General features: G+C 32.6%; 2 protein-coding genes across 3 annotated transcripts; one reads left to right on the top strand and one right to left on the bottom strand.

The window, feature by feature from the left end:
- Nucleotides 1-350: 350 nt before the first annotated feature.
- Nucleotides 351-13,251, top strand: LOC137923735 (transmembrane 7 superfamily member 3-like). The gene is made up of 9 exons (XM_068766991.1): nt 351-701; nt 841-1,170; nt 2,160-2,419; nt 6,220-6,391; nt 7,141-7,308; nt 8,455-8,607; nt 9,647-9,907; nt 11,373-11,526; nt 12,611-13,251. Exons 1-9 carry the CDS (start codon nt 629-631, stop codon nt 12,672-12,674), a joined length of 1,635 nt encoding a protein of 544 aa, XP_068623092.1. The 5' UTR covers nt 351-628; the 3' UTR covers nt 12,675-13,251.
- Nucleotides 13,252-15,339: 2,088 nt separating this feature from the next.
- On the bottom strand, nt 15,340-103,768 carry toy (twin of eyeless). Of its 2 annotated transcripts, none has more exons than XM_068766843.1 (10): nt 103,534-103,768; nt 87,714-87,917; nt 73,823-74,060; nt 67,171-67,351; nt 48,393-48,609; nt 34,952-35,104; nt 33,054-33,136; nt 24,254-24,435; nt 22,683-22,840; nt 15,340-16,700 (listed from the first exon to the last, which is right to left on the bottom strand). In XM_068766843.1, exons 2-10 carry the CDS (start codon nt 87,724-87,726, stop codon nt 16,612-16,614), a joined length of 1,314 nt encoding a protein of 437 aa, XP_068622944.1. In that variant the 5' UTR covers nt 87,727-87,917; nt 103,534-103,768; the 3' UTR covers nt 15,340-16,611. The 2 variants fall into 2 exon arrangements, with proteins under 2 accessions (XP_068622944.1, XP_068622945.1); XM_068766844.1 differs by having other exon boundaries at nt 73,823-74,048.
- Nucleotides 103,769-121,896: the final 18,128 nt, after the last annotated feature.

Raw genomic sequence — 121,896 nt, 5'->3', positions numbered from 1 at the left:
GTGGAATCGATATCGAGATGCTTAAAAAGTCGGTCACGTCACAATTTACCATATACCTACTTGGTTATGCACTTTTAGATTTATAATGAGAATGTATGTCCAAAGTAATGAGGCGCAAAAGTAATAAGATAAAACTGTGAATACAGTCGACTGAATAAAAAACAACATCATTTATTTTGTTTTAAGAACAGTAAACCACCAAATGCAAAATCTATCATCTCGCTTACTCAACTATCTTACCCTCTCTCTGTTTCACTCTATGCCTTTTCATTCGTTCGTAAGTACACTTTCATTCAGTCTATCGTTCTTTAAAATAACTGATTTACAATATTGTTTATAATATTTTGTCTAGTGTATTTGTGCGTTATAATAATGAGCTACCTAAGCTTATTATATCTATAGTAAAATCGCTTTGGTTCAAAAAAATATTAGTAAATTGGAATTTGTGATAAACCGTACAAGTACCTATCAGGTAGTTAATATCGCGTTATTCATGGATTTTGAATCTGTCAAAATTAACAGCTGATTTATTTGATAACTTACATGGTATAGTTATTTTGGATGTTCAATGATGTTACGAGATAGAAAATAAATCGTATTAATTTGTAAACAGCTCGTCAATTTCAATATGTTAACTGATTATTTTTATTGTAAAACACTTTTAATAATCCTTGTTTCTGTTTTATCAGTGAAAACTCAAAGTAAGTATGCTTTCAATCAATTATTTTAAAGTTATTAACTTTCGTGTTAGATAGTTGAATTTTAGTTAATTAACCTACTTTGAAAAATAGAAATTTTCTTTACAGTTATGTTTTCTTATATTATTCTTACTTGTTTCAGATGCAACTGTTACAATACCCTTAAACAATACCATTACTTTAGAAAACAAGGAATTGTTTGGAGATTTTGTGAGTCTTAATGCTTCATCTACTCTACAAATAGGATTTATAAACATTACAAAATCTGTTTCCTTCATTATTTTACAAGTTCATAGTCATTTTTATAATGTTACGGTCTATAATAATACATTCACCCGGAGCTCTTCAGTATATGGCACTAATGTGGGAATGTACAGTTCTGTAAAACCTTCACTGGATAAATTTTTTATTATTAATGAAAATGCTGTCAATATTAAACTGTATTTATCAGTACATGGCTATGGAGCTAAGGGTAAGTTATATAAATTTTATTTATTCTATTCAACCAGTTAATTAATGAAAATTTCTATTGTGAATACCAATATTCATGTACTAAAATATAATATATGTAAGACAACATTTTATGATTAGGTTATCTGGCAAAGTTAAAAAGGATTACTACCTTGGATTTGATTGATTCTCAGGTGATGTTAAGGCTATTAGCCCAGAGGCTTTTACAGCTTTGACGGAACTGACTTTACAGAATCAGAGGGTCTATGAACTTACATGTTTCCTTTGGTGATATAATGTTGTAACATACAATATTGTATTTTTAACTGCTGATTCTCAGATAAGGTTTTGTGGTTAGAACACATACAAGTTTTACTATGAAAATTTTTTCAAGTTTATTATTCAGCATTGTATCTATTGATTCAACAAAAACTTACAGAAAGTTTAAAATAATCAAAGTTAATGTACTAGATTTCTACTTGATAATAATTCTATTCAAAATAATCCCTCAAGCACTCATGCTGCATATGAACTTAGTCGAAGTTGTCTCAAATTTAACAATTTTAAAAATTTAGTTTCGCATTAGTTATGAAAATGAAGGAGTGTAATAAATTTAACAATTAGTTTATTGGTTTTTAAAACTTTTACTCTTTTTGATATATTTGCATATACTAAATACATTAACAGCTAGAATCAATTTTTTTTTTAAAGTAATCACTTAAAATATTTGTCTATATTGGTAATTCATATAGCCTTAAAAAAACTCTTTCTCCTCTTGAATTGACTATGATTAGATTTTGTGCGGGATAATCCCAGAAATTATTTATTTCTTTTTAAAGCTGCTGTCATGAAGGGAACATTACCTTTTTAAAAAAGTTAATTTAACATGTCTAGTACCTATTAAGCATCAATAATCATTAAAATATTTATTATTTAAAAATGTTGTATTGTTTAAGTTTAAAATTTGAATATTTCTATTACGAAGTTATATATAAGTAATCTTTGTTTAAGATCCAATACCCGGTGGGTGTAATATGGAATTTCAACCACCTGTCTCTCCATATCTCCATGTGTCGTACACAAAGGATTATGTTCTGGTTGAATCAGCTTCAGCTAGAGACACCACAGATCCATTGTGTACATCATTGAATAATGCTAATGTTATCTTCTACCTGATGTACCTACCCGAAAGAAAGTTTGACTCAGATACTTTCTTTGAAGGAATTCGTAATATGATGACATTGGACAATATTATAGAGAATGGTGTAGTTGTGAGTATAAAACATAATTTACAATACTTATTTAAACGAGGATTGTATGTTAATGTCTTTGACAAAATTGGTTTTTGTCATCTTGTAGCATGATTTTTAATTTTTTTCATATGAAAAGTTGTATAAAGTATATGTTTTTAAGTATTATAACAAATATACTTATATATAACTTTATCTTTTAATGTGGATATATGTTAAATATGGTTTTTTAACTCCTATTGCTTGCAGTCTTTCTCCCTATTTTTTACTTTGTACATAAGTCTAGTGAATTGTTTGCTTTTAATAAACATTCAACAGTTTCATATAGTGCTATATTATAAGTTTGGGTTTGGTCAAGATTATTTAAAAATAAACAAGCATAACTGCTTAAGCAGTCAACTTCATTACATTGCTTATTGAAATTCTGAATATGAGACACAGTTATAGCAATTAAATTAACAAAACAATAATAATCATCCAACCAGTAATGATTGATAAAACATTATAGATAGGACTGTTAGTTGTAATGAGTCACCACAGAATAAATAAACTGAAAACATTTAAACAAAATGTTCATCCCGTCATTTTCTTATTTCAAGTACATTTGAGTTATTGCTATCACTATCATTTAACTAAAATGTTTTCTAATCATCCCATTAAAGACTTCAAATAATATAATAAACTCATTTATTTGAATTATGTTTTGTAATGCCGATTTTTATTCAAGCTTCCTACAAAATCGTAATGATCATACACATGGAATTTTTAGTCACAAAAACACTCATATTGTCATTGTCAGTCACGCTCATATGGTCATTGTCATAATAAAAAACGAAGACACCCTGTAACATAGTCATAGTCACTCATGCAAGTATAGTCGCTGTCACATATGCAGCATAGTCGCAGATACATACAACTAAAACATTTCGCATTTAGAATCTTCTATATCAGGGGCAGCCATGCTCCTTGATAATTTGAGCCATTGTTCGAAATTTGAAATTTTTGAGCCGCATTTTAATACGTATTTAAAACACACAAACCTATATTTTTTTACACAATTTATATATTGAAATTTTACGACAAAAGTATAAAATCTTTGTGTGGAAGTCAGATATAATGGCACACGTTTATGACAGCACTCCTAATGATAAGATGCCGGTTTGTTAATTATGATCGGTATTTGAATTTCGTTAAATTTATGTAGGAATAATAATAATTATTATTTACACCAGTACTTTGTTTCGATTTCCAAGGAAGTGACATAGGTAATATAAATTTAAATATTGAAATAATTCGACAATCAATCGGGGCCAAAAGTAATCGAAAGACAGCGAAGTTTGGCCACCCCTGGTCTACATTTTTATTATATTGATTATGGCTGAGCATTACTTTAAGTTTTGAGACGTCTAACGTTAATAGTACTATCTTTCGAAGTTATTAAGTAATATCTATGATGTGAACTTTGTTCAAGGTTATTTTACCTTAATTGAGATCAAGGTATATTTTTTCCTAATGAAAATACTTAAACAGGTTTTTTATTCGAAGATTAGTTTAAAAATGGAAATTTAAAAAACCGGTATGGGGAATGTCGTAATAACCATCTTATTACTTATTGGTTATGATTCTTGGATACCTAACGCTTTATTATTTGCTCAACCATTGTTTTATGCCTACCTGACTGTGCACTCCACTTCTAAATCTTAAATCTTCACCGGCCATCTGTTTTACGTGCAAATTGGCCTGCCCATCGTCATTAATCCGCTGCGCTATATCGACTAGTAAATTTCTTGGCGTTTTACTAATTTTCTTGTAATATTTACTTGTTTTTCTGCCATTGTCAAATGCTTTAACCGATGGCATTACAACGTTACCGGCTCTCAAGTAGCAGAACCTAATCCTCTTAACAGTTAGTTTAAGGGCTGTCTTTGGATCCTTAGCTCACACAAGAGAGAAGGGCTAGCTTTTTGATCACTTACGCCGATGCTGCATGGTGTGGACGCAATGGCTCGAGTTAGACGATCGGCTTAGGTTAACATTCGTTACGTATTTATAATCCCGATTCGGAGATGCACGATAGTATCAAACCGCAATCAGTTACTTGGATTATGATAATGTACGTAATGTTAAAATTAATAATGAACAATTAAAAATCATTACCATCTTCTTCTTTTCAAATATTAACTGATGAAACTACATGATAATTAGCAATTAACGAATACATGACTAGTTACATGTTTCAATTAGTCATTTAATATGATAAAAATCTGGTATATAATTCTCACTGAAATTTACAGCGAAAGTCAGTTTGTTAAAAATATCGATTAGCATTAGACACACTTCGTTCGTACGTTCGACGAAAGGTTTTCAAGAGTCGGTCAACGAGGTGTGAGTAGGCCACCCACTAGGTCTGAAGGCATGGTCAAGTTCGCGGAAGTCGCTGGATGCAGGCAACACAAGACCGATCACCATAGCACCATTTGGGGAAGGCGAATATTATGATGATGATGGTTACACTTCGGAATTTCAAAGATTAATGTAATTAACTTAGAGACCAATTAAAGATTTTTCTTTGAATAATTTCAAACGGTTGACAGGTAGGGATAGGTATTTTATTAACCCCGTGATTTTTAAAGAAAAAGAAGTGTCATTTTTTTTTTTCATAAGAACCTTCCTCTTGTTTTAACGAAAATATAAAAAAATATTTGGTCGAATTACTCCGTGACTCTATCAAGTTTTGCGTTGTTTGTCGATTTATTTTTATTTGAATAAATTAGTGAAAGTCTGAACTCGATTTAAAATTAAGTAAATTTCCTTTACAATCGCCGGAGTTGGTGATAAAAATTGACAATAAGCTAAACAATACGTCGCTATGTAACAATAAGGTTCATTAGCCTACCATTGCCATTCCTTGGCCTGCAATAATTTAAAACGGGCCAAGTTTAGAATGGTTACCGACATCCGTCGACGGCGCGACCACTGTGCATAAAGATGTGGAGGATGTAATTTGGAGCGCCTCGTTGCTACCCACGCCGGTTCACAGCTTATTGCAACGAACAATCTCTATTATGTTGTATTCAGGTTCTTACTGATTGCAATATGTCTTAATATGATTATTGGGGGTAATTGTGAGTTTACGTATCGCCTGAATGTCTCCCTAAATAGAAAAGAATCGTAGGAATTATTCACCAAGATAATGATGATATTACTTATAACAATGCGATGGTAAATAGATTCTAAAAAAACCTAATTGCTAATTTATGTTACAAAAGTCAAATAGTATCGAGTTTTAAGATGGTTACGAGATGGTCAAAAACAAAGACAAAAATGTGACCATAAAACAAGACATCGTACATGTAATCTTAAGACAAGATGGCATGTTTTATTTTCAAATGTCCACCGGATCGATTATCGTGCACTAATGCTTGGTGTCGGAAATGTGTGTTATGATGGTATATTTTCGAATTGTTTACCGCCATTTTCACATCGGCTTTTTTCTAGTACAGTACTTCCCACTTTTACGTTCGTTACCAATTGCAATAAGACTAAACCATGTAAATAATTTTCTGCAAATTAGCTAATTTATTTCCACGTCCTTTAGATGTATAATATAGTAAATAAATTTATAACTTTTCAGTATATTTATATGACAGGCGTCATTACTAGAATTATAAAAGGTTGGTATTATAAAGAACCCAGTCGTAAACTAATGCTTGGCTTAGTCGAAGTGTCTTGAATACTTACTAAGAAACCGATATTTCTACCATTTTAGTTTAATTTACATTAGATATTCATGCGACTGTACAGATTTCCTTTTCAATAAGGTCCCAGAGACGACGTGGAGGATGCGGCGTATGCTCAGCGCGTACCCCGGCACGGGTTCCATATACGTCGCCGTAGCGTACAGCTCAACGAACAGCAGTGCCTATTCGGTTTACGTTCCCACTTACACTTATGCCTGTTCGCCAACAGATGAAAGTGGTTGTGAACTGCTTGGTAAGGTTTTCTTCAAAATGAAATATAATAATGAAATGCTTATGATAACCTGTGTAATATGTACAATTATATAGCCATTTACAAAGACGTATGCATTGTCTTATGAATCGCAATTAGTAAATCTATCGTTGCAAGCATACAAAAATCAAATTAAGACCTCCTATAAAAAAATTGTCATTATATCTACTTTATAATGGTACAATTTTCTGTATATAATCCATATTGTTTCAATCTACTTGTTGCTAGGTTTAAAACCAATTAAACAAGAATTTATGATAGAACGTTAAATCATAGGTTAAACAGAAACAAGTCTAAAAACTGATTTGGTTGTGGGAGTTTTTTAGATCAAGGCGTACCTGAAACCATCGTAGCTTTAAGATGAAGAATGCCATTATAGGAGATTTCAATTTGATTTTGGTTTATATCAAATTGGACTCTCTGGCATTCTCCTCTTGATTTACTATGCAGATAATAATATTAATAAATAAATGAACACGCCAAGTCGTAGGATACATGGGAATAATCAACATCAATACGTCCGCGCTGCTCAAACAACAAATGTAGATTAATATTTTGATTCCATGTAAACGCATCCTTCCATCGCTATGATCAGTCAATGATGATATACATATAATAACAAACAGAGAAATAGGTGGGGAGCTACTTCGTGGTTGGCCTTAAATTTACTTATCCCACTCACAATTTAACAATCGTGTAAGTATACAAAATTAATACAGTTTATTTTTTAGATGATATGCTGTCTCAATTGCTGTGTACATCTTTACTCTTCTTTGGTTTGTTCATGTGCTTCTTTGGACACCGATTCTTCAAGACTGAAATGTTTCTAGTCGGCTTGCTTAGTGGCGTTATTATCACGTATATACTCATATCACTTATTGCTGACTTAGAAAGACCTGGTAAGTTATGCTCAAGTGTATTAAAGAAATAAAAGACTGCAATTTTTTTAGTTCAATTTTTGAATCATGATTATTCGCGGTGTATTCCTCATTTTCTTATGATCTAACTATTACAATTCTCCTGTTCATTTATAAATACTAAAATCAAAAACAAACTTTTTGTATCTAAGACTCGACGAGTCAACAAATCTATAATAATGATCTCTGCACTATGGCTATATTCGATTGGTGCTGGATGCAGTTAGCCGTTCTGGCTTTTACAGCATCTTCCGATTCAGGCCTCGAGCTAAATTAAACTGAAGTAAAAAAAAATCTACGTCAGATGCGTCGCCCGACGTATTGTATTAACTAATTGTAATCTACTTGGTTTTTGGGAGAAAGGTGTGATGCTTTTCTCAGAAAACATTTTAGCTGAATCGATATCGAATCTCTGCAATGGGCAATGTATTCGCTTATACGATGGAATTACAAATAATGTTCGCAAAGTTTCGTTTGTTTGTTAAAAAAAATGTCCATATCATGTCTACACTATGAATAATTTTTAAAAGATAGACACCTTGAAAGCGATGTTTTTGCCACAAGGCCATTTTAATGTTTAAAAAATATATTTTCAATTTTTAAAATATTTTAAATTATACTATTTCGCATGTTCTTAACAAATCTGAGGCATTCGGTGGTACATATTTAACATGTGGTAGATTCAACTGGACGTCAATAAGAGGTGTGTAACATCGTTTGTTGAATCAAGAATTTTTAAAATGTGAATGAAAAGGGAGTGAAAAGAAAAGGTTTTTAATGAATTCTCAAAAGTAGCATTTGATCCATTTAAGGAGAGCTAAGTAATTTAAAACATTGACACTTAAGTCCGTCAAACACACGCAGTGATAAGAAGTCTAAAAGTCATAGGTGCGTAGGTTAATGTCATTTATTGTAAATTACAGAGTTCAATTACATTGATGCATTGATTAAGTTGCCTCACCTCTGCTTTTAGCAGAGCATTTTCCATTTCGTCATTTAAAATATGATGTTATCACATCATCCTAGGTGTCAATTGTTTGTCACTACATCTACAGTTAGCGAATTGTTTTATTGCAAGAGTATATGTATCTTCATGAAACCTTTTCAAACACTAGACTCTCATTTCAGCTCTCTTAGGCGCATCGACATTGTCTGGAATGTTCTTTGGAGCAATTTGGTTGTTATTTTGGTGGTTTTACGGTATACCTGTATTAGCTGTAATGCTATCAACTTTGAATCTTGGATTCCTGTTTGCTGCTTTGGTAAATTTTGGACTTCCGGGTAAGATAACTATTTCTTTACTGTTTACACAAAAATTGACATCAATTTAAAATCACTTATATATTTATATTAAATGTATGAATACTAATTCAAAAAGAGTGAAATTAACTGACCAAAAAGTGTTTATCATTAAACATTTATACTAGCTTATTGCTTGACTTCTTTGTTGTTCAATTTTGCTACAATTAAAATTAATTAATGCTTTGATAATGCGTATCTAATTTTATGTAATTACAAAATATTTAATGATTAAATTATAAATATTAATCGAATATATGTGAGGCTGCGAAATTTTTTTTTTTTAGTTTGTGAAAATAAAATTCAAATTAAATGTACTTTACATTACAATGTTTATTCAATAAATAGAAATCCAGAAATATGGAAACCAATAATTGAATTATGATTAAATAAAAATAACGAGATATTCTAAATATAAACATACATATTTTGGTAACAGAGTTATATATAATTGTATTTATTTTTGACATCTACTAAAATTCGACTCCATTACATTGAAAGAATGATGTTACTAGTCTATTTAATTTTCCTATTGAAATAGGCGTTAATGGAACTTAATTATAAAGAGAACAAAAATTGGAAATATTTTGATCTGCTAGACGTTTTTTTCCTTTTCAGTATTATTACGTCACTAGTTATGATTATGTGAGGATCGATGAGAGGATAATATGGGTATTAACATGTTCCGTGCCACGGCAAATTTTGAAGATATTCCATTCCATTCAGGCCACGTGGGGCATATACGTCCCACACTTTAAAAATTAAAAAAGTCGTTTAAGACGTATGCTTTACACTTTTTAATACTGCAAAGCTATAATTATCGGGAAAAAGTCATAAATTTTAATGTGCATAACATACGCACGTGATGTGAAGTTATCTATATTCGACCCTACAAACAAGGCCCTTTTTAAGAATCCTTTGCTTTTGAATGAGAACTGCAAATGGCCTGAACAGAAAGTGTAACGGAGGTCGTACACGCCCCACATGCCATGGAATGTGTTAACATGTTCAATGATTTCAGGTGGTCTCGCGCTGTTACAAGTTGACTTTAACTTTTGGACAGTTTACGTTTTCATCATGACGTTTTCATCACTGATGCTGCTATCCATGACCTTTATATCGAACATTCTTTGCTGTGCAATATTGGGCGCGTACGCGACTATATACCCTATAGACTATTTCGTAGGGTCCAATTTGAAATATATTATTAACAACACTATTCGAAGGGCCGTGGTGCCGAAGTTCAACAGCGCTGTGCTTTCGCCGCCGTTCCAGTTGACAGGTACTTATTATAATAATATTCCAATTTAATTATTTTTATTATTTAACTTTTTATTCTTTAGAATTCATTGGTTACTTAAAAATAAATCATTCATACATAATCTTATGTCTATAGTTATTAACCCTTTCGTTACTGGTTCCGGAGTTAGCCGGCTTCCACTGGACGCTTCTCGTGTACCAGGGCCGGAGTTGCACGGCATCCACTAGACACGCCGTATGTACCAGTGTCGCATTTAGGTGGCATCCATTTGCCATTTCTTACATTGCATTGTTATTGAATGGATCCCTCTAAGGGTACAATCATGTTATTGTATGCGCCTTTATTCAAAAACAATTCTTCAAAAGTGTAGTATGTATTTGTAAACTAAAATTTAGAATGTAAAAAATTATCACCGCAATAATAATCTACTAAGGTTGACCGAAAGACAATTTATTTTCAATTTATAAATCAGTAAGAACAAATCGAAGTAGTAGGTGCGTTGTTTGCATTGCAAATGGCAAACGACGGAAATCTAAATGTAAACGTAAAAATTGTAATGTGGACTTACGTGTAGATCCCTGTTTTAAGATACCTATACTCTTGTTGTACTTTATTAAAAATAATTGGATATCGTCTCAGATGTTTCCTTGGCGAACAATTGCGCTATTAACGCTTTGAATTTTGATATTTCTTAGAAACGAAGCCTGTGATAATTTAACAACTCTATGTAATGAAGCTAATTATTTATCAATATTATTTTATTTACTCAATACTTTTCATTGTTACCGACAGTAGTGACGTCGCAATAATTTTTAGAAAATACCTTATAAAATGAATTATTTTACTAATTAAACATGATCAATTAAAATAAATTGTTGAAGTGTTATACTTATATATTTCTTTAATGTATTTACATTTAGCAGAGTTTTCAAAACCTTATTAATCCATATTTGGATCTTGTATTTGTTTGTAAGTGGCAATCGTTTATAATCATTGAATAAAATGCGAATTATAACCCGTTACCTGCAATCGCAAAGCTAAATTCACTACCGCCATGCTACCACTGCGCTTAAAATCCTGGAAATGGTTTAGTAGTACAACAGTAATGATAAGGTACATTTTTACGTTGCTGCCAAATATTTTAAACTGTTTATTTAATGGAATCAGGCGTTACCTTGCGGAAGTCCATCCTTAGTAAGAAAAGGACCAATATTTAGCCACTTCCGCACATGCAGTAGTAGTCGTGCAACAAAGTGCACCGCCCGCCAGCCCGCTGATAAATGCGTATGCGGCAAACAATGCGAATCACACAACCGCCACCGCCAAATTACTCAACATATGTTTCACCCCTCCACGGGGCATCTTCAGAAGTTATGTTACACCGATTAGTGCCAAACACAGAGTCTCTGTGTTTGGCACTTATCGGTGTTGCATTTTGCATCGGTGGTCCATTTCTTACTTATTTAAACTGTTTCCCTATTTTTAGACGTGTTGGTAATGTTGCTGTGGCTTACACTGGCTATCACGGGGTTCTTCTTCCAACACTACCAAAATCGATTAAAACCTCCTTTTCCACCTCCACCGAGGAGCGTAAGGCCCGCCATGCCTGGTGTTTTATACGGATCGACTGGACAAATCAGGTATGAATACGGTTTTATTTTAACATAAAGTTATATCTATTTAGTGATTTAATATTAACATAGGTACATTTGACCATTTTTGTATGACTAGAGCAAATTTTGACAATATTCTTTTGGTCGGTGATGGAACTGTCTAATGTAGCATCATCATCATCATATTAATCAACATACGCCTACTGCAATATAGTCTTTCCCCATCGCCACGATGACCGTCCTTGCGCTACACGCAGTCATTCCATAGCAGTCTCACACATTTCAACACAAATAATATGGGTATCATACGCATGCCATATGAAAACAGAACAGAAGAACACAGATAAAGTAAAGCAAGGTTTCTATTACGTCATCGTATAGTACGATACATGAACGCCTCGAGAAGTCACTGTTATATTATCATCTTAAAATATTGTTTTTACGTATTTTATTTAAGAAATATACCTCAAAGCTGAACCTAGGCTCTAACTGGGTATGTTTATTTACCATATTTAATTATTTATTTGTATAGACAGTATATCCAGTTGCACATATGCACAAAGAGAAATAGTGTAGGCCAATCACAATTTTACACTAGTAGGTATTCGTAACAAGTATTGGTTACAAATTTATTAACCAGCGATTATGAAAATGTTTTTTTTATAATTTTTGACAAAATAAAAGCAGAAAATTGTTATCGTCAATATATGGATCTCATTTAAAAAATAGAGACTCAAAGACGCCGCTAAAGTAAAGGTGGGCGAAAAAGGTTCAATGTCATAATGCTTACAGATACATACATATTACTCCTTCGCACAATTTATTACACCACTGCCACCTACCTGCCACTACCACTGCATGGCAGAGGTCTCTTCTTAACATCGCCAGGATGAACGGTCTCGAGCTGACCGCAGCCCGCGACTTCCCTCGGCCTTGATTATGCCGTCAGTGGAACTACTCCTAGTGGAAGGCTTACCCACGCCTCGTCTACCTGCTCGTGGTGCCACTTGCCAATTCCTACAAATGCTATACCAGAATAAAATGGTAATTTACGTCCGTACATGAAACAGCTAATAAAGTTTGACTAATAAATGCTACTGTTGCTTTTCAGAGGCAGGAATATCTACGAAACAACGAATACGACCCACAATGAAAATTCTCCTTTGTTATCTTAAACATTATATCATATTAGCACAAAGCTTCTCTCGTTATAATAAAAAAAGCCAAACACGCATCTCTATGTAAAGTTTATACTCGATATTATTCAATCGTTCAGTCCGCTATTTTCTGCTAATGTGTATGTCGCTGTTAAAAAGCACTAAATACGGAAATATGCAGCTCTCTTAATATATGTAAGGAAAAATTAAAAATATGCGTAATATGATATTAAAATAGCAATAAATTTAATGCCAAAATCTGAAATAATTTTCATGTCTTATATTAATTGTTTATAAACTCTTACTTTAAAATAAGTTTGTATACCTCGGGATGATGTGAACTATATTGGTCCAATATTGTATATGGTAATTCGAATCATAGGCCGGGTTAGGTAGTTTTTTTTTACAATACTCCTTTAATTAGCACATAAACTTTCGTAACTAATTTATAATATATACGCTTACAATTTTCTCGTTACAAAATTCGTGAAGAAACTAAATGTTTTCTTCGTAATAATTATGACAATGTATTTTTTTGTGATACGTTATAAAAATTACCTATTTTTATTTTATAAGTTCCAATTTCAAATGACAATGTTTATAACTGATTGTCTTAGTGAAAAAAATAATAAACTGTGAAAAAAAGACGATTTTTGTTATAGAATTAATTTTGTTATGAATAATAATGTACCTCACGGAAATATAATTAAATAAAGTTAATATTTGAATATTTTCTGTTTTGATTTGATAAAAAAAGGTTAGAATGGGTGTTTACCTAGTTTTTTATAGGTAAGGAATTATAGAGTCGGCTTCAATGTGTTGCCATAGTACTACTGAAACCAAATTACAGTAGCGCACCTTAGGAAAGCACGGCAAGGTGGGGCAAAGAAACAAAAGAGCATCCGACAGCGGACTGACGGATCAGAGCGGCTGGTACTACCCCGATACCCCTTCCGTCTCCGCGTGCATACCTAAGGCGCGGTACAGCAGTTTCGGTAGCACTATTACAAATAAAATCATTAGTGAAATCTTAAACCATACAAGCAACTATAACTCTCTCAGTTGTCTGCCATCAGTATTAACCCTTTCGCTTAAACTTATGATAAATATATGTCTGAGTACTGGGTCTTGAGTAGTAATTATTAATTTATATTTAAAATTATATTTTTCATACTAATATTCGAACCCGACTAGAAACTGTAAAATTAAATAATTAAAATTTTACTTATTATTTATAGATTGATTTATAAAGACTTTCACCAACAAATATTATTTATGTTTACTCACTTTCATGTTTCGCTTTTACCCGTTCAGTAAAATTGATCATAGATTTATACTAAAAAATATTTTGTAACATATCTTTTTACTCCTTCCACCTAATTATACGACAGTTTTGATATCTATCAATAATCTTTATTAAAAGCTGCTTGATTAAATTTTGAGACGAGATATAACTAAATATTTATTTGTATTCAATCTTAATTTGTAATGATGATTAACGAATTGAAATCAAACGCAGCCCGCCCGCTCGATCGTCGAGGGGACATACGGGATAAATCTAAACCAATTATAAGCGTCAGTAATCTGGACAATTGGTGTATACCGAAGACGGGGAAATATATTTTAGGGAATATTTCCCTCTAGAACACAACATCTGTATAATGTTCTAACTTAAAATTTTAATTGTTGTTTGTTGTATATTCATGTGTATTAAGGTTTTAGAGTCTACGGACCAGCATATGCAGCGAAGAATCTCCCGCATGCATGGATGACCTTTTCCAATCATCGGAAAGGTTTAGATGCAAGCCGTTTCTAACATCCTATTGGAAATCTTCGAGAGAAGCCTATGTCCATTTGTAAGCGTCCTACGGCGAAAATGGTGATACGTTTGAGTATAGTTTTATAATATGTACAATATTCTTAAGTAGGAAGAGTCGCATGGAGGTTCTGGAACCAGCTACGCGAGCCGTCAACCCCAAGCACCGTACCTCTCTATCTCTCTATAACTTGATAAACCTGAACATTGAATCATGTGGATTGATAAGATGTACGTTTCTCTTAAAACCATAGCAAGATAATATATTTTTTATTAAGTAGAAAGTACTGAAATAGAAAGACGTACTTTGAATTCTTTTTTTAAAATCTTATTTAATCTATTTGTATAAACATGTTTATGTAAAGTGACTGAACTAATCACCCCGTACAGTTCTATCCGCAGTCCCGACAAAACTTTAGATCAGTATAATGCCTACAACACATTTAATCCCATCCCATTGTACTCCACCCTTACCAATTCATCTGGGGGAAAATGCATTTGTGTGCAACATCCTCGTATAAAACAGAGTTTGGATTATAAAGAGCTAACACGCAAAATTAATATGTACCGCCCAAATATAGTTAACGGTATAATTTTCCAGGGAAATAGCGATGGGGTTCCTAACAGTCGCGCAATAGGGTCGGATATTCCTTGTTACCGCGCCATCTGTCGACGGCAAATAATAATATTTTGTCCCATTCTTCATTGCCCTATTGTTACAACATTAGATACACTCGAGTGTTCATTTATGTCAAATTGAATTATGAATTGGAAGTCGTCGTTCGTCGTTTTTCTTTTGCGTAAAGGAAATTAAGAAAAAGATGATGGAATGGTTAATACAATATTTATTAATAAATTTCACTGTAATCTCCTCAATCTATATGCACTTAAATCGATTAATAATTTATTTTACACTTATGTTCAAATTAAATTACATACGGTATTATCTACGCCTTTTGTATTGCATATTCTTGCTGTTGTGTGCTGGGTGACCAGCATTCCCGTAAATTAGCAATTAACAAATAATTTTTTTTTACTTCATCAAAATTTATAACAATTTTTCATTTCACAGGGACAGAAAAAATTCCAGTGGCAAGGTTGTGGAATATATACACTGGTGACAAATTTTAGGTTTCGTTTACACTTTACGTACAAATACCGACAATAAAAATAAACCTAAATAACTATTTTAATTTAATCACAGCAATATTGATCTCCTTAGTTTTTATAAAAATAAATAACATAAATTAAATGGTATTGAAAATAATGTGCCACAATGAAATTGCAGTTACAAAGTACAACATCCATTATTACAAGATTATTATACAAGAATACAAACATGCTCGATCCGTATGACAATTTGTTGAGATGCGCGGGGTCGCCCAACAAATCGTCGTAACGAAGCTTATTGCCACGCTTTCCTCTGTGGCATTAATATTTCTCACCCCTATTGCATAGATCAAAGAAATAAAAGGGTTGTGCTCGCTAAGGGCGTATAACACTCAATTATTACAAACGTTGGCACAAACGATTTACATTTATTTTCTCCCTGGAGACATTTTCATCTCTAAGGAAATTTCTCTACTCAACAATAGATGGCGCTTACCTATATTTACAATATTTTGCTATAATATTTGTAACCTATTTAACCATATTCAAGGAAATACGTACCGTTTTGATATATACATTATTGTGAGAAGATGTATAACAAAAATGTTTAATGCAGGTTGCAGGCAAAATGTTTCCTTGTATATGGCTACGGACACTTAGTACTAGGTTTGAACATCATCAGTTGCTTCTTACACATAACTGGTGTTTTTTTTTAGATTGGGAAAACTATAATATAAATTATATTAACTTGCACCATTTAAACATTGAGAAAAGAAATCACTCGGTTAATATTGCGATAAATTCAAATATTACAGTCTCATACACTTACGACACGGAGTTTTGTTCTTGCTGCATGTCTCCCGCCAGAACCGCGGCGTCATGGCCGGCGGTCATGTTCAGAGCGGCGTTCATAGACAAATGGGAGTCTGCGTAGTTGTGCGCGATTTCTCCGCTAGATGGAGACTCCGGTACGTTGGTCGGGTTCTCAGGCATCGAAAGAAGTCGATGCGGGAACCCGAATAGCTGAGATCACTGAAGCCGTCCCCAATAGTTCGACGCGAGGTCTGGTCCCTGCGATGGAATTTGTACAGGCACACTGACGCCCGCCGATATCACACCTAAGAATATAAAGTAATATGTTGTTAATAATGTTATAAAACAAAATTATTGTAACGAGTGTTATGTTAATAAAATGTTGCAGTATTTAGTTATGGTAAACATGAGATATAATTTCTGCACGCGTTAATCAATTTGAGGGGCAGGCATGTGCTGGCAAAATCTAATGTGAAACCTCGTAACGCCATGTATCAATATCGGCTCAGCCATACGTCTAATAGGATTGCAATTGCATTCCGTTTATTACACACAATCGCGTTATCTGGACACGGTATGTTCGCTCGCTTCGATTATATCCCACCGCCAGTCATAAAGCTATCAACACGTCTGCGGATGACGTGTGCTGTTCCTCTACATTTATACAATACGAAACGTTCAGATTATTATAATCAATATATCACTAAAATAAATTTTCATAATCATATTTAATTATTTATGTTTTATTTTAAACACACGAGGCAATATATATACGTTTACATTCGATGAAGTAAAAATTTTAATATATTTGCGTATTGTAGGCGTACACAACCCCAAACATAATTATGTTAGCTCCTAAGTTTAATAGAAAAAAACTAATAAACGTCTCACTCAACAGTAATAAAACTAGACACGAACAATCTATATATATGTTTACTTTATTGACAGTGAAATTAAAGGAACAAAAGTAAAGTAAATGTTTTGCAAAAAGTGTTTAAGTATTCTATCCATAAAAGCACCTCAATAAACTAAAAAAGGATTATTAACTGATAAAAATGTAAAATTACATAATTTAATATGAACTAAAATTATGTAAACGTACATAATGTACAAGTGCGTAATAACTGCCGTGTGCTAACCTAACAGCTTCACAATCCGCGCGTGCGGGCCCGCGATAACGGCTTCTCGTTCCGCGTCGAGGGGTTAGAGTTTACATTCATTACGAGTTATTATCGACTCTAAGCAGCGTTCCTGCGGGCCTCGTTTACTCAATGGTCTGTGTCTGACCGTCCGATGTCCCCTACCATTTGAAACGCAAAATGTAGCCTTTACATTAAGATTGTATCGATTCTTTACAAACTAAAAGGCAAATCAGACGATAAAACGCCTACTAAAGATATGATTTTGGGTTACTTTTTATAGATCAATTGTCAATACATATCTCGACATCAATATTTGCTGCTACAAACTAATACTTACTTAATTAAAAATAAAATCGATTTTTATGTTACATTGCTATGATATAAAAAATCGAGTAGTATTTTAAATACAAGGTATTTCATTTTTAAAGGACAAAATTAAAATGAACGTTGCCGAAGAACAAGCAACTAATATTAATGAAAAAATCTTTCGAAAAATCGATTTTATCTTTATAATCGGATCATAGATTATATATAGTTGGCAGTAACACCATTCATTTTAATTCTCTGTGCTACCATTCGTCCTGATAACGACAACATTATCAGGATTCATATTACATTCATATTACTTTTCTATCTTTTCTTTTTGTCTGTGCAATTGTTCATATTAAAATTTAAAAAAAAAAATATTGTTACCTTGGTACACAAAAATTTTGTCTGTTTATTCTATTTAAAACAGTGGTGAACGTACTATTTTAAGTTAGTACAGAAAAATACAATATAAACTAGTAATTCAGTTTTCTTTTAAATCGAAAAAGACGAATCTAAGATTCATGAGATCATATATTCAGTTATTCAGTTATTCATTAAAAGAGATTACCAGAAAAGCCCAAATTGTTAGAAACTAGAATCAGTTTGAGGACTGATATATCTGCATTATTTTTCAACTCAAATCTTTGATGGATTTCCACTAAAACAAAGTAATATCCAGAGACATTACATAGATAGTTAATGCCGTACAAAGTTTCTCACAAAAAAGTTATTCATTTTAGAAGACATTATTCTTATTACAATAATTGTTACTGCACGCCTTGAAAATATGTAATTTTCTGCCTATGGGTCGTACCATGGAATGCGTCCAATATTTGAATCTAAAAGTTAAGTTTTTATATAAAAAGATGGTCTTAGTAAACATAAACGCCTAAAGCATTTACGTTTACTGAGCGGGATGTCACGCATTCAAGTGACACGTTCTGCATATCATGCGAAAGTAGCAAAAGGTAAAAGTGGAACAAACCTGTATTATTTAATACCGCGCCAAGCTGAAAATGCAGCCGTCAGCAAAAGAGTAAATGAAACGCGAGCGTGCGTTTTGAGTTGCGAAAAAGTCTTTTGTTCGCTCGCGGCGGCGGGGGTCGGTGGGGACCGGCGAACAATGCGCGGAACGCCTCAAACAACAATAATTCATACCGCTTTCCGCCACCTACGGCTAAAAATGTCCGCCGACTGATATATAATATCAAACGCGAGAGATACGGCGCGGGAAACAATAGAACGCCTACGCATGGGATGCTCTTTCTATGAATACTAATAAATCTCAAACTTCTACGTTTTCATTCAGTTACAATTGAAAGATTATCATCATTATTTCAGCCGTATGACATTACGTTGTTAGATATAGGGCTCCCCATAGGTTTCCAATAAGACTGATAAGAAGCCACAACAAAGTTCTATCGACCTTTTGGATGGACGACCTTCGTTATGCTTACCGGTACGTGGTGTCTACTTCAGAACTTTAAAGCTCCAGCCGTCATCTGTTTTACGCGCTATGAATGCCTGCCATTTGAACTTTCCAATCAGCTGGACTATAACGGTTACTTTCGTTCGGCTACGGACCTCATTCCTGATTCAATCTCGCATGAAAAATCCTGTGCGTAATTTAGCCTTCTCCGTGGCTCTTTAGGCGACAGTGAGCTTGCCATTAATTTTGCAAAATAACAATATCAGTTATGTACACTTTTTGAAGAATTACTCACTTTGGCAGATACATATATTTTACTATATTTTTTAAGGATCACATTATTATTGAAGTCTTATCTTTGAAAGTATAAAGTCAGTTAGTAGTAAAAAAAGGTAAACATTTAAAAGTAATAAATATAGGTAAACTGGAAAGTAATTTGTCCTATTGTGCATTTCATAAAGTAAGCACTAGAATTAATAAACTAAGCTTGTACCTTTCTCTACGCTTTATAAAATTAGTAACTCTAACAACTTTATACTCTTTTACAATGCACGCCCATATATATCCTCTGATATCTCTGAAATCTTCTGAACCAATAAATTGATAAAAACAGTAAAAAGATTCTACTTAAGCGTAAAAGATTTTTAAGTGATAATATAGCCGAGGATGAATTTTTATATTACGGACGTAAGTGAAATTGATCCAAAATTAAGTAATTTTTTATTTGTAATCATATTTATTAGTTTATTGTGGACACTTCTCAAAGAAGAGCGAGTTAAGTATACTCGTAGTTTTATTTTAAATTCAAGTATACTATTAAAGGTAGATCAATTTGATTCCAATTGCTATCAAATCCAGCTAATGTCATGACAAAATGTCACATAAATTTTGTCATGACATGCAAAAAGTGAAAGTGATTTTAATAAAGATTTACTAAATTTTATTATGAAATTGCTATTAGACTCTAAGCATTACACGGCAAACTGTAAAACATATGCAGTGAAATTTTAGAAACAACAAAATTTTGTTAAATATGATAACAGTTTATAATAAATGCACGTAGCAACTATTGATTTGTACAATGTACGGATATCCGGTAATATTCCGCGAATTTCCTAGAATTTGGACGCGTGCCAATGTAAATTAAATATCTGGGCTTCGACTATTTTTTAACGAAAGCATTCGATATTCAAAATCAATTTAAAAGCCATTTGTAAGGAACAGACAACGGCAAATCCAATCGGGACGCGGGCTTCTATTTTTCCCTCTCTTTCCTTTTTATTTTTTTTATTTCTTGTTTCCCCGCGGTGTCGCGGTCTTGTGTGCCAGACGCCCCTTGCTCTTGACTCGGCGTTTTTTTACATTTTATTACGAAGTTGGTAAATATTTTGCCCGAGTTTGATTCCTTCAATTTTTATTATATTTACTTATACATTTCGTTAGACATGTTATAAAATAATAATTATACCAACTACGTTTTGTTAAATTTTTATTAAACTTAATAAAATCATTATTAAGTTTAATATTATTGAAGGAAACGTTTTCACTGGTACTACGTTTATCTTTGTTGAAATTATTAACAGTTACTTCAATTATGTTACAGTTACAGTAACTCTAAACCAGATTGTTTCTAACGTTCCTCGAATCGTAGACAAAATGATTATAAAGATTTATGCAACGAAATGCAGCTAAATACGTTGAAGATTTAATCATTACTTTAATTTGTACTACGGTCATATGTTAATATCGCTGAAAGACGCTAGATGCAGGCCGCTTCCAACTTGTACGATTGTAAATCTATCGAAGAGGCTTATATCCAGCTGTGAATATCCTATAACTGAAATGATGACGATGATGTTAATATCCGAATATACGTGTCAGAATAAATTTGATCAGATATTAAAGTAATTTTTTAAATCTTATAACAACAGTTGTAATAGCGATTAAAATGTAATCCTTATAATCAGCTGTTGGCAAAAGCTTAGATAGCTCATAATATCGTGATTGTGTTTTTACATTGTTAAATAAGTTGTAATAGCCCCGTCATTATATTAGAATTACCTTCAGGACACTAAAGTTTGGTGGCGTATGCGTCGCGGTTTGTATTGCGTAGACAGAGAGTGTCAAAGTAATAGTAACGTAGTTAGTAGTAGTTAACGAGTCTAGTTCGAAGTACCCAAAGAGTTAAGCGATCTACATCTTGTGTGTTATACAAATATTGCAGCCGCTCACTTAAATATGTGAAAAATATCCACCAAACCACTATAGCAACAACAAATACGTACGTACGATAAAAGGTAGATATAGGAAAAAGATATGGCTCCTGACAAGGCGTAAACGCAGTCAATTTTATAATACACGCTGCTAACAAATCATCAGTAGAGAAGTAAGTACGAATAGCTAAATTAGTGTCAAAATTATAAGGATATAATTTTAATCCTACAGAAGAGAACTATTTTTGTAATGTTGTGTGCTTAAGATTCTTTTAGAGAAAAGATGAAAGAAATTATGACAATACAAACAACATTATTCCCAATATATTATTAAGTATAAAGAAATAGTGATATTCAATAAACAAAAACTTCGAATTGAAGTGTGAAGGATTTTTAAAATGATAACAAAGCTCAGGAAAAAATTGCTCTACTGCTATATTAGTAATATTGTAAAAGTGACCCTAAATTCCCTGCATGAGTTCGTTGTAGTCTCTTCTCAGACAGAGCAAGTTAAGGACCCTCGTAGCTTTAAGTTGAAGGTTGCTATTATAGGGAAGCTTAATCTGATTCTAGTTTCTATCAAATTGGGCTCTTCTGGAATTCCTCTCGGCGTACACAAGTGGTCACTGCAAATGATCCTATGTGGATATGACTGAATGTAATCTTCTAAATTGCCTTTCTTTATTTTAATAAAGATTTAATATAGAATAGTTATTTTACTTAATAGTAAGATTATTTTAATAAGTTTATGGTAACTGTAAAGATATTTTATGTTCGAAAATACCCTCCTTCCCTTTACGTTTTCATCGGTTTAGTATAAAAAATAAATTGTGTTAAAAAATCTGTAAATATAATAATGTAATTATTAATCTGTAGAACTGAAGGTAAGATTTTTAAGTAAAGAGTAGTAGGTAGTAGATATAGCAGTAGGTCGAAAAGTACAGAAGCAGTAGTAAGTCGAAAAATAAAAAAGTAGTAGATCGGCAAGGATAAAAGTAGTAGGAGGTCAAACAGTATAAACGTAGTAGTAAAGCAAAAAGAATACAGGTAGTACTAGGTCAAAACATACAAAAGTAGAGCAGGTCGAATGTATAGAAATAGTAGTAAGAGGAAAATTATAAAAGTAGTAGTAAGTCGAAAAGTATAAAAGTAGTAGTAGATCGAAGAATACAAAAATAATGTAAGGTCGCTCACCGGTGCCGGCGGCGGGCTGTGGCTGCGAGTAGGCGGCGTGCTGCTGGTGGGCGGCGGGCGCGCGCGAATACCCGCCGCCCAACACGTCGCCGAACATGTAAGGGTAGCCACCGTCGCGCTGCTGCAGGCACGAAGACGGCAGCCCGCCCGACATCGAACTGTCGGACACAAGCGCACTATCAATATCATGTCGAAGATTTAATTAGTCTGACATACATTATGCATAAAATTTATTATATTCATATACACTTGCTTTAGTACTAAATATTATATAATACTATATTGTAGTATACAAGGTGATTGGTTATAATATAATAGAAAATAAAATATTATGCAACACTATACTGTATAATTACAATATGATGTTTAAATAATTGAGTAAATACAATTCCATTACGATTTAATTGTACATATAAATTTACATCACCTATAATAATAACAGGAGATGAGGAAAAAAGAACATACAATTTAAACTTTTATAATTAGCTTCGTCGTATACATAAAAGTTATAAAAATGATAAGTTATTGACATAAAGACAGTTGTAATATCAATTAAATGTACAAGGAAAGAAAAAACGTTATAAAAAGTTGACATAAATTTGTACCGTTGATCGAACTAAAGGGAAACTTCTCGTCTCGGTAAGTTAATTTGCACGACAAAAGCTAAAGCCCGTAGTTCACTATTAAAAATCAATCCAAGTGGAAAGGCGTCCGACCTTCGGCTTCGTAGTTTGGAGCGTCTCGGTGCAATGGCGGGAAACCCAAGGAGGCGCGATCTTTGCCGCTCGATTTCGCGCGCCGTTTAATTAATGTCGCCCCTCGATGATAGATGGCGCAACTCAAAGTTATTAGCAGAGATACAAATTTATATGTTAATAACTATCTGTACCGAAAGATACTTGTAATGGATTGTTTATTGTTTTTTTTATTTTATTTATTATTGTTTTTTTATTTAAAATACTGGCGCTGGTATTCAGTAAGGGTTCAAGTTATTTGATTTTTGTATTCGCATAGCAGGACGTTACTTTTCGAAACAATAATTAAAGGTGCGATTTGGGAATAAAATACATAAAAATAAAAAAAAGAATAGTACAAGGTATTTAACTATAATAGCAACTATTATTCGCCTATTCACTACGGTAATTAGTTAAAATTTGCAACATTGAAGTATTCGATACAAATAATACATAGTGAGTTTAAATTAAAAATTTATAAAATAACCATGAAAGTAAATATTACTATATATTCTGAAATTAATAAAAAATCAAAATTCTTAATTCAAAATTTTCCAGTAGGCATTTACGCGCACTTGAATCATCAATTATTTTAACAATATAAATAGTAAGCAACCACCAGTTCGGAATGTATGCATTATAAAATCAACCATGTAAATGAGTCGACAAACAAAGTTTATTTTAATTAAGTTAAGACATTTATTAAGTAATACACCTTTAATTTTATATTTAGAACTAAGAAAAGGAAGGTGAAGGATATGTGGTGAAGCTTTATTATAAATGCACACTCAAACCTATGCAGGATTTGTAAACTTAATTATTAGTTAATAATCTAACCTGTAGGTGTCGCTCATGGTGGCGATTGGTTGCGGTATGGGACTGTACATGGAGTTGAATCCGCCGTTGAGTGGCAGCCGTGGCGCAGGAGGCGCAGGGGGCGAAGCGGCCGGAGCTTCCCGTCGTTGACTACGCAGTTTCTCTTCTCGTCGCCACTTGGCGCGCCGGTTGGAAAACCACACCTGATGGAGCAGATCGATTAGCTTGTGCTTGTATAAAACAAATATTTATAGGACTTGCTGAGCACCTTCAAACAGTTAAGACATTGATATAGTGTACATTTAAATATATATTTATACATAGTGTTATTGGTCTTAATTTCTTTCTCATACTACTTCATTTTGGGAGGGAATATTATTTCTATCGAAAAGATCCTGGCAAGAAATTCTATAGTGACTCTTAACACCATTGTGGGCACAGCAAGACAGATTATCGTGGCCATCTTGATTTGATAATAATCATTGTGGCAATCTTTGAAAGACCTATTCCTTGCAGTGGCCGTGTTATCGGCAATAATGATAATGATTATTGCAGCAATAGAGAAGAACCTAGTAAGAAACTCGATGGTTATTCTTTTAACGAGAATTTTTCAATTTAATGCTATCAATCAATCACATTGCATGATAGTAGTCTCAGGCAACATGCCTGTGGTCTCTTATACAATCTTTAATGTAATAATATGTTTTGTTGATCAATCTTTCCTCAACATAAGCTTTGATTTTTTCCTGGATAAATGTAAAATTTCTCACTTTCTAGATATAGGCTGTTTGCCGTTTAATGACACTACAGATAACGAACGCAAAGTCAATTTTTTTAAAATAAATGGAAAGTGTGATCTTTAATCGACACTTTTTTTTGTTTTCAACGTTGACAGCCAGGGATAGCCTACTACAGCTAGGGATACCTAACCTTATACTTGAAAAGTAAATCGTTGTGATTTTCCTCACAGTGTTACAATTTTTCTTACCATAAGAGACTTTCCTAAGTTAACTTTAGTTATATCGTCAACTTTACCTTAGTTGAGAGTTTTTTAGTTAAGTATATTTGTTTCCCAAGGAACAGATCTTACTGTACAATGTTCTTTAAAATAGTATTATTACTATTTTCTTAGTGCGGTCTAGTAGACACCATCGGCATAGCGTCAATACAAAATAAAGTAACCAAATATGAACTATATCACGTACATAAATTAGTTGTGTGACAAGCTTATAAAATTCACGATAGGCGATAAAATATCACCTTTAATTATGATTTTAATAAACTACGACGCCCTAACGCCAGCCCGTGGAGTTAATCAAAGCTATTAACAAAGTTAAATTCGGTAACACCTATTCACCGCGTGGTAATTAAAAACATTGCACTACTTTCACTCACGAACAACCAAACACGACGTGATATTTACAGTTTGTAATTACAGATGGATTATAATTATAATTTGTATTTGTAATACACGTAATCTAATATTTTAAAAAAAGAAAAAAAAATTCAAATTTAGAACTGAATTTTAAAAGTTTTTATTTTTTTAACCTAAATGTATACCTGTCAAATGGATAAATATATTACACAAAATACCTAAGTAAACTATATTTAATAATTAACTACTATATAAACTAATGATATATTTTTAAAAGATAATTTTCGTCATGACAACAAAGTTTCTAAGTTTCAATTATGCCAACTGTGGATATTATATTGTGACATTGAAGCGTGCGAAACGGAACGCTGCACCGGAAGTAGCCCTCACGTGCGCGTCACTTCCGCCGCTGGCAGTCATGGAGACATGATAGCAATATGGCGCCTGTGCTTTGCTGCTTTTTGCTGCCAGATTCCTATTTCTCAAATGGATAATATGAATATTTCTAAGAATATTATTTAAAACTTTTTGTTTATTTATAATAGTAAAAAATCTGAAAGTTATTTGTTAATTTAATGTAAACTAGTTACAAGTATTTTATTTGGTATTATTCGATATTTAAAAAGGTAATATCTAAACGTACTCGAGATTTATATCAAAGCGTATTTTATATTTCTGCTCAACATTAGCCTAAAATTGCCTACTGAGAAGAAAATAGGGAAAACCCGAATACTAGGCGTGTTCAAAGAGGTCGTATAGGAGGCAATATGTCATAATATTATTGCCTCGGCCTCCAACAGAATCGACGGAATTCTACCGATAATATTTTATTTGAACCCTCACAAAAATCCGACCGTATATACTGTACCGAACATATATAAGTACATATTGAAAAATTGCTCCATTCTAATACATGCAAAAGTGTTACATGTTGTACAGAAATCGTTATATTTTCTGTAATATTTAGTACTTTAATAACTAAAAATAACTCTAAATGAAATTAATACATTTAAAGGTAAAACTAAAGAATCATTTTGAATTTCGAATAAAAGAATCCTTTAACATTACCGTTTTTTAGTTTAGTTTATAAATCTGTTAATGTTTTAGATATACTCAATAAAATGGCACATTTTTATGTATGCAATTATTTTAGTGGTGGCTGTCATTTAACATTTTTTCAATCTTGTCAGGTAAAACCGTTAAAACATTAAATATTAATATTTTAAAAGTGTTACAAGCATTAAATATATTATTTAAAAAGACGTGTAATGGCAACATCGACCTAATCTTATGTATAAGGGTCCCCATGTCAAAGTAAAATATTATGACATTTCCGTTTTTTCTTTTCAGTCCATAGATATTTCTTCGTGACAGCGATGACAGGCCTTTCTCCCGCCTCTACGTCATTTCCCGTCGGCCTTTTATAAATTACGCCCCTGCCCTTATAGTTGACGAAATATTATTACAGTGGCGCTCTTTAGTAAATGAAACTAAACATAATATTGTTATTACGCGACCAAGTCAATAAAAATGCCATAATTGTAAATATTTTTGTATCTAGATTGCTTATTTTTGTTAAGCTTTCTTTACATATAAAAAATTACTTAAATTTAGTTATAGGCATTGCTTTTTGACGGAAAAACGGCACTCGATAAACAAAATCTACTCACACCATCTATCAAATAGAGAACAAAAAGTAATAGTACATAAATCAGAACACAGCCAGAAATCTTTTCATTTATTCAAACGCCAACACAAACAGCATCTCACTTCCTTAATACGAAGGAGATAGAATTGAAATTCGCAAGTTTTTTTTAGTAAAAAGCTTGTTGTGTGTCGGGTGCCAATTTTTCAAAACACACCCCACCCGACAGGAAATTCCTCCCTCCCCTGCGCTTAGTATAGGCTCGAGGATCGATATCCATTCCCTAAGTGTACGGTGACTATGTTTGTATGACAATGTGGGACAATACATAAAACTCAACTTTAAGTAAATAATCCACAGTGAAACCTTTTACATGTTGTTCATGAATTAAATCTCTGGATTTTGTTATTGAACAGCAGACTTGGTTACATTGTAACTGCTTTCAAAATATTAGGTAAAAGTTTTAACGGCATGGGATAGTAAAATAACAAACAAAGTCGCAGAGAAATATAATAAAATTAAATGTGCTAATATAATACAAGCGCTACAATAAAATACTATTTATCTCTGTAAATTAACTTCATAAAGGAGTTGTATAAAATGCTACTCTTCTTAAAGAAAATCTAAAAAAAAATATTTGTTGAAATTACAAAAATCTTAGTGAGCTTTATTTAAAAACGAATTAGTAGAATCATTTCAAATTTTGTTGGAAGGTGAAAATTGCATGGATGAACCCGGGTCCTATCCCTGCCACGTAATCTACTTCTTATTATTTTCAGTTGATAGACACCCATTGCTAGGTATAGGCATCTATCAACTTCTATCTTCTATCAACTATCTTTTTGTGGATAAGCGTTCTTCGTTGTGTGCCTTCATACCCTGTCTTTCTTTTTAATTGATTTCATTTTTTAAGAAGCATCTCTCATGCTTTGTTCATTTTAGACATCTCGAAATTTGCCATCTTTGGCTCAATGCATAACATATTGTGATGATGACTAAAATTGTTAGCTTAGTCATAAAAGGTATAATAGGAAGAAATTAATAAGAAAAGTCCAACATTATGGTGCGCCTACTTCCCATTCCGACACAGCCTTGAACCCCAAGCTCGGGGCAACACGTGGCGGTGGCCGCTCGAATACGTAACGATTTCAAACCCTCCTCGAAAGCCTCACTTTGTACGCAAATAAACAAAACTCAACTTTACATATTAGTGTTAAAGTCTAATGTAGCTTGAGCATCATTCGCATTTCCATTTAGGGCTGGTAAAAGCGTTTTTGAAAATAGCATTTCAACAATTAAAATTTGGCCGAAGTAATTGGACGAAATTTTTATGTTTTTATTTTAAACAGAAGTGAAGTTTTTATTTAGAACTCTTCATAAAACACGTAACACAAAAAGTATAGAAATAAAATTATTAAAAAAAAATACAATAGGCGGTCTAATCAGTCAAGGCAAGAAATAAACGGACTAGTAGCACGCAGTCGACAAATATATTGTACAAGATAGTTTAGAATACCACAAAAATATTATGTACTCAAAAGAAAAATATGTACATGTATTAACTTATATATACATCTTTACATACTATGAATAGAGTATAACTATAGCTTGTTAATAACTTTTTCAGTTATTAATAAGCACCCGATATTATCTACATATACCTGTGTAATACTATCACTATATTAATGGCTTGTAACAACTGACAGAAGTATTTATAATTGATTTGTGTTTGTAAACATAAAATTTAATTCATTAGCTTCCATTATATTTTGTTTGTTATATTTCAGCACTTCAGTATTATTGTTGCCCAACGTTTATTAATAAATAAATTTGTAGGTTATAATCAATGACTATTTTAATTATTAAAATGTACCGAACTGAATTGTTATTAAACTAATAAATAATGAAACGTATAATTTATAATTATGCATTTGGAGTTACAACTGTGTTATAATTGTAATGGAAACCTTTATAGTTTTCATACCATAGAGACAAAACGAGTAAGACAACTTTATCAACATAATCATTTCCGCCGTAAGACGTTTTTTTATTCATTGCTAAACATGGCCTCTCCTGTAACTTCCCAGTAAGACCGGTTGAAAGCATTTAGCGTTTTTCGAGACCATAACAAAATCTTCTCTTCACTTTGCTGACGCACTACGCTTTATTTTGATTGACTGGTCTGAGGTCTGCATTTTAGAATCATCGCCAGGAAGGCAACTTAATTGCAAAAAAATCAATTTGCCCTTGAAAGTAAGCACATTTTTCTATCTCCTCCGTTCTACAACTCACATACCTCAGAAGATGATGGTTAGCGAACATTATGAAAGCGGTTTAAAAATAAAAAAAATCCTGCTTAGCATAACGATTTGACACCTTAACAAATTGTAAGTACTAGAATTTTTCCAGTAGAGCGACTTCATCTTTTACATATAAACTCGTTGTTTAATTTAGATATTGTTATATTTAGTTATCAACTTAAACAACTTAAAATTATCATGTTTCGCAATATATTTTTAATATCTCTATATAGAATTAATTATTTTCACTAATGAAAATTTAAACGACATATAAGAGGTTTTTTTGGTAGTTATTAAAACAATAAGTAATCGAAAGAGAAATTCTCCCAAGAGATCATCTGAGTAGAGCCAACCACAACGTATAAATTTGTAGCAAAATAGTCTTTCTCTGTTTAGGTTTTCAAAACATCAGTTTTTGTAAACTTAATGCACAATGAAATGTATGGGACATTTTATAGTGTATTAATTTTACACTTATTTTTAAGATGGCCGATTTTGTATTAAAAAACACGCACGCGTGACATTTATTTAATGAATTTAAAACGTATTTAATTTTCTTTATCAAAGTTATATGCTTTGAGAAGAAAGCATAACTTTGAACTGATAAATAAATTACAAATATAAATGCAAATTAATGTCACATTGCAATAACACGAAATACGATACAATGGCATACGTAATTATGTTTCAGCTAAATTTTTGAAACCGGTAGCCCTGAGCCATTGGCTGTCCGGAGACGTTAAACAGCGGCCGACGACGAGAGGTTAATGTAGAGCTTAGCCCCGCTTCGCCGCTGAAAACAACGTCGCCATTTTTTTTGTCCACGAACAAGAAAACTCTTGCTCCGCCTCGAAAAATAAAACTTTTGAATTGTTTTCCATTGTTCGAGCATTCGAGCTGAGATATTTATTTGTATGAATGTAATGAAAGTGTACTTCGTGCTTTCTTTTTCACTAATAAATAAGCTTCAGTAACGTTTTTATACTTGTTTATAAATATTTGTTTTATTTGTGTTCTCTCATAGTTATGATGTTCGTTGAAATAGTTATGTATTGTACTTTTAAACTAAAAGGGGACGATTTCCTTTGTGATAGATTAACAAATGAATGTACTGTACAGTGGGTTATTGTTTATGATGACCTTGTTTGTGATACAGATGACTTTTAACAGTACTTTATCTTCATTAAAATTTACTTTAAAAAGTTATGGAACTCAGAATGACGGGGCATATTTCTTTATTTTTAAATAATTTGATTTGTAGTATCCATTTCGTCGGTGAGTGCTTCTTCGTAGTTAAAAGGTTGCAGTTGAAATTACATTAAACCATTATAAGAGTTGCGCCAAGTTGCCGGGACGTGATAAACGACGTTTTAAACTGTTGGCAACGGCGAGTGTGGCGACTGGCTAAGTGGGGCAGGAATTCTTTTATACGCTCCGATGAAATGCGAAATTCATGCATAATTTTGTAAACGTGCGCTGGGAAGATACGGTAAAACCGTCTTGTGTTATTGAAGCGTTTAAAAGGCTTTTTACACGCCTTATTTGCAGTCGCTGTTGGCATTTTACTTAGCTTTTGACATTTACTTCGCAACTCATTTTTTACTGCATTTGTTGAAATTTTTATTTTTCATAATTTTTACGGTGTTTAGCCGTGTAATAGCCAAAGAAAATTAGCCGTGTCGTGCGTAGCAACACATTTGTCGATTTATTTTTTATATAATTAATATATTCGTATCTTTCGAGATCTTGATCAAAATGGCAACCTTTTAACTTTATTAACATGACATGACAACGTTCTTCCGATAATGGAATGAATTCTATTGAAGTATTATACAGAACACCGACTAGATAGTAAGTTAACGCCCTTTATCTGCAGGATCGTCTGCAAAATAAGTATCAGTTTAGACGTTCACTACTGGTCAGCCTGCTAGGTTTGCTTCGTAGGTTTATAATAGCTACGATTGGATGTGCCGTGCAACCAGAAAGTTCCAACGATCTTAACAAGGGTTCATCTCTTGGCAGAACACACCGCAGTAGCCAGTTCTTGGTGTCACTGCTGAACATTCTAAGTTCGCCGTTCGTAGTTCGACGTCCTAAGCGCTATCAACTTGCCAATGTGCTGGACTATGTCGGTCACTTTCGTTCATCTACGTATCTCCTCTACGTATTGTATTCAATTGAGAAATCCCTAACATAGCTATCTCAGTGGTTTGTTGAGCGAGCTAAAGAGGTCCGAAATTAATTTGTAGGCCTCTTCAACTTGATTTATTTACATTACCTATCTTATAATTGTGAGATAGCAAGAGAATAAAGTACTAACGTATCATAGGGTGTGGAATGAATAAAGAAACAAAATTTGGAACGTTACATCAAAGAATTTTTTAAATAATAATATTGTTTTTATACTATTAAATGTGTTAATATTTTAGGAATTTAATAATTACATAGTAATTTCCTATAATATTAAAACAAACATTCACTTACTGTCAAAGTTTGTTTTAGCGTGCGTCAGTACTGGCTACATAAAATCTGGCCACGTAATTGATAGATAGCGTAATTTGTGGTGTAAAAGTAACTATGATTAAAGTCAATAAGTGAAATAAATAATAGTTTTAATATTTCTCCGCGGTCGACGTGACAACATTTCAATTATTTCTGCGCGAAAATTACATGTTGTTTATAAAGCCAGACGTGACCAACAGTTTTCATAAACAAAAATATTGTGTGCAAGCGGAAGATAAACACGGGCCGTTGTTAATTTGGCTCAATAAAAACATTCCTTATAATAACGTACCCTCCCGATATAAACAAACGTATTATATAACATGTTAATATATACGTATATTTACAGTTCGTCGTTCGGGCTATTATTATCCCTTGTTTTTTTAGATTGTTTGCTAAAGACGCATCTACATGCTGCTTGCGCCTATGTAAACACGCAATGTAAACACACCCTTATGAACGCATCGCCCCACTATCAATGAAAAATGTTACTATGTAAAACTTTTTGCATTTTTGCATACATTTAAATTAATTTTATTATTAAATTTGATGAAGTTTATTTATCAATAGAAAAACTATTGGAGAAAGCTTGTATTTGGCTACCTTACTTATGACACCAAATAAATAATTAATAAATAATAATTTGTATAATTTTGTAACGGTATATTTCGCGTAAAATAAAATAACCTTTTTAGCAAGACATTCATTCATACCGTTCAAATTCAAATAAATAACTTATAATTGTAATACTGTTATTCGTAAAAGAAATGTAAATCGTAAAATTATATGATATTAGATTTAAACGGATTAGTTATATAACTATTGATGTGAAAGGATAAAAACATAAACGAAAAAGCAAGTAGAAGAATAATCAGCTACAGGAGTTTTTCCCGCCAAACAACGGCCATTTTGCGCGGGCCGCCATTTTCCGTAGTTAGTGAGGCACAGACAATATCGACACAGCCTTCTTACCGCGTTGTAAACTGGAGTTTATTTTACCTGGATACGTGCCTCAGGCAATCCAATCTTTTCAGCCAGTCGCTCCCGCGCAAAAACATCCGGGTAGTGCGTTCTTTCGAATTCTGTAGACAATATTAATATGTTAATACGCTATTAATTTTTCAACATCATAAGTAAACATGTATTGATTATAATTCCGGCCCTCTGTATATTTGTCAGATGGTTTATTATGTTTAATTAGAGTAAAAACTAAAGCTTAATATTATTTTTAACTTAACAAATATAAGTCATACATTATAAGTCTGAAATGAGAAATAGGTTTTTTATAATTTTTTCATTATAATATGATTGTTATGTCACATATTTGTAAACTAGTTTGATTATTCTGATGATTATATATATTATGATCTTATTTTAGGGTCGCAAAGGAACAAAAGCAGCAAGCATTAATAAATAATGGTAGTTAATATAGAATCACAAGTAAAAAAATAAATACGTATATAATTGTCAATTAGTTTTTTTAATAACGATGTAAATAAAACGCCGGGTTTGGCGACACGTTCAAAGAAAAGCAATAAACCGTCGCATAGAACAGTGCAAACAGGCAAGCAACAAAAACTGAGATTAACGCGAACCAACATCAATAATTGGGCGGACCGCCACCGGCCGAGAGCTCGGCAAACATCGGGGGACAATATTTATTTATTTACTAATAACCGTGTTGTGTCACGACAAACAATAAATAAGATGAAAGGAACATTGGGAAATGGGTTTATGAAGGCTCCAGGGAGTGCTTACGCCGAAGTGTTGGCATGCCCTTAACTTTATTACTACTTTAAACTCGCGAACAATTTATCCGTCGATATATACAGGTCCGTAGAGAGAATTAATGGGGAAATGATCATAGAGATTTTATATATCACGGTTTTCATCTACAACCTTCTAGTCTATATATACAGGTCTATTGGTTATGGTATAAGAGTCAGCTTTAAAGTAGGTAACTAAACTAACTTAAGAGTATCTAAAAGCAAACTTTAAGGTAGGTAAGTAAGGTTTAAAGTAGGTAAAGGCTCATTTGTCAGCAAAAAAGTTTCAAAGCTTTTACTCCTATTTCCAATTACCCTGTTTAACAATTTAAAACATGTTATTTGTTTTTATGTCAAAATGTGACAGACTACTTCTGCTACTATATATATTGTACAGTATATATAGTACGTAACAATTAATTTTAGTTTAGAGTAATCCGACTTCTGTGAACGCTCTTTTTTACTATATTATTGTTACGATATTAATTATTTTTAAAACCAATGATTTTTCTATTAGTGTTTACTACACTTTAATAGACAGCAAGCCAGCCTATTCATCCGTTTTAAGTATTTACATCGATTTCATTCTCGAAATTCGCATAATTTATTTAAATTTTAACACAAATGATGGAAGAAAGACATCTAAAGAACTCTACATGATATCTCTAGAACTGACCTGAAACTTCATGGTAGTTTACAATCAGGAAGTACCAATATATATGTTTCTTAGTTTTTCACAGGAAAAATAAAAAACGAAATTGAAGGATTTATTCTCATATAATTTACGCTAAGTTACTTTAAATGAGACAAACTGTTTTTAAATCGGGTCGATGGATACTCTCTACTTAAACTAAAGCATGCATACATGTTTATTTAAGTTTGTTTTTAAATATTAAAATAAATTTTCATTTCTTTTACCCATTGTGTAGGTTATTGTACAACAGTATCCCTTCAAATAATATAGTTTTCTTTGTGTATTTTGTTCTGACTTTAATTAATTATAGTCTGTGTCTGTTTCTTTAATTATACATGGTCAAAGAAGTTAAATACATACATAAGTCTAATATACTAAGCAGTTATTACGAGTAATGTGATTGATAAAATGTATGATAGTCAATAATAAAAGCGAACCTTTCTCCAAACTGTCTATCTGGTCGTTCGTGAAGGAGGTCCTGTTCCTCTGCAGTTTCCTTTTCAGCCGGAGTCTCATCTGCGAGTCCTCATCGCCAGAGGACGCGTGCTCGCTGTTCCCATCTGACCCCGCTTCCGACTGCAGGGGATCTGCTAAAATATCATTTTAGGTTAGATTTTAAGTTAGTTACTCATTGCATAGATATTGACTGTGTTTCTAATATTATCTTTATAAATTTAGTTGTAGGGCATAGGTCTTCCTCAAAAATTTTCAAGGGGACTGGTTAGAAGCGACCAGCGTCCGGCGTCGTCCAACGAACTTACTGAGAATATTTTCGTCACGTTTTGCAAACAGATAATATAATATTACACTTAAAGTGTCTCAGATATCGTCATCAACTACAAGAGTAAAAACTCTAGCATAAGTTTTTCCGTATACGAATAGATTACTCTGCAATTTTGTCCTTTGTTAATGTTTTCCAAGCCTGCCTTAGTTCTCAGACACTACCAGGCCATTCCCTAAGTCAAAACTGCCCAGTTTTCCAATTTCATTATTACATTTAACTTGTAATACCGTATTTACTTATATTAGCTAACAATATTTTTCATTACACAACACATTAAGATAAAAAGTAATGAAATATTTTTGTACTAACACCTTTGGTTCCAATTTTGTTCTACAATCTGGTCTTTTGGCACATTGGTTATTTTCATTTTGTTTGTATAATTATTATCGTTATATATATTGTAGATAATCTCAATATTACTATTTTTTAAATACTTGTAGTCGTTTCAGACTACAGACGCCCCCTACAAAGTATATGTCTTCTCCAAAGATATCTATGGGGGGACATATCATAATCGCCCCGCTAGGCAAGCGGGCCGGCGATCGCAGTCTAACATTATGGTACGCAGGGGATGCTGCCCATCTTCTGGAAACTTGTTTATAAGCAGTTGCAATCTTATATAATCCATAAAGTGTGAATTATATATGACTGTATACCGGGAATTGAAGTCGCAACGTGCGATCGTAATTCTCAGTACTCTACCGATGGTCTGTCATTGCTCTATGCTTATGGTTTTAATCTTGAATTATAAACTTGAGTGGACAACATCCACTTGTTTAAGTAGCTTATACATTAAAAGATGATCATTCGTTATTTTATTTATTTAGATACATAAATAATACAATAATATAACATAAAATTACATAAAAATAATTATTATAAAAACCATCAATCAGATAAAAAATTTCCTTAGATTAATAATATTTTTAAATTTAAATTGCCATCATCACCATTCCAGCCCATGGACGCCCGTCCAATAGGATCAGTTGTCATAGTCTTCCGATGGCCCTAATAAAGACGTCTATCCACCTTATGGTTAAACATTACACGCAACGTTTTTAGGTCCGTGGTCTGCACTTCAAAACCTTAAGGCCCAGGCGGGCAACCGTTCTACGCGTTATTCCCCACTGCCACTTGAATATGCTGAGCCGCTATGTCGGTTACGGGACTCGTAGAGCAATCCTTCGCAGAGCCCTCTCCATGGCTTGAGCGACAGTGAGTTTGCCAGTGATGCATGATAAAGAAGTGAGATGCGTCTTTTCTATGCCGTGAGTCATAGCACATCTTGTCATAGATCTTTAGTTTAGATACTGACTGGTAGAAAGTTCGTAGGTTTACGCTTAAAATTAATAAATAAGCAAAGTTAGCTAAACTGTGACAACGGCTTAAAAACAATTATTACTATCGTATAGCATTTGTCACTAGTTCTTTAATAGAGACCTCGATCGTAATACCGTGGAGGTTATTGCTACGATACAAGAGGTAAGGTTATTACATCATTCTGAGTATACAAATTACAAGAATAGATTTAAACAGGGGTGCATTAGAGCTCTTCATCATAAACTATCAACACAAGCCGCTCGAACAAAACACACTCAACAACTATCAAGCAAATGCGTCAGCAGAATTGTTCAATTGCACCCCAGAATTACAGACAAAAATGTAACAGAGGACCAATTGCAGCGACCTGTCTCAGAGAACGACGCACTCATTTGTACAGCTCAAGTAACAATGGTTGTTTCCATCCCCCAAATAAGGGCGGTTGCAAAATTAAACGTTACTCGTAATGTTGTCGACATGCCCTCGGCTAATTGATTAATTTGCTTTATGGTCGAACCACTTGAGCCGGGTTCGGTTCCCGGCTCGGCAATGTGTACGGGTTGCTGATTTCTTCGAATAGGAGGACTGTTACGCAATCTGTCACATTTTTGCGACGATTCGCCGCTGTTGTAGCTGTGGGTTAATATTGCTAATGGCATGGGGATCGTATTAAGGAATGAGAACGCGTCTTGAATGTCCTTAGGTTTTTTTTTCAATATTCATCAAAACTACTAATAGCTAATGATTTCTTAACGAGATTAGGAATTCCTAGAACCGTAGATGAAGAAAGGTAACCGACATAGACTAGCGCATTGATAAGTTAAAGTCGCAATGGGCAGGTCACATATCGCAATAAAGGTGGGCCGTGGGGGCCTTAAAGTTCTATAGTTAAAATCACGAGCCGGTATGCTCAGCGTAGGATGTCCACCTACAAGGTGCATGGTCGCTTCTAACCAGTCCTATACGATATCTAGAGAGTAGGCCTATTTGCAATAATGGACTTCCCGCGACTGAAATGATGATGAAATAGCTAGGAATAAACAACTACGTGAAAGAAGATTTATGCAACATAAAAAATAAAATTATCAATGTTTACTGTAGATAACATCACGTACGTTCTTAAACTGCGTTCAGAAAATGCTTAAAGCACTTGTGACAGTATGAAAATTCTCATGCACGGCTTATAACACCCTGTTTGATGGCGCCCGTCTCGCGGCATGATTGATGTACGACAGCCGCTCGGCGAAACACGGCGGACTTTCCAATCGGTTGACAATTTTGATTGATCGGCCGCGTTGACGTGTTGCTGCGTGTGTGTGCGCCTTTACCACATCACCGCGTGTGAGCGCGCCTTTATCACGTCATCTCATGTGACGTCATTAAACGAAAATGCATGCGTCGGGTAGGCGGATAATCATTGAAGTATAAAGATTTCATTCTACTGTTGGTAAAGCGAGGATTTTAATTAAGTTGTAATACAAGACTTACATGAATACGAAGGTTTTAATAATTACATTTAATCGTATTAACTACACATCTATTATTTTTAATTATCTGTGTTTGCATAAATTGATAATATACTCACATTAGCTAAATCAGAATGAAATGTGCATATATTATAATGCGAAAAAACTTAGTTGTTTTTTTAACGTAACATTTTCAACATAAGTGTCTATTGTTTTCCGTAAAATACAGTATTTTGTCTGGGAGATTAGTTTACAGTAGCCAAATATAAACCTTCAAAAATGCACAAGACGGAGTTTTACATCGATATCATTAATTATTATAATTCTTAATTATAATGCCATTAAAAACCTACTTTATGAAAAGATTATAAACGAAAGTTTGAAAACGAAATAAAAAGGAAAAAAAATAGTTAAAGCAGAAAAAGTCGAACGGTATTCAATCCAAATGATTCAAGTTTTTCATTATTTATCGCTACAGAATATAAAGGAGGAATTCATTAAAAAACAAAACAGGCCCTGGAGGCCGCGGCGCACTTAGCCACAATTCCACCAATAACGACTTACAAATGATTGAAGAAAATACCGATGGCAGACGGGGCCCCGGGCGGGGCGTAACACGAAAAATACATAAGAGAAAATAATAGTAAGAAAATAAGAAAAGGAACGAAATAAAAGTGGGGGCGGCGGGAAAAAATTGGAGAAAACAAGTAGAAAGGGGAGCGAAGAAAGTCGGAGCGGAGAGATAAAGCGGAATTGGAGTTATCGGGGCGGACATGACGGTCGTAGGTGGGGGCGATTGCCGGAGCGCGATTATGTGAGATCGATACTGTCACTCACCCGGGACTCGGCCGCGCGAGGTGAGCGGGCACGGACTCGCGAATGACCGAAAACCAAAAATTATATTCCGTATTATTTAAATTTTTAATCAAAAATTATGCAAATTAATTACCTAACTTACATTTTTTCATATCGATAACATTATTATTTTTTACCGTTTAAATAAAATAGACAATAAACGTGTTAAATTACACGAAGCTATTATTTTGAATCGTTTTCATTATAATAATAAATATATAATATTATAATAAATATTAATAACAAACGCTATCGCTTATGACTTGAGCCGCGGACGAGACCGCGACCTCAGACTGCGGCCGGACAAGGCGCGATCCGCCTAATTCGCTACGCTTCCGCAACCGAGTTTTACTCTCGTTTTTTAACTGAACAAAAAACGTTTTTAATTACGCATGAATACTATTATAAATATAGCATCGTATTTAAAAGTTGTAGACATGTATTGATAAATAACAATTAACGCCTTAATAAACCCTAAACGTATAATTTTGGTGCGTAAAACGTACATTAAATGTCGTGTTTGGAAAGTAAATTTTTGAAGCAATGTAACATGATGATAAATGAGAATTAAATGATCCGGAGAATAGTAGACGCACCCTAATAAAGACATTATTATTATCCAAGATTAACCATTCCGTCGAGACCTCACATGCCGACACTCGTTACTAACAGGAGCTTATTATCGCCAGGGGAGGTGCAGAGGTCAATTTAGATTGGTTGTTTGTAATCAACCATTCGCTTTACTGTCCCCGGCAGGGTCATCTAAATTACTTAGCGTTGGGGCTGATAAGGTTTAGTTTTTATTATTGTGACTCCAAGTGAGACAATTGATGAGTGATGCTTGTCTTTTTTGGAGAAGGGGATTTTATATGTACTTCTAATTTTACTTTATTTTATGACAACAAGTAATTAATATTCTTAAAATTTTAGTCGCTTTTACGAGATGTGTAGAAACACGGTATGTCCAAACAATCATATAGTTGTTAATTTATTTACTCTTTATTGTACATCAACAGAACATAGGAAGAAATTGGATGGGATGCGTAAAAAATGAAGTACAAATGGCGGATTTATCGATTCCAGATAACTATTGAATAGACTTGGTTGATAAGGAAAAATAAAGTGGACACACGGGACGACCACGATAAATAGTCTGTATATTTTCGATGTTTACGTCATTCTAGCCCATATTTTTATGGGGATTTACCATAATTGCCACGCTCAACGGGCAGATTGGCAATCTTAGTATAGTATTATGGTCCGCAGAGGATGCTGCTGCCCGAAAAAAACAAAATCAATAACAATAAAGTCATCGTTAATCTACGGATTATTTATAATGCCTATATAATAATTATAACAATATTTAATAACAGATGTTTGCTTTCTAATTTCCTTTCGTTTCTCCTTATTATATTTATTGATATAAACTGTTACCACATACAATATTTGATTACTATATGTCAATAAATATAAATAAGTGTAGAAGTTTCGTAGCTAATTATTCATTTTAATATTATACATTTTTTAATTTTAATACTGTTATTTAAATCCTTTTTGTAGATCTTTTTTTTAAAAATTGGAAACAAAATTTATTTATGTCATTGTTACATATTGTACCCTCGGATAGAAATATACCTAAAGCCAACACAACTAAGAAGAACAAATGCTACGACGTAGCCTGAGAAATAAGTAGAAAAAATGTAATAGTTAATTTGTATGCGCTGGAGGTATAATCGAGAGGTATAACAGCGAAATCTTTCTATAACTTTCTAAAGGAATTAATCCTCTCAGGAGTGAATATCAACTCTCAGATATATTTTGCAACAGTAAACCTAACGAGTCATATCACATATTAGACACCTCGTGTTATTATGTCTTTCATTTTTTCCATTTGATACAATTTTCCAATTATCCTTATGAGCAATTGTGATATTATATCATTTTCAAGTGTAGATATCATGGAACAAAAGCTCGTGTCTTACTATAGTTATTATGCGTCCCTAAATACTACACCGCAACTGCATAATAGTTGACTTTCAATAATTATATTGAGGCGTGTAACTAAAAAATCTCAAAACAAAACCGATTCGCAATCAATGGGCACTTGTAAAACATCCATTAAACTTTTTAAACACGTGTTACTTTAAACGTTGAGCGCTCTTTGATTTTAAAGTCAATTACACTGCGAACGAGACCTCTCGTCGGGTCCAATTAAATCGCTATTGTTGCCACATAACCGTTCGGAAGTTAACTGAGAGCGCTCCATCTAAAGTGATCGACGCGGGAGCCGTAACCGATAGTTGGAGAGCGAAATTTTAATGCATTGTCTGTATTGTTTTTGTTAATTATACCGCCGCGGTGGCTAAAAGTTCCGCAAACAATGCGCGGAAATGACCGAGGCCCTTTCATATTTTATTTCTATAAAAAAATCTAAGACGCGCCGTTTCAAAAATGATTTCAGTGACACTTCTAGTGTTTTGATGCCTACGGCTATGCCAGCATAGCCTGCCCCATATAATTCCAATAAAGCGATTAATGGGTATGTCTTCAGCTTCTTCGACGACTTTAACAAGGTTGTCTACTCATTTTGTGGATGGACGTCTTACGATTACATGGTATTCATCCATTCATCCCCTGTGGTCATCTGTTCTACGTGCTATATGGCGTGCCTACTGCCATTTAACTTTCCAATTCGCTGAATAATGTCGACGAATTTCGTTCGTCGACGGAATTCTTCTTTTCTAATCTGATCTAGTTAAAAAATCCCATGCATAGTCCTCTCCAAAGCAAAATGACGCGACTGCGAGCTTACCTATAAAACTCGAAGTGAGAGACCCAAGAAGAAGACCTCTTTTTAGTGCCGTAAGTCATTAGAAATTTAATAATATATAAACATGTTATGTAAAACATTTCTGCATGAGTTTGCTGTTCAAATAAGGTGAACGTTACGATTAGGAAATGACTTAATTATTCTAACATTTCGGTTTGATTTGCAACAAAACGCTAGTACTAGAATTTTGTTACTTATCTTACAAATTCTTTCATCGTGTACTTTTTTTGGCCCAAGACTAGATTGATTGATTTCGTTTCGCAAAGAAACAGGAGTGATAAACAAAAAAGCTAATATTACTTACAATAGTCGTATTTAAGATAAACGTGTACGGAATTTTATTTATTTTTATAAATTATTTATTTTAAAATTCTATTTTTAAACACAAGTACTACACAAAGTACATAGAGTTAATATTATGTTATTAATAGAATCTATCTGCCAGTTTCGTGTTTATAGGGATGTATGCCGATGTAATAGTTTACATGAGCTTGTATTTAAATAATAAAATTGGAAATGAGTTTAATAATTAAAAAATAGAGATAGTTTGTCGCTAAGTGCAATCTGAGTTCTTTACTGCGTGACATATGTATGTCTCTATCTATCACCAACAGTTTATTATCCATTTCGACACATTCGCGCGATATTTGTACGACCGCTAATCATTTCCGAACGCTGTGTGATTATCGTGTACCCAGGTGGTTTCCTAACCAATGCCATGCATTACGGATGCATCAACGACTTAATGTAATAACTCGATTAGGTTTTGACACGCTTTTTAGCGAATTTTCATGGTAAAAAATCATTACCAAAATATGTTAAAAAGGCTATCTATTTAAAACCATTCCAACATTTTTTTGACGTTTAAAATGTGTATTTTAAATACTGAGGATTAATAATACGACAGTAATATTTATACCAAAAGTCACTAAGCCTTATGATTTCAGAGATATCGTAATGATTCAGTACGTCGGTGAAAATGTGTATATTAAATTCCACTGATACTTATTTTTTTTTTAATTAAATTACCATAAATTTTTATCATATTTCATAACATTTTTTCGACTGTGTTTTACTTTAGAGCACAATAAAAGATTTTTATTGTAACGTTTATAAACGAAACTAGTTTTGACCATTTTGTTTCTATTTTATCTGTGTACTTCCGAAACATTGGCAGAGTTCGTCGAGCCGTGAACAACACAGCAAGTTGAAAATTAAAATTTGTAGGCTGGCGGACGGTGCGATGGACAATATTTTATTCGGCAGATCAATTTAGGCGAATGGCTTTTCAAATGTTAAATTGTTAGGCGTTAGAGATTGCAATATGGTTTTTTACTCCGAACGAACTCGGAATCACATTGGCTTCTGACTTTCGCAATATAACAAAAAAATAACACATTGATTTATCGACAATCGAAATCGTCAAATGCAGGATGTTGTTAGTGTTTTCTTGAGTCTTAAACAAGGTCATCTGTACATTTTGAGGGTCCCAGATCCCGGAGCTGTCGGTTCTGCGCGCTATGTAGCCTGCCCATGGCTACTTTAGCAAGTACTGATCTCGCGGGCTATGTCCGTTATTTTCGTTCATTTACGAATCTTGCGATTCCTGAATCTCTTAGAGAAATCTTTAGCATAGCATTCCTTGTGATTCATTGATCGACTGTGACCTTGAGAATGAGGCGCAGAGTTAGAGACAACTTTTCAGTGCTGTAAGTCAACACTGTCAACAGACAATAATCTTATACTATTTCAAACCTACAAACTCTGTTTTTTTTATAGATTTAAACCTTTTTAACAATTTCCAGTAAAACACAAGTCTAATTTGTGTAAGTATAAATTGTATGCTACACGCATCTATGCTTTTAATTGCTATTAATTTTTGTAATTTTGGAATCATGACGTTTGTGTTATATCTAGAAGTTATGTAACTATGACGGCTTGTAATATACGAACTTATTTACGCATTGATTCATTTGAAAAAAAAAAATCGTATTTTCTGTACAAATAACAATTAACTTTTTTTATGAAAAGTGTAACGATAAGACCATCTTTAAAAAAAGAATACTGCTAGTACTGGCAGTAAACAGTTTTTATAAAGCAAATAGCTGGAACAAGAATGTAACAGATTATATAAAGCAACTGCAGGCCCGGCGCGCTGCGCTCCGAGTGGCCTGCAATCGAATTTGTTAAACAGAATGCTGTAGCCGAAGTTAATTAAGTCGCCGTGCCGTCGGCAAATACACACAGCTTCCATATTAAATGTATAAAAAATATATTAAGCGATGTCCACACCAGGTGCCCGTATACAGCAAAAGTTACACGATATTGCTCCGTATAATGTAATGTCCGTATAACATCCGATTCTTTTAATTTTCTTTATTCATGAGCTCTGATCCATACTCAATTATATAGTTAATAAACGTATAATATAAACAATAAAAATAATAAAGAAAATCGAATTAGAAATGAGGAGATCCGCAGAAGAATCAAGGTGACGGACGGCGCACGAAGAATTGTCTGTCTGAAGTGGCAGTGAGCTAGATATCACTCGTAGTCTGTTGGAACCGAAAGGTTCTTGAGTGGCGACCAAGAGTCGATAGACGCCGCGTGGGTAGCGTCTCTGCTAGGTGGACCAAAGATAGAGTCCAGGTCGCGGGAGATCGCTGGATGCGGGCAACGAAAGACAGGTCAACGTTGGCGGAGGACATAGACATGGTGATGATTATGATGAATTGTAAATTAACCTAGTTATTTATGAAAACATTAATTATTTCTGTAAACTTACTATACCAATAAGAAATCTAATAATTAAAATAGAAACCAACTCATAGACATTTCATTCGTCTGTACCCCTATATCATAGATCATACCTATAAACGTTTAAAATTACGACTCTTATGTTCAATTACTTCACATAGCAGTTAAGTAAATTATTAGATCATGGTTTATTATTATATAGGTATATGCCATATTTGAAGGCAATACTTAAAACAGGTGATTAATAAAAGCGTCAAAGGGATTAATGTTAAATTTATTGGTGAGCAAAAAATTAACAACAATTATTTTTATATGTAGTAATCGGAATTTTGAAAAAGCCTTTTGTAGTTTCATTAATTGATTTATGAGACCATCGATATGATTGGATTAATATACATTGATTGACAACAAATAAGCTAGAAATTTATTAATAATTCTGTAGACAGATTTAAAAATAATCTTTTAATAGTGAAACTGTATTTTTAACTGTAAACAAACCATTGTCCAGCCCGTCGGACTTTGGTTGCAAGTCACGTCACGTGCGGCCACTAGGGTTACGTGGCAAGTGTGGATCTGAAGAACACACTTAACAAGTTTAATCTGAGCGGTTTTCAGCCAAAAGTTAATTCGCAACGTCGACAGCATCTTCACCGTCACTACGTGCGTATGTTTATGTTTAGTTAGACATAAAAAACATTGTTGTTGTTTTTTAAACATATCGACTCAAATAAATATTATTGTAAATAACATTCGAATTCAATTTTTATATCAGATTCTCGGCATGTTCGAGGGCATATATCGATCTTATGTGTTTTATATTAAAATTTTAATTATCGTATTATATATATGTCGCTAAGAGACGGTGGATGTAAACTCTTTATTACCGGTCTCGTTGAAATCTGCCGTGAAGGCCTATGAACAGCAGCGGGCGTCCTTCGGCTAAATTGTTTATAATAGGTGACGATAGGGGTTTATTCCGAAGATTATGTTTTACTCATAAATTTACAAAATAGTTACTACGATTAATAAAAATTATTGCGTCTTTTCGAACAAATAAAAAATTTTGGGGCAACTAATAAATAAAGATTTTCTTTGCGTATTGTTTTTACATAAGTTTTTTTTGTATTAGATTACTTAAAATCAATTTTGATGATAAACAAGTACCTAGCGACCCAAACCTAGACACCAGAGAAAACCATTGAGCTTTCTTATCAAAAAATAGGCCTTCTGCGCTCTATACCCTAAACCTGTGTAATCTGTAAACGTCATGTTATTATTGAAGATACCCCCTGAAATTCCATAACACGATAAAAATACAAATAAATCAAATCACACCGAACGTTATAATAAAGAAAAAATCTCCTTAATTTAAAAGTTTTGAAATATAATATAAAGTTACACCGTAGCAAACGTAATTCCGCAGCTCATATTTTCAGTTGTTCGTGGAAATTGGTTGGGGCATTAAATTTACAGAGTTGCAGTGCTAGTTCAACGAAGGTTGCGCAAAATTTGTGTTTGTTAGTGGCGATGGGAGTGGAAGCTATCGCGAGTCAGCTTTGCAAGATTTAAAGAATGATTCAATTCTCACACATAAGTTATACATTGGAAACTTTTTAGTCTATATGATTACTTAAATTGATAGCTTACATATGTGCAGTTACGTATTCACACAAACATACTCAAACGAACTCACGCACACAGACACACTAAAGTTCTGATTAATAACAATAGTCTGATACCATATGGTAATCTTTCCACATAATACCTTAGGAAGTTGAAAACCAACCACGCTGTTTTTGTTATTATTTAATGTAAGATTTTTATGTATTATAATTTACAATGATAGGGCCCTCTACTCGATGGAGCGAGGACGTCGTCAAAATCTCGGTGAGTCGCTGGACGCGGGCATTGAAAATAAGGTATAAGGCAATAATTTGATTAATACTTTATTGATTCAAGTTAAAGATTTGTACTAATAGTGAAAACGTTAATTATTACTTGCCACGATCCATCAAATGATTAGTATTTATGTGGTCAATTTTTTTTAGAGTGAGAAAGCTTAAAAACCTTAGTTTTTATAAGTGATTTTACACTTTGCCTATTAAATTCAAACTGTTCGAATGATTATACAAAATTTAAAACCTCATTTCATATTCCGAATCTCCTGTGTATTTCGTCTACGTTATTTACCTTTCTAGGCATTAGTATATACCGGACGTTTGGTTATAGGTGCAAAAATTGTAAGTGGTGAATTTATAACTCATTTTACATCATTTAATGTATGGTAAACCAAATGCAAAAATCAATAGTATCAGAAATATTACCGTTATCTTAATCGGAAAAAAACGTTTTCAAAATTCGAATTACTACATCTTGAAATTAATCGTTTTTTACAATCTGTCCATGCAGACTATACTGACAAAAGTTATTGTCCTCTGTCTCATTACAAAAAAATTGTAAATTAACGTAACATATTTTTCAGTGATTAAAAAGTTTAGTTTTAGTGATTAAAAAGTTTGAAAGCTTTCACGCCTATAACCAGGCACCTGTGTACATGTAACTTAACAAGGTATTCTTTTGCATACCTTAGATTTCTTCCCAAAGAAATAACATACATAGTTAAGACGAGAACGTTACGATGTACGTGCAGATGGAAGTAATATGCTTCCATGTATATATAAAGGAAAAATAAGTCTCAGAGGTGTTCCGTTAACGTAACAACGTCTCTCTCCCCGCACGTCCCTCAGTCCCCGCCACTACCGCCATTCAAGAAAATTGAGGAAAGTGCCAATAGGGATGCGCAATGTAAATATTTCATCGTAAAACTAGATTCATTTTCCTTTCAAAATTTTGAAGAAAATCAAGTGAAACAATGCGTTAGAGTCGTAAAATAAAACTGATTGAATTGTACTTAACTTTTTATAATTCGAATGTAGTTATGAACAATTACTGAATAAAAGTTCATAGGGTTGGCAACTGAATTGTTTTATATTAATTTTAAACTTTATAAATATCTTAATAAAAGAATAGGGGTCGAGACAAGACCCCAAGAGGAAGTAAATTAAAATCCTAGTTTATAATTTTATAATTTCCAAAAAAAAATTTTTGTCGTGTAAAACAAAGCCATGGACGCTTTTTTAGTTTTGAAAATAAGTAATTATTTCACTAAACTTCGATGTAAAGGAGATATTAGTAGTCTAAATTGCAAATCAAGTAACATGTCGCTTAGCACAATGCAGTGTCAACCCTAGCGCACTGAGTTCACAAAGGCTCCCGCGAGTCACGTTCAAAGGGAAATAGAAAAAGGACATCGCGTTGTCGTGCCGCGCTGACATCGCCATACCTCCAGCAGTCCTAGCTGAACACTGGCAGCTTTACAATCTACAGATGACAATTGTTTTATTTCGTAACCTACGTTCAATAGGAAAACGATTTAAATTGAACGGACTTATGAATTATTTTGTAGTAGTTTTGTAGTAAACTATAAAAGACTGAGATCTTAATAATTTCACAAATTGCAGAGCAAAATTAATATTGTAAAGTAAAATACGGTACACAGAATACAACAGACAGAAGAACATAGGTATAAGACGGCCATGTTGCTACAGACTTGATGTACGAAAATTTGAATTGAAATAATGAAATTAAATATATTCACGTCATTTCTTTTGCACTTCAATATCAATATGAATTCCATAGAAATATTTCAAATGAAACGAACACGTGTAACATAAAAGATATGAAAAAATATGTAACCTATTTTGAATCATAGTTGAAGGTTTTGATTTTCAACAGACTTAAACTTAAAAAAGTTTAGAATCAAATCTCTCGGTTATATATTTAGCGTAAAGGTTTATTGGACAAACCTCGCTTATGCTCTTCAGCGGTCCTGTTGAGCTGCGGAGGTAAGGGTGCAGGTATCGCCGGTGCAGCTGGCGCTGTAGGTAGCCCAGGATACCACCAGCCGGTCGCCGCCTGCCCGTTGAACATTCTCAACTTCTCGTAAACGCTATCATTCTGCGCCGACGCCGCCTGTTCCTTCTGGGACGCCAAGTTCCTTAACACTCGGTTTATTGATGACACCTGGAGATCAATTCACTGTATGAACGATGGTATATTCTTTAGACTTAGCGTAATACAATAAAAAATAAAATAAAAATCAGAAGTTCGGCATACTATTTTTAACAGACATATTTTACTGGTCTCTTTACTAAAAACATTATAGAAAATTAGAGAGGTTCGTAACGAAATATTTCTACACATAATTTGGACATATGAAGTTAATTTCGACAGAAGACGCTAGAAGCAGACCGCTTCAATCTATCCTATTAAAAATTAATGAGGTAAGCCCTTTGTCCAGCATTAGAGGTAAAATGATGAAGTGATATGGGTTTCGTATATAAACAACCAAACACTTTAATTTATAAACTAGTAAGACGTATCATATTAAGTAAACTAAAATAATACAGAATTTTATGTGTCATATTTCTCTAAAGTGTTGTCACCGATACTTAAAACCGTATCGCAATGGTGGCCAACCTACTGCTCGCAAGCCACATCGAACTTTGAAAGATGTTCTTGGCTCTTGATAAATAAACCTTTTCATTTTTATGCCATAATAATTAAAAAAATATATTACTCTGAAATTCAAACATTGATCAGAATAAACTGACCAGCACATAAAGCAATTACAGATAAATTCTGCTACTTTATTCACCAAATTTTAAAAATGTATTATGTGAAGTAAAATTGTTTTTTTTTTAATTTTTATTAGAATGTATATATTTTATAATTTTACGTTGTCAATGTCAATACTGTTTTTTAATACCTGTTTGCATATCTTATAAATACATATACAATTGAAGCTCGCGCTAGAACTTACTCCTGCCATATCGTATTATAAAAATGCAATAGATGTCACATTTCGTGCCCTCAAAACTACAAAATATGTAAATACAACTTGTACATAATGACCTATTAATAAACAACTATCACAAAAATCCTTTCTTTTATCGTACTAGACTTCCGTAACAATGTAATTTTATTTTAATTGTAACGCTTTATGATTCACGATATTTTTTAAAACAGCCGACTTTTTTGTTGTTGACGTTAAAATTTGACAGCTAGGAAGAAACAGATGTTTTAATCTTTATAATTTAATATGTGGAAAAAGAGAAATGATTTTTTTACTATTCCAGCAAATTATTTGTTCATAACATACTTGATTTTTTAAAATTCTTATTTTATTATAATAATCAACCACTTGTATTTATTTTTTTGTCTATTACATCCGATTTTCTTTTGATTCCTGTTATATAATAGTAAATAAATAAATTAAATAACAAAAATCATGGATTCCTTTAGTATAAATAAACGTTAAGTTCGGGTTCGCCATAGTAGAGTTTAAAATGTCTCCCCGAAACCAATTCTCATTATCAATAATTTGATATAAACAAAATTTCCATCTCCACCAAACTGTAAACAACTATCTAATAGGAAATAAATTGCCAGGTCCCCCACCCTTTAAAGTTCCGTGCACGTGTAATTTAAAATCTAATATGATTACTAAATTCCAATCGGGAGCCTCAAAGGGACACAGATTAGGGAACCGCCACCCTACTCCCCCCACTCGGAGCCTAAAAACCCCAATATCTATCTACTTTCGGCGAAAAAGCACGCATGCGTGAAAAACCTGGCACACACAAATATAACACCCTATGTATGCCCATTTTAACACGTAGGTCCTGTCTGTTGTACTTCTGTCTATGTATTACTCCGGTGGGGCGTCCCTGGATATAATATCTGTTTTCTTGTTGCCATGGGCAACGGGGAAAATGTATTTTTCCCTCTTCGGGGCGGGAAGTCGCGACGTGGAGGGGCTGCGATTCTGTTATACCGAATGTACGCGCTGTAAAATGTGATGTCGCTCTGAAATGTTTTAACAGACGATTCTAGAACATTCTATTCGAAATAATATTCATTTTTCAAATGTTATTTACATACTTTTTAATAATCTTTAATGACATATATAAATATATTAATCTCGGTATTTTCGTGCGTTTGTGTGATAATAGTCATTATCACGATTATATAGAAACTGTAAACGAAAATAACTTTATTATATCGACATATTCTCGAGCGTACGTCTGGAACATGTGTGATACACAGAAATCTCTACTGTATAATATTGGATTACGGCTATTCCGTGTATACGATTGTCACAAGAGGAAATATAAAACAACTATAATAACTATACATATACGTATATAAATATCTGTGAAAATTAATAAGTAAAACATATTTATAAATCATCATCAGCATTATTATGTCAGCTGATAGATATACGCTGCTAAGCATGTCACCTTTAGCATCTTTGACTATGATTTAATTATAATTTTGATAATAAATTAAATTATAATAATACGGATGCTGATAATGTCTATAATATATATAAATATTACTTAAAGTTAAAATGAATGTAGTCATTGTTAACAGAATGTATATCTTGTAAATAAGTAAATAAATACACTGTGTAACAAAATTCGTACATTTTGAAGAGAATCGCTTCACGTTGCGCATAGTTCTCTGCTTAATCCCTTGTACCGCTAATGGAAGGTAATGTACGCACGGGCTAGCCTAGCACAGAACTGTACGAGATAAAAAGGTACATGCATTTTAATCTTCTATGCGGCATATAAGCCATGGTTTTTTACTTGTTACGTCGGGGCGTAATGGACGCCATGTTATGGATTAATTTTGCATATATGGTATTCCATATTTTATATTAGATGTTTATGTTTCTTATTGAAAATTTAAAAGCTATTTCTTATTAGCTAGATATGTTTACAGTTTACGTCTCGAATAACAGTTTCTAATAAGTTTTTTTTTTAACAAAATTCATGTTAATATTTGTAAATATATTACTTCGTATAGGTTATTTAAAATCAAAAAACATTTTTTTTATTCGAAAAGACTGTTACAAGCACTTTCGAATCGCCAGACATCATAAAATGTTGGCATTGACAGCTATACGTGAAGCCACCACTTCCTCGAAAGGCAGATCTGCTGAGAAGAGTCGGAGACAAACTCGGCAATTGCTTTTTACAAATTTTGTTTTACAAAGAGTCCATGACAATTAATAACTTCCCAAGTGTGTATCAAAAATACATTAACAACAATTTATTATATTTGTTTTGTAAATAATACTTTTTGATTTTGTACTTTAACACATTCCACTAAACGCCTCTAAAGTTAAACCAGAAATTCGTAGACTTGTTTACCGATTAAATGATGAAATTTGTTCTTATTGACATTTCGTCGAACAAATATAGGGCAGCGTTTTCCACTTCATACAAGTTTATATTCTAACAGATAAGTTTTGATATAATCTCTAGTTCTCTAGCATCGGCTATCTTTAATATTTGTAAAATTCTATTAAAATTGTCATCAAATTTCTATATCTCAAAATTCAATTATAAAATACAGATCGTGTTTACTAAGTAAGTTTGTCAATTTTAAACGACATGTATATTTTTCTAGTTGTGAACTAAATAAAAAAAAACGGGCACAAGTATAAATATTTGTTTTAACATAAAACGAGGTGGGCAAATATATATACCAGCAAAAAATAACAGAATTTATAATTCCCGTACGCCATTTGCAGCGTTAAAAAACCTAAATTCCAATTACAGCAGTCCTCTTTATAGACACATGTCACAAAAAAAAATGTTTTCTAATTTCGAATACGGGATCGGCCAATAAGAGAAGTGCATTCAAAACACGACTTCTGTTTTTGACAGCTCTTTAACCAATCAGATCGGAACGGAAAAAGATTAAAGTCCGTACGTGTGTCCCTATTAGAATTTAAAAAGGATTTATCTTTCAGCTTTACAATTTAACGTTCGAATAGGAACTCATTCACGGGAAATGTGAATACATTACATAAACATGGTTTCCTAATCTAATCTATAGGGGGTCAAGGCTAGGCAAAAAAAAGTTTAAATAGCTCTTTATGTATACAATAAAAAGTATGGTGTATTAGTTATTAGCGAATGAAGATTTAAAAGGTTATGATTAAATAAACAGTCGGACAATTGATGTATTTTTCTAATATTTGACCAGTGAGATTAACGTAGTAAATTCCGTCCACTGCAGTGTGTTAATACAAAAATTTTTGTATCACAAAATCTTCCAAAGTATTTCGTGTTTGACATCACAAAAATCTTTATCATCGTTATCATTTTAGCAGTAGGACGTCCACAGCTAGACACAGACCTCTTCCATAGGTTTTACTTGTAATTGGTATGACAATTGTATCTATGTTTAATCCGGTATTTTACTAAGTATTGTATCTATAAACCGGTACGTATTAACGCTTACGAATTACTATTTTAAAGGTAATTGTAAAGGACGCTGCGGTAATCTCCCAAATGGTCTCTCAAAGTAGATCAAGCAAAAGGAAATTTTATTTATTCTAATGGTAGTAGATGTTAACATTGCAAATTTTAACACTTATCAAAAAAATGAGAATCGTGTAAATGGTTCCAATTCAAATTAATCTAACTAAAGAATACAGGGTACGTTTAATACGTATGTTAATTAAATATATTCCTTCGTTTTCTTCTATTTCCTACGTCTTCATGTTAAGTGAATTTTTTCGTTTGGTTAGCTGCTAATCGAAATCCTTTTTAAATTGTTCCCTCATTTATGTTTGCTCAGATGTCACCGCGGCGGATATTGTGCCGTGTGTTCTCTCGGATTATTACGCAACAGTGGTCGCAGCTGCTGTTTGGCTATCCGTAACATACTCTTTAAACTTCTTACTTAATTATAATTGGATATTTCGTCACTACTTTGTCGTAAGTAAAACATATCGTTGTCAAACCTAGAGTTTTTACTAGTGTGACCACTTTAACCAAATTAAAAATTACCTTAGCAATTAAAAATACATATTATGGTTTATAAAATAGTACATGAATATACTTCCTACTGGAAATCTAGGTTGAAGGCTTGTGTCCAGCTGTGGATGTACTGCGGGACTACAGTTAAAATGATTATGATGATGACGACATAGATTTAAAATAAAAAGTCAATAAATTAAAATTAGAATAATAATATTTACTTATTTATTTATTGACCCTTTTTACAATTTTTGTAAAATTAAATACAATATTTACAAAATAAGGACTCTGGTTAACTGAATATAACGCAATTACTATTTCAATTATCATGATCAAGCACTTTGTTTTATTTGTAATGTACTATCTTTTCGAAGTTGGTGGCAAATAATTTTAACCAGTGACCTGTAAGAAGCGGTTGAAACTTTCGTCCGATTTATTTATAAATTTGGTCGAATTCGATACGTACAATGTATAAAAATATGAGTTCAAACTTACAACAATGAATAGATCTCCAATGATATCGTTGTGACTATTAAATTAAAAAAAAAATCGGTTCTCTTTTTTAAATTTCAAAATTTACTTTTATTAAAACGATTAGTTATTGATAGAAACGAGTGAGGAACAAATCAAGAGAAAAATAAGTATTAAAAAATATTTTAATAAAGTATGTCGTTCTTAATTATTGTCGACCACAGTTAGAAAATCGATTACTGAACTGTATCTCCTGTTGTAACTTATACGATTTTAAAATATTATTTACATTTTCCATAAGACAGAATGGAACTAATTTATACCAAATCTTCATTCGAAATTGAAAAGGAAAAATGGAAGCAAATAATTCTGTTATTTTTTTTACTGTAGTAAAATTATCTCTTCATTAGGATACGATGTAACAAGATACAGGCGGTTTGATTTTTACTCAGCGACATGCCAACCACGTTCGCATGCAGGAAGAGAAGGCAGTGTAAACTGATATTAGTTTTAAATTAAAGTAATCAAGCCTGCACATTATTCTTAAGTTAAGAAAAATAATATTAAAACATTATATATTGAGATAGAATTTTAATCAATATTAATAAAGCATTGTAATGAATTCCTATTCTCGTTTTGGAGCAATTTAGTAGTTTCGTATAATCAATTAAATAAGGAGATCCACAGAAGAACGAAGAAGAGGATAGCCGTTGGGGCCCAAAATTCTGAACTAGCAACTACGCACCGGTAAACACGATGCAAGTAAGTTCACCACGAAGTGAATTGATGACATAGTTAAGATCACGGGAAGTCCCCGCATGCGGGCAGCGCAAGGCCAACCATCGTAGCGATCTTAGGGGAGATGTGAACTTCTTTAATCTTCTTTACTCTTCTTCGACCTATTCTGCAAGATATCATAAAGGAGGTTTCCTGATTCTTGTTGCGAACTATTGTGCACAGATACTTTTTGTTTTAGTATTAGAGATACATAAATTATAAATTTATAAATTGATAACAATATCTTATGAGGAGCCATACTCAACACCCTACGACACACGTGTTTGACTTCAAAAGTCAAATCAGTAATGTGTTATTTATATCGATATATACATCTTTTAATTCATCATAAGATTAAGATTCAAATCTCATCATTTCATAATCATCTTATTTGTATGAATACATATTATAACAAAACAGTTATTATTAATCAAGAAGTATGGTTTAAATATGCCTAACCTGCAAATATGTAGTTATCCAGCCCCGCATGTCTTTCCATTAACAGTGACAGTAACATATTATGTATCTCAATGGTGAATGAAACCGGTATAGGCGGGCAATTGTGGCGCAAGGGCAGATATCATGTTTCGCGACAAGACCTGTGATAGTACTTGTTAGGGCTGCCATCTAGTATCTTCTAGAACGTATTAATTTAATAATGCAATAGTAAACCCTCTCATTTCAATTGCTTTGCACTCACGCTTCAGTTGCTTTTTTATGGAAAAACCGATGACTTTAGGAAAAGTGTTACTTAATGTTAACTAAAGGCAGTAATACTCAGTTGCTCAGTTCAGGGTAAGCGTTGCTTATTGAGCCATGGGTTATGTTTGGGGTTTATTAAGGAGATTTATACAGAAATCACGAGGTAAACGAACAAAAACACTAACGTGTCGCGAATAGGCTATTGCGGTCATAAAGTTCTAGCGCGGAGAGAATCGATCAGTAAACGCAGCTTATGACGTACACCCAAATGTTAAACAATAAGACCTGGTTAAGGTTGTCAAAAGGCGTTGAATGTTGTCCTCTTCTAAGCAATACTATCGGAAATCTATGCGAAAGGTTTATCTCCAAAAGTCGACGCCTTGAAGCTTAAATAATGATAGTGATGCTAATTCAAGTATTTCTTTAACATTGTTTGTATTAACTTTATAGTGTTCGATTAATCGGATATCAACCTCGTCGATCGACCTTAAAAACAGAGAGTACCTTGAGGGTGGACTTCCTATATTATGCTTACTGGTGTATACATTACACGAATATAAACCATGAAATAATATCCACTTTTTCATAAAGATTCATCTAACATAACCGTGACATAGTGTTTTGTAAAGTCAAGTTAGGTAATATAAAAAATCGGCATAAAATGCGATCAAATTTGGTGTTGTCAACAAATTTTATGATTCTTGGTAGGATATAGATATGGTGGGCTAAAAGCCAGCCCTGTTGACGATGAACCGTACGCGGGCGTTCCCGCGTCACGGCCGCAATGACAGCTGTCACGTGGGACGCACGCACCTCATTACCGCGCGACAACCGATAGATCATCGATCCAGTGTTAGAGATCAATCGGCGCTGGTGGTCCGAACCTTAAAAACCTTCTCAAACAAGATCGGCATTTACGCGGATAATCGATTCTGTTGTTGATCGATTGCCTATTTTATTTGTTTCGAACGTTAACGTTTTTGTTAAATTTCTTCTGCTTATGTCAACGGTTTGCCTTTTATTACTCATTTCCCAATCTTTTTTTAAATTAATTATTTTTATCACTGTATATTATGAAATTAACTTTGCAATGATGTTAACTTTTTTTATTATTATTATAATATGGTTTATATGGTTAAAAATAAATTAGAGGAAATAGCAGAATTATTAAGTAAACCTTATTGCAAGTAGTGATTATTGTTTAGACATGTGATGTAAGCTATTTTTAGAATTCTTAGTTGTTATTTTATAAACACTGCACGCAAAACCACAAACTGAAATTAAAATAATGTTTACTAATATATTTGTTTATTCAATTTCTAAATACGATAGTTCGTTCGTTGCAATCGTTGTCATCAGAAAGTAGTGAAATAAACAAGAGTTTCATCAGTTTTAGAATAACGCTCTACATTTACTATAACAATAATTTACTTTCTCGAAAAGGTAAGTTGGTTAAAGTTTGCTTCACTGGAACCCATGAGTCCATTACTTCATGTTATATCCACTCAAGGAGAGTGCCCGATATTTTGATTCATGAGAAGTAATACGAAGCTTTATTAATGAGGTTTCTCCGTAATATAAGGTAACATTGCATCCACAATGTCACAAAATATACTAAGATCAATAAATGTAAAATTACTGCACTCATTTATCTTAGATATTCAGTGTTAATTTTTAATTTATTAATAATTGCTTTTACGTTCATAAAATATTGACTTAACGTCGTCAATCCGCTTAGCGACGCCCTTTGTTAATTAAATAATAGTCAATTAGAAAACTATTTTCAAATTGACTAGTTAAACAAAGTGTTACGTAAAGCACGGATGCGACTTTCTTTAAATTTAATAATTAATAACTCATCTCTTGCTCAACACGTAAAAGGACAAAACGAGCATGTTATATGTGTATTAAATTATCATCAAAAGTTTTAAACGGCGCTTAAATTGTATCGTTCGTTCTCTTCAGGCCACTATGAGAGGTAAAATGAGAAGTATTGCTATCACGGTAATTTCTACTAGCTAGTATTACTCAAATTACTGAAACAACATATCAAAGCTTTACTACAACTACATTGTTTTGAGAAAATCGATTAATCATATCGATATTTACAGATTAAGTATATTGTAATCAGCAGGATATAGATCTGCTATAAGAGGTGCGACTTGTGTTACATTGATTTTTTCAGGATTTGGTAGATGCAGAGCTCCAAGGTCACTGGGTGAATGCTCTGAGGAGCGATCAGGCGCAGAAGCCTCCGACAGGGGCAAAGCGTAGGCTTAACAGACCATCTGAGTGTCGGTCTTATGGTGTTCCCATTCAGCGATTTTCCACGACCATAACTATATTGTCAGACCACCTAGCGTGAGGCCTGTCCACGTCGCTTCCGCGGGCTCATGGTCGCCACTTAAGACAACCACAGTCGATTTTACTACCAATAGAAAGTACTAAACCTGCACTGCTGATACAATATACTATGCTGATACGATAATGAATTATTGTATGCTTCTAAAGTTTAGTTATAGGAAAAAGCATAAAGGCTGTAACGTCATAGATGGCCTTCTGCAATTTACATTTACCACTATATAATAGTAGCAACTACCGGCTCCCGAACGATTTAGCTTCACGTTGCGCCGTCCATTCAATGAGTAGCAGATAGCTAAGAGGAACCGGGACAAAAGCTATTACGTTGAATACAAATGCCATCAGACGGGGGATGGGACCCCAGTCGGAATTACGAACAATATTACCTACATCGGTATTATCTATAAACATTTTAACGTACGCGCTTAACCCGCGGAGACCCGCGTTTGATTCCCCGGCGAGAAGCGGTTTAAGGGGTGCGGTTTAGTTCGGGGGCGATTTTTTGCAATACCCACGGGATGCTGAGATTGGTTAGTTTCGCGGCGTATTATTTGATCGCGTCAGCGGGTGTGTTATCACGTCTACTCGTTTTAAGGACGTTTATACAATTTGCAAATAACTACGGCATCTCATTATCTTTCTGTAATTTTTGTTCATAATTATACAGAAAAACAGTTTTACCCTAATCTAGATAATACGGCATGATGTTCATTGCTTCCTCTAAAAGCGGTGCATTTTTAGTTCACCTTTTTTTTATTTTAATTGACGTCAAACATTTGACAGCTAGAGATAGGTGTTTAAGTTTACTCTCTGTGTACGGGAAGAGAAACGTGTTTTTAGTATTTTCATCTCAAGTTTTCTATTTTTCTCTCCATAAGTACCTTCACGGTTCCTTTATGAATTTACGAAAAAAATGAGACAAATTAATCAAGCCTTTCTTGAGTTTTGTGCTTAGCAACATATTCGATTTCGATTTTTATTTATATAGAAGTTAAGGTACGAAAAAAAAACTTAAAATTAAATTTAATATTAGTGAAGTATCAAATGAAAAGTTATCGCGACAGCTTCAATTTTTTAGCGCACGTAATCTGGTAATGTTTCATGTTCCTGTTATGAAACATCGCCTCACGCCATGGTGTCAAATTTAGGGATATTTTGGGATATTTGAAACCATTCCGAAATTGTTTACGGAACCGGAGCGCACGTCAATTTTATTCGGATGATTTGAAACCGAAATTAGGATTGTTTGCATTCCTATTTAACATGGGCACGTTGATTAACCGCGCATTCCACATGATATTTTAATGTTATCATTTGGTAATTAGTTATATATTTGCAATCAAGTTTAGATGCATAACCGCTACATGCAGAAATTACAACATTGAAGTATTGATTACAAATAATCAGTTGCGATTTGAAAAACCTATGCGTGTTGTAATTATTCGCTAAATTTCTAGCACAGGGAGTTGTTTGAAATGCTTGTGTAGTTAAAAATAAAGCTGAAAATAGGAGGAAAAGTATATAAAATATTCACAGGTGCTACAAAAGTTAGATACTTTAATTTATAGTGAAATTTAATCTTAGATAAGTAATATGAAATCGATTAAGCTTGGCACATAATCGATTATTTAATTTGGCGAAACGTAACACGAGTTAGGGGTGCAAGTAAAACTGTACACCATATAAATACGCCCATTTTGTCTTGAGTGCGGAGAACATTATCTAACGGAGATAATATGTCACAGTGGGTAGGCAGCAAGCGAGCGCAACCTGCCGTGACGGGAGGGCACCACGCGACACGCCACGTGTTAGACGAATCGATTTTATTATTAACTGTAATCGATGTTACACGTACGCGATTACCGTTGTTACAGATACACTATTATTTAAAAACATCTGTTTAATTCATACACATAAACTTTTTGGCCACCAACTTAGGGTTACGTTTCATATTTTGAAAATTACTGGAGCATTTTTTTATGCGTAGCGACGTTAAACATATTTGAAAATATTCAAGAGCAAGTAGACCAACCTAGTCTAGCAGGTTTAATTAGAATTATAACATACCAGTTTTTTTTTATTTATGTGTCTGGTCGAGCAATAATTATATAAGTCTATTTGTACTTAAGTGATACTCTCAAAAAAGACGTAGTGTTTAACAATTATTATATTCTATTAAAGATAAAGAAATGATATCTTTTACAGATTTACTGCCTGGATTTTTTCAGTTATCGAAATAATTCGGATATCTATGACCTAGGAACTTCTTTATTCATAATACCAAAGATAGTAGGGAAGTAGTATAATTTTATTATTTGTGTACAAACATTAACTCATACGTAGTTTTCCAGAGCTAAGGCGGGCTGGTTTTCAAGTTAGTTTTAAGTTATAGCCTTGACGAGTAGGTTGCGCGTCCAATTCCCGACATGGTTACAGCTTACAGTTAATGATTGAGCTCCGAATGAAATTTATCAATTACTAATCTGCATTAGCACGCGTGGCCGATTTCTAAGACAAGACTTATGTTTCGACAGTGGCATCTCTACATGGTTAGTAACAATAGAGGTGTTGGGCAACTTCCGCCACTAAAGTTTGTCATTTCGATCGACTTAAAATGTGTTCAACAATATAATCTCCAATTACGGGCGTTTGCGTGTAAACGAAAACGAAACCGTCCCACATACGGCTACGCGATGCACGGGGAAGCCCCGAAACTGCTTGTCGGTAGCGTTTCGGCGGTGTCGGGTTGCGGCTCCGTCGTCGCTTCGCTCCATCAGCAATTCCAAATTTAAATTAAGCGTGCCCGAACTTTACTTCGCTAACCGTTTCGTAGTTGCATCGTATCACGTTCGGATGCTCTCTCTGGCATTTGCATCTGATTTTTCTTTTAGTTTCATTTTTCTTCTATTCAATATTAAAAAAAAAGTTTATTATATGAAGTTTCGATAACTGTCGTGTGACGTAAAATAGAAAAAGTTGTTATATATTTACACATGTATTTTTCGAGTGCATTTGGGTCCACATACATGCATTTACACTTTTCAACACGTATTGAAAAATGTAAGTGCATTAAAATAAAATAACGATAACACTAAAGTTTTTTTTTGTCATGATTATACTTGTCAAAGAAATCAATATTTTTTATAAAATATGTAAACTTAGCCATCAATTCCTATTCCTTCGCAAGCTGTTGACGTTAATCCATAGGACGAGGGCGGCAATATAGTCCGGTGCAGATCTTTACTGGAACTTGCGAGTGTGAATGCGACAACAAATGTTCTGTGCATTCACGCGTGAATCGTGGCTTTATAGCATACAAGATGGAGAACGTAACGGCGTAAGCGACTTGTCTCTTATGATTGAACTTCATATTTTGCATCTCATTTATATCTCTTACATTAATTGAATTTTTAAATGAATATTGAAGTAACACTGAAACAATATCAACTGGGATTTCCGTTGCAATAATAAAGAATGTACAAGTACAAAAAAATAAATTAAAATTATCAGGGTACAGTTCCATAATCCTTAATGGGATCTCGGTATACGAACGGGTTATTTTAATAATTAACCTCAGTTGTCGCGGCGAGAGTTACGGCATTATGGCGTCGAACATAAATCGATTGTCCCGCGTATTTTTGTTCCACGTCGGTAAGAAACAGAACGCCCATTCGACCGTTACGACTAGGCTACGCAGCGGTGAGCACCCATCTCCCTCTAACCCGTATGTGAGTGTATTATCCTTTCCTTTCACCTATTTGTTCAGTGGGGCATTGCGTGGGTAGTCATAAAAATAGCCCCTTTGGCGCCGAATCTTCCAAACCCTCGGTATTTCAATTTTGCGTCCGTCCTCTTGTTACGTAGTATAAGGTGTATTAGAATCCTATAGTTATATATTATTTGTGAAGGTATTTCACCTATTTATATATTATCTATTAAAATTAGTGTCCTTCATATTCAACGAAACAATATCTTTAGTTAGGATTATCCAATTGGAATATTAATCATCCAATAGGTATTGAATTTGTAATTGCTGACTACTAATTACAATAACTGCGTTTTAACAAATTCATTTTAATGAAAAAAAAAAATAAACTCGTTTAAAGATACTAGATACCAATGGCAATTTTTTTTATTTGTCTTCTTTTATCGTAAAAAGAAACATACGCGTGTATCTTTGTGTATCTTTGCTATAGATGTACAACTTATAATATATACACTAGTCACTATCTAATGTTAACTTTTTTTTGTAATAACATGTATTAAAAACTATTTACCGCACTAGTGGTACCTCTTTAGAAACATCAAACATAAATGGTAATGCCAAAAATTTTACTGTACAGCAAAAAATCTTACGACAGGCTGAGGAGGACATTACCTTTAAAAATGAACGTTGTATTGAAATCTCCTCTACATTGAATAAATTATGTACAAATAAGATAGTCTCTATCAATGAAAATAACGGTGATGGAAAAAATAACTCCAGTTCCATTCGACTAATCATCGTATTGTTAAAAGTGTTATAGACTGTTAATTAAAATTTAGAATGTATGTTTATAAATAAATAAATGTAAAAGTACTTTTCATGATGTGTCATATAAAGAATCTGGCAAGGCATCTTCATCCTTTAGTTGCTATGAGTCGAGAGAACGCTACCAGTGCTCCCGATATTCTTAATTGTTTCTGAGCCAAAGAATTGATTATTTTCAAGTCAATGGTGCAGCGGACTAAAAGTTTGATCTTTTGAAATGGCGTGCTGGAGATAATTTTAACACACATCATGGACAGCAAGTTGCTCAAAGCAAGATGTCAATTGATCGGTTCTGAACCAGCTCAAGATCAAGACTAGGCTCTCCATTATGTTACCAATGAGAATTGAGTTATATTAGTAACATCGCTCGCTGATAAACAGCTCGTTTCAAAGTAGGTGTTGTTCAAAATAGATGGTTTATCATCTATTTTCGCTTCTTTTAAGAACACATAGCTGATCACTTACCCTCTGGTTTAATCAAGTCAAGATAATGACTGTACTTTATAACAACTACACTGAGCAAGGCATAGGATAGGATGGCATGAAAAGACCTTGTCATTCAGTTCATCACGACACGCACTTCAGAAATGACGACTAAGAAGAAGATTATATAATAGACACATTAAGAAACATTAACTTAAGAATAAAATTGCATATACACATTCCGAAATACTACTTTAAACCGCATTTAATTTTGATTTAAAAATATTTAACTGTATTTGTGTAACTTTTAATTTCAGAACATACCAAATCACTTAAAAAATTATTAGTACTATAATTAAACAAAAAAAAATCAAAATCATTCAAATACGCCAGACAAACGCAAGTACAAAACCAACAACCTATACACTCGAAATCAATTTTTTTTTCGACATCCCCAACTGTCATTGTGTCAATAAGTGTTTACATCGTCCTGCTAGAGACTCGCGAAACCATTTTCGAGTTTTGACATTATTAACAGAAAAATTGGCCTTATGAATGATGGCAGAGAAAAAAAAATACAATATACCTTTGATATTTTTTGCGTCCGCCGACCGGCAGATGTCGTTTCAAAGTGTCTGGTTCGATTACCGGCGGTGTCACGTCGAGTACAGCTTTATTTAACGCGTTGTATTCGATATTTTTCATAGGGATCGCCGGCTTATATATATATATCTTTGTGTCAAATCATTAAAATGTTCAACGTTTTTAAAATCAATATTAATTTTAAATGGATTTTAAGTCTGTTTATAGCTGCTAGCCTATGACCAAATAAATAATTAATATTCATAAAATTCCTTAAAAAATTAAATTTGTTATTTCTCACGAATGTACTTTTTAACAATTTTTTAAGCGGCTTAATACAAATGAAAACATTTATGTTTTAGCTGATCTTATATAACCTAAATAGCGATTTGTGTCATTTGACAACAAAATATTGTTAAATGTCATAAATCCTGTAGCAATGACTATATCATATTCAAATAACGTAATATTTTTACGAATAAAAAAATAAATTAGTCACATTTTTCCTTAACCATGCCTTTCGCAAAATTGGCCGTTCAAATTGTATAAGTCGGCCGCTGCGCTTGACAAAGAGCTAATGGAATTCCTACACCAAACATCATAAAATAAATTTTTATAAAGCATCATCAATAATGTTCGCAGAATAGACTCCGCTGCATTATGTTTGCGTCCATCTTGAAGGGATCAACTGGACAAAGGCCCAGGCCGTGGGTCCGAAACATTTGGTCCGTTCAGAATTTTTAATGTGGCGAAATTGGATTAAGGGCCAAGTGTTGTCGTTTAATACATCCAATTGTATTTTGGTAGCGTATCGTGTGGCCATAATAATTTTATTTAAAAGATACGAGATCAACTTTTGTTGAATTTGATTCTTTCATTAATTACGCGTAATTTACGTCGAACTAATCTATGATAATAAAAATAATTTAAATTTCCTACGATACCTAATTATCGAAATGCTTTAATAAATTTCGAGTAATAATAAAGACACAAAAAAAATAATTTGAGATAATTACCAGAAATGAGATACGCAAAAGAATCAAAGTCACCGATGTAGTTCGAAGAATTATTCATCTGAAGAGGCAATGGTCGAGACACACTCACGCAATCGACTGCCGTTGTGTTCGAACTTCTAGAGCAGTGTTTCCCAACCTTTATGGTGGCATGCCCCACCATAGCCTTTCTAAAGTTCTTTTGCCCCTCTTATGTGACATTTATAATTTTTAATACAAAAAAAATTGTTCATTTAAGAAACTAAATGATAAGTTTTAGAAAGAATTCCAAATAATTTTAATGAATATTTTTCTGTCTTACTTTATTTTATATTAATAATTACGTAAATATTCACTGCTGAAGGGTTAACTTGGTAGAGTCCATTTTCGAATAAAAAATTGCCACCGTGTGGGGCGTGGGCCTCACGTTGGGAAACATTGTTCTAGAGTAACGATCACGAACCGGGAGATACAGAGTGGTCAGCCCATTCACTAGGTGGATTGACAAGATAGTCAAAGTCGCCGAAAGACGCTAAATACGGGCAGTGCAAAATAGGTTTTTGTGGCAATTTTCGGGGAGTCCTATGCCCTGCAGTGATGTAATGATTATAATTTATTTCGCCATGGAAATTTTGTTAATAAATTTTATGTCAATAAAATTCTAATTTAATGATACAATAATATTTTCAATAATATCAACAAATTCTTTCCAAATTTTTGTACTATCTATATCAGTAAAGTATGGTCAACCTAATGTTCACAATAGACCGGGACATATGTTTGGTAAATTTAATTAAATCCAACAAATATTTAACGATGTTTTGACGTGGTCATTGTTGATTTGAGTTCAGCTTCTCAAATTTTTTTATGCTCTTCCAAATGTCAAGGTGTTGGACGATATACAATTACAGTTAAACGATACTCTACCGGAAAAATATAGTTCTATTAGAAAGGACCTAATTCAGTATTGCTCATGATAAGCTGGTTGCGTTTGTCCGAATCCATTTTCTTAGTACATGCACCCTTTAAAGCGGAATTTAATCGATATCAATTACCGATGTATCAAATTTATTGGTGTTTCTGACAAAAAGAAATTTCCAAAATATGGAAAAAAAATTTAGTGACTTGTCTTACTAGATTCTATCGAAACAACGGGCGTTAATGTTCTACTATTCTAAATGAATTTTAATATCTGATACTTTCAATCGGGTAATTAATTGTGTTTACAAACACCGCGAAAATGGGTGTTAAAAGTGCATGATTATAATATTTATGCTACCCATAGCTGATAAATGAAGTAAATAGTAGTGCAACATAAAAATTAATAGTTTCATAAATAATAAATAACGTAATGATAATAGTAAGAAAAAGTGTTTTCGTAATTCGATTTAACATTTTAAATATTTTAAATTATTTTCCCTATCTGCAACTGCAGGATTAGTACTCTCAAAAGTTTTTGGCCTGTTTCATTTTAGTAGTTTTAGAGTGATCAATGTGTAAGAGTTTTAAAGCTTTTTGCTGACAAAAAGCTATGTATTTACCAGAGTAAAGATTTTACATATTTATAAGTTTATTAACTTCTTTAAAAGCTTTAAGCGCCCAGGGTTACCTAACTATGCTTAAAGATTGTGAAAACTTAATAACATTACGAAATGTTAGAAAACGTAAGTCAAATAATTAAATACTATTTGTTCGCAAAGTTCAAATATTTTTATGAAATTAATTACTTTGTCATGAAAAAAGGAAGCCAAAGTATATTTGAGTGAATGAACTTTCTAGTACACTTCATTCAATCGTTGAAACGACAGGACAAACTGTTGGACTCTGCTCAATTAAATTCGTTGGCCCAAACTTTCAGTGTAGGTTGAAACTTTGTAGCTTTCAGTTTTTGAATACGTACGCTAAAAGTTACACTGGTTATATAGCGTGCATTAATTTGCACTTCGGCTTGTTTAGACTGAATGTTCATTATATATTTAAATTATATTTTAACACAAAGTTAAATCATGTTCAAGGCGACATATGTATATATTTTCTTTTAATAATACAGCTAAAATTGAATATAATAAGGCTTAAGATGGAATGGTTTAAGTGTTGTATTAAATATATTGTAAACGTGACCACCAAAAAATCTAGCCGTGGTTGTTATGGGCTCTTTTCATATCACAGTGTGTTTGATGGGTGTGAGACAGGAGCTCATTTTGATTTTGTTTTCTATCAAATTAGGCACTGCGAATATTCATAAATGTATAAATACGAAAAAAATAATCGATCAACCTGTTAAAATGTGTCTGAGTACTAACTAACTTTTTAAATTTTCTTATTCTTTTTGTAACTTCAGTCTATTTACTCTTCTAACATTTTAACAGTTATTTTAAAACGATTCCTTAGTCAGAAGGAAATTATAAGCCGTAAATCCACTGCCTTGGCAATGCGGATTGGTAGATTGGAAAAGTGACAAAATGTATAGACGAAATAAGCCTAAAATAATTTACAATTTATGTATTAAATAAATTCGTTTTAGTTAGAAATAGCTCCGAGGCGAAATGTAAATTTTTAAATAGATTTTAGAATTCTGTGAAATTTAATTCATGGCCGAAATAATTACTAACTATTTTCGAGAATTTATTTGAAAGCTTTAAATAAAGTTTCTATAAGTTCTAAAATGAATCTGGCAACTAACAAAAAAAATTACATTTAAGCGAAAATGATTGTATTGTAATAAAACTAACTTAAAAAAATATATCACGGTTTATTTTTATTAATAAATGCTGATTCGAGTGCTTTGCTCTACGTAGAGTGGATCAACAACTATAATTTTAAGGTATACGTGACCATAGGTTCAGAATAAACCGCAATATAACTTGATGAAATTAGTTTTATTTCAACAAAAAAAGGTACTCACGCTGGGAATGTTGTCGTTATTGCACACGTTCTCGCTGAGCAGGCGGTCTCTGATCTCCCACGCGAAGATCGAGGGGCATTCGCGCTTGTAGTCGGCAATCTTCTGGACAACCGGCGTGGTCGCCACTCGCGGCTTCGAGCCCCCGATAGCGCGCGGCTTTATCGACCCCGTCTCGTAATATCTGCGTGCGAAGCTGAACTTAGTTTGGATTGTGGAAAATGGCGAGAGCGTATTACACGAAATTGGATAATATCAAATTTATCAAAGAAACTCATGTATTTTCTAATAAAATTCATTTTTCCTCGTAAGGCAATATGCAGACGAAAAAGTAATAATTATTATCAAGTCATACGTTATTATAAACAATAAAGGAACCGAAAAGTAATGTCGTTTCTGTCGACATATTTTACAGAAAAACCGATTGATTTTTACCCCTCTGGCATTGAAAATTTGTATACTAGAAGGAAAAACAGAAGAGAAAATATAGTTTATTATAAATAAAAACTTGTTAAAAATGTAGCCGTGTGAATTTAAATTAAAGGCGACATTTATTTCCAGTCCCCCTAAGAGGTTGTCTTAAAATTTATAACTACTTATTAATTCATTCTATACTAACTCATTCCTACTTAAAGATAATACAAAAGAAACGCACGATTGTTCCACTCGAAGTATATTACTTGTGACTAACACGCTTTTAGGTATAGTTAACTAACTACCGCGCGGTACAGCGGTCACGGTCGTTGGTGTTGTCAAGAAATGTCATCAATCATTATTATCATCATGCCAGCTTAAGCTACAGAATTTTTAACAGAAGTAGGCGATTGACATTAACTTTTTCTGTTGCGAACACATTCAAAAACATAATTACGAAAAAAATAATTTGATTAAAAATAATATCGTAAGCATATTACATTATATCATAAAAAGTCGATTTCAGAAAACTGAAGCAATGTAGAATTTGATTTATTAATGTTTGTAAATACTTAAGGCAACACGTTATAACAGGTTTTTATGGTTTTCACTCTGTATGCTTATTATATAACCATACATTACTTAATTGGGTAAACAAATAAGCGAATTTGAAGAGTAAAATTACAGATACCATTTAAATGATTTGTCTATAAAATTAAAAAAATATATATCAGTACGTACGTCATAAAGATTATTATTTACATAAAATTTTAAATATTGATAACACATTTTGTATATTATTTATCGCTCACGATGTTTTCATTGTTTTTTTTTTTAACATACGGAAACGATAATGTAACCTTTTTAATATTGTGCATAAGTTTGTTAAGACCCTTATTTTTCTCTTATATTTCAACATTTCCTCTTCGTTCCACTTAAAAGGCATTAGTACACAATTACCAATATAATCTCCCAAGCTATCCCCTCAACTTCAAGTGCCTATACAAACATCGAATCCAACTATAGTTCGGGTATACAAAGTAAAAAATCATGCGAAATTGAGACTTAAAGTATACGACATAAGACGGTTATAGTTTGAAGATTTTTAAAAGATGATATGACATTATACAGGATGTAGTAGAGGATGTGGCATTGTTAAATAGACATATGCATGTCTGCAATGGAACTAGAAAGAGATTCGCAGAATTTGCAAGTTGCAGATGTGCTTATTCGCTTACATCTTAATAATGTTTAGCAAATATAAAATTAAAATCATTTAAATTATTTATTAATACTATCGAAATTTAAAATAGAATTTCGGTTTAATTCTACATTCAAATTTGTATAAAAAATACGTTTAAAAACAGATAATAGATACGTTGACAGCTGACGTCATGTGTCAACAGAGATAAAAAATGGCGGAATCGAAAACATGGTTAGTCGAAAAAGATTACAAATAGAATAAGTGTTTATTTAAAAATAGCGAGATACAATGTCAACGCGTCTAAACAATATTAGATGGAGGCACGCGTGTCATCTGTCGATAATACTCGAGCCGACGTTGTGGAGGACTATTACGGTGTCGAGGGTCGTCGCCGATGGCAACGAGTAATCGCTTTCGCCTCGGGCGGTGGATTTCCGAATAGGTCTCGCTGCGTGCGCAAAACTACAGTTTAATTGAGTAGAGAATTCCGAACTCGACACTTTTCATGTTATTTTTAATCAAACATTTTCTGTATAACACATGTATGTACATACTTTCGTAAAAGACACATGTTTTATATCATTTCTAACTTCGTTTTATAGGTCCCCAATGGTTATATTCTTTTCTAAGTAGACCTTTATCGAACCCTAGCATGGTCTAACAATGAACACGAGTCTAAAATTATAACGTCAGCAAACAGTACCATAAAATATAAATAATACATAGACTAAGTGTACCAATTCAGCTACAAAGTTTCATGATGATATATAAATAATTTCACGTAAACGATTTTATTATTTTTACAAAGATTTTTAAAAAAAATAATGTTTTGATGTTTAATTAAGACTTTTTCGAACCAACAACCCAATAAGAAGCGAAAGAAAGGAAAAGAACGCAAACCCAAATAAAAGCTTTTTGTTCAATATCACTTACTAATTAAAATCATTTTATTATATATATATGAATATTGTTGTAAATATGTCATGAGTTTCATGAAGATACGTTTGAACTAAATTTTCATGTTACCTGTTAATATCCGAATAGGCAAATTTATTTCGAAAATTTAGTAACAATTTTAACATAAATTTGTAATAATAATAATAAGGAACCTATTTAATATGAATGATTCCTGTATTCAAATAATTGGTGAAGTCGGTACCAGACAAAAAGTTTTATCGCAGCGCAGTCCAACAATGGATCAACCGTACTGAAATTGCGAACAATTTGCCGTCCAATCGGGCGGTTATTGCAAAGGACAACAATAAATTGATCGAAATCAGTTTCGTTTAATTCTAATAATACGAAACCGAACGTTTACCATCATTAACTTACTGTTACCGATCCACTGCTATTTTTGTATTGATGGAAAAATCGTTTTAACATCCCATGAACTTGTTTATGCCACCAGGGGTTCATAGATTAGATTCACATTTTCTGGGGGGTCCAGATTAATGAAGCTCTTATCTAAAATTGTTCTGTGACGAAAGTAATCGTTAGTAGAAAAAAAAAATTAACTTACGCCTAATAGATAAATAAATTAAATAAAACAAATATTTGTTGTATTTTTAATATATATATGTAAAATTAAAAATAATTAATTTGAAAGAAAACCTGAAGTGGATTGATTTGTAATATTTAGTTATATTATTTTTTAATCGAAACAGTGTTAGACTACTTGATAATTGACATTTTCAAATTCCGTCAGTTAGATTTGACAGGCCACAAAGGGTGCTTAGGCTATATCTTCAGTTAAGGTGGAGAAGCGCAAGGGCCCTCAGGGGAGATTCGGCTCAGGCTGCTATATGTTACTATTTTCCGGATTCGGAGGTTGTTGAGCTCTTAGATCACTTCAGCGGGCACTAAAATAATGAGTATAATTATTTTAAAAATAAGTAAATAAAGAGCTATTAATTAGCCAAATTCTTAATAGTACTACATTTACCTTAAAGTTTTTTATTGCATTTGAAAAAAATAATGATTGGCTAGCTTAAGTTATAAATAAAAAAAAGAAAACAATCATCATATGCAAGAGCACACATTGAATACTTGAAAACAAAATCAAGAATGAAACGCCGAACAGCGGGGGTGCTTCTTAATTAGGAGTCCCGCAACGCTTGCCTTTCTGCAGACCCTAAGACCCAAGTAACCCCTTTCAGTAATTGGCATGATAAGAATGTCTAGGGGTGTGTGGGAAAAATGCCACAAGGAGCATTTGCAGCCGTGGTGGTGATCGGGCCATACAGCTTGCTTATATGTTAATATAATTCAATTCATTTTTATAAACATTTTCCCGTATTAATTTATTGTCTTGCTATACGAACTATTTTGTGTTTAAAAAGAAAGTAATAAAGTTAACCAAAATCACTCCTTTTCTCACGTTTCTCTTGACTAAAATAAGTTTACGTGTCTTTTCTTACAAGTCTCTTTTATTTATAAAAACTAAAATAAAAAATATTAATCGTTAAAGCAAAACTTATTCCAATATATGTGATATAATAATGATCTAAAACACATTATCTTTACCTGTGACTGTCGCAGTAATCCCGTAAACATCAATGTACAATAACAGATGAAATATTTTGTTGATGTTATTACACTATTTTAAAATCGATAAAAGTTTTTTATAATTGTCGAATGATTCTATTAAATGAATTTACGGAATATCTCACGTTCAATCTTTTTAAAGTCGTATGTTATTTGTTCATATTAACATAAAGAAAAACATTTTGCTTTATTCCATCAACAAGCGAAACCATTACAATTGTAAGGGCCGCGGGCCAAACGATATGCCCCCCCTGGCCAAATCACTTTCCTATAAGATCTCTTGAAGTGGCGTCAAGCAGTCTGCCACAGTAGGGGTGCCAATTACCACGAAATAATGTTTTATTTAGATTTTTATTTAGGGGCGGCGATGGGACAACCCTGCAACGCACACCCTGTATTAAAATGCCTAGTTTCTTTGATTGACAGATCAACACTTTTTTATTAATGTTTTTGTTCTTTATTGACTTATACTTTAGAATTTTTTATTCATATAATAATCATTTGTATTTTTATAAAGCGTACGTATTTTTAAATACATTTAAATATAACGTTTTAATTAACTCCTTTGTTTAAATTATTGCATTGGTTTTTTATAATTATAATAATTTCATGTTATTGCTATATATGCCCATACATAATGTAACAACTGTTATTTAATTTTAGGAAGTTGTTGTAAATTGGACAGGCCACATAGCGCGTAGATGGTCGTTATGGCCTTAAATTTCTGGTGTAAAGACTAGGAATCGGCCAACACGGAGAAAGATTGATCCACGAGGTGGACAGAGGATCTTATCAAGATTGCCTTAAGATGCTGGAAGCAGACTGCTTACAACCTGTGTTATTGTAAATCTATGAAGGAGGTCTATGTCTGGCAGTAAACCTCCTGCAATTGAATAGATGATATTATGATGGCATAAATTTAATAAATTTTGTTTAAATAAAAAAGATAAGCCTATAGACGCCCACTGCAAGGCTCTTACGCTATAAGTTATTTATCAAAATTATCGTCGTCTGTTTAAGGTTTAGAGGCTGTTTAAGCTTAGAAGTAGAGTTGTGCATAAGTATTTTAATTTCCGATAACTAAAGTGGGGGACGTAATCCTCGCGATAAAATCGCAATCAAACAATAAATCGGCGAGAAATTAGAACTGGCACCCCTCAGCACCCTGTGTCGATTCCCACCTCACCCGCGGAGCACACGTCCATTCAGCCAAAAACAATGGCGGCCTACACTATGGGAATGCAAACTCAAACTATTATATCGTATTGTATTGATTAAGTCATTGAAATATTTCCTTAATTCTGTCCGCGATGTCCATTGTGTCCCTTCATTGTGGTCCTTGGGAGGTATTATGGGAACCATGTCAATTTGTTAACGCGTGGCTCAAGAATTTGACCCCATCTTACTTGACATAATCGATTCTTTGCTTTTTGTTGGCGCCACAATGAAGTATGCTTTAATATTTCCATTTATTTAATACTTCATTCCATTGTTATGGGTGCTTACATTGGATGTACCTTGAAGTCGTGCTTGTAATGCGAAACTGTGAACTCAGGAAACATGTTTCTTGTAATTAAATACAACACATTCTTTTTAAAAAAATATTTTTAAATGATTTTCTGTTAATAGACAAGAAAAATGGGTTTTCTGTAAAGTTGGTCTTATTGAGTGAATATGTTTATGTTATTATTGTTTTATAAGAAGCTAGCAGATAGTACACGAAACTATCAAGTTTACGTATGTCCCGTCGAATCATTAAAAGAATAAAGTGATTTAAAATGAGTTTCACAATGGTCAATGCCATTGTTAACTTAGACAAGCCTATGTTTGAAGTGGCACTAGGAATAAAGAGCATACATAAGTTTACATAAATAATCTATTTTAAGACATAATGTAGATTATTTATATGAACGTATACTTTCACGGTCCTATGAGTAGATTGTGAAAATGTTAATTGGCATCAAGACCGCCCTGTGTATACATGGGGATTGGTAAATCGTGTAAAAGTTTCAAAGAGGTGAATGTATAGCCAATTTGTTGTCAATTAATATGTGGTACAGCCACAAAAATCAACGGTTTCAGAAATAATAATTAATGTAATGTTAATATAGTAAGAAAAATTGTTTCCATAATTGGGGTTACTACGTATTAAAATTTATTATTGTTTTCCACTTGGTACTGCCAGTATTTATTGGCCTGTGCATTCCAATAGAATAAAAATTAATATGACATTTATAGAGTGACCACATTATACTAATAGCTGGTACAAACTTAAGAACTTTTACACTTTTTTGCTGACAAAGAACTAAACAGTTCCCTTTTTAAAGCTTTTCACCTATACCTAATCAACTTGTATATTATTTACGTGTTCTTGCAAACTTTTCCAGTCTTATGAATTAATTGTGAGAATGCTGTTATTTAATAAATTTAAGCCTGCTCTGTGTACATGTAACAATGTGTAATAATGTGATGGAGAAAGAGCAATGTACAGACCTGCCGAGTATCTTAGAGACGCAGCCGTTGGAGACCTGCAGGATGCGGCTGATGTCGCAGGGTCGAGCGCCCGAGTGCGCCAGCTCTACTATCTTCTGCCTCGTGGAGTCTGGTAGCGGTCGCCCGTTGACGTAGACGCCGCCCAGCTGGTTGATGCCGCTATGCCCGGCCGATGAGCACCCGAAGAGGGCGCCGCTGCCCATCGCCGCGCTGTGCATCAACTCGTCTATAACGAAACCTTTAATTAGTCATTATTCTGCGCTTACGTATTCAAATTCAATTTTATAATATAATCATTCAATTAAGCGTGTGCATTCAAGTGCGTGTAAATGCACTGTTCGATTGTAAATTATTTTAATATACAGTGTTTTGTAGTAAGCTACCAATTCGATAATTTTTTCCACTTTTTCTTTAAGACACCAAATAGATTCTTATAGTGAGAGAAAATGGAAAGCATATAATAAGTAAAAATATTTTTTTATTTTCCCATGCAAACCGTAGACTAAAGCATGTGTTTAAATTAAACCTAAATATAAATTCACTTTATTCAATTGGGCATTTAAACGTACTTTTGAATCGTCAATTATTTTAACGTACAATAAACTATTACCGGCTCATAACACTGATCTGCTGAGAAGAGCTGGTCAGAAACTCAACAGTTGCTCTTTTTAAATGAAATTCAACAATGTTTGGTGTAAACATTATAGTATTAACCATATAAATAAATCTACTAATCTAGTTACTCACATTTTAACCAACTAAAAACCTTATTTTGAAGCTACTTCTTTCTTACTTTAAGAAACTTATTTTGTAATATCATCGTGACGTTACGAATAATATTTTTTATGTGTGTTATATTTATTTATTTATTAAAAAGACTAGACTACAACTGTTTATATTCATATTTGTTTAGGTTATTACTTAAGTTGACGATACGTGTGCATTTACATAAGCACAATAATCTCTTACGACAGTAGTACTTGTAGTTACACATCTCCAAAATACAGATAAAAAACAAAACTAGAACGACGCAATTACGGCGAAAAAATTAACTAAATATAAAAGTAAATTATTTTGGTGGTAAATTGTTTTCTTAAAAAACACTCTAAAATAATTTTACGTAATTTGCCAATGCTCCTTCATCACCAGTTTATAGAGAAATTGTTCATCGCTTTATTTCGATAGACTGGGCTCTGTCCTAAAATAGTGGAAGCGGCTTTTGTAAGTAGAAAGTTGCTTGCTTAGACTTTGGATACATTAGATGCCACAAAATTTGTTTCTGGTCTCTTTCTAGTCGTAACGTATTTCTTGCGAAGTTTAGCTGCAGAACTACATCGCAATTTTCCAGAATACTTCGCACATTGTATATTTGACACGTGATTTTTGTTGGTAATGGCAAACAAGTCCTTCTTTCAGGAATGAAACAACCTACTAGCGTTGTAGTTTCTAGCTAACTATAACTTGCGAGTCAAGTCAAGAATGAATAGGATCTTCTAGACAAGCATCTTCTAAGACCTCGTTATCGCTTAACATCAGGCGAGACCGAGGCCAAATTCTCTATTCTATAACCAATAAAAATTTCTTCCATCTGATTCAAATTTCGAATTTCAATCAAATTGGGTTCTTCTGACTTTTCTTCATGATGTATGCAAATTGGACTCGGAGGGTTAAATATGCTAAGTAAATAATAAAATGACACTGAAAATAAAAATAAAACTAAAATATATCTATGAATCTAGAACACCATAAAAGCAATCAAATAACGAAGGTAAGAGAAACCTAAATGCGTATTCAATCCGCATCTGCTTCAATAAAACTCAAGTGCTGCCAGTACGAAACACGTCGACGCAAAAATATAGAAAGCTTAAATGAAACCTTTTCAAAGAGTTTTCTTTTATCATTTAGACGTCTCTACAAAAGTGGTCAGGTAACTATAATGCAGGTGTGAGCGTAGATATATTGCGAGTCTTAATAAAAGTGTTAAAAAACTTAACCCGTTTGAAAAAAATAATCCGCTTGGCGAAAATAAAAAAGGATCGACTTGCAAAAAAGTTTCGCGGCGTTCGAAAGAAAACCGCAAATTATTATCTAATCCCCGTTGAGGAGATACCCCGGCCTTATTGTAGTGAATGATCCGTTACTTTAGGCTTGTTAAGTTTTCGTAGAAATCTAATTTACTATCTACAGATATTCAATTTTAAAAACCTTTCAATGTAAACGTATGGTTTTTGTTACTTCATAATGTAGAATCGGAGAAAGTGTTCATAAAGTTAAGTAATACGTACGCCTTACCAATACAATGGTAGGTTTTAGAAGTTCAATGTCCTTCGAAATAAAAACGGAAATCATTTGAAAAATAAATAATATTTAATTTTTGGTCAGTCAATTTATTTTACTATAATCTATTTGGGTTATACTACATTTTTAACGAAGCAAGCTCACAGCCGCTAAGCGAGCCATGGAGACAGGTATACTCAACATTTCTCTACGATATCTCTATGAGTAATGGTCCAGCGAATTAGTAAGTATAAGTAGCAATCGGCAGGCCACACTATGCTCAGAACAGATGACTGCTGGGGCCTTATATTTCAGGAGTGGAGTTGACCAGCGCAGCGCAGGACGTCTACCGTTAATAAATAGTTCCTGCTAATGTAATAATGTTATATTACATCTCTAAGACAGGGGTTAAATTTATCATGAGATATAAAAAGGCTATGAAAAACAGGTTAGTTAAATATTTAAAACTTTTATTCAGGTAAACAATAATATTTATTCCTAATTAATTTATTTCGTATTAACAAGGTTTAATATACTTGGATGTGAATCAACGTAAGTTTCCTTAAATCCGAACAAAATTACACATGTCCCCGCCATCTGACAGTTGTCTATGCACAATTATAAACTTTCCCGCCGCTTTTTCGCGCCAATAAACTTCAATGGATGCGTTAGATCGGATGCGTTCAGCCAACGGACAGATAATTCCTTTTTTTACCCACCCCTTGCAAACACGCCTCGCGGTAAAAAGTGAACAATTGGATGCAATTTGTGGGCGAATTTAGGGCAGACCTTGATTAAGGCCTCAAAGGGTGGGAGATTCGACGAAAAGTTTATTGTTTTCTCCCTTCAAAATTGCGGATGCCTCAGATAGTAATTTGGCCGAACAAGATCCTTGTGGACAACGTTTAATTCGTCTTTTGTTTTCTAAACTACTTTTAGCAATCAAGCGTAAAATATACACAAATTTACACGCACTTTTGTATCCTCAATTATTTTAATGTTATAAGTACATTAGAAGCTACCAGCGACTCGGAATGTTGATCTGCTGCGAAGAGTCTTCTAAAAACTAAACAGTTGCCCTAAATGAAATTTAAAATTTTCATGTATAGATTATAATATAAACTTAGTAAATAAGTCAAGCAACCAAGTTCTGCACATTTCGATCGACTAAAATCTCTTGAATTCCATAGTAAGATTAATCTAATATTAAACTTAATTTTAGATTTAAAACTAAGACATAACTGTGGATATTTGTATATAGATTACATACCCTAACATTAAAAAAAGCATAGCCTTAATTATTAAAGGTTAGGTTATGGTGCGCAAGGAGAGTAGTTATTAAAAATATATCTTACAATGGAAATGTTTTCGTAGCGTTCATTGCCCCGCGAGACGTATTAATTCCGCCACCGTTCGCCAATTAAGTGACGTATTTTCACGCCGAAACCCGTTATTAATAACACCTCTTGGTGCTTACCTTTCGTCGTCGACTGTTGGCCGTGCACTAACAAGCAGGCGGCTGTTAAAAGAACAATGGACAATCGCTGGGGTAGACCCCCACGCCATGTTTACTGGAACGCAAACGATAGACTGAAGCGGGGACCGGAGCGGGTTACGACGCTTTTCTTAAGCATGGTGTAAATATATAAACTCGTAAAGTGAACATAAAGGTAGATGATATAGATGGTCTGGTTTCCAAAAACGACATAAATCATCATAAATCAAGCGAGAGTTTCTTTTCGTCGAAAACTATTCCATTTAAAAAAATGGAAATCATCATTTCAGAAGTAAGATACCCCACTGCACAAGACATGGGCCGCTACCAAACATCGTCATGATAACCAATATTGCGTAACCTGCATTTAGTGTGACTTTTTCTGACCTTAGCTATGTTCTGTCGAACTAATGGCGGGCCCATCCAAACAAAAAAGTTTAATATGTTTTAAAAATAATATAGATCAATATAAACTCGTAAAGTCAATATAGAGGTAAAAATTAGTTAATGAGAACGAGATAAATTTTCTGATCCAAAAAGAAAATTGGTTTCTTTTAGTCAAAAACTGTTACATTTAAAAGTATCTGTATGCTTATTCATGGCAATATTGTCTTTATACTGAACCAAGAATATCTATATGTCCTACATATCGGTGCAAACGCTAACGTCTATCATTTGGACCACGCGTATATACAGCGCGAATACGCGTGTCGTGTGAGGGAGTGTTTTAATTTCAGAGGTGCAATTTATTCGAGCGATTTATTTTTAATCCTCGTTTTTATGGACGCGCCTCTATAAATTTATGTATAGTTGTAGGTTTATTTTTATTATTTTATGCTATTATTTCGTACGGCGCAGTTTCGTCTAGCGCGCCACACTTCATGTTCGATATACGGAAATGTTTAATACGTATAACACGTAACTATAATTATGATTACGAAATTATTATTAGTTTATAATATAGATATTACAAATTGTTATGTTATTATTTATTAATAGTTATTGTTATAAAATAACGTATAAAAATGAGGTAATGTTTATTCACGATAAAAGACAATTACCAATTCGCGCTAATTCGGCTACTAAATTAAATTTATATTAATTTGTTTCTTCTATAAATTTCTATGAATTTTTCCTCCTTTTTTGCATATTTTAAAAGTTCATCCTAATTATTACTTGCTTAGAATATAATAATCGACGAATTTTAACGGGAAGATATATGTCATAATTTAAGTTTGAAAATTGTTAGTAGGCTAAATTGAAATGACTTATTGCTGAATATTAAGACAGACGAATGTCGTAACTTTTATATTCATATGTATACACATATATATAAAATAAGGACAACGTAATTCATGGGCAATTGGTTATAGGTGTAAAAGTTTTAAAATAGTAAATTTCAATCACGGTGTATGAAGTAATCTTTCTGAACTATGTCATTTATTTACTTTCTATTAGAAAGCGATAGGCCTCTAACTTCTGTCAGTAGTACAAAGTACATAGTCTGTACGGACAGATAGTATATAATAAATAATTTTGATACGTAGTAATCCGAATTATTAGGTAATTTATAATTATTAATATTTTGGTTAGAATGTACTATATACTCGTATTAATTGACATTAAACGAGCTATACACTCACCCCTTTTTTTCTTTTACACCTATAAATAATCCTTCTGTATGTATATGTATATAGAGCATATAAACTAAATAACTAGTCTCACAACCGTATTTTTCGGTTTTTATTAATAACTGTGTAAATGTCAAATGGTAATAATTTGACATTTAAATTCGAACGCCATTTTAAATCGTCTAAATTATTTTAAACGTTCTTTACATTGGTCATTAATCAAGCAATTATATATTATGAGTATATAGGGGTTGCAACCCTGCTTATGACAATCCACACCTGGTGGCTGACAACCCCCACTTCAGTGCCCCTCTTATTATTATTTTGTATCTGTTCTTGAATTGCTTAAATCTATAGGGGAAGTTTAATTGTGACAGTAAACGCCATTTTGGATGCACCAAATCCCGTTTGGATTATGAGCGGGGCTTGAAACCTTTTTATTCGATCCTTATTTAATATGTACATACGTTGTAAATAATTTGAAAAACGTTTTGATACGTTAATCTTTCAAATTATATTACAATTGTTATTTAAATCTAGAAAATATTTTATGGTTCGATATATGTAAAATAAAAATTATGCAAATACTCACCGCTGCTTATAATAATAATTTTATTTCATTTTATTTTTCTTCTACAATCAGATGTGAATTTGTTTCTTTAAATTTTAAAATATCTACTCTAATACTTTAAAATATCCGTTGGAAATTACTGCCAGTTATTAATAAAAGCCTTGATCTTGTTTATTTTTTTAAGGAAAACTTCCAATCTTTGTATAAAACAGGGTAATTGGTTATAAGTGAAAAAACTTTAAAAGTGTGAATGTATGATCATTAGCCACGCTCTGAAGCTTTTAGACATTTTCCTAATCATTATAAACTATTACATTATTACTTTCTATTAGTTACATTATTACATAGCACTGGCATATAACTTCTTGTAGTATACAGTTTACAGTGACAGATAGTTATTTACCAAATACGGTTAATTTTAATATGTAGTGATTCGAACTTAGAAAACAAATCTTTGTGTATTATGTTTGAAACCATTGATCTTTGGATAGTGTTTACTATTATTAATTGACAACAAATGATCTATACAAACACCTATTCAAAACTTTTACACCTATAACCAATCACTCTGTATTAATTCTTATTCAAACAAATCAGTTCGTAATGTTATCGTCGTCTTCAAAGATTTCTAAATTCTTAGAAAATCGTAATAGCTGAGTAAGAATTGAATTTGTTATTAATAAATAAGTCATAAGAAAATTGTATAGAGTTATATTGGAACTTATTATGTTGAAATTATTTCAATGAGGGTTTCGATGTTTTTTTTTGCTAAATATAAATAACGATTTTTATACTCAGTGATATTAACAAAAGTCTTATTTTTTTTACGTTATAGCACACTTTAACGTTTCATTCACGCGTTCGTCGAGGCCGGGTCGTTTGTTTCGCCATGACATAATTTATGGCGCATATCGCCAACCACGCCCCTTTTAGTGGATGGGTAGAGAGAAAAAAATATAGCTATTGACAAACGATGCAGCGTTTACGAGAGTTATGGCGATTCTCTTGACGCTCATGTGTGTTTAACGAAAAAAAGGTTCGCGACGTCTGGCGAAAATATAATTTTTATATTTTACTGTTGGATATCTTTCGTTTCGTTTGGCTATATCTAAATCTTAATTATTAAATTCGTTTCTAATGGACAGTGGTTGATATTTTATATCCTAATTGATTTGACGAATTAATATTCGTAATAGTTAGTTCTTAAATTTTTAATAAATGATATGGCTTCATTAGTATGCCCAAGTACTCTACTATAAATATACATTGGTCACTATATGTCGTCCGCCCATAGATGCTAGTTGCAAGGCATAAGCCTCTCTCAAAGATATCTACGGGAAATTTAACAAACCCGCTTGTCAGGCGGGTTGACTTTTGCAGTGTGGTATTATGGTACGTTAAGAACTGTCTTTCTTCTGGGAATTTGTTTGCTAACAGAGACAATCATATATAATTGATACACAAAGTGTCAATTAATGCTCTACTAAGATCTCCGAAATTAGCCGATTGTCTCTTTTCAAAGGTCTATATGCATATTTATCGCCGGGTACTGTACTTAGAAGTTTCTTATTTTGTTTATTTATATTGTTTTTTTGACAAATTTTACGTCTCTAAATACTGACAATAAATATTTGTAAAAATTTTAGATTACATTTATGAGGAAGTGAAAAGATAAATTGAGAATCCTTGGGTAAGCAACGAAATTTCGAAATTTTTGGGTTTTTTACAAATATTACGTAACCGAATACTGATAATAAAGGTTTCCGCATTTAAAAGTTTTTAATTTCTAAAGCAATTTCATTCTCGGATAAATAAAAAAATCAGTCCCATATCATTTTATAAAATACCCGTCAACTGGACGTCACCGTTGATAAAAAAAAAGTCGGCGCATGCGTCCCCGGCGCGTTTTTGTTCGGCGTTTTGTTGCTTACTCGGGCTATGCGGTTACGGTCGTTTTATGAAACATCGGATTGCTTTAGCCAAATTGTTACAAAAATTTTTAAAATTGTTATATTTATATTCGTCATAAGAATTTATAAATTGAATTCAAGATTACGACTTAAGTTTTTCGCAATATGCTATTAATATTAGGTTATTTTGACCACATCGCCCGTAAACCACCATATACTGGTAGGAATATACCGTCTACCGGCTGGATCCTACCTACAGGATTTATCTACAGCCAAGAGAAAAGTAGCATGAGGGTATGGAAACAGGTCTTCAACGATTCCGTCATGGTAATAAAGAAACAACTGAGAGTAAGAAATATTCAATAAAAGCTGCGTTAACCTTTTCTTTAGGACCAGACGTTCACTGCTGCGGCAGTGGCAAGGTAACCTATTCCCTCTTTTAAGTTAGCAAAATTCGAGGACTTCCTTTTCGTCGTATTGAAAGGTAGCTAAGCTTGAAGTAAAGCTAATAGCTCATTAGATCTTTTTGGCGGACACTCCATGGGTTGTGTCAAGTACTAACTCGTTTTATCAGTTCCTAGATACCCATCATAAAGCATAGGTCTCATATTTATGAGCGAATATACCATAATCGCCACGCTTTGCAGGCGGGTTGACGATCGTATTGTGGTATTATGGTACGCAGAGGACACTGCTGCCCATCCTCTGGAAACTTGTTTATGAGCAGTGAATGGTCGGTTCTATCAAGGAACCTACGATCGCAAGTCGCAGTCCTCAACCGCTGGTCTTCCACTCTACCTACATGGTACCAATTACTAGTATATTTATCATCATATTTTCAGGAGGATATCAACTGTGGGAAATAGGCTTCCTCTGTAGATTTCCAATTTCGGAAGAAGCGGCGTTCGTTCCACTGTCTTCCAACGACAGTAAAAAGTTCGTCCTGTCCACCTTGCCAGTGGATTTCTAACGATGTGCTGGCAATTCATGGTTTCCACTATAGTACTACTAAGAAGTAAACATTGTAAAAAGTTTATAACTTTATGCAATTATCTACAATTTATTTGTCTTTTTTTTAGATCCTTAGCCGTTATGATGCAACATGCTACTTAATTAAAAGGTTACGTTATATCAAGACGCTGTCTTATTTTATTGACCTATTAAAAGTGCCAGTGTTCTACGACAGAAGTTTTTTTTTATTTAAGTTAAAAGAGGAGCAAGGCGTTCACGTGATAAATCCTTAAAAGGGATGTGATCTCATTTGCCGTCAATAAATATATGGTACACTCTAACCAAAAATCAATGAATTCCGAAATAGTAAATACGTAATAATAATATAATACAAAGAAAAAAGTGTTTACAGAAATTATTAATACTACGTATAAAAATTAATAATTGTTTACTATCTGACTGAGCAGACTTTGTACGGTGAGAAATTATTGACCTTTCGTATTCCATAAGAAAAAACAAATTAGTATTTTAGTGCAATGACTTTATACAGATTAGTTGGAAATAGGTGTAAAAGAGCACTGTTATCTGAAAATTCATACTTTAAAAGCTATATGTAACCCTGTAAAGATGAAAAGAAATTCTGAAGTCGTTCATAAGATACGAGATCATGTTAGTTATATGAGTCATGTTTTACGACGATGTCCCACTTGTATGCTGCTGTTAGAAGGAACACATAATACTCACGTTGAAAGATAAAGACATACCTCTAAAAAATGATAGGTGTGTTACAAGATGACCCTAATGGTTAAGTCGATGTATTTTTTGGGTTACCATTGCATGTTACGCCAATGTTTGATACATAAAAGTTTCTTTTAACAGTAATTGTCAATACCAACGTAACATGTTTTTATATAATGTATAATATTAAAATATTGCAAAAGTTGTGACTAATTGTGAATACTTTTTTTTATTTTGTTACATGAATAGAAATCTTAAAAATTGTGATATTATTTCTTTAATATACTTATTAAAAATATTCTTTATTAATTAATGTTGTAGCAATAAATCGTCAATAAAGTAATATTACGTAATTGTTTTTTAAAAAAATATGGCGGATTTAAAAATATGAAATATTTTAATTTTCGATTCAAAATAACAAGTCCGCTCGAAGTACACGCTCTGCAGAATCGACGAGGTGCTTAATCATTAAAATTCCTATAACAGCGTGACAAAGAAAACTCTGTTTATCTCCCTCTTACAACCGATTTTCCGGTCTATTTGTCTTTATCTGTCGCTTAATGTGACACAATCGTCGCATGCTCGGTTTGCTTGGCTTGGCTTCGGTATGGCGGGGCATAATTATATTTCTGTTGTGCCACGTTTAAAGCCAAGACGCTAACCGAATTTAAATATTATTTCTGAAATCATTTCCATGTCTTAATCTTTATTTCCGTTCGCTTATCAAAGCTCATTATATAATGCATTAATGTCATCTTATGCAAATGGCGGGAAATGTGTTCGCTTAAATACTTCTGTATTACGATTATTTATTTAAATGAAAAACACAAAATGTCATTGTACCACTTGTATTTTTTAAAAAAATTATAAGTTTAGATGTAAGGAACTGTATCTTATAATCGTTGGTTATAAGTTCAATTACTATAAATTAAAAGTTTCGAAAGAAAAATCAAACAAACAGGCGTGTAGTTCCAAAAATTCGCGTTGTAATACCTTCTTTCTGGCAGGTACACTGTAAATGTGGTAAAAATCAAAAATAAAATATAGTACCACTTAGGCAAGCAATGCGTTCATTTGATTTTATAGGCATTTGTGATGCAACGAAAAACAGCATATATTCTTATTACCTTCAGATATTGCATAACACAAACAGAAGTAAAGATATTCACATACTACTAACAAATAGCAGAAATACATCGCGCAATAGTAAGTAAACTGGCTCTAGCCAAATGGAACGTATTTGTTAGTAAACATTATTTATGTTATATTTGAGTTACTTGAAATAATTTTTTGAGAAAAACCGGAAAAATTTAAAAATTAATTATTTAAATTCTGGACAGACGACCTGATTAAAGTCATCGGAAGACATTGGATGCTGAACGTTTCCTACCAGTCCTATTGGAAATCCACAGGACAGATATATATCTATGACTGAATGTTATACGGCTAAAATTGATAATGATAGTCCTATATATATCTTTGTATTATTTTTAATATCAAGACGCAAGGATTATTTTCCTGTTTTAATTTGTGAAATATTCATTATTTGTTATTCTGTTGTATTTAGGAACTGTGGGCTTTAAATGCAATATACGAATGCATAATACATATTTTACACTAAAACAGATTTAAAATTAAACACGGATTATTTTATGTTAGACAATTAAGTGTATTAGTAATAAAATGGAAATAAACATAGCGAAGATGTAATATGTTTTAGATTTATCTATTTTTGATATCATATATCATCAATATGAAACATTTTTGTTTATATTATTAAATATTCTTTCATTTAAACGCAATTTTTATGACTCCTACACAAAATTGTTTTTTATTTTACTTAAGAATAATACAAGGAAAGGAAATTAAATGTGAAATCTAATAATTTAACTAAGGAACTGGTACATTCAGAAATAGAAAGTTTTCTTATTTAAACTAATGTACAACTTCCGAAGAATTTTTTTTATCTACTTGAACAACTTCCAATATTATTTAATGGTTTAAAATAAACTCGATGTATGGACGAAAAGTTTTCTGTTCATCTTTTAAGCGGTTTATTGTTGGAGAGAGATTTTTTTTATTTATCGATAATCATTTTTTTACAGGCAATCAACTCTAGCGTAAAATGAACAAAAAAGACTTTGTACCGAAATAAAATAGCATGGAGTATAAATTGATAATTTTTAATAGTAAAAAAATAAGAAAGCACCAAAATGCTCGTGTTGATGATAATAACTAGGAACACTTTTATTATCATTTTAGCCGTAGGACGTATGCTACTCGGCATGAGCCTTTTCCGTAGAATTCTATAAGAATGGTAAGGCTATTTCTACTCTATCTTATCTCTACCTTACTCTAATAGTAGAGTAGAAGAAAAGACACCAAAAGATAGAAGCCCCAAACGTTAAAGCGGTTTTAGAAATAACTTTACTCTCAAAAGACACACAAAGATGGGTACCCTTTCTACCGCGCCACACAAAGATTCTGTTCAAAAATCTTCACAGCTGCACTTTTGAAATCTTAACGAAACTTAACCACCAGTTTTAATTAACTCTAACCTTACAAACTTCGAGTCGCGAAGCGAGGATGCACCAATCATTATAACTCGGGAAGTTACGAAAACCTCGTCAAGACTGACGGAGTAACGGGCGTTGCCAATATTGTTAACTTGTATTGTAGAGTTGTAAGGAGCGCCAACTTCGCTGCCAGTTAGTTGTTGGTTTATTACGTCGGGATGGGCGGTCGCCTCGGTGCCGGCTATGTAAGAGCCGAGATATTTTGCGTACGTGTTTAAAGTTCTTAGAGCATTGCCTTCTTTAATAGTTGGCTTGGCACATTTATTTAACGATCTTGTTGAATGAGTTAAAAGATTATAACAAGCTTCTTCTTCTATTTCAAAATGATAAATCATACAAACTTAATATTAAACTGCATGAAGAAACATTGCAAATTATATAAAGATTACGTGTCAGGCGTGAAAAGGTTACTAAGACAATTATATAATTTCAAATCATAGTAGACAACAGAGTGAATCAAAAACAAAAGGAATGGGTATGTTTCACTGCATACACTAAGCTTGTAATTTTTAATAACTCCCATAGTAAAGAACATAATGAGAAGATTTGCACGGCTGTCTTGGCTGAAAGTAATCATTTTCGATTTTTTTACTTGTGCACGTTTTGTGATCTATGTGCTGTGAATTAAAGATGTTTGTGAACTATAGAAAATTATTTCATTGTTTTTGTAGATTATATCGTAAAATAAGTCAAAAGAAAACCATAATATTTATCAGTTGTCTAGGAGTACTAGATTTCTTTAGCCATGTAGGCAAAATTGACTGCAAATATCTTTAATAATTTATGATTACTTAAAAAGTCGTGAGCAAATGCAGGTCTATGACCTCCATCTGTTACTCAAACGATATCAGTTCGTTCTACACGATGCCGATGACAAGATAAAAACAGGTGATGCAAATAAATGAAGATGATGATTCATCGTGTACATCATGGCCACCAGCAATGAGGAGAATAATGGGAGGAAAAGAATACTATATACATTATAACTTAGTACAGTAATTATGTGTTCTTTTATATGCAACTGATAGTTTAAAGTAGATTATATAAAATTATTTACATTGACTAGTGCTATCCATGTATCAATCTGCAAGAACATTGCTGCAAGAACCTAAAAGATTTATGATATCTAGCAACCCATTCTGTTTCCGTATGGTTCACTACTCTCTATGGCTTTCGTTACAGTGGGAACATAATTAGGCATACAAGGTTATTAACTTTGTTAACACACATTTAATTACATTTTTGTTTATGTAAGACCATTTATAGACCACTCGTAGACGTCGTGAAAAAAATGTCAGAAGAGTCCAAATTTATAGAAACTACATTTAGATTTGGCTCCCTTAAAAGGACATTCTACAACTTAAAACTAATAGGGCTCCTAACGTACCTGATCTAGATCTAGAACTAACTTATTATCAATTAAAAAAAATCTTTACGCTTTAGTACAATTTTTGTATAACACATTTATTGCATGATGTTATACATAAGTGTATTGTAAAATCGTACGCATTCGCTTTTAAAAGAGTACCCACAAATAACAACTTTGATAACAGAATATTAATCGTGGCTGTTTCTTTTGCTGTCCACTATTAAAAAAATGACACTCTACTTTAAAAAGTTAAATTATTGATTTTTTTTATATATAAATATAATTTCATTATTTTATTTATCTTTATTGTATTGTGTTAAACTTCGGACAAATAGTAGTAGTGGAAGAATTGTTGTACTTTCACAAAAATTACCTTTATGGGGCATCTTCCAGAAGGCCTCTGCCGCCGTGGTGGGTTCCCGCGGCGGCGCCACCAGCCCGCCCACCAGCGTGGTGGCGGCGTGCGCGGGCGCCGGCGCCCGCCCCCACCCCCCGTGCAGCGCCACCACTACGGCTCTCCCACCACCAGTTACCCACTACCACCGCTTCTTGAGCCACTCTTAGAGCATTCGCCAATCTGCAAATAAACATCATCATCAACATCATCATTTGTTAGTCAATATAGAATCGCCCCTTTGAACAGATAGATCAAATTAGTTAGAGAGATGTGTCCGTGATTTCTAAAGTGCTTATCCTTAATAGTTAATATGGACACGGCTTGCTAACTGGAGAAGGGATTTGAGACAAAAATGAGACATCACAATTCATCATTTCAGCTGTAGGACGCCCATTGCTGGACATAGACCTCTCCCTCGTATTTTCAATACGGCCTGTTGGAAGCGGGCGGATCCAGCCTCTTGTGACAATCTTAACATGATCAAAGCTTTATGAATTGTTACTGTTTTCGGTAGTTCACTCGTGGCTACGTATTTATTTTAAATAAAATATGTCGAATTCAACATTTTGCTTATGCGATATTTACATAAAACTGTAGAAAAAATCTTGAACAAAAGTTTTCTGTAGTTTCGAATTACTTCTGTATTACACTTAAGTACAAAATGTTTATGAGTTACATACATAACAGGATTTAGTGTGTCACTTTAAAAAGATTAATATTAGATATATTCTAAGTTCATACGATGTCGAGCAAATTGTGAAATGTGATTCTCGAACTATGAGAGCTAAAGTCATGTGGTTCAAGGAATAACATTACAAACTTTTGAATTGTAACTTTTAAGGTTGTACAAGAAATCATAGAAAAGGTCGCTGTAGTACCACAAAGCGTGCAGCAAGCTGAAACAATCGAATCATCAATAACAATCAGGACCGCGTTCAGATCTCACGAGAAAAAGTCGATGCTAATTGCCAATGAATCTGTAATGTCAGAGAGCGCCATCTATTGTTGCATAGTAGAAATAGTTGCGGCGCTCGTGAGTTTCGATATTGATCGATGAATCGCGGTAATGAAGCGATGGAGAAATGATAACTGGGAGCCTTACCACCCATCATGCCCGCAACTGAACGGTAGTCGTTCTTGTACGTCAGTCTGTCGGTTATGTTTGAGTTTTTTATTGTTTGAATGAGATGTTCGATGTGATTGCGTTTAACTTGTTAGATTAGATATGAATATTTATTTTACGGCGATTACATTCTTTTTAGCGCTCGCTTCGTTGTCCTTGAATTATTAAGTTAATAAAACAAATATATATTTACCTTGTCAATAATTTTAGTGTCTTGTTTAATTGAAACACTTTAACGCGATTTATAAACATCGAAATCTTATTTATTGTTAATTAAACGAATGATTTCTAGGACCTCCTTGCCAATAATATATTCAGAATGTCTATACCATTTCGCAAACCCTGTTTTTAGACGTAACTTGTCACCACTTCGTGCAGTTAGTGCAAATAAATTGATATTTTATGTCATGTAAAATCATTTACAACTTGTAAACTCGAATAAATTTTCGTTACAATTTATAACAACTGCATATACCAATCAATTATAGTAACTTAGTCTTAAATGACTTGTGGCTTCAACTTTGACTTGTAATGTAAATTTAATAATTCTAAAAATTCAAACTAACATTAATATTTAATTAATTTAAATGATTTTTTACTTAAAGAATTTTTTTTATTATTAGGGCGGATACTTGTATAATAAAGTAAAAAAAATTGAGTTTAGAATTTATCGCAGCGGCTTCGATGAGTTACTAATAATGATACAAGCATTGTATTTAATAGTAAATCATTGAAGCCATTCGAATCCCGAGATAATGTCAACATAAAGGTGGTTTCCATGATAAGCCAACATTTAAAGTTTTGGTAAATATACTTTATCTATCGATCGTAAATTGCATATATATATATATATATATATATATATATATATATAATATTCTTTTATATATAAAAAATTGCTTCTTTCGGTCGTGTTTTGCCGCACATTACATACGTCAAAAGGACGTCTCCGATCATTCCGGCGTTGCATAAAAAAGCGTCTAATACCGGCGCCATGACAAAAGTCACAGGTACTCAAATATCGGGACACGTATTTGATCTTTTCAAGTCCCAATCGAATGACTTCACTTTGATATTTCCCCTCGTAACTCACAATGGGCCAAAGGTTCGACCTGAGGGTAGACTCACTTTGAGTCTAGTCAAAGCGAGTGCTTGCTAAATTGGATCCAAACTAATGTAGGATTGCGGAGGTCGCGTGGACACTGTCTGCGTCCTTTGAAATCTGCAGTTTTAATAATGACACTGGATTTTTAATGGTGTCGCAATTGATTTATAATGAATGTTGTAAATTAAAACTAACGGAAATTCTTTCTTTAATTTTTTATGTTTCATAACTATTGATTGCTGGAGGTATGTTTGCACATTATCATTTATTTTTCATATTATTATCATCCACATTTACAGTGAATAAACAATTGTGAAGAGAGGCTAGTTTAATAAGAACTAGAATAAGATTGAGCTCCTACAATGGCATCTTACAACGTGAAGGTACAATCGTTCTTAACGTGCACTAAAACGATGCTCACAGACGGTTTTTTTTTCGTGGCAACTTTCACAATATCCTAAACACAGTAATAGAAGAATTATTCGCCCAGCTCATTATTACTTAATAAATCATTCACGCACTCATAAGATTTTTAAAAAGTTTTTGTTTGAAAAACTATTTTAACTAATTACGAAATTCACAGTAATATCGGCGACGGCGATGTAGTGTAATACCGCACATAGTTCCTCCAAAAGATTTAATACATTCATTATATTTAAAGAAGAGTAAATATACTAAAGAAGGTCATAGAGACTTTTCCTAAACTTTTGGAAGATGAATATGCCGATTTGTCCAATTTTATTTCCGACATCGATATTTTCCTTGTCCACTTGTAAATCTTACAAAAGTGAGATTTAACATACGAAATCAGTTATAAACACAATAATTTATTTATTTTTTTCTGCAGGCGAATAAAACTTCTGACAGTACAAACTCTGCAGGGATAGATAGTAAATAATAATCAGTTTTAATATGTATTAATCCTATTTTGAAAACAGAAAAAAAATATTTTAGGAAAGGGTGAACCATATATTAAATTACAGCAAACGAGTTATACATTTCAGTCCTTAAAACTTTTACACCCATAAGCCATCATCCTGTATACTCATAATACATTTCTAATAGGTTTGGTAAAAACCTACTTTTTTATTCATAACCGTATGTTCAACGAAAGTTTAAAATTGTTTTTTTGAATAAGCGCCGCCGTAAATATCCCTCGTTACAGACCACTATCAACTTTCCACGTCAAAGTCTAAAACGTCGTGAAGATATTCCCCGCAAGTGGCATCTCGGCATCATAACAAATATAATACATCACGAGCGAACGGACGGCGGTTTATCTCGGCGTGCGATCGGCGGCCGCCTTTAAGAACTCCTCGTTATCAGACGCACTCGCCTCGGTATCGGCTTACTACGGCGCGTACAAAAAGTTGTTTCTAATTACATTAATTAGCTATAGCCTCGCCTGTAGTAGCCGGGTCTGGCGCCTGGGAAACTTGTGGGTCGCTCTGTACTTATAAAACTGAGGACGGACCCCTTCCGGCTTAGCCGCATTTAAGTATATGCATTTTATCATATTAAAATGTTCGACTAAAGTCAAACCGGATTTAAATTCCTAAATTGACTTTTTACCTTCAAAGCCACTCAATGTTTGCAATCTTTTTATCAACATTATAGTCATTTCAGCCGTAGGATGTGCGCTGCAAACGGTCTCGGGATATGGTCTTTATCCAGCAACATTTCATCACTTTGAAGAGAGAATGTGTTCACCTCGTCGACAAACACTGCGCTTTCCGGTTCAGGCTCTCCACTCAGGAAACTCAGGGCCCCCGCGGCTACCTGTTCAGCGCGCCATGAGACCTGCCCAGTGCCACTTCAATTTGTAAAAGTCCTAAGTGATGTCGGGTATTTTAATTTGATCAAGTTTCTCATTTCTGATTCGATATCGTAAAGAAACCCCGTGCATAGCGCTCTCCATCGCTCCTTGAGCAAATTCAAGCTTGCCAACCAGGCCCGAAGTAAAAGACCACGTTTCACTACTGAAATCCTCTATAACATATATCAAACATTAATAACTATGGTTCATACCAATACCGTACATAACAATAAAGTCGGAAATTTTAGATATATTAGCATAGAGTCAAAGGCAGAATTCTTAATAATAACATAATTTAATTATGAATACAAATTACCAGTTATGGCGCGTAATAAAACGGAAAATTTGTTTTTTTTTGTGAACAGGGCAGATGCGGAAATATACATTAGAAAAGATCCGAGCTAAGCAAAAGTACGCAAATGTTGAAAAAACAGTTACCCGTTGTAAGTGGCCGTCTGAGAACGTCAAAGGCAACTGCATGCAGAGCTCTCTAAACGGGTATAAAGTCGGTGCCGACGATTTAAAAATTCCAGTTGAGCTGGATCTACAGATGCCGTGTCGATAGAGATGTTTGTTTAACTGAAATTTAGTTACGATTTGACAAATTTTATTTCTTACTTTTGGATTTTGTTTCTATGTATAAATCGTTATATGTATAATTTTTATCAATTCATTTTCTATATATCATAAATGTTATATTCCTTTCATATTATTTTTTAATATTCATCATCATCATTTTAGCTGATAGATGCCGACAGCAAGACACAAGCCTTCACCAAGAACAGCCACGATACCCGGTCTTTGACTATCGTTCGTCCACATGGACAGCCCACCCACTAGTTGGATTATACTATATAACAATTCCATATTTTACATATAGATATATAAAATTATACACTTACAAAGTTGACAAATAATCTATTGTATGACATTTTTAATCTGTAACTTGTAACAAATGGCGGGAAAACACACATACACGTAACAATAGTGTTATTTGTTATATAATTTTTTGTGTATGTTGTAACACTTTAAAGCTTGCGAACAATATGTACGTTTGTTTAGAAACACGAATAAAAAGTCTGATTGAGTATATTTTATGACAAAAATTGAACATAATTTACAAATAAAGTGCGTATTTATTTATATAAAACAGGTGAAAGGTTATATTTGATGTAAATAGGAAGAGGAAGTGGACCTTAATTATCTCTTATAATTGTTTATGGGTCCTAGCTCTTTAAACTGTTGAGAGAGACCACCGTTTATTGTTACAAAAACTAAATTTAATTTAATTTCATTTCATTTGTTCATTTTGCTTTATTACATGTCAACAGTGTAAATGTATTAAATAAAATTTGTAGTTTTATACTATGAACAAAATTTTATTCGATGGTGAAAAAAATTTTTATCATCACCTGAAGAGGTCAGGAAATAGAATCCCACAGCAAGGTATGGGCCTACCCGCCACTTTTATTTGTACAGGTTTATGAGAACCTATGGAGGAAACCTATTGAACTGATGATGTGATGCTGGATGCGGACAGCGCAAGGTCGGACATCATGATGATGATGGCGAAGGCAGTGGGCGTCTATCAGCTGACATTATTTTGATAGGAAATGCCTGAGCACAACAGTGGAAATCCTACGGCTGAAATTATGAAAACTTAAAGAATGTTCCAATACAAAAAAAAATCTGTAAATTTTTCGTTAAAAAATGATCTCAATTCAGATTGCATCGTTCAAAAACATCGAGTTATCCGCAAAGAATCTATTTCACAGCACTAAGCGTGTTTCCACGAGTTCTCTTAAAGATCGGATGTCTGGTAGGTTCCGCTCGCGCACACCTCATTAGTTTCCACTTTGATTCAGCGCCGTTCGTCGGGACGCAGGTGCCGCTAATGCCTCGCTCTTTACTGAATAGATTCACTAATCGAATTCCGCAATGCCTGCTCTTTTCTTTTTAACATTTGACATTTACGCAATGCTTACGTCCAGTTTTATAGCGTCCACTGAAATCTTTATAAAATTATAATTATATTTTACAAACACTAATGAAATCCATAAAAATCTTCATCATTATGATTTCAACCGCAACATGTCCAATGTTATACGTAAGCCTTCCCAGAGATTTCCAATGGAACCGGCCCACATCCAGCATCTTTTGTTCGTCATTTTGTTATAAGAATCTGTAGGCTTTACAAAATCTTTACTACAGCTAATAATATAGAAATAGATATCTCTAACTTCAATCCTGATGCCTTTAACAGGCAAATTAACTTAAATTTTAATTCTCTATCGATAAAATTATGTATAACGTATGCAATCATTTGTTGTATTGTTCTTTCATCATGCTGAAATTCGTCGTCTCGGCGTTTCATGCCGTAGACGCCCAATACAAGGCATAAGTCGCCCGCAAAGATATCTATATGGGGATATAACATAATCGCCACGATTAGCATGGGAGTTGGCGATCGCAGTGTCATATTATGGTACACAGATGATGCTGCTACTCATCCGTCCTTGTTTGTAAGCTGTGTCAATCCTATATAATCAATGCACAAAGTGTGAATTACATAAGATTGTACTCTGGGAATCGAACCTGCGACATACAATCACACATCTCGGTGCTCTACCGCTAAGTTGCCACTGCTCAAACTGCTCATTCATTGTCTGTTTATTGTAAAAAAAAACTTTATTATTGTACATTGGCTGTGTTCTTTTGTTTGATTTCTATGATAAAAGTAAAAGCTTTGTTCTATTCCTAAAATATTCAGGTGGTTAATTAAAGAGATTGGGTAACAATATTATTTTTAAGATAGAAAATTAGATAATGTGACATATTTCGGAGCTATAATTTTATACAAGTGATTGAAAATAGGTGTAAAAGTTTTAAAAAAGCCTTTAGTTGACTAATGACCCTGTATGTATTCGCCTTAATGATAAAATAGACTTACTTTTCTGTATATTTTGTATGTTGTACTTTTGAATGTGATCATTACAAATACACATGTGTAAAGAGAAGCTCGTATCGCGGGGATGCTCTGCCCGCAAGCACAAATCTATACAAATTCAAAGTAATTTGAAAGTGCATGCTTTGTGAAAACATATAACCCATTCCGCAGAGTACACTTACTCGTTTAGGTTTGAAACGTCAAAGGCGCTCTTCCTTTTCACTGCGTTTTTATAAAATAAAGCGAAGCGGGGCGCTTTCTCTATACTTACATAATTAACAGGGATGTGACGTATCCGTTAACTTTTTAAAGTTAGTGCGTATGCATGCTTAGTGGGCCCTTTGAGTCGTCGAGTGTCATACTGATCGTTTGATGTTTTGACTTTGCGGTTTTCTTTTTTCAAAATTTTTAGTCTATGCATTTATATCGGCGCAGCTCTGTGTGCTGTCTGTGCCCGGATGCCAGCTGTTTAACTCTCAACAAATGTTACCATTTTAATTGCACCTTGTTATCAAAAACTCGTTATGGTGATGTTTTTTTGATAATTAATGGAGAGATAAAAGTTTCATTTAATTATTGTATTAATAACGGAGGGAGAGATTCAGCAAACGCTTCTATACAAAAATGGGATAAAGGACATTTATATAAAAAATTAAAACTAGAAAATAATGTTCGTACTTTAAAAGTGCTCTTTTAACAATACAGTACGGATTAACTTGACTAATGGTAATAAAAAACAAAACAACTTGAAAGCAATAGTAATAAAACTCATAAAGTTTATTTAATTTCTTTAAATAGTTAATAGGATACTAAACATCAAGTTCATACAAAGAAAAAGGTAGTTTTCTAGAATTCACAAGGAAATTCGACTATACAAGGCGATGAAAGCAAAAAGTATACTTTCAATGTATTTTCTGTATCACTTTATATTTATACACATACATAAATAGATATGTATATATTATACATATATTAATACATATATATGTATATATATACTTTTTACTATGTCAACTTTTAACATCCAATGGATAATTTTTACTACATTACTTTGAATTTGATATTTATATTTTTTGTATACCATCAAATCAAAAAAGTAAAACGTACATGAGCTGCAGTGACCCAAGGGTAGAAGATAGACACATGCAATCGTAGGTCGCTGGTTCGATTTCCTTCTTATATAATTAACACTTTGTGTGTTAAAGGTATAAGATTGCCACTGCTCACAAACAAGTTTCTAGAGGATGGGCAGCAGCGTCCTTTGCGTACCATAATACCAAAATGCAATCCCTAACCCGCCTTCCAATCTATTATTTATAGGGGGATATGGGGATCGGTATATCCCCCTATAGATATCTTCGGAGGAGGCCTTTTCCTTGCAGTGGACGTCTATGGGCTGAAAGGTATATTAAATAGGGTTTGTGTTATTTTTATACATGAATAAAATATCTTTATGATGAGTGTTGAAACAGGTATGGAGTCGTTATTGGAACAAAGGCCTATTTTGAGTGTCTTGAAAACAACCTTTTATTTGAAAGGATTTTAAAAAATTGGAAAAATGCTGGACGCTGAAATGTATTGATCTGAAAGGAGATTATATTTAAAAATAGAACCCTTATTTGTCGATGATTTCTTTTTATTCAAATGGTCACGGAGTTATTAAACAGCCCTCGTAGCATGAAAATTTTGTTAAAAGCTCAGGTTTATTATAACTGATATTAATAGTTTCATTTACCGCTCCTGTACACCGTGACATGTATCATGTTATTGTCTCAATTTTGTACTTGACTGTATAAACGTAAAATTTTATCACTTAATTCGTACTTAGATGATTGTTTGATGAATAATTGTTAACTTACTAGATCCTTTTTCCATCTTATTTTAAACCGAAAATTTTATACGTTGTTTTATTGTCTAAACTACAAACCACGATTAACAATAAAATAAATTTGTATTTCTTACATTGAAAGACTGAAGAATTTAGTATTACATAGGGCATTGCTTAGTTTTGAATCTAAAATGAAAAAGTATATTATTAAATGAATTTTATTAAAGGATTCAAGAATTCTTGATCAAATTATGTGAATCTTGGTTTGTTTACTCATTTACATTATAATGTATACATTAAACATTGTAAAGTTTCATTTAAAAAAAGCAACTGTTGTGTTTCTGACCAGTATAATGCGCCGGTGGTAGTTTATAATATGTTAAAACAGTTGACAATTCAAAAGCGCGTGTAAATGCCTACTTGAATAAAGAGATTTTGTAATTATTTTTTTTTAATTCAATGACATGTATAAATTTACTTCATGTTTTGAATGGGAAAATAAATGTTTTTACTATTTCCACGCAATCCATTTTCTCTCACTAAGCTATAATAACCTCCCTAGTGTCTTACAGAAAGATGAAAAAAAAGGTTTACGCTTATTGACATGTTTGATCATTTATAAAATTATGTATATGATTCACGTTACATACCACGCCCAAATATAACTACTTATTTATTAAAGTGATACTTCTTTTCTTTGCAAATGTTATTGTACTCGTGTTTGAAGGGGGCTTACGCTGCAAAATAACTTAGTTGACGAGACGCCATCTTATCTTGCGTTGACAAACACAACGCTTCAGTTTGTATTTTAAAGTTTTAAGAATGATCATAGAGATGTTGTATTATAATGATTTTAAATTGACTAACAACAAAACATACTTACAATTAAAACTTTGCTGTCTTTTTAGTTTTTTTTTTTTATTTTAACTGTAAATTTACAGTTTTATTTATGGCCAGTTATTACCGCTGTCTAAAACTTCATGAAAAAAAATTAAAAGCATTCGTAATAAAAGCATGTATTTTATAAATCTCACAACACTAAAAAATCAACAATGTGGTATAACGAGTAATTGAATAAAATTAATTTTTATTTGATTAACATGATATTAAATTGAAATATTCTTTATAAGCAATTTACTTAATTATTGTCATGTACTTGATGTAGATACGACTTCTTCGTGTCATGCAATGCTATAAGGTTAGATTTGATTCTAAATCATAACGATGGATAAAAATAATAACAAGTAATTTATTTATTAATTTGTTCACATTATTATCCAGATAATCATTTACGGTGACGAATTGTGTATATCATGAGAAGACTGCCAGACTATTAAATAATAAATAAAGAATTAGTTTGAATTGGTTATTTTTATTCCAAAATAATCTAAAGACAACATTTAAAATCACTGCAAATATATTTATAAAAAGTCCTGGAATATATGTATATGTTCTATAAGCACAGTTCTAAACAAGCGAGCAGACAATATAGGTGATCGTGGGAGAGTATTCTGCGTTGCAATGGGCAACAATTGTCTAAAATGATGATGAATTCGATGGCAGACGTGTCTACATGTGATTAACAAAGATCTATTTATTTATTTATTTACACCTTTTTGTACACCATAGATAATCTAATATATAAAATTCTCGTGTCACGGTGTTCGAACTTGAACTCCTCTTAAACGGCTTGACTGATTTTTACCAAATTTAATATGCGTATTCAGTAGGTCTGAGAATCGGCTACTATCTATTTTCTATACCCCTAAGTGATAAAGGTTGTTCACACCTAAAATTTTTTTTTATTTTTTAACGAAATTTTTTGTTTTAATTTTTTATGATACAGCATACAAGAATACATACAACCATAAATTTTCACCCCTCTACGATCAACCCTTATTTTTTATTTGTAAATTAAAATCTCAATTTTTTTTTGCAAAGCAACGTTTGCGGGATCAGCTAGTAACTTATAAGAGAATCAAAGGTTCAAGAGGCGGTATCACTCGACACCAGACAACTTTTGGATGAAGATGAGAGACATGAATGAGAGAGAGAATAACTTAGTTTTTACATACATAGAAGTACATATATTACTATACATACATTCATACATACAAAAATACTTATATATACGTATGCATATCTATATATATATAAGTTGTTTATTTTAAGATTATACAATAGTCAATAACATATGATGTTTAACGTTGAGAAATTTTTCTTTTTGAGTATTTTTTAAATACAAAAGCGTCTTGATTGCTTATACAGATCAATGAGTTTTATTCAGATCGATAGGATGCACCAAACGCCTTGAGCGCGTAACACCTCGTACGACTTAGGTGTAGTCTTAACAGAAATAAATTAGAATGTCTTACAAATGCCCGTTAGTGGGGCCGACGATAGCGACGGCGATTTGTTAACGTGTTTCAGAACGACAGGGTACCGACAGCAGGTACGTGTTCATGAAAACACTTTAGCTAAATATATTAACGGGACCGGAAAGTAATGTCGCTTTTTTAAGTTAAATTCACACGACTACATTTTTAACAAGTTTTTATTTCTAATTAACAATATATTCACCTTCGTTATTAACGACCTTTTGCCATCTAGTATACAAATTTTCAATGCTGTAAAAATCAATCGAATTTTCTGATATTATAAAAAACATAAAGATTATATAGTGAGAAAAAGCATCTTCAAAATTCGAATTACTATATTAAAAGCTATTATTGTTTACTGTCCCTATAGACTATGTTCTGCCAGATTTTATTGGCCAATCGCATTTCAATAGAGATATATAGAGTGCTCACTTTATACTTGGTGATAAGAAATATGTATAAAATCTTTTATCTGACAAATGAACCGTATATTCACCCGTGTTAAGTCAAGTATTTATTTATTTCATCGTATTTGCGCGATAGAAATATTATTAAATGGCAAAATTTCTTGTAATTCACAATCATATGTACAAAAAAAGATAAATAGATCTTTATTGAACGTTCTCATAGTGTAATTTTAAATATTGTTTTCAATAGAAGAATTGTAAAGGAAGTAAAGCAACGTCTTAATTAAAGTTTATTGGAAATAAGCGTAAAAACTGTTTGCTGACAATTGAGCTATATACTTACATGTATACACAAATTTTGTATTAGTAAAAAATTGGTAAATTTTCTCTTCTAACCGTACTCGAGCGGCGTTTGATACGGCGCGTGAGAGCAACACCACGCATGCCGAGCGGCACTATAAATCAATCTGTTACCATTGTGCTACATTCAATACAGAATATTACCTTTCTGCCATTGCTACCACCGCCGGTCTACTACCGCGGTCTTACGTGGTAAACGCGGGCGACTTTGATGTAATTTTAACTGCTAATGATTGTTAACACTTTCAATAGAGTATTTGATTGTAAAGATACACGCTACACATTCTAGTTTTTATTTATCCTCTTTGTAAATATGTCTGTAATTATTTATCAATTGACGATTGAAAGATCACCATTAGAAATTGAGCAAATTTCAGTTCGAAATACAAAAACTATTAAACTCGTTGCATATCATTTTTTTATCGTAAATAATCGAGTCATGGTCAATAATTACGTCGCCAGAATTTCGTTTTAATTAAATTAAATTGATAAAATGTGTGCATGTGATTAACGAAAATTTAAATGTCACCAATGTATCCGAATCGACAGACAGCCGACATAAAAATAAAAATATCATAAGCGGAATACACGAGAAGCTTTTTACTTTTAAAAAGGCTCTATCTTAATCCTTATTAAGCCTCATCGTCGGAAGGGCGAGGCTTCGAGGCTATTGAGACCAAAGAGGTGTTATTTTGAATCCATCAGGGATTACTTTATTTTATATTTTTTGGCCGAGATACTTTGGTTTCGTAACACTGGGAGTTCGGCAGCGTACCGCTAAGGCATTAAGGAGATTATAATGGCGTAGGTCATTTAACAATGCATCGTAATATATTTCTAATAAAACAATGTGAATTGAAACAACAAATTAGGTGTAATGTTTATAGATACCATCTACTAATTAATATCGGTATAAAATCTACTTCGCCGTAACTCAGTCTCTTGACTAGCACGGAAGTCAAAAAATTTAATCACTAAAAAATGTAATCTCTTCGATGTCATAAAACGGCTTACTGTGTATCTTTAAAATTACGGGTTACTGATGTAAAAACGTGAAATTAATAATAAATAAAAAAAACATTTAAACAATTGTTATAATTTATGGTAATAGTATTAAATACAATGTTTTTTAAATAAAATTAATGGAAACATTGTTTTCAAATTAACGATATAAATTAGTATTTAATTTGGACTAAAGACTTCAATGCGTTTCATCACAAGTTGGACGAATATCGCTGAATAAGTAAGACTAAAAATTGTTTTGTATTTATAAAGTACTTTCGAAAATATTAACATATTTAAAATTCCTACGCTTTTATTTTAAATTCACCTTTATTCGTTAAAAGTATTCTAGCCCTGAAAGTTTTCTTTCAGTAGCAGATAAACTTCTGTAAATCTTTAGATATTTATATCGCAGTTATATATCGAATAACACATGATAATGCTTTAATTATGTTTATGAATGTTTTAAATATAATTTATTCTGTTAACACATATTGCAAATAATTTTATTGGCTAAGTAACATGTTATTTTTTTTTTTGTAAACTATTGTTAAACTTCCAAATAGTATAGAAGCGGCGTTCGTAAAGAAAATTTCGATCAGCAGTTGTTAGAAGTGGCTTTTACAAATTTGAGCCGTGTAATGACAGCATGGGAGAATTATTGTAAACTGTCAATGGTTGTGTCTTTCTTTGTGAGGAATACATCATTAATGCGTATAAAAAAATTGTCAAAGTGCTCGCAGAGCACCCCAGAGAGTTGTTACATAATAGGGATGTCAACACTCGAGTCAATAGGTTTTCGAGTGTAAATAATAGTTGCATCGCAATATTACAGCTCGCATCTCTAGACGTTTTGTCGGCGCTATTGAACCCGATTGTTAGTTTCAATTTATTGATTTTGTGACGCTATTTTCACACATAAAAGAGCTCGAAATTATATGTTCTTTGCATGAATTCAGGATTATAAAAAGTTTTAAATTCTAAAATATGTTCTTTGTTGTTATTTTATCCTAAGGATTTTTTTTTTTCAGTTTTTAAACAATCTATAATTCCGTAATTAATTTTATATGAAAAAAAGTAATCAATAATTTACTAAATAAAATACAACTATTTTATTAAAAAAATAAAAATGGTATTATACAGGTAGCTAATTTTGAAACTTTCCCAGCGAAAAAATTCGTATTTAATTAAATATATTTCAATGTGAACGAACCAACGTTATAAATATTAAAAATTAAAACATTTTTCAAATATATAGTATTTGCACCTTTTTATAAGCAACAAATTTATGTTAAAAATATATTTAATGTAGTAAAGACATGATAAAAAGTTTTCTCATTATATTAATGTCAAAAAATATTTAAATATAATTTTATTATATTTTTCTTTTCGTAATCATTATTGTACGTAAATAAATTATACTTTCTACGTATTATCAATAACGATTAAAATTAACATCTGAACATGAAATTAAAATTATAATTGAATTAATAATATTTCAATGCTAAATTTATTATTAAAATTTTAGTGTCTTAGGACATAACTTTTAATTCTGTTATATTTAAAAAAATAATTAATTTTCCGTGGAATATTCCAGAAAAGATTTTAACATATTTTACTATCACAAAAAAGGATGATACATATTGTTAAGCGTTGAAGAATGACAAGAGCCTGCGACACGGTCATCTATTGTAGTCAAAGTATCGGTTACCGCAAAAATATTCACCGACAACAATAACTACTGAGATCTCTATTTAACCAAATTATAAAATTACGAACACAACCGCTCCGTACACAATAAAGTATTCTTATGGCTATTTCAAGAAGTTTCTATGCCTGCTTTGTTTGTGACAATTTTTTTTACATTCTTTCAATTAAATTAACATTCTTTTGCCGTCAAACTTTTGAAAATTAGTAAACGTTGTTACAGCTTGAAATTAATAAATGCTTATATATATAATATATACAATTATCTTACAGTTTGTAACAATTTTATTTAGATTAAATTATGTCAGAATTTCTGTTTTCAATTTTGAAATCAATTTTTTAATTTTTTCATATAGTTTAATTGTGAAAATTATATTTATAAACTTAAAGAAACTATATTATTCTTTATTAATATTCTACGAAATAAACTTGGATCGGTCGAAGTATTATTATTAAAAATAAAACTTACAGTTATTCTAGAGCTTTTATATCATATTCTTATCTAGTAAAGAAGAGAAAGAAATATAGTCTATTGCCATGTATAGTCCAGTGGAAAAAAAAAACTAACAGCATGTTACCATATTAACAATAAAAACCGACAAAAGGACGAGATTCATGTTTACTATTGCAAATTATAGACAACAATAGATTTGATAATTCAACAATATAAAAAGCCCGCAACGGGCGTTCTGGTAATACAAAATATCATGTTACAGTAGGGCGGCCTGTTCTTGTATTGTAAAACCAATTATTAACTGTGTTTAATTTTTTTAAACATGGTATAGTGATACATAACATTGTTTAAATCAATTTTAATAATATTTTTAACGTGAAGAATCAATTTTAATAAATAGATTCCTTGAATTCCTGACAGCTACGAGTAGTAGATTTAAAATATATAATAATATTTTACCATTGCTTTCAATATATCATTATTTAAAGTTTACATTGAGTAATTACATAAATGTAAAATATTTTCGTAATACAGTGATAGAAGAGTTTTAATAAATAAATATATATATTTTATTGTTGACGCACTATACAATTATGGATTCATTTTTGGTGGTGATCCCAGTTTAAAATTGGCAATCCAAATTCACTATAGTAAGGTTATTGAACCTACCTAATACGATGTGCGTCGGCATGAAGCGAACGTTGCAACTCACAAACTGTCCGCACCACAAAAAATACACAAACTTATTGGGTTCACAGTCCGTCGGAGCGGTTAACCTAGCTATCAACCGGAATTCTTTAATTCGTCAAGTTTCTAAGTAACCGAATGGTCAGTGTAGCGCGTAATCATCGAATGCCCTAAGTATTGGGTGGGAGCGTTCGGAAGCTCCGAAGCGTTCTCGATATCACGGCTCGGTTGCGACTGGCCGAGCCATCTGATTCCAAGTCAGCCGTGTGAGCATCGCAGGGGCGGGGCCTGTAGGGGCCCTAACTCACCCTGGGGTGGGTGCCGCACACAGCCGCAGGCACACATCCAAACGCCGTATACACGCCCACATTCGAACGGCGCGCGATGCTCGCAGAAGCACGCTGCATGACTTCCCGAGCCGAATGTTTTTTGAATTTCGAACGCTAAGTACGTTTTTGTTTTTCTTTTTTTTTATAGCATTTCGGTGATATTTCTTGTTTTTTTTTTACATGTACACACGGTTTATGTTGTTTTTTTTTCTGTGATTTTAAACTGTCACAAAATTAATGGAAGAAGTTATTATGGATATTATTATTTATTATCAAGTTTTCGTTAACGTTAAGTTGATTTATCTTTTTTGGGCCGCGAAAACATTCAAAACATGCTAAGCAAGATTGATATAGGAGATCAACATGCCTTGAATAACACTTCTATTATGAATTATGCTTAATTTATTATATATCAACATATAAATTGATATGAATTAATGCTGGCGAATGAATAGACGATTTACAGTAGGAAAAAAATGTAAAATATGCAATAAAACAGTATCTATCAAGTTTTTACCCACCTTCTTCTCGATAGAATCAGCATTCCGAAACTAAATTTATATTGTACCAATGTCATGACTTTTCGAAAGTGCTTAGCAAAGTCTGTTCGAAAGAAAAGGTTTTGTTTCATTAAAGTTTCTTGGGAAAATTTGTATGAAAATCAACATCTACACTACAAATGATGGGTCTGTAATAAAATCGTAAACTTATTTAAATTTACGCAATTAACAAATACTTTTGAAGTAAAAAATTGTCAAAACGTAAGATATTTTATGTATGCTAGTTGTTAATACTTGAAAATATACTTTTATTCTTCTGATATTTCCAGCCTTTTCCACCTATTATTAATTACTGTAAGTTTAAGATTGTAGATTTTTGTACTACTGTCCTTTACTGGTTTTGCAATCGAGCTGGATATTTATCCGGATTCACAAATCCTTCACAAGGTTACTTTGGACGTATTGCCTTAATGAAAAAAATGTATAAATTTATCACATTAATCTATTAATTTTAAACAATGCGTAATTTATTGTTTTTATCAGCTGAAAAACTGAAAAAAAAGTGATTTAATTTTCACTCCATATCTTTAAGGATACATTGAAATATTATTTTAATTGCTGTTCGTTAGAAATTCCTAAGGTATTACTTTATAATTTAACGGCATACTCACACTTAATATTCCTAATAAATATATAATAAATTTTGCAATTTCTCGTACTGCACATGAACCTTCTGGTACTGTCGTAACATATCTCAGAATATTTGCATATTATAGATATACTATTAAATGTCGGTAAATTCTCTAATTGAAACTTGTTATTCATAACCTGATGTTGATTAAACAAGTTATGTATTACTTTAGTTGATTTTGAAAATTTACTTTTAATATTATAGTTTTGTTATGGTAGCGTAAAAGTTGTTGTAATTCGTATTTTATCTGTAACATTATGTTAGGTCTGTGATGTGTCATAAACCGCGCCAAGGTTTTATTGCAATACGCGGTAACGTTCACGACTCTAGGTATTGTAACGTTTGACTGTAACAGATAAAAGTAAAATTTTTACATTTATGACAAATAGATAAAATAAGCAATAAAATTATAATTGGTTAAGGGTTTAAATTTTAATTAAATTAAGCATTTTTGCTCTTATTTAGCTGCTAAAGGTAATGACAAAGTCTGATCTGATTACAATTGTTTATTATACAGTATATTTACTATCAATTAATGTATAGTACACCTTATCCAAAGATCAAGGGTTTCAAAAATTATCAATAATGTAATAGTACTAGCATTATTACATATTAAAAATAATCATATTTTAAAATATGTCCCTGCAGACTTTGTACTGCTTTAAGTCATTGGCCAGTCGTATTGCAATAGAAAAAAAATCATGTGACATATTTCAGAGTGATCACTTTATAATATGGCAATAATTGCAAATGCTTTAAAGATTCAGTAGCGAATGAAAATATTTAGCGAAACTGGTCTTAACTGTAGGACACACTCATATTGGATAAAGTCTTTGACAAAATAATATTGAACATATATATAGAATATATCAATATGTCAGAGTGTATTTGTATTGTCGGCTTATTAATTAAAAATAAAAAATAAGAGTTACAAATATCGATTCAACTCGATATCGAGTCAAGAAACTACGCGGGATTATAATTGTATTAACAACGTTGACATTAAATACAATACCTGAATTAAAATACTTAAAAATTAAGTTAAATTATGGATATGGGCAAAAATAGAGTCAGCAAGTCTGCTTGTAGTGGCCTTAGGAGTTCGTTGTATGATAGTTAATTCAGAAGAGCCTGTCATGATATATCTACTCAATAATATTGTTAAAAATAAGTATAATGAAATAATTAAAAAAATATTCTAATAATTAAATTTGTGCGTAATGTTAATTGACCTTATATTAATTTAAAAACTTGTATGTAGTTTATTAACCAGTGAAGTAAGAAACAAGTTAAGTCAAGAATTCGTTGCTCCAAAAATGCAACATAAACAAACAAAGTCACATCGGACAAATCGTCACGAGCTCGTTCACACAATTAATTGACATCAGCGAGCATAATCATATCGCCCGCCAAAATGTAATAACCTAAAATCAACAAAAACGTTTACGCGCGTTACGTCGCAACAATGGCGGACACGCGGCGATGTTCACGCCGCTCGCGCTGAACGACTTAGCCCTAATTTATCCGAGCCTAATTTCACGCTTGCTTTTAGTTATTGTGAGATTTTGCGATACCATGTCACGGTATTCGTCTCGCCGAGTTATAGCTTGGACTCGATTGAGACGTCATGTTTTTTTTTTCGAATAAACGCAGCGTCATCGGCACACGCGTTTTGAAAATGCAAAGTATCTATTTTTTACTTAAAACATTAGATATTTTTATAGAATTTAATCAAAGTTTTCGTATTTTAATGCATAATTTGGAGGTAAATTAATCCGAGCGTTATAAATCCACTCTTGACAATGCCAGCGGTCGATATTCGAAGAAATATAATGGAACATTTTCTCGTGTAAAGAAAGTGTTTGTCTAAGAACAATATGGAACACCGCAGCGGGACATCTAGATACGCGGGGCCAGAGTATTTTCTTAAGATCGTTTTTTTTTATATTTGCACTCATGCCTTGGTTGAATGGCATTGGATCCTTAATTTACGCATCGATAGATTTATTCTGTAGTTTCGCATTTGTAAGGGATTGTTCTTGGACCGTTTCGTAACATTGCATTTTCTCGGTTCCATTGTGCAAACATTTTTATTTAGACTTTAAAGAAGTGCATTGTGCTTGAGTCATTATGTTGTATAATACTAACAGCGTTCAATTCTTTCTGCCTATTAAAATTTTCTAGTTTTTTTTGGTAAAAGTGTTATAATACGTGGACTTTTATTATGAAATATTCGACTTTAGTTAATATTTAAGAGTTACGATATATATTTTGACAAAACAATTAAAAAAATAACATTAAAAATGTATAATTTCTAGCCATTTAACATATATACCATAATTATGCTTAAATGTATTGTTATATATATATAACATATTATTCCTTTTGCAAAAAGTCAAACTTTTTAAGACGGGGCTGTGTAAAATTTTGTAGTTCTATCATTATCTGACGTGTTTACTTAAAAACAAAAGATAGTTTTAAGTAATATACTCTTAAACTTTTGTTAAAAACTATTACTGTCTGGAAATTTTTGATAGGCAGATAGAGTTAAATTCTGTTAGTATTGATCTTCATAATGAATATAAGACAAAATACCAATTATTATAAATTATAATTATGCATAAACGAAACGCAAATTCTCGACGTAGATAAACCATCACACACGTCTAAAGTGTACGTAACCTTTCAGAAGCGAATATTTTCGCGAACACCACAGTATCATGCCCCTAGACTGCAGCTGCGTCGCCTTACACGCATCACTGGCGCCTCACAGCATCCCGCGCTCTAAGCAACGAAAGCTTTGTGCGTGCCGATAGATTGGACGGCGCAAGCCATAAGAGAGAGCGATTTACTGCAATTAAACGCTCTTTCATACTCCGTAATAAACAGTAATAGTTTACACGTTAGTATATTGAACAATTTATCCGTGCTCTTTGACGTAAGTCAGGTCTAAATTTCTTTCGCTAAATGTTTTATTGGCTACACTATTGTAACGGACACCTTTAAGCTCAAAATTGTAATTGTATTCTGGTTTAAATATAGCTGTAACTAGCAAATTTATCGGGCTAAGACGATACATTTTGAATATCAAACTTATTTGAAAAATGTTGTGCACAAGATTTTGTAATTTAAATGGAATTATAGGAGCATCGCTTTGTCATTGTGGCGATTTTCATAGTAGGCATATGTCTTGCAATGTACGTTTATCGGCTGATATGATGATCACAAATAAACTATAGGAAAAATAAACCTTTCATGTACTATAATAGGTTCAGTAAGTTTCACCGCACATCTTAGACGTTCTAAAATGAAAAGTATATTATTAAATAAATAGTATTATAGCATTCAAGAATTTTTAGTTGGTCGTATAGAATTTGGTTTGTTGACTCATTTACTTGATTAATATTATAATGTATACGGCAAAAAATTTTGAATTCAATTTAAAAAAATGCAACTGGTTAATATCCCGAGTACGTTGTAACTTACTAATACAAAAATAAATGTAGATTCAAAAACGCATGTAATTGTCTTGAATTTATAGCAATGCCATTCAATATTATTTATAGAAAAAAAATACCAAAATACACAGTCATCTTATAAATTAGACCCTGAAATCGTATTAAAAAAGGATGAGAATCCCTTTCACCGATAGGTTACAGATTAGATCGGGCCGCGGCCAATTTGACGCGCGCTGTCTTCCGCAAACCGCGCGCTTTTTATGTTTTTTTTTATACTACGTCACCTCGCAGCAACATTTTTACGCAGAAAATAAAAAAAATCGATTTTTTTTTCGAAATTAGAATTATGGAACATTGCTAATAGTTTTTTTGTAACAACTCCTGAACCTCCCTTTGTGACTGCTATCAATGATCTGTTCTTAACCTATGAACCTTGTAAGTATATAACAAATATAAAATATTTTCCCCACATACGTATTTAAAATCTGTACAATTTATTAATTATATGTATAGGTTTTACTTATATCTAATAGTCATATCAAAATTTGTGTAATATATTTAAAATTATGACAAAATAATTATGTGATTATTGACTGTTCGATAAGATATATTGTAATATAAGGTATAGCCAGTGAAAGTACTGCTACACGAAATCGAAAACACCAAAAAACAGAAACAGTAACATATGTATGAAATCAATACACATCAAAGGCAAAGGCATCTGAACCATTGAGCCAATTGTGCGTCGTAATAACATACAGGTTTATAGCCTATAAAAAGCTTTAAACTTTTTACACTTATTTCCAATTACCATATGTAATTTGGCTAAAATATGATTATATTAATTTATTTTTTTCTATTGGAAAGTGGCAGGACAATATCTTCTGACAATACAAAGTCAGCAGGAACAGATAATATTTTGTTATTTGGTAATCAATGAATTTTCAAAACGCTTTTTCTTATAATCATTACCGTATTTATTTTTTCTGAAACATTGATTTTTGGATAGCATATATAATCTATTAATTATTAGCAAATTATATATACATTCACCCTTATAAAGCTCCACCACTTATAACATAACCTGTATATTATTTCGTTTCGTTCTTTTAATTTAGTCACTTTAAAGTTTCGTATTATTTGATCAAGACCGCCAGACAACTCGTTGTGGTGATGTTTGGTGGAGACCTATGCCATGCAGCGGGATTCTATAGGCCGGTGTGATGACGACGACTGTTTATATGCGCATCGCCCCTTCCATGTCCTTTAGGTTATTCAAACGCCGCAAAACAAAAACAATGGATTATTATTTTCCGAATATAATGATATGTACCCTTTGCCGCCTCCAGCAATGAATTCATAAACAAAGAATTCTGAATGTATAATCGTGTTGCATTTGTAATCATTTTCGAAGGGGAACACCGGCTGCTACAAAAACACTAATGGACGATCGTTTCCAGTTAAATATCTATATAAAAAACTAAATGACAACACGTTTACGTTTTACCTTCATTAATACCACGAATAAAATTATAACACAGAAAATACTTCTTTTTTAATTTTTCTTTGACATCTTTATTAAAAATAAATAATGGTTCGAAATTATTTCGAAAATTATGAAACCATAAAAATAACGTGATTTTAATACCAAGTTTATAAGGATGGCTAAAACATTAGAACCATGCTTGCATAGCTTTTATCTAGTACTTCCAAAATTTTTTCTTCTAAAATAACAGGTTTTTTCCCTGAGATCATGCGTCAGTGCTGTTTTTTAAACAAAAAACAAGTAACGAATATATGTATAAATCAATCTTAAAATTCTAAACTAAATATAAAAATTTCTTAAAATATGTATGTATTATACTTTGATTCAAGTACAATAAATAAAAATAATAGTATTTAATACAACAGTAAAAAGCAACATAATTTGTTGGCAAAATAAAAAAAATACTTACAGTAAAACATATCAGTAACGATAGCAATAATATTACAGTAATAGCAACAGTTCACTTAAAATTAATAAAAGTTACCGACATAAAATAAACGTACGCAATAAGTGATCTAAAATTTAATTTACTTTAAGTGATCAGAGTCTTCAAACTATGAAATTCATTGTAAAACTGAGAATAGAATAGTTACGAGTAATTCGTGAATAAAGTTTTTTTTTTAATTTTAATGATGATGTTTCAAAATATAGATAACATAAATACACATAGAAAAACATATTTATTACATAAAATAATTAAGTTATAATTAATTATATAATGCTCATTAATTACATAATATACAATAAACAGATAATGATATAGAATAATATAAAAAAACCTATAATGGATAAAACACGTCTAGATTAAAATATTATGTTATAAACTAAACTATAAAATGTTGTCATAACATAACACAAAAATAATTGTAGCATTTATTTACAGTTTGTTTCATTACCACGTAACATTTAATTGTTTATCTGTAATATAGCATTTTAAAAAATCGATACTTTGTTCATACATTTATAAATGAATTATTTTCCTTTTTTGAAATTTAGTAACTATGTTTTAATGTGATTTATTAAGTAGGAAATCATGTACTTGTACGAGATCTCCTTACCTAACCGAATATAAAAATCGAACAGTTACCGATACTAAAACAACACAATGCATCATAATTTCCCCCGCCAATGTGTACAATGTTCCCGCGCACGCATATCTTCCGTCTCTTTCGTGTCCATTTGTTACCCTATAATCTCCGTCGCGTTTCCGTCGGGGCGTGTTCAGCTTCGTGATTGGTGGAGGGGAGAATGGCGTTTGGCGCCGTCGGCAACCTCCCGTCGGCATTTTCCCGACGCGTGGCGTTCGAAAATCGAAAATTGTGCCGATGGTTCCATGATGTTAATCATGGAAAATTGTGTGTTGTGATATTTAAAATGTTTCAATATTACCATAATTATTATCGAGTTGCATAAAATTGCGTACAGTCTACGTCCAGTGTATAATACAGCAATAATCGTAGTATAGTGATAAGTGAAGAAATTCTTTAGTAATTATTTAGTTTAAAATCAAGTTTATTCATTTCAAATAAGATTTAAACCAATGACAGGGAAGAATATTAATATTTTAAATAAATACAGTAACTAAAAATCTTCTTTAAATGATTTAATCAAAATATACAGAAAATAATGTGGTTTTTCTTTTTCTTATCCTAATATAAGCATTGGGATTTTTGGTGTTATAAAATAAATGCTTATTTTGATTCCACAGAAGTATCTTAACGAAATATGTAGTTTTTTAATCCAAATATCTATTTTTAATAGTGTATTCCTACCATTTTGTTGATAAAATATTTTAATAACACGTTTTAATGTAAAAATATCTACTTACACGGGTGCAATTGCATATTTTAGGTCATACTTTCTATACTTTCATATAGGTAGGCTTCATGCTAAGTTTTCCTCTAGAAAAATAATGAAAGCATGGTGCTATTGGAAAATTCTGGATGTTGATAATGCATTAGAGAACTCACAATTACTATTAAATTCTATTACATTATTCGAATAAATTATTCGTATTTATGTATCCTTTACCTAGATTTTTTTATTCAGCTTTGAAGAAGGATTATTAAAAGCTTTTTTTTTAATATCATCGATTATATTAATGTTAAACGAATTGATCATTCTATTAAAATTATAAACAAGTGAGAGATGTTTCTAGAGACATCGATAAGTCGGCAATGGCGTGAAGGTAGTTTTTTTTTAACAAAAGCTCAGTGAGATGAGCTTTTGTTAAAAGTACTACAGTTTCGGCCACAGGCTAGACATTTTAGCGTACCTGGAACTGGCAGCAACGCTTATGTACGTAATCAAAAAAGATACACATCTTTACAGAGTAATAATATCCTTTCGTTCAAATAAAATAAAATATCTTTGCGATATTATACCATAACGAGAAGATCTTTAAAGTCGTTTAGGCAGACGATAGCTATTCGATGCAGGAGGCTTGAGAAAAGAATTGTGTCAATTCCTTTTTTTTGTTTTATAAACCACTTCGATGGTCGGTGGTCCACGTTCCAGTCTTGAGTTCCAAGAGGCTTTCCGTTCTATGTGCTGTGTGGCCGCCCTTTACCACTCAAAGTTCTAAATCCACAAGATATTAATATAATTACAATCAGAATTACGTTTTAGTCGTAAGTACTTTACAAATGAGGTGTGATCATTGAGATCATTGCACGTGTCAATTCATCTCTCCTTCGCTTCGCTCTTACGCTTTAGAATCCGATGTACAATATTTTCCTCTACTTGTTTTGTTAATATTTTCTTGAATATCTTCTTTGAATAGTACTATAGTAGAAAAATTACCTCCAATAACAACCCATAATAATAATAATCATAGGTTAATTTTTACAATAAGCAAAGGAAATTGCCATTTATCTTCCCGTGGTTACATCGATTCGTCTGTACATTGCGCAAATTTATTTGTAATTCTTGTTTATGTAACTAAATGTATAACAAAATATCTCCATAGTAGTTCTATCGCATTATTCTTCTCTCTTTTTATCTCTCTCTTTTATATTTTTTTCTATCTCTCTAACTCTATTTCTTGATGATGATAAATTAAATTAAATCTAGAGACAACGTCAACTTACTTAATTTAGAATAGCAGAATTGTCTCTCTTAAGTTCGTATTTATGAATAATTAAAAAATGTTATGTATAATAAATATTTTTAAGTATAGTGTATGTTAAATTTGAAAAAATTTACTAATCTTAATCTTTTTTTTTGTATATATATTACCTTTTTACAACTAGTATAATGGCGAACTTAATGCTTTATAGGCAAGGTAGATAATCTACAAATCAACTTAAGTTATACGTATACAAAATATATTATAGAAGCAATCGTCCGTTGACCGCATATTGAAGTGGCGCCAAGGGTGAGTGCACACGACACGCAGCCAATTACGAAGTCACACGGCTGGCAGCACTGCATTCTACTGCGCTCGCGCATGCACACGCTGAGCATGCACACATACCTTAATGTAATCACTTCTTACATTATCGATAATAGTACTCATGAAATACAAAGTTTAAGTTTCTTGCTTATTACTAATACTTTCTAGTAATCAGTGTTCTATATTTAATTACATTCCAAAATGCCTTTTTTTGGTTTTCAAAAACATCATAATCATTCCAGCCGCTAGACATTCAGAGCTGAAAAGAGGCTATTAACATTACTGACATAGCAAGACAATGCTGGTTAGCCAAAAGCAATAAAAGTAGAAGACAGAGAATGCCTTCACATAAAGAATACTATATATCCAAAATAAATACTAACTAATAATTACATACTATTCAATACATTGTACAAGATTCCTAACAAATATGTCAATATTTAAATGTAATGTAACATCCTGTGTTAGGTACAGACCCCTCATAGGGATTTCTTAAAAGATCGGTTAGAATAACTATGACTTTGTCATCTAATATTTAATAGTTCTATGACTTTTGTATTAAAAGCGTTATTTTAATTATTTTAATTACAATGTTTTCATTACTTTACTCTATTAGAACCTACCACGTGCTCTAAAGAAAATTTAAAAAAAGAAATTACATATACTAACCATTTTTCCAAATCATTACTACTATATAGATTGAAGAGAAGCTTAAAATTTAATTTAATCAATTTTGCGTTACTTTGCACATAAAAAACCAGAAGATTACGTTTAATATGTTATTTTAAAAAAGACTGAAAAATCACAGTTAACAAACCACAATACATTAGCTGTCATCGTTGGAATAATCCATGGATTTGCATAAAAATTAAAGTTTTGGCTTTCGTTTTATATAATCTCGTATCTTTAACCATAAATTATTTTAAAATTTTTGAATTAAATTTACGTTTTAATACTCGTAAAACTATTGCCACATTGTAGAAGGGTATGACATTATTGTTTTACGAATGTACATGATTTTTTTCTAAAACAGATTATCTAAGTAAGTAAAATAAGTAAGGATTTGCAAGACATTACAGGTATGAACAAACGCTTTTGCATAATATGGGGTTTGTAAAATAAAACGTGATGTTCGGAATTTTGTACAAGAAAACCCCATGAAAACTTCCGCAAAGAAATATGAAGAAAAAATATGTACAATATTATATTAGGGGGACCGGAAAGTAGTGTCGCTTACTTAAGTGAAATTCACACGACTACATTTTTAAGTATTTTAATTTACAATCAACAATATATTCACCTTCTTTATAAACAACCTTTTGCCATCTAGAATACAAATTTTCAATGCCGGAGCGGTAAAATTCAATCGGTTTTTTTGTAAAATATGTCGACAGAAACGATATTTCTTTCCGGTTCCCCTATATGTAACCTCGAAAGGAACTCCAGATATATTTTTTAATTAGTCATATTTCTTTCAGTAATCCAATTTTTCGCTATTTAAGGAGAAAGGCGGTGGTAATGACGGTTGTAGCACAGATTGTAACTAGTCAATGATATCCTATAATTAAATTTACTGTAATTTTTAAAAAATGAAATAATTGTTATAATAAATAATAAGCGTCGTTAAAAAGTATTTAAGAAAATTTTAGTTTTAAAAACTTAACTGAAAATTTTCAGAGCACAAATTCTAAGCTTTTTCTATAAGTCGGGAACGTAGTCGCTTCCAAAGCATTCGCACAAAAATCACACCTCGCTAAGAGCATTACGGAGAGCGTTTATAATCGGCTAAATATCGAATTGTTCCATCTATTGTTTGAAGGGCTTAAACCTCCCGAACCCTCCAGAATTGGTTTCGAGAGTTTTAAGCCTACCGCCTTCGGAAAAACTTTGCTGAAACAATAAGATTTAGACCCTATTCAAAATAAATTTGAGTTCACTTTCAATCGGCGGGTAGTCGAAAATGATTCCTGAAAAGTGAAAGCTTTCCTACGCAAGGTATTTAGGTTTAAACTCCTATTGAAAGAGGTGAAAGTTTTGGGGGGTGTTCCAGTTAAGACAATTTAAGCTCTACAAGTAGAAGGGAAGGGTTTGTTTTAGCTCTGTTCTAGTTTTGCATGCGGAGGAGTGTTGAGAAGATTGTGCAGTAACGAGTCTACACACAGGGTGTAATTGTATCGGGGCTCAGGATCGACCCGCGGCACTAGTGATGGCAATCTGTCGACTTTTTATGAAATTTTGATAGAGCAATTTAAACCTTATTGATTGTTAAAATCAATGTTTAAAAGAAAGTCATTGCTTATAGGTGTAGAAGTTTTCAAGGAAGTAAAAACTTTTACAGCCTTTACATTTATTTCCAATCTCTCTGCATAAAGTAATTACTATGAAATATGTGACATTAATTTATTTATCTGTTGGAATACGACTGGCCTGTAATGTCTGGCAGAGCGAAGTCTGCACGGACATAAAGTAAACAATTGTTACTTTTGATTTGTAGTAATCATAACTTTGAAGACGTTCATTTCTTATTATAATATTATAACTTTATTTATTATTTTCAAAACCATTGATTTTTATACAGGATATACCATACGTGTATTGTTAGAAAATAAGCTATATATTCACGTCTTTAGAGCTTTTTCGCCTATAACCAATCACCTTTTTTTTTGTTTTTACAAAACATTTTTCATTATACTATTTGTGTTCACATTTTCCCTTTTTTTTTCTTGTCTCTTATCTTGTATACATAAATATATCTTCTTCGTTACGTAATTTAATATATATTATACTTAACACAATTATCAATTTCATCGAAAACAATTTACAAATTAATCTTAATTCAAAGAGCGTCTAAACCAATAATTAAACATGTAAAAACATTAGCGATTGTTATGAGTAGTGTCCACATTTGTAATTAAATAAAAAGTACTCTTCCACTCTACAATCAAGTCAACAAATAACGGTCTCTCTCTCTCTCTCCCTCTCTCTCTGGGCTTAATTAGCAAGTTCACAATCGTTAAACGAGTCATGGAGGAGAATATGTTTGAGGTTTTTTCTATGAGATCGCATCACGAATAATAAGATTCATAGAGGAACGAAAGTAGTCGACATTGCCCTATGAATTAGTAAGTAAAAGCCGCTGTAAACCAATCGTATAGCTCGATCGACACCAGCGGCTCTCAAAACGGTGGAAACCGCGAACTTATAAGTATAGTGTAAGTTAGACAAAAAAGTTATCAATCTGAAGTACGTTTTTTATTTTAAATTGCGTCAGACTAATACAGTCTGCCGTGGTAGATAGTAGATAGTAGATATTATAAAAAATCGTAAAACTATTATTACTTCATCTGCACTCTTTTTTACTAAATTTTAAAGTTTGTTAATATAGAGTAGATAGACAATATCTAAAAGGCATTAAATCCGACGTTACACAATGTGTAAGAATGAGTAGATAAATGAATAAGTAACCAGTATTGCAAATAAGGTTCAAATCAAATTGCACCAGTTTTATCGATAGTATCGATCTTTATTTTCTCACTGATGCACATCTCTAATTTTACGAAGGGGTCCTTCCCCGTGGTAAGCCAAGGAGGGCGGCGGCACGGGGGCGACTATTTATTGAAGTGTGCCGTTTTATTTTTATTTGTTTGGCCCTTTGTTATAATTGTTACTTAATGATCGGCAGATAGTGCGGGTTCCGTCGATACGTTGTCCAAGTGGAACATGAACCGAGGAATCCTTAGGGACGTAACTTCTTTGCGACATCACTATTTCCTTCCAAAATTGTTTAAATACTTTATTTTTATAATAGTTCGTTTTTTAATTAAATATATTAGCATTCTCTATGGAGACATACATATCTCAACAACTGGTAATAATAGCATTTTATGGACAAAAAAAAACAAAAATGGGATTATAACATAGTAATTTTTGAGTAACTCCTGAACGATGGTAGCCTAGAAGCAGAGAAATGACAGTTGCGATTGAGAGATAGAGTTCGAGTTCTAGAATACAATTTTAAATAATTCACATTTTCGCATTAATTATATGGGATTGCCACTGCAGGTTGTTGTACAGCTATAAAAGGCCATCTTTATATTATTCTCGTTTGATTAGTTTATTCTCCCAAACCCTGATACTTGTAAATTCGGGATGTGTACTCAAAATATCGAAACTTTACGACTAACGAGGTATACGTTGTCACCGGTCATTTTCGTCGTCTAGCAAACGCGGGCATTACTTTGACGTCGACGAAAAAAGTCTTTAACCCGTGATAGAGTGAATTGCTAAAGATCTACAGGCCCAGCATTGTGATGAACGGATCAAATGAGAGACGCATCAGAAAGCAAAATGGCGGAAGACTGACTTGGATACAAGCCCATGGTTTTTTTTATCGTACCCCCTATTTAGTTTGGGACAGGGACTTTATTTACACATACTCGTAATTTTTTCAGAGTTTTATCTTTATTCGACACTCACTTTCATACTTCTCAATTTCTTTTATTCTTTCCTTTTATCCTTCACAATATCTTGCAATTTTGTTCTTTCATTCCTTCTTGCTTTCATCACCTTCCTTTCCTCATCTTTTTACTCTTAGGTGGCTACGTACATTTTTATTTTCCAATCTTTTCTTTATTTTTTGATATCACAGATTTGTTAGGATTTAAACTTTTTAATACATTGCTAGACTAGTCTTAAATTCCAAGCCCATGGTTAAAACCTGTATGTTAAGAGTATACGACTAAGTAAGAAGAATTTAAACAATATTAATATTTACAAGAGTCAATTTGTCCCGGCTGAAGATGTAAATAAATATATTTAGCACAGACTCCCGCATCACATAACAAGATTACATATCCATAGTGACTAGTTCACGTGACGGCAAACCTGCCTCTCGACGCCTTACAAAGAGCAGGGCAGCTAATGGCATTGATTTAAAAATAGAACTGACGAGCTTTGACTTAGATATGTTAATATACGAGATATAAATAATATATATTGCCTAAACGTGACTATATTGAAGGAGTGTAATTGTTTAAAATTGATTATTGTAGTTTAGACTCATATTTGAGCCCAGCGATAGACGACCGAGACTTGCGATCATATATCGGTTCCATTACCGTGATACTATTTTATGTAATTAAAACTTTGTGTATTAATTATTAGGTTTGCTCTTATATAGGTTTGCTCATAAGCGAGTTTCGAGAGATAGGCAGCAGAAAAATTGCTTGTTGGTAAGAAAGAATTACAACAACGACATCACAAAAGAAGAGTTGTATCGTTGATCTCTGATTATATTTTTGTGTTGTCGAACATAAAATTCCTCAAAACTGAGTTATGTTGGTAATATGTTGTGCATAAAATCATGTCAATGATATTAACTAAGCTGATATCACCCGTTATTTAGGTTCAACTACAGTAAACTAAAAGTATAAATATGGACGCAAGTGTTATAATTATTATTTTTTACGTGCCTATTAATAACTTGAAGATATCAGTGACAATATACTGTACTGTTGATTTCAACTAACCCAATATTCCTATGGGTCGAAAAAATTCAATTTCCATTTTTAATTTCTTATGATGACAAGAATAACCACCTAATTACTATATGCCGATCATAGGATGTCCTTTGTTGGACATAGGCTACCCCCATAATTTTTCAATAAGATCGGTCGAAAGCTGTGTAATTGCCGCTATGAAACAAAACAATTCCACACAGACAATCTGACATTACTTGTTCACACGTCATTCACACACACATTAACACTGGACCTTCCTTTTTTCTCTGTAAGGACATCGTTCGCTTACATTCTGCTTTACATATATTATTAACAAGACAATACTTCTGTCTAAAAATAACTAGTCAGTAGTAGTACTGTGTTATTTTATTAAATATTGGAGTCAAAATAAACGGGAGGTTGCTATCCATATCACCTACCAAAGAGCTATGTGCGCCTAGCGTTTTCCGATCTTAACAAGGTCGTTTGTTTAACTTGTAAGATGTTCTACACTGCGTCTGTCGGTTCAAATTTTCAATTCTCCAGCAAGCATCTTTTGGTGGCCTGACCACTACCACCTAAACTTGCCAATATACCGTGCCATGTTGGTTACTTTCGTTCGTCTATGAAACCTTTCATTCTTTATTCGATCTCGTGAGGAAATTCCGAGCATAGCCCTCTCTATGACTCGATGATCCACTGTGAGCTTGCTGTATGCTGATATTACATGTATATCTATAGGGATAGTGGTTATAGATTTAGGGGGTATAGGTCAATGCTTTCTAATTTTAGCAAATTTAGGCCCATTAGGTTCATTACTTACGTTATCGGAATAAAGTATTGTTAAAATAATACTTAGTTGTAGAAAATACAGATTCGTAATAAAAATGTCTACAGATATAAGCTTCATTTCTGCCTAAAAATCTAGGGTTAATACTGTTTTTAATGCTAATAGCATGTATGCAATGAATTGTATATCTTTTAAAAATACAATAGTAATTTCTTTGTTTCGGGTCCTTTATGGTCCACAGGTTCAACTCTTCATATTTAAGACTTAAATGCCCACCGAAACACCTTGAAAACTGAATATTAGACAATAAAATATGCTCTAAAAAGAAATAAGTGATATTCAGTTAAGAATTCATAATTATTTAATTTTAATTTCTGATCTTGACCACACGGGCCAACGACATGCTAAAATCCACAGTAATAATTCATTTTTAATTATAAATTATTTGCATCAATAAAGAGTTACATGTATTCACTGAATTATGTACGTTAACTGTGAATTGTTATTTTGATGTATATAATGGTAAATAAATAAATAAACGAATGTTACAAAGGGACTGATAGCGACATCTTGAATAATATAAAATGAATTAAAAGATACACAGATATAGCTTTATATCTACAATATTGCAAAGCTACGCAGAGGGAGAGGGTTGAGAAAAACGTTGCACAACCATCCTAGAGATGGCGTTATATCTATGAAAATTTCTTTTAATTCCTTATTAGGTACAAATTATTTGAAAACAACAATTAAACAATGTATGTACACGTATATTTATTCTGGTGTGTAAATTTATTTTATGAAGCAAATCTATATTTGTTTATATACATGATAAGTTTTAAAATTTAAATAATTTCTGTAACTGCATTAGAATTAATACATTTAATAGACACGGATAATTTGTTACCTGTATTTTAAAGAATTATAATTATAATGAACGTGACCGATACTAAAGAAAGCAATGATGGCATATTCATAACATATAAACTATTTTAAGTAATCATTTTTGATTAATTGGCCTTTCATCTTCTACCACGATTGTTCAATAGACTATCCATAGAATTGCGTGATAATTCAACATCAAACAACGTGAAATACCAACTCAGTTCATTCTAATTACTAGCTTATATTCATATACTCTTGAGTCCTACTGCCACGCTAAACAAAGAATTGACCTCTTTCACTTACTCCCATTGTTATTACTAACGATCTTTACTTTATACATATATATATATATATATATATATATATATATATATATATATATATATATATATATATATATATATATATATATATATAGTGGTCGTAACTTAAGGCACAGTTAAAATAATATAAACGTATTATGTATGTTCTGTTTACCGTATCAACACGGATGGCTTAAATATAAACCCAAATAGTATTCTCGTGTTATCAAAAAAATGAAAAAAAGAAGAGGAATTACTTTTATCAACGTTAAATTAATGGAATATAACACTATAACGACCATATTGCAGAAATATCTTTTTTTCTAGCAGCCCGTCGTCTGTTTCAACCGTATGCTGTTACAAAGTACATCGAGCTAAGAAAAACTGAATTTTTTTGGTCTAAAAAGCTGTACCAACTACCGCAAGCTATTGCTGGATTTATAAACAACGTGCCTTTGTCGGTTCGTCGGTGCGATTGTGTCGGTGCGTTTGGTCTGCCGCTTCTTTACGGTGATTATCTGCGTGCGCTTGCGTAACAAAAGTGTTCGATTTGTTAATCTTTGTCTATTGTGATGTGGGCTGTGTGAAAATACTGCCGGCTTGATAAGCTCCAATCGCGTCGTTCATGATTCAATGAGCAATCTGTAAAATGTACACACCTCTGTTTATATTGCGTAAATTGTAATAGTTCAACTACTATGTACAACTGAAATTATGTTGATTCAATAAAATATTTTAAAAAATAGAAATTTACTTTCATTATTTAATAAGAAAATATTCGGTGTACTTCTCGCAGAACAGTAAGAAGTAGCAGTGGTATTATAAGTATTGTACATATATATTAAAATATAAATATATTTGAGTTTGTGGCTACCACTAAGTTGATGTAAAATAAGTTAGTTTAAGTGAGCCCTTGCTTTATACACAAGCATTTTTATATTCGATAGCTTAT

This window comes from Battus philenor, unplaced genomic scaffold (genome assembly GCF_028537555.1).
Source record: "Battus philenor isolate CCGP_79_NKW_IND1 unplaced genomic scaffold, ilBatPhil1.0.hap1 SCAF_22, whole genome shotgun sequence".
NCBI lineage: Eukaryota > Metazoa > Arthropoda > Insecta > Lepidoptera > Papilionidae > Battus > Battus philenor.
Note: the sequence above shows the minus strand (reverse complement) of the source record. Positions and strands in the feature narration are given on the sequence as shown.

Bases quoted from the DNA above. Each gene is read 5' to 3' on its own strand.
- LOC137923735 (XM_068766991.1), top strand. From the start codon at position 629: ATGTTAACTGATTATTTTTATTGTAAAACACTTTTAATAATCCTTGTT. The intron at 702-840 runs GTAAGTATGCTT...TACTTGTTTCAG, and splicing joins TTTATCAGTGAAAACTCAAA to ATGCAACTGTTACAATACCC. The intron at 8,608-9,646 runs GTAAGATAACTA...CAATGATTTCAG, and splicing joins GGTAAATTTTGGACTTCCGG to GTGGTCTCGCGCTGTTACAA.
- toy (XM_068766843.1), bottom strand. The intron at 24,436-33,053 runs GTAAAATAAACT...CTGCTCCATCAG, and splicing joins TGCCTGAGGCACGTATCCAG to GTGTGGTTTTCCAACCGGCG. The intron at 16,701-22,682 runs GTGAGCGACCTT...TTATATTCTTAG, and splicing joins ACAGCCCGCCGCCGGCACCG to GTGTGATATCGGCGGGCGTC.